General features: G+C 45.0%; 1 protein-coding gene and 1 pseudogene across 5 annotated transcripts; one reads left to right on the top strand and one right to left on the bottom strand.

Annotated features, from left to right (window-relative positions):
* Positions 1-35,080: 35,080 nt before the first annotated feature.
* LOC309822971 (interleukin-10 receptor subunit beta-like) lies at positions 35,081-84,245 on the bottom strand. 4 transcript variants are annotated; one of them, XM_082655078.1, is made up of 9 exons: positions 84,075-84,245; positions 77,971-78,062; positions 76,470-76,511; positions 74,942-75,065; positions 73,420-73,592; positions 71,254-71,414; positions 69,465-69,633; positions 63,973-64,103; positions 58,199-59,623 (listed from the first exon to the last, which is right to left on the bottom strand). In XM_082655078.1, exons 2-9 carry the CDS (start codon positions 78,023-78,025, stop codon positions 58,916-58,918), a joined length of 1,563 nt encoding a protein of 520 aa, XP_082511204.1. In that variant the 5' UTR covers positions 78,026-78,062; positions 84,075-84,245; the 3' UTR covers positions 58,199-58,915. The 4 variants fall into 4 exon arrangements, with proteins under 4 accessions (XP_082511205.1, XP_082511206.1, XP_082511204.1 ...); XM_082655079.1 differs by lacking the exons at positions 58,199-59,623; positions 63,973-64,103; positions 69,465-69,633; ... (4 more) ...; positions 77,971-78,062; positions 84,075-84,245 and adding exons at positions 35,081-35,911; positions 42,438-42,595; positions 47,189-47,336; ... (2 more) ...; positions 55,845-55,968; positions 57,235-57,374; XM_082655080.1 differs by lacking the exons at positions 58,199-59,623; positions 63,973-64,103; positions 69,465-69,633; ... (4 more) ...; positions 77,971-78,062; positions 84,075-84,245 and adding exons at positions 35,081-35,911; positions 42,438-42,595; positions 47,189-47,336; ... (2 more) ...; positions 55,845-55,968; positions 57,235-57,374.
* A 2,461-nt stretch (positions 84,246-86,706) lies between these two features.
* Positions 86,707-87,653, top strand: LOC309823021 (mortality factor 4-like protein 1; annotated as a pseudogene). The gene has a single exon. The product of its transcript is annotated as a mortality factor 4-like protein 1 (transcript).
* Positions 87,654-137,860: the final 50,207 nt, after the last annotated feature.

The following is a 137,860-nucleotide window of genomic DNA, read 5'->3' as shown; positions in this document are numbered from 1 at the left end:
AATGCCAGAGGCTCTATGTCACAAGGAACTAGCTCCAAAACTAATCTCCTGCTAATCTAAATAGAGAGAGAGAGAAAAGGGACTCCCACCACTTTCTTTTCAACCAGACCCTGCAGGCAGAGATCTGGGAGGCTGACGTGATAAGAAATCTTAGCTTCTGCTGGCCTTTGTCAGGTGTCTCAGGATCTCTCAGCTGTAGCAGCCTTGGGGTGGCAAGGGTCTGGCCAGTCTCCTGGCTGGCTTACCAACTGTCAGGGAGGAGGGAATTTCCCCCTCCCCTCCCTTCTTGAGTTCTTGCAGCTGGACTAATAATAAAATTGACACTAGAGAGATTAACAGGAGGAAAGAAACAAATTTTAACTTGTATATATGGAGTTCTCATAGAGATGGGCCCTAAGAAGTGGCCAAGGCAGGCAGCTTTTATACTTTTTTGATAAAGAAATAATAAATTTGTGAGGAATTTTCAGGACAAAGAAACTTAGTTTTGGGTGCTTAATTAGTGAAGAATCTAAACAAAGTTTGGGGGACTTCCCTGGTAGTCCAGTGGTTAAGACTCTGTGCTCCCAATACAGGGGTCCTGGGTTCGATCCCTGGTCAGGGAATTAGATCCTGCATGCTGCAACTAAGAGCCTGCATGCTGCAACTAAGACCTGGCACAGCCAAATAAATAAATAAATATTAAACAGAGTTTGGGTTTGGGGTAGTAAATTAAAGAAGTAACAAAGTTGGTTTATATAGGCTTCTTGGGCCTGAATTCCCTATCTCTTGTGATAAGGGTGTCCTACATCTAGATGCAAGGGAATGCACCTTTCACATGGAAGATTTATTTCCTGCTTTCAGGGGGACAGAGGAGGGTCAATTTTCTTCTTGCATCCACTGCTTCTCAGACAACTTCAATTCAAAATAATCAACATGCCATCAGCATATTTTGGGGTGACCCTCCCTGAACCCCAACACCAGAATCTGTCACAAGGTGTTCAATAAATATTGGCTAATTTTTCCCCTGGCCATTGTGATTATTGTATTTTCTATTTCAGAAAGACTCAGGGGGAAGATCTAGGTCTGCTATTCTGAAGGATCATGTGACCCCAAAATCAAAACTTTCTTGTCTAACCTCAACTGGGCTGACATTAAAAACCTTCTGCACGCACTACAAATCTCTGCCCCACCACTTCTCATTTTCAACAGATGTCCCACTCAACTCCTACTTTCTTGGAAAATTCAGGCAACCACAGATCAGACTTTAGTTTCTCACCACCAAAATCTCACATGCATCTGAACTTGCAGCTCTTCTTTCCTTTTTTTTTTTTTTCTTTTTTCTTTCTTTCTTTCTTTCTTTCTTTCTTTCTTTCTTTCTTTCTTTCTTTCTTTCTTTCTTTCCTTCTTTCTTTCTTTCTTCTTTCTTCTTCCTTCCTTCCTTCCTTTCTTTCTTTTCTTTTTTTAAACCCTTTTTAAGTTGAGAGGTTTAATTTTGAAATTGAAGGCTATGGAGAATATCTAAATGGATTTCTTTAAAAGGAGCAATAATTTGATCCAATTTTCCAGTAGAAACACTCTAGCAGCAGTGTAGAGAGTGAGTTAGAGAGAACAGTGGGAGACTGAAAGATTTTTTAAAATACAGTTGTGGTTAGGCCTGGATAAAAGTGATGCCCTTTAAGGTAGGACTGGACTCATGGATAAGGTAAGGAGCTAGTGAATACTAGGGAGTAGCATCGATCTTTTGCTAATTAGTTGTGGAAGAGGTTGTAGTTGAGGATGATGGAAGAAATTTTCACGTGTTGAGATATGGGGAACTCATTCTGGCTTAACTTTATGCTAACTAGAACAGCCTGTTTTGTGGCTTATTAAACATGCATTGTACATCTGCTTTAACCATTAAAGAAAAGAATGCATTTAAAACTCAAAATGGAGTAACTGTAGTTCAACCATTCAAAATGGAACTGGGTGGTCATTGTGGATGTGGTTTCAGACATGTTCCTGCATTACTGAGAACTTGAATCTTCTGAACTGTATCAGACTCAAGGACAGCAACAGCCATTCTCAAAACAATATCTGCTAGCAGCTGCAACCTTGTGGTCTCGAGGTCTCGCCTTGTAACTATGCAACCATTTCAGACCCCAACCAATCCTTGCTTCACATGCACCCTTACTTCTTGCCAGTTCCAATTATAATTCTTGACAAACTTATATAATTTTGCTTTTATAAGCCTCCCCTTTTTTGTAGTCCAGCAGAACACAATTCAAGTGCTTCTTGAATCTGTGTTTCCCAGGCTATAGTCCTCAGTTTGGCTCAAATAAAATTATTTTCTATTCAACTTATAGATTGTTTATTGATTATTTCTTTCAACAAGGATAACTCCTAGGCTTCCACTTCAAAGAATGACTTGACGGTGAGCCCATCACCAAGACAGAAAGTAGAAGAGGAATGAAGAGCAGGGTGGAAAGACAATGAGTTTATGTTGAGACACATTACCTGCTTTAGCAGGTAAATGTTGCATGTAGAGGTCTGAGTTGGAAAAATAGATCTGGTAGTCATCAGCTTTATATTTTATTAAATGAATCCATGCATGCATATGAGGTCCCTAAGAGGGAAAGTGTATAGAATGAGAATGATAGAGAACTGAGGAACACAGGCACAGAAATTCAGGAAGGAAAAGAAGAATCTACAAATGGGTCCCAGAAGAGCCATCCAGAGAAAAAAGGGAAACCAAGGGAGTGACACAGCCTTTCTTTCCTTTTCTTTTTTATTTATTAATTTTTTTAAAATTGCAGGATAGCTGATGTACAGTATTATATGTTTCAGGGGTACAACATAGTGATTTACAATTTTTAAAAAATTTTTTATTGGAGTAGAGGTGATTTACAATGTTGTGTTAGTTTCAGGTCAGTTATACATATACATATATTCATTCTTTTTCATTTCTTTTCTCATGTAGGTTATCACAGAATACTGAGTAGAGTTCCCTGTGCTGTACAGTAGGTCCTTGTTGGTTATCTATCTTATATATAATAGTGTGTGTATGTTAACCCAAGCTCCTGATTTATGCCTCTGCACCACATTTCCCCTTTGGTAACCATGAGTTTGTTTTTTACATCTGTGACTCTATTTTGTAAATAAGTTCATCTGTACCATTTTTTTAGGTTCCACATATAAGAAATATCATATATTTGTCTTTCTCTGTCTGACTTACTTCACTCAGTATGACAATCTCTAGATCCATCCATGTTGCTGCAAATGGCATTATTTTATTCTTTTTTATGGCTGAGTAATATTCCATTGTATATATGTACCACATCATTCCCTGTTCCCTTGTTCTCAGGGTCTCATGATTTCACACTCATTTGCTGTTCCTTCTGTCTCTCTGGCCATTCTCAAGCTCCAGCACAAACCCACACCACTGCTTTTTACTTAATATTGGTGTCCCTCACTGTTTTGTCCTAACCCCTCTTTTTACTCATTTTAAGCAATCTCCCCTCATGGTATCTTCCCCTCCATGAGTTCATTGGCTGTCATTTATGCCGGTGGCTCCCAAAATTGTCTTCGACTTAGATCTCTCTCCCGATATCCAGATTTTGTACCCTGTTATTCTGGCCTGTGAAATCTAGCTGCTTCAGCCTTCATGGATTCCTAGTTCCATCTACTCAACCCACAGGGCTCTGGGTTCCTCCTCTCTGTGCTGATTCCTGGCAGTTCTCTCCAGAAAGTCAGCCTGGGCAATCACAGAGCTTATCTCGGTTGTTTCTCTTCTCTCAAGGATCGCTGTCCTGAGCTGCGTATTGATATAGATCCAGAACCAGGAGTCCCATCATTATACTACTTTTCAGATACTTTCTCCTCTCCATTTTCTCTGTTCTCTTCTTATTAGTAGGAAGTTTTACTTTCTTCTTTGACCCTTGATGTCTCTTAATCTGTTCACTCTTGTTTTTTTTTTATCCCTTTGTACTTTTGTCCTTGGTTTTGGAGGACTTATTTGACCTCCAATGAAATTTTTATTTCTGCAACTGTGTGTTTAATTTTCAAAAGCACTTTATTATTCTGATTTTTTTTAAGTAGCACCCTGTTCTTGTTTTATGGATCCACCAACACCTCAGATCTTTTAGAACTTGAGTTTTTGTGACCTTCTTTTCTGTTCCAGTAGTCTATTTCTCCAAGAGTCAGTTTGCTCTGTTTGCTTAACTTTGTCTTCTCTTTTACGCTGCTAGTTTTTCTCATCGTCTGGTAATCTTTGGACATCTATTTATTTAAAAGGTCAAAGGTTTGGTTTATTCTTTCAAAAAGCACAAAACATGATTCTTGAGCATTATAACTGATGTCTTATTTAGTAGAATAAGTTGTATCTGGGCTAGAGGTAATAAAACGTTATGAACCCACAACAGTAGGCTCTTCTCAGTACAACTGCTGAGAGCACAGAATTGTGAAAGTGAGTCATACGGGAGGCCGTTGAGAGCCATGTGTACCCACCTGTTTTTTTTATCTTGTTTTGACCATTTGCAAAGCTTATTTGCTGCTTCAGGAATAAATCAAAATAAAACTCCATCCTAAGCAGGGACTGAGTCCTCACTTTCCAATCCTAGAATCAGGACCAGACATTATTGTCTGGCCTTGCATATACCAACGCTATTGGTGATCCATGGCCCTTAGGATTCCCTTTACTTGTCCGTGTACATCAGCCAGCATCTGCTAATGGCAAGCACCTATACCTCTGTTGGATGCAGGCTAGAAGTTCTTAGGAATGATGTGTAGCGGTATATATACCCCACTTCCTTACTCCCTGGCTAGGATACTTCTGAGGAATGTGCTCTGCAGCATTTTCCTCAGCTTCTCCATGGGATTAAGATTTATTCTGATAGCTGGTTTATTGGAAGTCTTCCTTTTCCTGTATCATCTTCCCTCTGCTCTTGTCTTTGCACCTTCCAGGAAAACTACATGCTCTCAATCATCACCTCAGGATCTTCTTCTGGAGAGAATCCAATTAAGATAGATTGTAATGTGAGCCCAAAGCTGACACCCTTCCCATTTCTACTTCTACCAAAAGCCGTACTCTTCTCTCTCCAAAGTCCATTAAGAGAGTCTGGTGAGGAGGAACAGATTTCTACTCTTGTGCTTCCTAGAATGTATTTGCCCCTGCTAACGGCAAGAAGAATGCAGGTACCCAGAATGTGGCGGATATGTCTCTAAGACTGTTAAACCACAAAGAACACAAACCTGCCAGATGGGTTGGAGGCTAGACCTCAGCTGTCATAAAGAATCTCTTCTGCTCTTGTTGGTGTTTCACATCCATTCATCTCCACCACCATACGGTACTTTTTGATTCCTGCAAAATAAGAAGTCACAATAATACAGAAATCTGCAAATTTTGTAATAAATTAACCACTTCTGTATCATTTAAGGGAGTGGTCCTCAAACTTCTGTGTGCATCAGAATCACCGAAGGGCTTGCTAAAACACTGATTGAAATACAGGTCTCACCCCTAGAGTTTCTGATCCAGTAGGTCGGGGGCGGCACCAGAGAGTTTGCATTTCTGATACGTTTCCAGGTGATTGCTGTTGTCCAGAGAACACACTTTGAAAATCATTGCTTTAAGGAATTTTGATGTTCTTCCCATCCTAGCTTAGATGATTATATTTCTTAGTCTCTCTTCCTTTCACGGAATCTTCTAACACAATTTATGTAGTTTTCCATGTGATTGTATGGAATCTTCAATATTGTATGTAGTCCTTTGTATCTACAGGACTCAAAGTTTCTTATTAGTGATGACAGGCTATTCAGAATTTTCTTCTATATCAGGCTAGCATATTTCACAAGCAGTTCTTTTATCCCAGTAAAATATTAACCTGCTTCATTGAATTTTAAATGCAGTCAGCAATCTCATTATTTTCAGTTGTAACAATTAATATATCCAAATATATTGCCAATGCAGTTCAGTTTCTGTCAAAAGTCACAAGGTTTCCAATTTTTCGGGACACTTTTTTACCTGCATAAAGTGATAGGCTTTGAAGGAAAAGCTTTGATCTCTCTCTTAAGTCTGATGCATTTGCATTGTGCTTCTCAGAATAAAGAACCAAGTCCCCCAAGGAGTTTGTGGACTGCAGTGTTTCCAGAAGGTGGAAAATTGATGTCAGAATGGGGCGGAGAGAAGAAAGGAAAGACCTCAGCTGAGAGGCCATGGCAGGTGTGGCCAGCAAACAGGAGGGCCACCAGCAGAGCTTAACTGTGCATGGTGGAGACCCAGAGGGTCAAGGCAGGTTGGAGAGGATGAGCAAGAGGGCAGGGACACGGCAGCTCTGAGGGGCAAGGAGCAGGTGCTGGAGACACCCCCTGAGTTGGAAGCAGCAAAGGTGTAGGCTTGTTAACGCCTACAATGTGTCTTAAGCAGAAATTGTCTCTGAAGGACCTTAATCATAAAACACGTTACAATTTTCTATAATAAGAAACCCTGTGACCTTCAATTGCTCCATCAAAGAGCAAGATACGAAAAAGGTTATTGGCTGTTTTATACGAAACATCATTAACCAGGAGGGTCAAAGGTCTTCTGGCTTACACCACACATTGCCATCTTGCATGTTGACTTTATGACAAACCTTCTCCTTAGGTTTATTGAGTTAAGATGAAAAAAAAAAAGAAATAAGGCTTTGTGGAGAAATGTATTTGATGACACATACGTAAGGTATGTTTGTTTTTGGAAATGGTATTTGCTTCGAGCATTGTAAATAAACACACTAACGATACTTAACCCACCACTGTAATCTGTGCCCAAAGCAACTGACCGACCGAACCAGTGTTGTGTTATTTCAATTCATCACTGCGGTGGCGGTTCTTTTGTTAGTCAGAAAGCACTAGATTCCCATCTTAGCTTTATCTTTACAGACACGCTCCAAAAAACATTGCCTGAAACTACCCAGATATTTATCAATGGATGAATGAACAAATGCTGTGTGTGAGTGTGTGTGCACGCACGCACACGCGTGTGTATGAATATTATACAACCATAAAGAGGCATGAAGTACTGCAACACGCTATAATGTACATGAACCTCTAAAACTTCACGCTAAGTGAAAGAAGCCAGACATAAAAGGGCATATATTGTATAACTCCATTTACATGAACTCTACCCAGAATAAGTAAATCCACAGAGACAGAAAGCAGATCGGTGGTTGCCAGGGATTGGGGGAAGGGGGAATGGGGAGTGATTACTTAATGGGTGTGGGTGATGAAAATGGTTTGGAATTTGATATGGGTGATGACGGCACAACATTGTGAATGTACTAAATGGCACTGAAGTGTACACTTTAACAAGGTTAATTTTATGTTATGTGAATTTCACCTCAGTTGGGGGAAAAATAAAAAGAAAAACATTGCGTGTGTCGCATTAGATTCAACTATAACGTGAAGCTTGCCCTTCCACAGCAGGCACTCACCTTCCCTCTCCCAGAGCCCCTGAGGTTGAGTTTCTCAGATGCTTCTTCCAGCAGCACCTCTAAGCTCAATAGAGAAGGGACGTCTGACTCATGTCATAGGAACCCCAATACAAGGCAGACTCCTAGGATAAAAACAGGAGCATAGGGTCATGGGAAGGAGAGAGAAAGCAATGAGGGGGTAGAATTTCTGCCATAAATTCTGCATTTTAGAATGAATGAGAAACAATCAACGTGAACCGGCTTAAATTTCCACATGGGGAAAGAGATGCTGTGCAAGTCCTAGTTATGGGTACAGATATAATTTAACTACAAATGGAAGAGTTTAAGAAAGTTTACACGTGCTGATTCCAAATTGTGTACCTATCATGTCTAAGAATCCAAAAGATGGGAAGCAACCAGTCACGGGACACAGAAGACCTCAGCTCTGGGTCTGGGTCTGCCACTCATTTACTGGGCATGCATTCATTCATTCGTGCATGCATCCAACAAATAGATCTTGAGCACCTATTAGGTACTAGGTACTGTTCTAAGGGCTGGGGATCCAGCATTGAACAAGACACACGAAGTCTCTGCCCTCGTGGAGCCTATCGTCTAGTGTGGATACAGACAACCCTGTGAACAAGTATTTGTTGAACTGAATTGAAATAATGTAAGGACAAGTCATGACACATGCTACGCAAAAGAACAAAGCAGGACAAGAGACAGTGAGAACGAAGATCTTTCCAAAGGGGAGACATTGCAGCAGAAATGCAGTGACATGAAGAGAGGGCTGTGTAAACAGAGAGTGTTCCGGGCGTAAGGAAGAACACATGTGAAGGCTCTGAGACATACATGTGCTTGGCATGTCACAGGCGTAGCAAGGAGGTTGGAAGAGCTGCAGTGTGGAGAGGGAGGGGTGCGGAGGAAAGGAGCCAGGGAAGTAGTGTGTAGAGCCTGCAGGCTCCGGGAAGGGTTTGGGCTTTATTCTGAGTGAATAGAGGCCATGATAGAGATTTTAGCAGAGGAGTGAACTTAGGACTCAAAAGGCTCCCTCTGGCTGCTGTATAAAGATTCAAGTATAGGTTGGGGGGCTAGAGAGGAAGTAAGGAAACCTGTTGAGAAGGTCTTATAGTAATCCAGGTGATTGGTGAGGGAGACCTGGTTGGGGTAGAAGCAATGGTGGTAGGGAGAAGTGCTGCACATTGAATCTATCTTGAAGGTAAATAATACGTGTCTTGGTGATGGACTGTAGTCTGGGGTGAGAGAGAACTAGAGGAGCAAAGGATGACTCCAAGATTTTGGCCTTGAGTCTGTAAGCCTTTGGTTCTTCATATATAAAGTGAAGGGGATTTGACTAGGCGATGTCTAAGGCTCCTTCCAGCACCGAGAGTCCAAGACTCTAAGAGAACACTGGCTAATACACAGAAATGGAAGGACCAAAGCTCAGTTTACTCATCTGTAAAATGCACCCATCTGAGGCCAGTGCTGAGGAGCAAGTGAGGTCACACGTAACACTAGCATACCCTGAGGGTCAAATAATTACTAGCTTCTTGCCATTGTTTTTGAAGAGTGAGCGTATCTAGCTGTGCCAGGTTCTTGAAGCCTCTGGGAAAGGGGTTCCAAACTAGGGGTGAGTTTTATAAAACAAACCAAGTATTTGGCATGCAGTGTTACTTAAAACTGATGAAGGGCTTCCCTGGTGGTGCAGTGGTTGATAGTCCGCCTGCCGATGCAGGGGACACAGGTTCGTGCCCCGGTCCGGGAAGATCCCACGTGCCGCGGAGCGGCTGGGCCCGTGAGTCATGGCCGCTGAGCCTGCGCGTCCAGAGCCTGTGCTCCACAACGGGAGAGGCCACAGCAGTGAGAGGCCCGCGTACCACACACACACACACAAAACTGATGAAAACTTACGTCCACACAAATACCTGCCTACGAATGTGTATAGAAGCTTTATTCATAATTGCCAAAATTTGAGCAATCAAGACATCCTTCAGTAGATGAATGGATAAATAAACTGTGGTACTTCTGTACAATGGAATATTATTATTAGTGCTAATGAGCTATTAAGCTATGAGAAGACATGGAGGAAACAAATGCATGTTACTAAGTGAGAAAAGCCAGTCTGAAAAGGCTGCATACTGTGTGATTCTGACTATATGATATATTGGAAAAGGCAACATTACTGGAGACAACAAAAAGATCAGTGGTTGCAGGGGTGAGAGAGGAGGAATGGATGAATTGGTGAAGCACTGGGGATTCCTAGGGCAGTGAAACGATGTATGATACTATCATGGTGCACACCTGTCATTATACATTTGTTCAAACCCATAGAATGTACAACACCAAGAGTGAACCCTTTGGTTAATAACTATGTGTGAATATTGGTTCATCGATTGCAACAAATGGACCATACTGGTGTGGGATGTTGATGGTGGGGAAGGCTGTGTGTGGTTGGGGGGAGGGAACTCTGTATTCTCACTCAATTTTGCTGTGAACCTAAAACTGCTCTAAACAGAAAGTCCATTAGTTTTTCAAAAATGCAAATTACCTTTAGGCAGAGTTTCATGGGCCCAGCTACGCCATGTGATCTCAGCCCTGTGGGCACGTGACCCCTGCTCTTCAGCTTGGGAACCTCCCAAACTTATTTAGACCAGTGACCCTGAGCCCTTTTGAGACTTTTGTTTTTCACTTTGTGCAACTGAAGGCATATTCATAGAGTTGTGTAGCCATCACTACCGCCTAATTCCAGAACACTTTCCTCTCTCCCCTAGAAAACCCCATACCCTTTGGCAATTATCCTCCATTTCCCCCTGCAACTTCCAGCCCTAGGCAGTCACTAATCTACTTTCTGTCTCTATGGATTTGCTTGTTCTGGACATTTCATATAAATGGAATCATACAAGTGTGGTCTTTTGTGACTGGCCTCTTTCACTTAGCATAATGCTTTTTTGTTTGTTATAATTTTTTTTTTTTTTTTGCAGTACGCGGGCCTCTCGCTGCTGCGGCCTCTCCTATCGCGGAGCACAGGCTCCGGACGCGCAGGCCCAGTGGTCACGGCTCACGGGCCCAGCCGCTCCGTGCGCACTCGGGGTCCTCCCGGACCGGGGCACGAACCCGCGTCCCCTGCATCGGCAGGCGGACTCCCAACAACTGCACCACCAGGGAAGCCCCTATTAGTTCTTTTTTTTAAACATCTTTATTGGAGTATAATTGCTTTACAATGGTGTGTTAGTTTCTGCTTTATAACAAAGTGAATCAGCTATACATATACATACATCCCCATATCTCTTCCCATGCTTTAAGGTCCATCTGCGTTGTAGCCTGTACCAGTACCTCGTTTTTTTTTATGGCCAACTAATATTCCATTGTATGCATATACCACATTTTATTTATCCATTCATGTATTGATGGATATATGGGGTTGTATCTGCATTTTGGCAATTATGAATAACAGTTCTATGAATATTCGTGTACAAGTTTTTAAATGGGCACATGTTTTCATTTCTCTTGGGTATATACCTAAGGTGGAATTGCTGGGCCATATGGTAATTCTGTCTAGGGAACTGCCAGACTGCTTTCTGAAGTAGCCGCATCATTTTACAATCCTAACAGCAGAGGAGAGGAGTTCTGATTTCTCCACATCTTTGCCAACACTTGTTATGATCTGTCTTTTTAATTATGGCCACCCTATTGGATGTGAAGTGGTATCTCATTGTGGTTTGAATTGTATTTCTCTGATGGTTAAAAATATTGAGCAACTTTTCATGTACATCTTGTCCAACTGTGTGTCTTCTTTGGAGGAATGTCTATTTAGATTCTTTGCCCATTTTTTTTTTTAGAGCAGCAGCTTTTAAAATTAATTAATCAATCAATCAATCAATCAATTAATTAGGCTGTGTCCAGTCTTAGTTGTGGCATGTGGGATCTTTTGTTGTGGAGCACGAGCTCTTCATTGCAGCACACGGGCTTCTCTCTAGCTGTGGTGTGCGGGCTCCAGAGCGCACGGGCCCAGTAGTTGTGGTGCGTGGGCTTAGTTGCCCTGAGGCATGTGGGACTTAGTTACCTGACCGGGGATCGAACCTGTGTCCCCTGAATTGGATGGCGGATTCTTAACCACTGGACCACTAGGGAAGTCCCCCTCTTTGCCCATTTTTAAATTGGATTATTTGTCTTTTTACTCCCTTTGAAGCTCTTGAAAGCTCCAGTTCTTCTACTCACAAAAATACAAATAAGACCTCAGGTTAAGAAACTCTGGGCTCTGGAACCAGACTCTGGGGCCGACCCAAGACAGAATCAATAGGTGAATCTGGGAAAGGAGATGTGCAAGGTCACCTGGCACTTACCTCCCTCCTGGCCCATAATGACATTGCACTTACCCCACTAAAGAATTTTAATGTCCAAGGGTTTTTGTACACTGATAGGAACCCCATTAAATTATTTGTTTTTTTTAACAGTTAACAATTGTCTAAATATGCACATTCTGCTTAGACAATTATTATATCAAAAGACATGAATTTTACAAGTTAGAGTTCCCCAAACATTTTAACAGTGATCTCAGTCAAACTGTTCCAAATGAAAACTTGATGAAAATTATAAGCCAAATTATGAGATAGTTTAAAATGCTTTAAACATCTTAATAATCTGACACACATGAAAGCAATGATTACAAAATTGTCAATATAAAGCTATCAAAACTTTTGTTGGGCAAAAATGCCAGTGTCGTGGACCTAAATTTGCTTCCATTGTCTCTGTTCTTGATTTTACTTTCTCTCTTTCATATTGCTTCCCTGGGATGCTGGAGCCCTCCATTTGCCCCTCCAGATCCACTCTGCTCCTTGTCTGCCCTGGGAGACACTTTGTATAAAATGCATCAACGGAGCCCTTCACCTTCTGACTCTGGTTGGGTTCTGCCAGTGGGAGACATCAGCCTGAGATTGGAGGGTGGGGGACATTGTGGTGGGATCCCTTCCTGGAGGGTTTGTGGGTTGGCCATAGACCCTGCTGCTAATCCATACTCTCTCTGGGGTCATGGTTCCTCCCATTTCCCTCCAGGCCTAGAGCTAGTAGTGGGATAAGAATCCGCCTGCCAATGCAGGGGACACAGGTTCGAGCCCTGGTCCGGGAAGATCCCACATGCCGTGGAGCAACTAAGCCCGTGCGCCACAACTACTGAGCCTGCGCTCTAGAGCCCACGAGCCACAACTACTGAAGCCCGTGTGCCTAGAGCCCGTGCTCCACAAGAAGAGAAGCCACCGCAATGAGAAGCCTGCGCGCCACAACGAAGAGTAGCCCCTGCTCGCCGCAACTAGAGGAAGCCCGCACGCAGTATCAAAGACCCAACGCAGCCAAAAAACAAACAAACAAACAAACAAACAAAAAACCACAAAACTATTCCCACTATTGCTAGCCTTATGCTACTGTATTCTTTCTTGTTGGTTCCCCTTACCCCTGCCCACCCCACTCTAAATAGTCCCTTCATACTACCCTCTTCAATCGCTCTATTGGAATGTTCCATGTCTTTCCTGCTAGATCCCTGACTGATAGATCAGATTACAATTTCCTTTGCCTGACCTGGAGAATCCGAGTGACCTTCACTAATCTGGTAGGATGACCAGTACAGCTTATCAGTTGAAAGCTCAGAACCAGGAACAGGAGACTTGGATCTGCCATCCAAGGGATTCTGTCCAGGCAGAATAAGTTCTTTATATTTTTTGGATAGGCTTTGTTCATTGATTGAGACCCTGCCCAGGTTATTGGCTCCAAACAGTCAGTTTTGCTTTGATTGTTTTTTATGTCCTCAGTCTTGTAATTCTTTGAAAAATAATGCTGTTTGAAGGTCTTATCTTGAAAGTGGAGGCTGATAAAAGACTATGTCTAATTATGTAAGTGTTTATGATGCAATCAATATGCAGTGGTCCAGGGTCAGATGGATCAGTGGGGGTCGTCTCACTGTTGAGGGAGCCTGAACCAAAGGCTATACAGTTTCATGGACCTGGGTCCGGTGGGGGAGGGAGGGGAGGGGGAGGGGAGGGGGAGGGTGGAAAAGTATGGGGTACAAGTCACAATGGATAACAGTGCCTCAAGGCTTTCCCCTCCTCCCTTATAAGGGGGCTTTAGCAGAGGTACCTGAAGACCTCAGATGAAGAGACCTAGGGATGAAGGTGCCAGGCCTGGGAGTGCAGTTGTGTAAGAGAATGGCCAGCCAGGAACCTGAGTCCTGGACTGCAGCTCCTGTCGGAGTTTACAGGGCCTAACTGTCACCAAGTCTAATGTGGGGAGGGAGTTTCCCCTGGGGCCTGCCAGGTAAAGCCTTGTAATTACCTACAGTCAGGCCTGAAAATCACACACCAGGTTTTGGGGCAGAAGCTGGAATCCTTGTCATCCTGTCTACTGAGGCCACCCAACGGTCTCCAATCATGGTGTAACATCACTCACCCAACATAACTTACCCTTGACTTTCTAACCCTCCTCCGGGTACTGACACATTTCTCTGAGCCCTAAAGTCGTACTTATTAGAGGAGGTGCCTATGCCTGTGCTCCCCACTTCCCTACACTCTCCCCTTCATTCCTCAGCTCCCTGAAATCTAGATTTTATCCTCATCACTCCACCGAGACAGGTCTTACTAAGGTCTCTGTCTTAGGCTGGGTTCCCTGGAAACAGACTCTGAACAAAAGATGCCCAGGCGGGAAACGTATTTGGGAATGGTCTTGGGAACAACACTTGCAGGCTTTGGACGTGGGCTGCCCCTGGGGGAGGTAGCTTGCACAAAGCCATCCCTTCAGCTCCTCTGTCCCGAAGGAGGGTCTGGGTGGCACCTCACAATGTCCACTACAGTCTCCCATGGCCTCTGGGCCAGTACATCTATTATATTTCCTGTTCTTACCTTACCTAATTTATCAGTTTCAACACCGTTGACCACTTCCTTCTTCAAGAAAAATCCTTTTTCCTCCGTTCCCAGGACACCACACTCTTGTTTTATTTCTCTCGCCCACCTGACCATTTCTCCTCAGGCCTTTACGTGAAGCTCTCCTTTCTCCTCCTGGGCATTCCATTCTTCTGATTCGTCTCTCCAGCTTATCTCATACAGTCTCAGCAGTTTAAAAACACTACGTCCTCGAGGCCAATGCTTATGTCTTTAGCCCAGAACTGTTTTTGAGCTTCTAGTTAATACACCCGGCTACAGACGTGTCATCTCGACTTGGTTATGTGACAGGCATCTCACACGCGGAGTGGCCGGAATGGATGTCTTGGTTTCTCGGCTCACCCTGTAGCTGTTCCTTCCCCCAGCGGCCTTTTCCATTTCGGAAAATGGCACGCGCTTCTTTCCAGCTGTTTAAAGCCAGAAGCCTGGGCTGGAGCCTAGATCTCTCCCTTTCAGTCTCTGTTTCTGCTTCCTCATATCCCTCCACTGCCTTCTCGCCCTCACCTCCACCAAAAGCCATCATTATCTCCAGCCTGGCTACAGGGAGGACCTCCCGCTGCCTTTCCCATTCCAGTCTTGGCTTCTCCCACAGCCCCTCCGCCGGCTGCAGGATGTGGGCCTACGATGACTCAGGTAGAACCCAAGCTCCTCCACGCTGGGCACAGGCTTCTTCCCTGGATTCCCTCTCCATCCTGCTTTCCTCTCCAACCTCAGCCCTGCTGCTCTCTGCTGCACCCTCGTCCTTTTTAAGAATGTGGAGTCGTGGAAGAGACCTGAGTGTGGTGTGTGGGGTCACCTCTTCCTGATGTCAGAACGAATTCAGTTAATTTCGAGAATATTCTACTGCGGGAGTCACCTGCTTTTCCCAAAGGAAATCTGGTTTTTAAGGCTCAGTACCAAACGTGGGTCTGGGGTGCTCTTGGCAGGAAGGCATCAGAGGATGGTGGCCCTGGGTTGGTCATTGAGCTGAGCCACAGGAGAGAGTCTGACTGCTGTCACTGAGTGACTACGACAGCCTATGGGGAGCCTCCCTGCTGGCCTTTTCCTTTCTGTCTGGGAAATTCTTTTTTTAAAAAAATATTTATTTATTTATTTGCCTGCGCCTGGTCTTAGTTGCGGCACGCGGGATCTACTTCCCTGACCAGGGATCGAACCCGGGACCCTTGCATTGGGAGCACGGAGTCTTAACCGCTGGACCACTAGGGAAGTACCTGTCTGGGAAATTCTTAGGATCAGCTTTTCCTGTTTCTTGCTGTGGCTCTTAGACAATTTATCACAGAGCTGCTAGTGGACATAAATATTTTATCCTGTACATGTAGACACAATCAGTGACAGCTGAAGTTTAGTACAATGGAGAACATCACTCATTTGCCACAATTTACGTTTTTTGAAAGAGAAATACCACTGAGATCAGTTATAAGGATAACCTGGTTAGAGGTCAGAGGTCTGCCTTCTAGTTTTCCAAGAAAACCAAGGTCTACTCAACGAGTACCCTAGGATGTGTACCAAGCAGCCAGTAACACTCTTGGCCAGGCAGATCTCCCTCCCAGGACAGCTTACAGTAGGCATTTGAAGGCACTGCAGGTGGCAGAGAATTTTCACAGTGCAGGTTCAGTTATTGTGCTGGTGCTTTTGATTTCTCTGTGTTAGTAATTTGCACTTCCACAGGGGCCTGGGGATAGTCACACAGAGGAAATGGTTGTCTCCTTCCTAAGAGTAATTTCTCCTCTTGACTGCTAAGTATTGACTTCCTAAAATCCAAAGTAAGCTGGCTTCTGACTACTGTTGCATTCACCAGGGTTCTCTGGTAGCACCAGAGTCTTACAAAGGATGGGTGTTCTGGCTCTAGGAAATGTCACGTTATCTACCTGTCCTTGACTCATGCCAGCCTCCCTCCAGCCCCTTGGCAGTTTGTAAACTCATCTGCAGGTGACACACCTTTATTCCAAGTCTAAATGATAGTCCAGTGACTGGTGAACAGTAGCATGTATTGGCTTTTTTTTTTTTTTTTTGCGGTACGTGGGCCTCTCACTGTTGTGGCCTCTCCCGCTGAGGAGCACAGGCTCCGGACACGCAGGCTCAGCGGCCATGGCTCACGGGCCCAGCCGCTCCGTGGCATGTGGGATCCTCCCGGACCGGGGCACGAACCTGCGTCCCCTGCATCGGCAGGCGGACTCTCAACCACTGCGTCACCAGGGAAGCCCCGTATTGGCTTTTTGACTGAAAAGCATCCCTCAAATCTTCAGCTTCCTCAGTTAAATGGGAGAAAGCAAACATTTATTGAGAGCCTTTAGAGGATGGGAGAAATACGATGATGAGCCAGCTAGTCCTTGTCTACCAATTGCCCTGATAATTAGAGCTCTGATTAAACCCTACACTAGTGGCAAGAATATGAGATGATTCAATAAGGTCATTCTGCAGTTACCTTTTCCCGTTAAACTTATCTCCAGATGTTCATTGATTTTTTTAAAAATTAATGAACTTTATTTTTTAGAGCAGTTTTAGGTTCACAGCAAAACTGATTGGAAAGTACAAAGTTCCCATGTACCCTCGGTCCCCACACATGCACAGCCTCTCCCCCCCAACATCCCACACAGAGGGCTCCATTTGTTACAACTGAGAAGCCTACGCTGACAGATCCTTATCACCCAAAGATCATAGCTTACATTAGAGTTCACTCTTGGTGTATATTTACGGGTTTTGACAAATGTATAGTGATACGTATCCACCATTATAGTATCAGACAGAATAGTTTCACTGCCCTAAACATCATCTGTGCTCTGCCTGTTCCTCTTTTCGTCCCCCTCCCCTCCCCCACCAGGGCAACCACTGATCCATTTACTGTCTCCATAGTTTTGTCTTTTTAAGAATGTCATACGGTTGGAATCATGTGGTATGTAGCCTTTCAGATTGGCTTCTTTCACTAAGTAATATGTGTTTAAGTTTCCTCCATGGCTTGATAGCTCATTTCTTTAGCACTGAATAATACTGCATTGTCTGGATTTTCTTGTTTATCCAATTCGCCTACTGAAGGACGTCTCGGTTGCTTCTAAGTTTGGGCAATTCTGCCTAAAGCTGCTATAAACATAGGTGTGCAGGGTTTTGTGCGGACATAAGTTTTCAGCTCCTTTGGGTAAATACCAAGGAGTGGGATTGCTGGGTCATATGGCTGTTCATTGTTTTTTAATGACGTTTCCCCCGTTTTAATCCCCACAGTTTCAGAAATTTCAACCTGGGAAAACCAATGGATCAAACAAAATTGCTCTTCCTCCATTCATCTCCTTCCCCTTCTTTCCCTTCTCCGTTCCTCCACCCTGCCTTCCCCCTCTCCCTCCTTGTAGTTGACTTGCTGTTGTGCTGTTACTTTGTCTTTAGTTGTTGGTTTGTTTCGATCTCTGTATTTCAGCCCAAGAAGAGCAGATTTCATGAGCGCCTGGGCCAGGGAGCAGAGACCGAGGGAGAGGGGCATCCAGGTTCAAGAGCACCTCTCTGCACTGTGATACATAATGTACACTGAGCCAAGGGAAGTGCTGCAGGGGGCAAAAAGCTGTGATGGGGGAGGGGGAATTGGATGCAGGAGTAAAGGTACAAACTTCCAGTTATAAGATAAATAAGTCCTAGGGATGTGATGTGTAACATGATGAATTTTACAGTACTGTTGTATGCATATATGAAAGTTAAGAGAGTACATGTTAAGAATTCTCATCACAAGGAAAAAATACATATATTTTCTATTTCTTTTACTTTGTATTTAGATGACGGATGTGCACTAAACTTATTGTGATCATTTCATGATGTAAGTCGAATCATCATTTCATGATGTAAGTCAAATATATGCTGTACACCTGAAACTTAGTGCGGTATGTTGTTTATAATCTCAACAAAACTGGAAGAAAAAATAAATAGAAAAAAATTAAAAAAAAGAGAAACAAACATACAAAAAGCTGTGAAAAACCTTAATTCGATTTATAAGGGTACTTTGCAAAAAAGTCTCGACCTCAAAATGGTTAAATTAAATTTAGATGTTCAGTAAAAGAGATGTTTTGTGATTTCTAAAAACTCTCTGTTGTATGGGTATGTGTGTGGGTGTGGTGCATATTGCTGATATTACTAAATATGGAATCATCTAGGAATATCAGATACAGATTTTGAATCATGTCCCATTATTTGCTTATTGAGAAAAAAAAATTATATTTTTTCTAGCTTGGAAAAAAATCCAAACTTGTTATTTCTTACATGGGAAGTACTTGATGTATCCTTTGACCTTTCTTGAGAAATTTTAACTCATTTGGGGATGTGTTTGGAGTACAGATAGTGTAATAAACAGTCCTGCTGGCAGTGCCTCAATAGCTCTACTTTGTGTAAAATTATGCTGTGAACTTGTTTGTCTTGAAGTTCGATATTAAGGTATCAGTTAATGAATTTGAAACAGGTATTTATAGCAGCACTTATTCAGTGGAAATTTCATCTTCAGTGTATGTATTTAAAGCTTCGTTCCATAGTAATTCTTCAAATCCCTTCTTTTAATTGCTACTCCAGTATTTTTTAAGTGTTGCAGAGTCTCTTTTCAGAGACGTCTCCTTCCATCATCATAATCTAATAATTCCAGGAAAAAAGAATAAAAGCAATAGTAGTTTTTTTTTTCCCAAATACCTGGCCAACTCATTCACAATTATGGAGTCCAAATAAGGACTTTTTCCCTGAGTCTCTACCAAGAGCAACTAATGTGAGTTTCCCTGATCACTGAAGCACCACTTTCCCGGGGGGGAAAAGCAGGTAAACGCATCTCTGTGGTGCCCTGAGAAGTGTGGAGAATTAACTGGAACCTTAACTGAAGTCACAAGCACAGCAGTTTTGTGCCTCAGAAAGTCTATGATGAGCCAAGACCATCAGAGCTGTGACTGTGATGTCATGACCTTGACACGGTTGTTACAAAAACTCTGCAATAAACACGTGTCCACAGCACTTATGTGTGATCCTCCAAATCTAAAAAGCTCTGACAGAGAAAGACAAATACCATATGATATCACTTACATGTGACATCTTAAAAAATGATACAAATGAACTTATTCACAAAACAGAAATAATTCACAGACATAGAAAAGAAACTTATGGTTACCAAAGGGGAAAGGTGGGGGGGGATAAATTAGGAGTTTGGGATTAAAATATACACACTAATGTATAGAAAGTAAGTAACCAAGGACCTACTGTATAGCACAGGGAACTATACTCGATATCTTATAATGGAAAAGAATCTAAAAAAGAACATATATATATATATATATATACAAAACTGAATCACTTTGCTGTACACCTGAAAGTAACAGAACATTGTAAATCAATTCGATTTCAATAAAAAATTTTTAAAAAGAGATAATAAAACAACAACAACAAAACCAAAAATCTCCAAAAGCCAAAAGTGCTGGTTTTTTGGGTCACTTTTCGGTGGCATGCCCTACCTGCCCTTATTTGCTGTAAAATGTGACCAAAACTGATGTGATTACATTTATAGTTTTAATTTTTCTTTCAGGATGATGACTCATAACTTCTATTTCAGAGATATTAATGTATTTGATTTTATTTCATCTAAAATATTGTTCAATCTAAGAGCTTTCTCAGTCTCTGTTCTTTTTACTGCACTTTTTTTTTCTGTTTTACAGATGCAATTTCTTCTTAAATCTCTCTGAGAGTATTAATTATAGGGTTTAAAAAACACAATTTTCGGCTTTGTGCATGTTTTTCATTTCCTCTGACGTTTTAAAAAAAATTTTATTTATTTATTTTTGACTGTGTTGGTTCTTCATTGCTGCACGCGGGCTTTCTTTAGTTGCGGCGAGCAGGGGCTACTCTTTGTTGCGGTGAGCGGGCTTCTCACTGCGGTGGCTTCTCTTGTTGCAGAGCACGGGCTCTAGGCGTGCGGACTTCAATAGTTGTGGCACGGGGGCTCAGTAGTTGTGGCTCGCAGGCTCTAGAGCAGAGGCTCAGTAGTTTTGGCACACGGGCTTAATTGCTCCATGCCGTGTGGGATCTTCCCAGACCAGGGCTCAGACCTGTGTCCTCTGCACTGGCAGGTGGATTCTTAACCACTGTGCCACCAGGGAAGTCCCCCCTCTGACTTCTTTTGTGCCCTCAGTTTGGGTATGTCTTTCCTCCTATGTCTGGTGTCCTTGCTGTCTGCCCGCTTTTAAGACAGGTATCGAGTGATGCGTGGACTCTGTGTACACAGTTGCGGCTTGCTGATGGAAGCCGGAAGCAGGGCTGGAGGGGAACCCCCAGCTTCTGGAATCGGCAGGCTTTTTCTCAGGGTATGGTCAATTTCCTAAGAGAAGAGGTCTCCTGCCTGGGGGAGAGAAGAGATGGTTTAGGTCTGCCTGGCCACCACCCTGGAAGAGGACCTGGGGAAGAGGGCTGGAGTCTCCTCGGTTGTAGATTTAAGCTCAGTCCCCTAAATACAGTGCCTCACTCCCACTAGCCCTGAGCATCCGGGCTCCTAACTCCCCCAACTTCTCAATTTTTTGAAGAGAATAATCCAGGGGGATTTGAAGAAGGGTGGCTGACTATGTGCAAGCTGGGAGGGGACCTGGAGGAACTAAAAACTGCCCTACACACGACCAGCTCCCCCATTTCCAACTTCATCCCGTGGTCCTGTCTCTGGGGCGCTTGGCACTTCTGTTTCTGGAAACTTTCTGGGGGCTCCTTGTTCTTAGCCGGCTGTCTTCTCATGGGCAGCCCTTTCCTGAGATACTTAATTTTCAGGTCTCTCTACTCTGCTAAGTGATGTTCCTTTATTGACCTTCCAGATTCCAAATATCTGTCAACATCTCTTGTCTCTTTTTTCTCTTCCTCCGCTGTTGTACGTGTGGGCTTCTGCTATTGTATTCTGTTACTGTGACTTGGGTTGAGGTTTTCTGCATTTGGAAGCAGGCTCTTGACACCTTATGTCCTCAACGTGGTTGGTTGGAAAATGACGCAGCTAGGATTGGAGTTGAGGTCTGCTTGACCTCCTGGGGGAAGACTGGAGATAAATAAATATGTCCAATTGGCTGGGTTTCATGATGAGAGGCTGAGGCCTTTCTGTCGAGCATGGAATTGCTGAGTGGAGTTTCGCGTTGTCACTCTTGCACAAACCACACCATCCTAGAAATCACTTTTGATCTCCTCCTCAGGAGGAGAAGCAGGGAAGGGTGGTGATTAAGACCTCAGGCTCTGGACTCAGACCTCCCGGGTCTCAGTCCATTACCTGTTGGCTGTGGTACCTGGAGGACTTTCTGTGTCTCCTCTCACCCCCCCGCTCCCCGCCCCGGGTCCCTCCACTGTAGCCACACTGGCCCCCTTGCCCGTTCTTGCTCATGCAAAGCATGCTCCTTTGCACTTGCTGTTCCCTCTATTGGGAATGCTGTTCCCCAAACAGCTGCAGCTCTTTCTCCCTCACCTCCTTCAGGTCTCTTCCTCAAATGTCTCATCTTTACTGAGGCCATCGGTGATCTCCCTGCTGCCTTCCAGCTTTCCTTGTCCACACTCCTTGGCCTTATTTTTCCCCATAGCAACCTGCCACATGACTCATTTACATGTCTGTCATTGTCTACTGTATTTCTCTAGAGAAACAGAACCAATAGGATATAATACACACACACACACACACACACATATATATGTATGTGTGTATATTTGTATAAATGTATGTATATATAGATATATGTATATATACATAAAGAAATTTATTATAGGAATTGTCTCATGTAACTCTGGAGGCTGAGAAGTCCCATGATCTGCTCTCTGTAGGCTAGAGACCCAGGAAAACTCACGGTATAATTCCAATACAAGCCTGAAGGCCCGAGAATCAGGAGAGCTGATGATGTAAGTTCCAGTCCAGGTGCAGGAGGAAAGACCAATGACCCAGCTTGAAATGGTCAGGCAAAGAGAATAAATTCTCTCTTTTGTTCTATTCAGGCCTCCCGTGGATTAGCTGAGGCCCTTCCACATTGGGGAAGGCGACCTGCTTTACTCAGTCTACCTACTCAAGTGTTAAATCTCATCCAGAATCCTCACGGGCACACTCAGAACAATGTTTAGCCAAATATCTGGGCACCTGTGACTCAGTTAAGTTGACACATAAAATTAACTATCACATCTATCTCCTGTCACTAAAATACAAGCCCCAAGAAGGAGGGGACTCTGTTTCCTTCTCTGTTGTATCTCCAGCACCTAGAACTGCATCTGGTTCTGGTTCTGGTTCTGGTTCTGCACCAGGTAGTTGCTCAGTAAATATCTGTTGAGTGAATGAATGAAACGAACCCATCTCTCACTGAGAATATGAGGAACTTGAGGCCCAGGATGGTGCATGGTCAGTGGGCTTGTGGCTGGCTGAGGTAGGACTCAACCCCAGGGGGCTGTATCAGTTATCTATGGCTGCATAACAAATAACCCCAAATGTAATAGCTTAAAACAACATTATTATCTCTGTTTCTATGGGTCAGGAATCCAGGCAGAGCCTGGCTGCTCCTCTGTTTAGGGTCTCTCAAGGTGTCAGCCAGGATGAGGGTCCACTGGAGAAGAATCCACTTTTTCTTTATTTTTTTATTGAAGTATAGTTGATGTACAATATTATATAAGTTTCAGGTGTACACTATCATGATTCACAATTTTTACAGGTTAGACTCCACTTATAGTTGTTTTAAAATATTGGCTGTATTCCCCGTGTTGTAAGGGAAGAATCCACTTTTAAGTTCACAGGGTTGTTGGCAGAATTTAGTTTCTTTAGGGCTGTTATGATCTTGGAGAGAGAGCAGTGAGCGGTCCTGAAGAGAGATCTTAGTTCCCTGTCTAGGAACTGAAGCTGGGTAGCTTGGATGAAAAAGTAGGAATCTTAGCCGCTAGACCACCAGGGCCTAGAGGCTAGAAGCAAAGTGGCCCTGGCTCTTGCCCCTGTTTGAAAGCAAGAATGTTTCAAGGAGGCAAAAACTGTAAAAACAGGTAAACAGTTTGTTATTAGAGACACAGCACAACATATGGGAGAGCACACAGAGAAACAGTTTACATATTTAAGTCAGAAGCAAGGCAGAAATACACACATGGAGAGAAAGGGTGTGGGCATCCTGAATGAGGGGTGCAGTAAAGAGGCAGTTAAATCATTTATATAGGGCGGTTCTTCCGGGTCTTTGTTTACCTTTGGCCAATTATCTTGTTTCTTTTCCCACAGCTGTTCCGTCCTAGGGTCCTCCCCCATCTGCCTGTGCATCTTTCCGCCAAGATGGATTCCAGCATGGGGGCCTGTGGGAGGCTTGACATCACCTATTATGGGGTGGCACCCCTCCCTTTTTGACCCCCAAGGAGCCTGCCTGAGCACGTGCAGCCAGGGAAGTTTTCCTTGACCTCCGTAGGGGTCATCTTATCTGTTTACTTCAGCAGAGCTCAGCTCTCACCACTAACTGTCCTTGGAGTGTCTAGGGAGAACAAAGCTTCAATTTTACTCCGTTTGACAAACACCAGCTGTCCAGCCCAGGGGTCCATCTACCTCCTACCTTCGTTAGCCTGAGGATCTCAAGTCCTTGCTGGCTAGTGACTGGAGGCCGCCTCAGGTCCTTGTCATGTGGACTTTTCTTTTTTTTTTTAATATTTATTTAATTTATTTATTTTAATTTTGGGGGGCTGCGTTGGGTCTTAGTTGCAGCACGCGGGATCTTCGTTGAGGTATGCGGGCTTTTGTTGTGGTGCGGGGTCTTCTCTCTACTTGTGGCCTGCGGGTTCCAGAGCACGTGGGCTCTGTAGTTTGCGGCACGTGGGCTCTCTCATTGAGGCACGCGAGCTCAGTAGTTGTGGCGTGTGTGCTTAGTTGCCCCACGGCATGTTTGATCTTAGTTCCCTGACCAGGGATCGAACCCTTGTCCCCTGCATTGGAAGGTGGATTCTTTACCACTGGATCACTAGGGAAGTCCCCATGTGGTCTCTTCTACCCTCAAAGGGTGCAAGCTGAGAAGGCACTACAGAGAGTCTGCCAGAAAGATGGGAACCACAATCACCTGTAACCTAAATACAGAAGCAGCATCCTGTCCCCTTTGCTGTATTCTATTAACTCATAGGTACCATCCATACTCAAGAGGAGGGGATTACTCAAAGGTGTGACTACCAAGAGATGGGGAACAGGGGTGACCATCTCAGAGTCTGCCTGGCATAGGTGATTAAGACCACAGACTCTGGAGCCAGACCACCTAGCTTCAAATCCCTGCTCTGTCACTTCTTCCCTGTGTGATCTCAGGTAAATTACTTAACCTCTCTGTGTTCTGGTTTCAACATTTGAAAAATGAGGCAAATAATAGTATCTGCTTCATAGGGTTGTTGTGGGAATTAAATAAAAATGCAGAAGGGCTTAGAACAGGGCCTGCACACAGGATTGGCTCTTACTCCTTCCTGCTCCATCAAGGCAAGTACACCCTGTCACCCTCAAAGGAAAGGAAGTCTCAGCTGCCTTGGCTTTCCTGTTTTTTGTAGACCTGTTCAATCCAATCTAGAGTCTGTCCTTGCCCAGATTTCTCCTGCTCAGAGACTTTATCCCCATAGTTTTAACCTTCTGGGCATATTTTTAGTCACAAACCCAGGGCAATAATCCTGCTCATAGAGTGCCAGCCTGTACGTTAGTGGCTGTTGAATGAAGAGTTCTGATCGGCGTGGAAACTAAGGCCGTGTTTGATGTCTTCTTGGCCCAGACACGAGTGGTGAGGTAGCCAGGAGACAGAACGTGAACTTGACTCAGGGAGAAAAATCACATTGAGTCTTTGTTGCATGAAACAGGCTTTTTTTTTTTTCCATTTTTCCCCCCCCAGGGAGTGGACTGGCTTGAGCATTGTCTGAACTAGAGTTCAGGATACGAGACAGCAGGCAGTCAGTCCTCAGGTTAGTACCTTGCTGAGGAGAGTGTGGTATCAGGTTCCCATACAATCAGCTGCTTGCCCTCCTTCCCATTTTAAATATTAAAAAGAGGTTATAAGTCTGCGTCTTTATTCCCTTCTTCTTATGGCTGAGTGATATTCCATTGTATATATGTGCCACATCTTCTTTATCCATTCATCCGACGATGGACACTTAGGTTGCTTCCATGTCCTGGCTATTATAAATAGAGCTGCAATGAACATTGTGGTACATGACTCTTTTTGAATTATGGTCTTCTCAGGGTATATGCCCAGTAGTGGGATTGCTGGGTCATATGGTAGTTCTATTTTTAGTTTCTGAAGGAACCTCCATACTGTTCTCCATAGTGGCTGTATCAATTTTCATTCCCACCAACAGTGCAGGAGGGTTCCCTTTTCTCCACACCCTCTCCAGCATTTATTGTTTGTAGATTTTTTGATGATGGCCGTTCTGACCGGTATGAGATGATATCTCATTGTAGTTTTGATTTGCATTTCTCTAATGATTAATGATGTTGAGCATTCTTTCATGTGTCTGTTGGCATCTTCTTTGGAGAAATGTCTATTTAGGTCTTCTGCCCATCTTTGGATTGGGTTGTTTGTTTTTTTGAGATTGAGCTGCATGAGCTGCTTGTAAATTTTGGAGATTAATCCTTTGTCAGTTGCTTCATTTACAAATATTTTCTCCCTTTCTGAGGATTGTCTTTTCATCCTGTTTATGGTTTCCTTTGCTGTGCAAAAGCTTTGAAATTTCATTAGGTCCCATTTGTTTATTTTTGGTTTTATTTCCATTTCTCTAAGAGGTGGGTCAAAAAGGACCTTGCTGTGATTTATGTCAAAGAGTGTCCTGCCTATGTTTTCCTCTAAGAGTTTGATAGTTTCTGGCCTTACATTTAGGTCTTTAATCCATTTTGAGTTTATTTTTGTGTATGGTGTTAGAGTGTGTTCTAATTTCATTCTTTTACATGTAGCTGTCCAGTTTTCCCAGCACCACTTATTGAAGAGGCTGTCTTTTCTCCATTGTATATTCTTGCCTCCTTTCTCAAAGATAAGGTGACCATATGTGCGTGGGTTTATCTCTGGACTTTCTATCCTGTTCCATTGATCTATATTTCTGTTTTTGTGCCAGTACCATACTGTCTTGATTAAAGACGCAGACCTGCTAGAGAATGGACTTGAGGACACGGGGAGGGGGAAGGGTAAGCTGGGACAAGGTGAGAGAGTGGCAAGGACATATATACACTACCAAAGGTAAAATAGATAGCTAGTGGGAAACAGCTGCATAGCACAGGGAGATCAGCTCAGTGCTTTGTGACCACCAGAGGGGTGGAATAGGGAGGGTGGGAGGGAGGGAGACGCAAGAGGGAAGAGATATGGGGATATATGTATAACTGATTCACTTTGTTATAAAGCAGAAACTAACACACCATTGTAGAGCAATTAAAATCCAATAAAGATGTTAAAAACAATAACAACAACAAAAAAAACCAAAAAAGAGGTTATAACTGGTCAGATTAAAACAAGGGAGCCATTCACTACTCTGTTAGTTTCCTGTGGCTGCCTTGACAAATTACCATAAGCTGAGTGGTTTAAAACAACAGAAATCAGTCTCCCACAGTTCTGGAGACCAGAAGCCTGAAATCCAGGTGTTGGCAAGGCTGCGCTCTTCCAGAGGCTCTAAAAGAGAATCTGTTCTTTCCAGCTCTGTGGTTCCAGACATTTCTTGACTTGTGGCCACGTCACTCCAATCTCTGCCTCTGTGTTCACATCACCTCTTCCTCTCCTATCCAAGGAATATGCCCCCCCCCATATAAGGACACTTGTAGGGGCATTTAAGGCCCACCCAGATAATCCAAGATAATGTCTTTATCTCAAGACCTTGACCTTAATCCCATCTGCAAAGACCCTTTTTCCAAGTAAAGTCACATTCACAGGTTCCAGGGGTAAGGACCTGGATATCTTTTTAGGGGGCTATTTTTCAGTCTATCCCATCCCTACCCTATCCCGTCCTGCTGCCTGAGTAATTCCACAATTGAATGAATGAATGATGCCCATGTGGACAAAGTGGAGATGATGGTCCAGTCATGGAAAAGCTGAGAGATGCTGAAATCGTAGACCGTATGAAGGTCATCTCCAAATGTTTTAGAACAAATTAAGGCTGTCACCAAGGCCCAGTAGAGGAAGAGGCAATGCACAAAAGTGAAGAGGAGTGTAACTAAATAATATTCACCCATTAATGTTTTTGGAGCTCAGACTCAAAGAGGATCCATTCTAAAAGTTCAAGGTGGGCACACAGCTCCAGGCAAACGTTAGTGACTAGAACCTGCTAACGAGAGTGCCAGGGAGGCTAGAGCACCAGAAGGAGCCCAGTATCTCCTAGAGGAGAGTTTCTGAGAAGCCACGTTTGCAGCAGGAAGAACAAGCAGGGGCAGGCCCTCTGCTTTGGGTAGAAGGGGTTTTTGAAATGGAGAACCAGGAGGAAGCAAAACTATTTACCTGCTATTTTTGCTTCTGGCTTCACCATCAAAGCAACTCAGACAGGAAAGCACAGATGGGGTGACAACGTGCTGCTGGGCAAATCAAAGCCGGAGATGAGCACAGTTAAGGGCCCTTTGGAAGGAGCTCTGCCCTCCAAGGCTAGAAGACTTGGCAGACTTCACTGTGGGCCAGTGAGAAATACAGGTGGGGAGGCTGGAGAGGCACCAGTGGAATGAGGGCGAAGGAAGCACCAGGAACCCATGAGCAGATCAGGGTCCTCGGATCATGAAATTCTCCAGTTTGACTCATAATGTAGAGAATCCGTTAACCATGGCCCAGAGGATAATTTGAGTTGAGGGAGATTTTGGGGGGTTGGAGATATTTAGTTGAAAAAGTACTAATGAAATTTGTCCAATACTGATATATAGAGCCAGCTAACCAGGCAATCCTCTCTTTGCATGTTTATTCTCTGTCCTTTTCAAGGAGAATCAATAGTGTACATCTCTTGAATCCACTGGATTCAATTCTTGGGCGTTCCCTCCTCCCTTCACCCTCCCTTAATTCCCTAACCCAGCCTAGACACAGATCCTGTTGCCTACACTCCCCTCACCCCATCACTTTTCCCACTGAGTACGAATGAGGCAGATGAAGACATAGGACCCATGAAAAGAAATCCTGACAGCTCTGGACCAGCCAAGGGCTGGCAGCAGAAATTATAAGAGGAAAGAGACTAATTAAGGAAGAGGTAACGCCGAGTTAGCTTGTGGAGGGGGAATAAAAGCATGCAAAGCTTTACCAAGAAATATTTCTCTGTCTCATCGTGAGTGTAAAAGTCATTAGTGGATTGATGGGACCTGAAGAATAGAGAACTTTAAACTCAGCAACCAACTAGTAGCCCCTTTGTTGCTCTAAGTGCTGGGGAAGACAAGGATGTGGTCCCACCACTTTAATAGCTAACAGTGTGAAACCAACGCTGTGAAAAGACAATGTTAAAAGGTGCTAAACTGCTTGGGGAAACAGTCTGGCAGTTCAGCAAAGAGCTAAACATAAAGTTGTCCAACGACCTAGCAATTCCAGTCCTGGTTATACACTCAAGGGAACTGAAAACACATGTTTACACAAAAGCCTGCTCTACACAAATGTTCATAGCAGTATTATTCATACTAGTCAAAAAGTGGAAACAACCCAGTTGTCCATTAACTGATGAATGGATAAACAAAATGTGGTAAGTCCATACAATGGAATAGTACACAGCAATAAGAAGAAATGAAGTATCGCTACATGCTACAGCGTGGACGAACCTTGAAAACATGCTAAGTGAAAGAAGCCAGTCACAAAGGGTCACATACGATATCATTCCACTTACATGACTTGTTCAGAATAGGCACATTCTGTGTCCATTGACACAGAAAGTAGATTAGTGGTTGCCTAGGGCTGGGAGGTGACGGGAGGAATGGGGAGTGATTGCTAACGGATAGGAGGCCTCTTTGGGGGGTGATAAAAATGTTCTGCATTGATAGGGATGATGGCCATACAACCTTGTGAATATACTAAAAAGTTTCGGACCCTACACTTTAGATGGGTGAATTGTATGGTACCTGAATTATATCTCAGTAAAGCTGTTATTTAGTTTTTGTTAAATGCTGATGTTGCAGTACACACAGGATGCTAGGGCAGGACTGAGGAGGGCCACTAATGTGATTTAGGGGTTGGCTGGGAACTTCCTGTGTTCTTTGCACCAATACCGCTAGCGTCGCTTCTCTGTACAGCTTCCTGGAGTCCGCCGGCATTGTGATCAGCCACAAAGTCTTCCTCTGGTTTAAAATAGAAACCATCTGTGTGTCGTTCTCTTGTTTTATTTGGCAAATACAATCTGTTGTCATTCTTTAAGACCATATTTTCTAGCCATGAGTTCTACATAGAATCTCTGGTAGGCTAGAAAAAGAACAGGAAAATATTAATTTAAAAAAATTGAAGTATAATTAACCTACAATGCTATGTTAGTTCCAGGTGTACAACATAGTGATTCTATATTTCTCTACAAATATAGATTACAAAGTGATCACCATGATAGAGCTAGTTACCATGACCATGTGAAGTTATTATAATATTCCTGACTATATTTCCCATACTATGCGTTTCATCCCCAAGACTCATGTATTTTGTAACTAGGAGTTGGTACCTCTCAATCTCCCCTACCTATTTTATTCACCCCCATGGCTCCTCCCCTCTGGCAACCACCTGTTTGTTCTCTGTATTTATGAGTCTGTTCCTGTTTTGTTATATTTGTTCCTTTGTTTTTTAGATTTCACATCAAAGTGAAATCATATGGTATTGGTCTTTCTTTGTCTGACTCATTTCACTCAACATAATACCCTCTAGTTCCACCCATGTTGTCAAAAATGATAAGATTTAATTCCTTGTATGGAATTCCTTATATTTTCTAACTCTTTGTTAAAATTCTCACTGTGTTCACTCATTCTTCTCCAGATTATTTGTTTTTTTTTAAATATTTATTTATTTGGCTGTGCCAGGACTTAGTTACAGCAGCATGTGATCTTTTAGTTGTGGCATGCAGACTCTTAGTTGTGGCATGCAGGATCTAGTTCCCCAACCAGGGATCGAACCCGGGCCCCCTGCACTGGGAATGAAGAGTCTTAACTGCTAGACCACCAGGGAAGTCCTCCAGAGTTTGTTGATCATCTTTATGATCATTACCTTGAAACCTTTATTGGGATTGCTTATTTCCACTTTGCTTATTTATTCTTCTAGGTTTTTTTTTTTTAAATAAATTTATTTATTTATTTTTAGCTGTGTTGGGTCTTTGTTTCTGTGCAAGGGCTTTCTCTAGTTGCGGAGAGCAGGGACCACTCTTCATTGCAGTGTGCAGGGCCTCTCACTATAGTGGCCTCTCTTGTTGCAGAGCACAGGCTCCAGACGCACAGGCTCAGTAGTTGTGGCTCACGGGCCTAGTTGCTCTGCGGCATGTGGGATCTTCCCAGACCAGGGCTTGAACCCATGTCCCCTGCATTGGCAGGCAGATTTTCAACCACTGCACCACCAGGGAAGCCCCTTTTTTTTTAATTTTTAAAAATTTTATTTATTTTTAATTTAATTTTTAAATTTTGATATTTTTTATTGGAGTATAGTTGCTTTACAATGTTGTGTTAGTTTCTGCTGTATAGCAAAGTGAATCAGCTATACATATACATATAGCCCTTCTTTTTTGGATTTCCTTCCCATTTAAGTCACCACGGAGCACCAAGTAGAGTTCCCTGTGCTATACAGTTGGTTCGCATTAGTTATCTATTTTATACATAGTAGTGTATATATGTTAATCTCAATCTCCCAATCCATCCCACCCTCCATTCCCCCCCTTCTCCCACTTGGTGTCCATACATTTGTTCTCTATGTCTGTGTCTCTATTTCTGCTTTGCAAATAAGTTCATCTACACCATTTTTCTAGATCCCACATATATGCGTTAATATATATTTGTTTTTCTCTTTCTGACTTAACTTCACTCTGTATGACAGTCTCTAGGTCCATCCATGTCTCTGCAAATGGCACAATTTCATTCCTTTTTATGGCAGAGTAATATTCCATTGTATATATGTACCACATCTTCTTTATCCATTCCTTTGTTGATGGACATTTAAGTTGCTTCCATGTCCTGGCTATTGTTGAATATTGTAACTAGTGCTGCAATGAACATCGGGTGCATGTATCTTTTTTGAATTATGGTTTTCTCAGGGTATATGCCCAGGAGTGGGATTGCTGGGTCGTATGGTAGTTCTATTTTTAGTTTCTTAAGGAACCTCCATACTGTTCTCCATAGTGGCTGTATCAATTTACATTCCCACCAACAGTATAGGAGGGTTCCCTTTTCTCCACACCCTCTCCAGCATTTATTGTTTATAGACTTTTCTTTTTTTTTTTTTGGCGCTACGTGGGCCTCTCACTGTTGCGGCCTCTCCCGTTGCGGAGCACAGGCTCCGGACACACAGGCCCAGCAGCCATGGCTCACGGGCCCAGCCACTCCGCGGCATGTGGGATCTTCCCGGACTGGGGCACGAACCCGTGTCCCCTGCATCGGCAGGCGGACTCTCAACCACTGTGCCACCAGGGAAGCCCAATGCTGAAGTTTTATTTGACCATCCAGAAAGTGTGATTTGGGGCTACAAACCTAGTTTTGAGATTGTAACTTCTCAGGAAAGATAATATCTTACCTCTCCACTCAGAAATAAAACTGAAACCAAAAAGGTTCGCTTGTAGTCCCTGGCGAGGGTGTGTAGTGGGCTGAATAATGACCCTCAAAAGTACCAGGTCCTAGTCTCTGGCATCTGTGAATGTGACCTTATTTGGGAAAAGGGTCTTTGCAGATGCGATTAAATTGAGGATCTTGAGTTGGGTAAGTGATCCCGGATAATTATCTGTGGGGGCCTTAAATGCAATCACAAGTGTCTCTATCAGAGAGAGGCAGAGGGAGACACACATACAGAGGAAGAGCAGGTGATATGATTATGGGGCAGAGATCGGAGTGATGCTGCCGCAAGCCAAGGAATGCCAGCATTTGGATGAGGCAGGAACAGGTTGTCCCCTAGAAACTCTGAAGACTTTTTCGACACATTAAATTCAGCCTAGTGATACTGATTTTGGACTTCTGAAGTCCAGAACTGTGAGAGAATAAGTTTCTGTTGCTTTAAGTCACAAATTTTGTGACACGTTATTATGGCAGCCACAGGAAATTGATATAAGGGTGGGATGGGATTCACTTATTCCTGGTTCACCTTCTACAGGGTAGCGGACGCTCGTTGGGATTTCAGATTTATGGGGAGGCCTCCTTTACGCCCCACCTCGAGTGAACCCAGAGCTTTGTCTTCCGTCTCCTGAGTCCTTGTGAGGGGCTGACATCTACAGGGTTTGTCAAATGCCCTCAAGGTGAAAGGTGGTACTTGACAAACTTCTCTAGGTTTCGGCCTCTGAATATTCCTTCCTTCCTTGCTAGGAAACATCTGAAGTGTTGTTTTTTTAAACATAACATCCAGCATTTTAGTTGACTTCATCTGAGGGTCAGGGAAATTGCCATCCTGCGGGACAAGGAAGTCTAGATGTAGTTCCCTAAGACTGCTGACATCTTGGGGGCCAAATGGTAGACATGTCTCCTTCTTATTCATCGTGCAGAGACATGAGCAGATTTCATCATTAAAGAGGCGATCAGGAGACACACGGAGTCATGAGGAGGATAGAATACGAGGGAGACCTCAGCAAACATCCATCAGTGGTGGGAGTTGGGGATGTATGCCGCGGGAGCGGGGGAGGCACTCAGACAGTGGACAGTGCATCTCTCAGTGTGGCTAGAGACCCTTGGTGGCTGAGATGCCTCTGATTCCACTCCCACAACACAAAATATGGGGCGGGCCAGGGCAGCACCTCGGGTCAGCTCCCGGCCCTGGAGGGTCTGTGCCTTTCCTCGCCCCCGTCCTAGCCGCACCGTGTCTCCCGCTCTTGGTAGGAGTTGTTACACCTGCAGTCTCCAGCTAGTCATTCTCAGGCTTCAGCTGGTCCCCCGAAGGCCTCCAGGATCTCCCAGCCCTGGGGGACAGGCGTTGCTAAAAATCCCTCTGCTGGGGAATCATGCAGAGATGTGATGACTCACTCCTGTCTTACTCCTGTGCCCGCCTGGGTGGGCTTTTAGGACTGGGAGATCCACATCCACTCTGTTTTGCTTTTGGAGGCCTGCTCGGGGTTTTAGTTTGCAAACACTGGAAACTGGCTCTGGCTGATAGAAGCAGGAAGCGAGTGTCTCAACCTGATCTTGGGGAGCTCACAGAATCTCGGGAAGGGTTGGAGGAAGAGCCTCGGGAGGACGCAGGCAGGAACAATGTCCAAATCAGACCTAGTCTGTTGCTGATGCTAGTTCCCCCTGGCTACTGGATGCTTCTACCAGAACCCCTGCCTCTACTGCTGCCCTGCACCCACCTCCCTATCTTCCAACTGAAAACTGGGCTGGAGCCCCGGTTGTGTGCCTATAGTCCAGCAGCAAGGGGGCTGGAAAAGAGCAGGTGGCATTTTGAGCCCTTAAAAAGGGCTGGAGGGGCTTCCCTGCTGGCACAGTGGTTGGGAGTCCGCCTGCCGATGCAGGGGTCGCGGGTTCGTGCCCCGGTCTGGGAGGATCCCACATGCCACGGAGTGGCTGGGCCCGTGAGCCATGGCTGCTGAGCCTGCGCGTCCGGAGCCTGTGCTCTGCAACGGGAGAGGCCGCAGCAGTGAGAGGCCCACGTACCGCAAAAAAAAAAAAAAGGCTGGAGATGAGCAGGTGGCATTTTGAGTCCCTTCACACTTGCCAAGATGGAGATTCCTCAAGCATATGAAGAGGGGTTTAGGCAGGGACTGGATGAATAATGGGGTCTCTCCTTTCCTTCTCTCCCAAGTCAGATGCATCTACACGTGTACAACTTGACAGCCCTCCCTTCACACCTCCTTCAGGGAGGAAGAGCTGAACTGCGGAAGAGAATTAATTTCTCCCTTGTCATAAGACTAGCCCCAGATTACAATCAGGGGCGCTAAGAACCCAAAACATGGTGATCTCTCCTTCACATTATTGAAAGAAATTTAAAAATACTGAACGGGTCAACAAACTTCTGACCTTTTCCCCCATGTTGTCTCTTTTAAAAAATGTCAAATTATTTCAAATAGTGGTTTTTCTATTCTGGGGACTTTTTTTTTTTTTTTTTTTTTTTTGGTGGTATGCGGGCCTCTCACTGTTGTGGCCTCTCCCGTTGCGGAGCACAGGCTCCGGACGCGCAGGCTCAGCGGCCATGGCTCACAGGCCCAGCCGCTCCGCGGCATGTGGGATCTTCCCGGACCGGGGCACGAACCCGCGTCCCCTGCATCGGCAGGCGGACTCTTAACCACTGCGCCACCAGGGAAGCCCTATTCTGGGGACTTTTGATGAATCTGCTTTATTTGTCTGCTAGGACATTTGTTGCTGACCGAGGTTTGTGAAGTCAGCCACACCCATGAGATTATGTAGCTGGTAAGGCCAGCTACCGTTTATTGAGTGACTGCTATGTGCTGGCACTGGGGTGGGCATTTTTCACCAAGTGTCACTAATCCTTACATCCCCAGGTACAGATGAGGAAACTGAGAGGTTACAGGCTAATAAGTGTCCGAGGTAGAATTCAAAGCCCAGGGCCTTCTATTCTCTGAAGCTTCCCAGATGCTGTCGGGCCCCTGCGCCTGGCACAGTCCCTGGCTGACAGCAGGCAGGGACTGAGGAACATCCGCTGAATCAATGAACATTAAAGATGGCACACGAGAGCCTGGTTGAATCTGACAATCACACAGATGTAGTGTCATTAAACGAACGCACACGGATTAAACGGAGAATAAGACTTTAATTGAGCACCAGCATTATATACATAAAATGTGTCCGCATAGAAAAATAAATCCAGTCGAAGTGTCCCTGAGAATCCACAAAGTCTGTGCTCTGTACATGTACAGTGTTTGCTGACGGTTACTTTTGAGTCGAGGCCATTTTTCACATCAGTCTATCGGCACTCTGGTCAGGTTTTACAGCATCTTGGTTTTTATTCCTCATTTTAAATATTTTTGTTTAAAAACTTGTTTTTCGTTTTGTTTGTTGGGCCGTGTGGCTTGTGGGACCTTAGTTCCCCGACCAGGGATTGAACCCAGGCCCCAGCAGTGAGAGTATTGAATCCTAACTACTGGACCACCAGGGAATTCCCTGGAACTTTTTTATATTGAGTGAGCACATGAGGCTGAAAATCACACCTTCAGTGGCTATTTTTTCAAATCATTAAGGCCTTTATAAGGTGGCTAGTTCCCAAGATGGAGTATTTGTGCCAAGCTCCTTGGTGGTGTGGACGTTGTCCCAGCGTCTGAGATTCTCAATCCGGGGGTTACTCAGCTGGTCTCAGCCCTCGTTTGTCGGTTGCTCTGATCACCCTCAGAGGCAGGCGTGAGAAGGAGGGGGTCGCTGTGCCCGGCTGAGTGTGTGTCCTCCTTGGAGGTCAGCTCAGAGGACCCCTGCCCAGACAAGGTCCTAAGGCTGCAGCCCGCCCCAAGGTTCGGCTTGTGGCTTTCACACACTTCTGTGATGACGCTCAGTTTGTCAAAAACTTCATTCTCATCAGACAGTGGGAAGGAGAATAAGAGAAGTGTGCTGTGATGAGGGTGGTTCAGAAACTGCAAGAGAAAAAAAAGAGTTACTTATCAAATTTCCCCATTTCTTTTTCTGGGCTCACAGTTCTATACAGAACTCCTGGCTGGAAAACGCTGTTTTAAAAAAATGGGACAATAACAGTACGACACTTCCTCAAAACGCTAAAAATAGAATTACCATATGATCCAGCAATTCCACTTCTGGGTATACACCCATAAGAACTGAAAGCAGGGCCTCAGCTCTCTCTCTCTCTCTCTCTCTCTCTCTCTCTCTCTCTCTATATATATATATATATATACCCGTCTTCAGAGCAACATTATTCACAATAGACAAAGATGGAAGCGGTCCAAGGGCCCATCCATGGAGGACTGGATAAACAGAACGTGGTCTAGCCATACAACAGAATATTTTCTGCCTCAAAATGTAATGAAGCTGATACGTTACAACATGGGTGAACCTTACGCTAAGTGAAATATGCCAGACAGAAAAGGACAAATGGTGCGTGATTCCACTTACACGCGGTACCTAGACTAGGCAAATTCACAGACAGAAAGTGATGGTGGTGGCCGGGGCCAGGGGCAGAAGGGAGATGGGGAGGTTTTTCTATCGGATACAGTTTCTGCCTTGAAGATGAAAGGAGTCCTGTGACTGGAAGGTGGTGATGGTTGCACAACAATGTTAATGTACTTAATACCACTGAACTGGACGCTTAAAAGTGGGTAAGGTGGTAAATTTTATGTTATGTGTATTTTACCACAATTTAAAAAATGCGACAGTAAACCCGCATCTCATTTGCTGAGTGATCACAGGTCCCCCTCTGAGAGTTCCTCTTGTAAACCCAGAGGGAGACAGGATGGTCCCAGAGCTGTGGGGCTGATGCCGCCTGGGCATCCGTGCCTCTAGGAAGCTGGGATGCTGTGAGCACGGGGTAGATGTGTCTTGGAATAACAGCTAGTCTCCTGTGCGTCCTCAGGCTGAGCTGGGGGCCCTCTTTGGTGCTCCCTAGCAGCCTGTGTGTCCCTCTGTTTCAGCCAGCTCCGTGGCGTCCGGTGTGGCAGCCACCAGCCACTTGAAACCTGGCCGGTCTGGATCTACGTGTGCTGGAGGTGTAAAACACATACCTGATTTTGAAGACTTCGTATGAAAAAGAGAATGTAAATATTTCAACAATTGAAAAAAATAACTGAGTGCATGCTGAAATGATATTTGGGATATATTGGGTTGCATAAAATGTATTATTAATATTAATTTCCTCTGTTCCTTTTTACTTTAAAAATAACCGTGGCTACTAGCAAATTTAAAATCTATGTGCTTTGTTTCCATCTAGCCCGTTTTACGAACGATGACTCATGGTGTGTCCCTTCCAGCAGACGGGCTAGTTACAGACGGGAACCAGCGTCTAATCGTCCTTGTCACTCCAACACTTCAACCGTGAAGATGCCCATGTACGTTTCCTGAAATATCTGCCAAGTGCACATTCTCCACTTTTCATCCTTGTAGGTTCACCGAGGCTCTTAAATCTTCAGGACGAGGTGCAGAAACGTTCCTTAAAGCGTGGCATTCATTTTTAACTTCTTCCCCTCAGTTGGTTCCACTTTAAGGGATCAGTTAAGCCTTCCAAAAGTAATTTCCATAGCTCAGCCCTGGGAGATGACTTAACCTAAATTCTACCCTCCCCCACCCCCACCAGCCAACCGAAGGGAAAGGCAGGGGTCAGGGATTTCGCCCAGGTCCGTTGTGCAAAGGCGGTAGCTGCGGAGAGGAGGGACCTCCCCAAAGGCTCGGGTCCAGTGGAGCCACGGGAACACACTGGAAGCTACCTTGACTCTCCTGGGAGACAGGAGAGGAGAGGACAAAGCAAGACGCGCTAAATGTCAAGAAAGCGAAGGGCAGGCTGGTGGCAGGCTCAGAGTATCCGCGGTGGGTAAACCTCCCTATGGCTTTTTCAGCTAAACGTCTCCATCCCCAGCAAATCTCCCTCAACTCAAAATTAGCCTCTGGGCCAGGGTTAATGAATTCTCTGCATTTTGAGTCAAACTGGAGAATTTCATGATCTGAGGACCCTGATCTGCTCGTGGGTTCCTGGTGCTTCCTTCGCCCTCACTCCGCTGGCCCCTCTCCAGCCTCCCCTGCCCACCCATATTTCTCACTGGCCCACAGTCAAGCCTGCCAAGTCTTCTAGCCTGGGAGGCCAGAGCTCCTGCCATCTGACCCCTTAATTAAACTCGCCTCTGGCTTCGGTTCGCCTGGTCCCACACTGTCCCATCTGTCCTTTCCTGTCTGATGAGCCCCTCTGATGGTGAAGCCACAAGCAAAAAGCAGGTACACAGTTTGGCTTCCTCTCGGCTCCCCACGTACAGAACATCTCCTACGCTGAGCGAAGGGCCCGCCCGTGTGTCCTTCCTGCTGCGAACAGGCTTCTCAGAAGTGCACCTCTAGAAGACGCGCGTCTCATCCTGCTGCTGCCGCAGTCTCGCTGTCACTCTCGTTAGAAGGTTCTGGCCGCTCTGAGTCTCTTGCCTACAGTCACGCGGTCCACGTTCTATCCATGGCAGGAGCTGTGCTGCCCACACTTGTTCACTGGAGCTGAAACAGCTCCCAGCCAAGTCCCTGTCCAGGAACTGCCCTCCGCAGAAGGGAGCTGCCTTGTACGAGTCCTTCCCAGGGGCAGCCCGGACAATGGACTGGCTGGTGTGGAAACAAAGGCCTGACGTCAGTTACCACGACAACACATTAACAGGCCCAGGAAAGCAAGAAGTGGCAAGGCCTCCCTAAGAGACGCACTTCAGAGGGTGGGGGAGTCACCCTGTGAAGAGTCAGGGGCCTGTCACATCAGTTTTAGGGACCCCACGGAATAGGGAATGCCAGGACATCCTCTCCAAAGGAAGGGACCGTTATTGTGTCTTACCCGCCACCCCTGCCAGGGAAGCACGATGCGAGGTGGGCCTCTGGGTTCTGGGGGGGCAGCACATTCCACACCAGGAATATGGCTCCTGGTGTGAGTGATACAGAAGGCTGCCGGCTCTGAGGGGGCCTGGAGCAGGAAAGGGCCCCAAAGAGGGTACGGGCTTTGGAGCAAGCCGTCCTAGCCACACCTCACGCCGGCTGATGCTAGGGTATGGCCTCACCTCCCAGTGACATCTCAGCTGAACCCAGTGAACATGAAGAGGCCGTGAGAGCCGGCAGATCCTTGGAGGGTCTGCGGTGGGAAAAGAGGCTGAGTGGAGTTTATGGCAAATCCCAAGAGGAGCGTCACTGTGTGGCCACTACAGTTCTGAGGCCAGGCTGGCCACCTGCAGCCGAGAATTATACGCTGTTTGAAAACAGCTCTGGGAGTATTGGCCATGGGGACTTGGGAGAGACAGAGCCTTGGGCCACAGGACACCAGGTGACCGTGCCACCTAGAAGTGACCCTCACGAGGCCTGTCAGACCCACCAGGTCCTGAGGTGGGGTCAGAGGCCACACGTGCAGGCGGCCCGGCCTCCCCTGCATCTACCCCTGCTGCACCAGTACATCTGCCTCTGTTCACACCATGACCGCGCTGGGGGATGGGTCCTCATGACCAGGAGAAGCGGGAAGAGGTCAAACGTGGCTCACAGGGAGGTCAGCGTGGCACACGGGCACAAACCAAAGATGGCCCACAGCTGCACTGGAGCCCCAACTGGGGGCCCTGATGGCAGTGGGGGGGAAGCTCCCAATAGGCAGAGCTCCGGGCCGTGCATCTGGTCATCCCCTTTGTGTGGAAAGAAAAGTGGTCCAAGATCAGGTACTCATGGAATCCGAGGCAGGGGCCGACGGCGAGGCTGGTGGTCAGGGGCCAGAGGAAGGGAAACTGGAAGGCCAGCACAAGGGAGTCCGGAAAGAGGCGCGTGGATGGACTGTGGGAGCAGCTCCAGGTGGGGAGGTCTCTGGACCACATATGAACTCCGAGACCCAGAGCGGGGCCCTCTGCCAGTGGAGCTCTGTCAGGCCTCAGCAGTGCCAGCCACGGCCCTGCAGGATAGGGACAGCCGATCATTCCCGAAACAGGTGTCAACTCCAGTCAGAGTACACTGGTGCCCCTTCCAGAGTCCATGCCTCAGAATGTGACTTTATTTGGAGATAGGTCTTTACAGAGGTACTCAAGTTAAAGGAGCTCATTAGGGTGGGCCCTGATCTGATCTGAGGAGATTTGGACACAGATGGGAGAACGCCATGTGACGATGAAGGTGAGATGGGGGGACGCTTCTACAAACTAAGGAACCAAAGGTTGCCAGCAGCCACCAGCAGCCTGGGGAACGACCGGGAACGGCTTTTCCCTCACAGCCCTTGAAAGGAACTGACCCTGCTGACACCTGCATCTTGGGCTTCCAGCTTCCAGGAACTTGAGACAATACGTGTCTGCGGTTTAAGCCGCCTAGCGTGTGGTAATTCTGTTATGGTGGCCCGTGCTGACTGACACAGACCTCACATTACATCATGTCAGGCCATGGGACCCCATGACAGCAGAGGAGGCCAGGAGTGCAATACCCTGATGGTATTGCATGCGGGGCCACCCACCCAGCGTCTGCCAGCCTGGAAGGACGACGGCTGGCCCGCTGAAGGTACGGGGGGAGGGGGGTACTGGGAGTGGTACCAGCTTGGAGACGGTGCCCTGTGAGGACCAGCCATCGTCCTCCAGCACTGGGCACGCACTGAGAATCAATGACAGTGTGTGATAGTGTGTCCCCAAGAAGTAGAGTACAGGGGCTCAGGGACCGAGGGGTAGAAGTAGGAGTGGCCCTGCCTGCCATCACTCCCGCTGACCCACTTGGGGAACTGGTATCCACGCAATCTTAGGCTCTGTGAGCTCAGAGCAGGGGTCAGCAAGCTACGGCCCAGGGGCCGAAACCAGGTTTCTTTGTACGGCTCAGGAGTTAGGCATGGTTTTAGAGTTATAAGTGATGCCATGTAAGTGGTTACGTAAGTATCTACATAATATCTCAATCTTGGTCTCAAAGCCTAAAACAGTTACCATCCCAGTGGGGGACATTTCCACCAGGAGACACAGTAGGGATCTCATCGAACTTTAAGTGATAGCTGCCACCTCGTCATGCCAGGATCCTTGTGCCGAGAAACTAGCCAGCAAGGAAAGGAGTTGCCACAAGGGTCATCAGGAGGAGAAAAGGCTGCTGCTACGCGATGGGAGCACCCAGCTGGGTGACGGGGCACCTCATGGTATTGGGACTTCCCCTGCCCAATTCTGATGGCAAGTGGATAAGCACAAGTGCCCAGATTCCTGGGGTCCTGTGACCAGGGGCTCAGTCCTCGCAGAGCGGAGGGTCTGAGTCACCCCGTCAGGTCAGTAGCCTATGTCAGCAGCGGCTGGTCAGGGGAGAGGGGCCTCTAGAAGGAGAGCCGAGCAGCGGGTGTTACTTGTGCCCGTGGGACCAGCTGCAGTGATGGGGCTGGACCCTGTTCCGTTAACCTTCCTCTTGTAACCTTGTAATCTAAGAGATCGACTTAGCTCCTCGAGAAGCTGCGCCCGTGGGTCCCGGTGGTTTATGGCGTGGGCTGGAGTGGACGCTGCAATGCGCCACCCAGATGTCCTTCAGGAAGGAGGAACTTGCTCCCCTGGCTGCTGGGAGTGGGGCTGCCTCCCCACTGAGCGTCTCCCCCAAGGTTCCCGGGGCTGAAGGAGCTGCCACATCTAGTTACACCTCCTTCCTGGGGGCACCCACACCCAGCCCAAGGGTAATGTGGGCCCCGGGCCCTCTAGCCTCAGCCCTGGACATCTCTACCACAGCCCCTTCAGGACTGGCATCGTATCCCTCATCCCATCCTGCTGCCCTCTCTCCCGCAGAGGTGTTACTCGCAAGGCTAGCTCCACTAAGACTTCTGAATGCAAATCTCCATTTTAGAGTCTGTTTCCTGGGGAATGAGACCAAAGACAGGATCATTTGGGGCTGAGCCTGGCACATTTTCATTTCTAAGTGTGAGAGTATAGGCAGGATGATTTCATTTCTTTAGGTCACTTCCGTCCTACAGTCTCTATCCAGGTACATCCTTTCTTCTTCCCAAACCTTTTGAAAATAGCTTTCTTGAAAAAAAAAAAATTGCTTTCCTAAAGTCTCGGACACACATCCCGTAATTTCAGTTGCTCTCAGATGTCCCACAGCTGAAACCGCACTTGCCCCTCCTCCCATCCTCTGCCCATGGCTGTTCGCTGGCACTCAGCCTACAGTTTTCCCTCTCTCATCTTTTCTGCTCCGAGCTCTGCTTTATCTCTTCCTGTCCCAGGACCATCACCTTTGCTCCCTGATGACTTGGGGCTCGGGGAAGGGAAGGTCGGAGAAGGAACAACGTCCAGGTTGGAGGACGGGATTCGGAAAACAAACCTTTACCCCCTCCCGTAGGGCTGTTCCATGAGCTCAGACTTCCCTGGAGTGGCACCAGGGATGGGACCAGCGTGCAAGGTGCGTGTCATTCTCCAGGAAACCACGCTGTGCTGAGTTAGGCGGCCCTGACTTAGAAGGACAACTTCTGGTCAGCGTTTCCGAATCCACACCTGGCTCCATCCTGCTACCTACCTCTTTCAGGTGCTGTGGAAGAGAATTCCTCGGGGGGATGGCATGCTTGGCCTTCTTGTAAACGCACCGCAGCAAGACGAAGCAGCCAGTGAGCGTCAGGAGGGCGGTGCACACCGAGGCTCCCAGGACAACGGCCACGATCCAGGTGGGGGCGATTTCTGCAGGGACAAGGGGCTGGGTCATGTTCTTGTCAGGCACAGATTGGCTGACAGTGACCAAAACACTATTTTCACCATCACAATCCAATGGTAACCCCTGACCGTTGGGGGGACCCACACGTTTGTCTCGGAAGGCGTGAGGAGGAAACCCAGCAGCTGTTCGAGGACCCAGAGGTTTTCAAGTCTCACCCTTTCCTGTCTTCCTCCAAGCTGGGTTTCTGGCATGATTGCTGGTACACACACAAAAGCAGCGGCCGCAAGAACTCTGACCCACTTTACCTACTCACAGGGTAGCAATCAGCTCCCTGGTGGGGATAAAGCTCTTCTGCCTTGAAGCAGAAAACACGACTCCCTGGGCCCCAGAGCCCCGGTGAAACACACGCGCTACAGGGTTCTGAACTGAGAACTGCACAGATGACCCCACCTGATCCCCTGCACTCAGAGACCTCCCCCAACAGTGTGGTCGCCAGCAGCCCAAGGCTGAGCTCTGGGACCACCCAGCACTCCCTTGAGCTCCTCTCTGGAAAAACTCAAGGCTACCAAAGGAATTCACCTTTGTTCTGCCAACTCTTGACCTTCCTTTCTTAGTGCATTTTCACAAAAAGCTCGGGACTGTAAATCTTTTCTCTGTCCCTTTGGGACCTACATGTATCTCCTACAACCAAGGAGCGTCTTTCTCAAGGACCTGAAAGCCATTTCTTTGAAATGTCGTCATCGGGAAGGAGCGTGCCCCCGTCTAAGAGTTCCAGTGGGACCTACCCTGGCATGGCTGGTGACACTATGATGAACCCCTGGGGGACAGTGCCTGGGTCTCCTTGGGTCTCCAACCCAGACATTTGAGCATCTTAGACAAGGACATTCCACAGGCACACCTGGTTGATGGTGACAAAATTCAAAGGATGCTTTTGTGACTCACCAAGAGGGGGAAATGGGGAAGGAGAGCAGACACTGTTTTACACAGGCTGTGAATTGTGGGAGAATCTAGTGATCAACACCCTCTATATAAGGCTCTCTAACTTGTTTCAGTCTGTCTGATCATGCTGTCAGGTGGACTCCCTTTCTGTTTCACAGGGAAATCGTGCCTTTGCTTACCTATGGGATTAATCTGTAGGCAGTGGGCTTAGATATTACTTCCTTCCTGTCATTTACTAGCTGAGCAACTTTTGGCAAGTTACTTCACCTCTCTGGACCTTCATCTTCTGTCTCTGAAAGGGGAGAAGAGCCTTTCAATGCTCTCATTGAAAACTTGTGAGGTTTAAATGAGAGAACTATGTTTAAAAAAACCTAAAATGATGTTTGACAAAAGCAGATTTTCAGTGGGCTATACTTTTCCTTTCCTTTTTTTAAAAAAATTATTTATTTATTTATTTTTGGCTGCGTTGGGTCTTCGTTGCTGCACGCGGGTTTTCTCTAGTTGCGATGAGCGGGGGCTACTCTTCCTTGCGGTGTGCAGGCTTCTCATTGCGGTGGTTTCTCTTGCTGCGAAGCACGGGCTCTAGGCACTCGGGCTTCAGTAGTTGTGGCACGTGGGTTCAGTAGTTGTGGCACGCGGGCTCTAGAGCACAGGCTCAGTAGTTGTGGCACATGGGCTTAGTTGCTCCGTGGCATGTGATCTTCCCGGACCAGGGACCGAACCCATGTCCCCTGCATTGGCAGGCGGATTCTTAACCACTGAGCCACCAGGGAAGCCCTACTTTTCCTTTTCTTTTAAAAAATGTTTGGGGGCTTCCCTGGTGGCGCAGTGGTTGAGAGTCTGCCTGCCGATGCAGGGGACACAGGTTCGTGCCCTGGTCCGGGAGGATCCCACATACCGCAGAGTGGCTGGGCCTGTGAGCCATGGCCACTGGGCCTGTGCGTCCGGAGCCTGTGCTCCGCAACGGGAGAGGCCACAACAGTGAGAGGCCCGCGTACCGAAAAGAAAAAAAAAAAGTCTGGATTTTGTCAGTTAATAGGTGATCACTTAAGAGTCACGAAATATTTGAAATAGTTCTCTTTTAGGTCAAAGTGTGTGCCTCATGCCATGTTCCATGCCATAAACCTTAAGGAATATTTAAATGCATGATTTTAATAATGTCCTTATTAATAACGGCAATGACATCGAACCCACATTGCGGGCTCACTCTGTGCCTGGCGCTGTCCTGGGTGACACCCTTTGATTCCCCTCATTTTGCAGATGAGGCGGCCAAGGCACCAGGCAGTTCAGGATGCGCCCCACACCACTCATTACGTTGGAGTTCACAGCAGGGAAGGACGGGACACAGGACAACCGGGCATGTACTCAGGCCTGGGGAAAGCAGTTGGCAGGTGTTTAGAGGAAAGAGGGATGATTCCAAGGTCAGGGATGCTAGGGATTCAAGCTGGGTGAGGATCCCCAAAGCACAGAATTCTGATTCAAGCACAAATGATTCATGAAAGGAATAAAAAGATAAGCTCTTGTTATTTAACGGTGCTGTTGAGAGGCTTAGCCATGGCAGGAGGAACACAGGCAGGTCGACTCAGCCTCAGATAGAGGCGTGGCACTGGACAGGGAACTACAGAAAAAGAAAGGAGACTGACAGAGAATTCCCTCCAGAGAGACAGCAAGACTTTCCATCTTCTATATGGCTCTGCATTCCTGAGAAAATGTGCTTAATATGATTGGAGAACAGCTTCGGATGGCACTGAAAAGATCACGTGCCTGGGTGAGGTGAAAGATTCCTAGATTCAGGCAAGTAATTCATGCATTCACAAAACGAAGGAAAAAAACCCAACAACAAGATTCAGGAAACTCCAGGCTGGAAAGCTGGATGTGATGTCCAGAAAAAAATACAGACATTCTGGAATGGATGGTTAAGTGGCTAATTACAAATACTTAAGAAAGATAAGGACAATCACAAAAAATAATAACATGAGGCCACCGAGAAGAAATTGGCTCAAAGCGGCTGCCTTTCCTGTTTTGGATAGGGTTACCTGTTGGTAAATTACGGCACATTATGGGCTGGTTTTTCCCAAGCTGTTTTCCTTGGAATGCTCATCCTCAAAAAAGATGTTGAAAGATCAAATATGCTAAAAATGCTAATATATAGGGTGACTTTTCTGAGAGAGAAATGCGGCGTACCATCATTTCCAAGCACATCTGACTACCGGGCTCTTGTTTTGAGAAATATCCCATAACCACTCATGGGACACGGTTGTGACAGTGCTGCACTTGGCACTGGGTGTCAATTTCAGGTCGTATTTGCCAAAGTCTTACATGGTGACTTTGTGGACAGTAAAACCAAACAGCTTACATAATAGTCCACTAGATTCAGATGGACTGGTGACCAGTAAGCAACTAGTTAGGCGGTCTAGAGGGAGGTATATCCTAGACACACCAACAGTTTAAACAACGAACTGGTAAGGATCCTGAACCTCCTACCAGCAAATCAGTTGACGAGACGAAGCAAAACAGGGAGAGAAATATGTTCAATGACAAAAACCAACATTCACGAAGAACCTGATAAGCTGAAATGATGAATCACTGTGACGGCAGCACTGCAGTTGCCTCAGAATGGCAGTGACACAGAAGATGAACAGTTTTACTCTCTCTCTGGAGGGAATTCTTCATTACGCTCCTTTGTATTTCTGTAGCCCCCAGATCAGCACCTTGCTTCCAGCAGGGCCTCCGTAAATGAAAATGGTCAGGAGCAGACCTGCGTGTATGCATCCTTTTGTGGTCTGAGCCGGCGGAACCTCTGGACATCTTTAAGTGACAAAAAGGCCCCAAAGGGCCTGACGTTTGTACACAGACATCTAGGCCACAAGTTTTTATCATTCTGTACGCCAATGCAATGCATCCGTACAAAATTACTCAGTGTCTAGGCCAACTGGTACCCTCCCCCTCCCTCTTTTCCTCCTTCCCTTCCTCCTTCCCCATGTTTTTTTCTTTAAGAAACACCAAGCGTGGAGGCACTCTGCTAGACACTGTGGTACACATCATATGTGGGGGACTGTGTTGAGGTCCTGAATTCACGAGGAACCCTAAAACCAGCTTGCTGAGGACAGTGAAGGGGTTTCCAAACTCTTCCCATCACGTGCCTGAAGGAACTGGAGATGCGCAGCCTCGCAAGGAAAGGCTTCTGGGGGGGGGTGTCAGGGCTCGACCTTGGCTGGGTGGGCTTGGGAGGACTGAGACTTGCTTCAGGGGGCCCAAGAGGACAGAACGAGCACACTGGAGGCGGACGCGTGGAGGGAGACCTCAGCTCCCCGGACGGAAGGATCTCCCATCCATCCCTTTGGTCTAGGAGTGAACGAGCTGCCTCAGAAGGTGGGGTCTCCTTCCCAGCATGAGGCGGTCAGTCACGGCTGAACTGGGTGGGAGTTTGAGCTGGATGACGATCTCTAAGGAGCCTTCTGGCCCTCACACTCCTGGGGAGTCTCTAAAGCTACTTAAGATGCTCAGAGGAGGGACTTCCCTGGAGGTCCAGGGGTTAGGACTCCGTGCTTCCACATTAGGGGGCGTGGGTTTGATCCCTGGTCGGGGGGCTAATATCCCACAAGCTGCATGATGCCCTCCCTTCAGGAAAAAGATGCTCAGAGGAGACAGAACTGTAGACGGTGCATCTCGAGACTCACCGTCAGTGGTTGTTTGCTCACAGACAGGCTCACTCCACTCCCCGGTTTTGTTCCGATCAGGAAGAAACCCTCGAACTTGAACACAGTAAGTTGTCTGTGACTCAAGATTTCGGAGGACCTCGAAGTCATACTGACCAGTAACTGGAAACTAGTAACAGAGACAAAAATAAGAACATGCCTCAGCAGTGAAGGGACGTCATCTATTCTCCCCCGCCTCCCCGCCCCACCTACTCGTTATAATCTCTCCTTCAGGCTCAAAATAGGAGGATGAAGGAAGCAGGCGCTCCTCCTGGGTCGTCTCAGGGGCCCCGGAGACCATTCTGAGGTCGGGGTGGGCAGGGCAAGGACTGACCACGGTCCTGCCAAACCACCTCATGCCCTGAATTCTCCGGTTTAAATGACAAACAAGCCACCCCACTTCCTTTTTTAAAAAAAATAAACCAGTTGTATGGGTTGAATTTCGCCCCTCCCAAATTCGATGTTGAAGTCCTAACCCCTAGTACCTTCAAAAGTGACTTGGTTGGATAGAGGGTCTTTGTGGATGTAATCAACATAAATGAGGTCATTAGCGTGGGCCCCAATCCAATACGACTGGTGTCCTTATAAGGAGAAAATTTAGACACAGACGTGCACACAGAATGCCACGTAAGGATGAGGCAGGGATTGGGGTGATGCCTCTATATACTAAGGACCCAAAGATCGCCAGCACCCACCAGAAGCTGGGCGAGAGGCCTGGAACAGATCCTTCCTCATGGTCCTTAGAAGGAACCAATCCTGCTGACACTTTGATCTTGGACTTCCAGCCTCTAGAACCTTGAGACAATACATTTCTGTTGTTTCATCCACCCAGTTTACAGTACTTTGTTAAAGCAGCCCTGGCAAATGAACACACCAGTCATCTACAGTAAGACTCAGTGTGATTTTCTAAGTCCAGAGCATGTTCCTGACAAGGCTGCCTGGGGGTCTCCTCTGAATCACTTCTCCATTCACGAACCTGAGCTGCCCGCCCCCAAGCGGCTCGACTCCCCTCGAGGGCACACCCCTCAGCCTAACTCTGGTGGGGGCATCCCAGACTCATCTTAGTTTAATTTAAATATATCATAATTGATGATGTATTTCTGAATTTGAGAAACCAAAATAGTTTACAGTAAAATCAAGGGAATTCAAAGAGTACATACTGCCTGTATTTCCAGCATGGTTACAATTTCCTCACAGAAGGGCCTTATGAAAAATCTGTTACGTGAATAGGAGCTGCAATAGAAAGTGAGCACAGACTCTGTTTTTACTTTAGTAATTGGTTACTTTTCTTTGGGGGCTGGGCCTGCTGACAGCTTGATTCCTTTATTGTATAAGAAGCTAAGCTCACTGAAGGTGAGAATTGGATTTTACCAATTGAAAACATGAAGAGTACAGTATAACTTCTAATCATTAAAAGCAGAAATAAAAACAAAAAACCCCTGGCTTTCATTTCCAGGAACCCAATATTTCTAAAACCTTACAATGCATTTTTTTCAAGGCTAAACTCAGAGGTTGACACGTCAGAAGCATACATGGAAGAGGGTGGCACGGATGTGAGGGCTTTTCTAGCCTTTTTTCGCTTCTGGACAACTTCTGATTTTTTCTCACTTTCTCCCATCAGGAAGAAAGAATTTCTAAAAGCTTTTAATGCTCTTAGCTCGGCGACCTAATATGGCACTCTCTCAGAGACACCTGCATTCTAAAAGGGAACCATTTAATCTTATTTCTTTCGGGCTGCTGTAACAATACCAATGACTGGGTGGTTTATCAACATTTACTTCCCACAGTTTTGGAGGCTGGGAAGTCCAAGGTCAAGGCACTGGCAGATCTGGTGTCTGAGGAAGGCCTGCTTCCTGGTCCATAGCTGGGTCTTCTCAGGAGTCCTCACATGGTGGAAGGGGCAAGGGAGCTCTCTGGGGCCTCCTTTATAAGGGCACTAATCCCATTCACGAGGGCTCCACCTTTATGACCTAATCACCTCTCAAAGGCTCCACTTCCTACTACCATCACATTGGGGATTAGGTTTCAAAGTATGAATTTGCAGGGGAGTGTGGGTGGGGTGGGGAGAGGGGGAAGGGAACACAAACGCTGAGTCTACAGCACGTATAAACTGGTAAAGGTGACCCTGCAGGCACAGTGAGGGAGGCACTGGGGAGCAGGCAGCCTTTCCAACACTCCGTGTGTCACACCAAAGTCTTCCACACTGCAGGCAGAGTGAAGGTACAAATATGTAACCATATGCCTGTCCTGAGGGCATATTCTAGGTAAGAAGCTAAAGAGATAAACTGGGTTTTGAATTGCATGCCTGGGGCAGGAGGCACTCAGGCCTGGTAACTGTGGAATCTAATCCTTAATCACAGTAGGCTGCAACCTCCAGGAGTTACCTTCGTACCCCAGACTTTGGCAGGGACACTTGCATTTGATAAGTGACCATAAAACTTTCTGTGTTGCTTCCTAGGCACACAAATCCTGGGGCCTTGACTATAAGCAAAATCATCTATTCTGTGAAGAAGGCAGATACCCTGCGTCAGTTAACGAAGCATTTTTAAAAACTGAAGTATAGTTGATATACAATATCTTATTGGTTTCAGGTGTGCAACATAGTGATCTGACATTTATATACGTTGCGAATTGATCACAACAGAGCATTTTTGGGGGAGGGAGATTAACTTGAGATTTTTGGGGGGCTACATAGTATGTAGATATAAATTTAATTACATCATTCTTCAGACAATATGCATGGGTGACCCTTTCTTCCCAAACGCTTGAGAATCAGTGATAAAATCAACATTTAATGCAGAGGAGATAACATACGCATAACTTAACTTACATAAAATATACGTAAGTTAGTTTAGGACCACAGATGGCATTCAGCTCAGAAGCACTAAGTGTAAGAGTTGAACAAAGATGAATGAAAATAGTCTTGACACGTCTACACAAGGGCACGGGAACCTCACGTATTGACCATACCCATTGTTCAGGTAATGGGACAAGCTTACTTTTTTCATTATGTCATTAAATTCCTCAACAATCCTATAAAGTAGGTTATTATCCCCACTTTATTAACGAAGTGGATTATATGCTCATTTTGCAGACCTGAGAAGCTGAGGTCAAGAATGTGACTAGAGTCACACAATGGCAGGGGCAACGTTCCAACAGGATCTTTCCACTCCCAGCCCATGTTGTGAAAGGCACTGTCCCTGGAAGAGGAGGAAAGCAATGGGGAAAAGTGGGGTCAGTCCAGTAAAATGTGACACCCACCATTCATCCAGGGCGGGGGCTGCCCTGGACACGGACTTGACTATTCTGTGGTGTACTGGGGCCTCATGCCATGCAACAGTAGACATTCACTGATCACCTGACTCCGCTGACTCCAAGTTCCACCAGCCAACAGCTGAGTCAGCTCTGCCTTCTTAGGCAACTTCCCTTTGGGGAGAGAAAGGCCTGAGCTCCTGCACCAGCACCCAGGAAGTCTGCTCTGTGCATTGCCCTTGTGGAATGGGAAGCATGACCTGACATACCGGCCATCCCCCACAATGGGAAGCTTCTGGAGCTCAAAGGACCAGGCCTGAGATCCTCTGGACCAGTGGTCCCCAACCTTTTTGGTACCAGGCACCGGTTTCGTGGAAGACAATTTTTCCAAGGACCAGGGGCAGGGGGGTGGTTTCGGGATGATTTATTTATTGTGCAGTTTATTTATTTATTTATTTATTGTGCAGTTCATTTCTATTATTGTGCAGTTTATTTCTATTATTATTACATCAGCTCCACCTCAGATCATCAGGCATTAGATCCTGGGGCTGGTCCCCAACAGACCCCTGCTCTGGACCATAAGGTGCTGCCACCTGGCAAAGCCTCCCTCCGACCAACATTGAGCAAAGGAGAGGGAGCTTACATCTGCAATGCATGTGATTCGCCGTGCTTACCTTTTCGTCTGAGCCATTTTTCCAATATTGCACATGATAAGTCCATGAGTTATAAATATTCCTCATGCTCCATGTTTCAGGTTCATTCTTAATTTTCGGGGCTAAGAAACGCATATGTAAAGAATTAGCAAGTGCTTCTACTTGGATTCTGGGAGGTCCGATAATGGCTAAGTATGAGAACAAAGCAAAATGACAATCAAAATTCACATGTTAAAAACATCAACATTTACTTTTCGTAACTGGGCAGACCAACTGGGCTACTGAAGTACTCTGCCCTGTGATACACTGCTGAGGTGATGCTGACAGACGTGGCTAAGGAGGATTCTTGGATTTTGTTTCTTAAAAAAAAAAAAATCTATTAATCTTTGCCTTCATTAATCAGGTTTAGTCCATTTATGTTTACTGTGATTTGATATATTTGGAATTATTCCAACTACATTACTTTGTGTTTTCTGTAAAGAGTCCCATTTTTTATTTTTTAATTCCTCTCCTCTTTTTTTCTTTCTGTTGGGTTGAATCTTCTTTATTTCCATTGTTGGGTTGGAAGCAACAGATGGTATTTCTATTTTTAGTGTTGAACCTATATAATTAAACCACTTTCCAGCAAATACATTTTCCAACAAAGTCTGAAACTAGATCTTCCCAGACCAGGGCTTGAACCCATGTCCCCTGCATTGGCAGGCGGATTCTTAACCACTGCGCCACCAGGGAAGTCCTGGGCAATCCTTCTAATGCATCTCTCGATCTGCTCTTTGGAGGGCTGCACTTGAGTTCTGTTCATGAGATTCTTCTCCTCCTTATTCTCTCAATTGCTATCTGGTGGTTTAATTAGTTTTCAATTCCTGATGCTCTAATGATGTTCATTTTATGACCTCTGGTGGGTCCCCATGACCTTCCGGCTCTAACCTGGGAATATTTTTTTCAATGCCGACCAGCCAGCCTGACCCAACCCATCTGCCATCAGCTGTATCCGTCCCTCTGTCCTTCATCCCGGGCCAGCTGGTCTTTCTGTCTCTACACCCGCCTAAAATCAGTCTTTATTTTTCTGCTGATTGCATCACATTTCTTTAAGTCATGATTCCAAACTGACTTCCTCCTCCAAAATTCAACACACAGATCCTTCTAGTTTTTCTCATTAACAGCGCTGGCTCCAACTCGTTTTTGCCCTCGAGGCATTAAAGTCATCAAATTTATATTTAATTATCTTATTGCTTTATGCCTATCCTGTCCTATCTCTCCCACAAACTTCTTTAAGGCCACAGCCCTTTTTATTACATTCCCTAAGCCCCTTGTGCAAGGCCATCCACTTGGTGGGCACTCAAAGAACTCTTGCTGACGGGCCAACCAAGGGGGAAATGAAATCAAGGCAAGATGATGACATAACAACAAAATCAAAACCAAGATGGCTTACTGTCATCCACAGGACAGAAGGTGATGTTTATCCAGTCTGAATGCTCGTCTTCAAATTGAGCCCTGACCCTCAAGGTGTGGTCACCGTACTTGGAAAGACTTGAGAAATCACATTCCGTCAAGACAGTACTTGTGCATATATCTTGGAATTTCCTGTAACTACAAAATCAGAAGAAATCATGAGAGTTCTACCCTCAGTCGCTCTGAGGCTGACTGATGCTTTATTCTTCTGCTACCAAAGGATAATGGAGGATAACGTGAGGAGAATAAAGCAAATTCTTTACTGTCAATTTCAAAGAATACTATGTATCGTTCACACGAGCATTTTCCAAACTGTGCTCCATGGAACCTTAATGATCCTTGAGGTATCATAAGACATTTCAAAAACAGTCCATCCCACAGTCAAACAATTTGGGGCAAAAACTGGGTGAGACATGAACAGGTGTCTGTCTTCACAACAGAACTGCTCAGAGACTTTCATATCCTAGTAAAATGTGTCTTTCCAAAAAGGGGTTGAGTATTCAACATATTTGACCAAGAAAGCTGCCTTCTTTAACTATGTATTTCTGAAACTTGTGGGGCATGGTTTGTGAAATGTTGATATTCACAGATTAGCCAAAATAAGTGTATCATAATGATTTCAAATAATGTCTTGTAAGTGACTATTGTTCAGTTACGCTGGAAAAATTATAAAATTCGTTGACCTCAGATCTCCAGCCCTGGCACCAACCCCTGAAGGGAGGGTGGCAGAAACATGAAGTGGAAGGAAAGGAATGTTTGAGAATACCTACCAGGTACGTGTAACTTAACCTCACAACAGCCAAAGGAGCTATAATTAGCTCCGCCTGAGGTAAGGAAATCCAGGCTCTGGTCTTGCAAAAAGTATGAATCTTGTCTGACTGGCACCTTCCTGTCTTTGTGCCAAAACCAATCTGGCTACTCTAAGAGGTAATAATGAAGATGACGGTGATAACAATAATAACAGCCAACACTTGTCAAGCACGTAGGTGTCAGGTGGGGCACTGATTTTGCAGTATTATCTCATTGAATTTTCACAACCCCAGGAGGGCGGAAGTGACATCACTCCTATTTTATAGGTGAGGCCCAGGTGTAGAGAGCCTAAGACGCTCCCCCATGGGGCTTGGGTCTGCTTGACTTCAGAGCCCATTGCCTCAGGCACCACTCCACAGTCCACGGCACTCTTAGGAGGCAGAGATAATTGGGCTTATGCTATTTCACTGTCTGCTTTTTTCACTTAATAGACCACAAACATTTCTCTAATCAATCAAGTCTCCGTGGCTGCCTAACATCCCATCGTTGGGGAAATCCAAGGGTCATTTCATGAAGGGGGTTTTCTCACATGCGGCCATTTCTTTCCATGCATTTAAACTAATGCATGAATTGGGTGGAACACAGGAGTATTGCAAGAGTTGTTCTGCAATAACTTCCGTTTCACTAGGTCATTTTTATTGCACCTACAGATATTTTTCTTCCCATTAAGTAGCTAATAGGATCTATTCCCCATATTTACATCTAATTGTTTTAGATGTTTCCATATTCAAATCACCAAGCCATCCTCTGAAGTTCCCTCCACCACCGGCCAGCCCTACCCAATGTACACATACAACAAGAATTTGTACTGTGCAACTGCTCAGGTTAAATTCTAATCAAACCCTTTCCAGAGCCACAGAAGGGTAATCAGATTTTTCAGGATCAAATTTCTTCCACACCCAGCACGTCTTTTGTTTTCCCCAGCACAGGCCATGCTTGGTCTGCAAGTCTATGCTGAGGAGACCTGGAACCCAGGTATCCATTCTTGGTTATTGGGAGCTCTCATCTAAAAGACAAACACCTAAAACCAAACGCCTCTACTCCAATGGCAAAGAAGCAAAGAACAGAACAACAAGAAATAAGCCACAGGGGAGAGGGACAGACAGAGAGGGAAGCTCATTTTCCACAGTGAAATCCCTAGAGCTATCAAGACAGAGTGGAGAAAACACAGACGAAATTATAAAACCAGTCAGTGCTAGAAAATACACCGCAGGAGAAAAATAAATCTCAGAATGATGCTTATTAATTAAGTCCTTGGGGAAACTGACAAAACTGGAATATGGCCTTAAAGGACTGTATCATTGGTGAAGCTACCAAATCTTGATAACTGTACCACAGCGATGTGAAAGGTTATCCTTGCTCTCATGAAGTACACAATGAAATATCAAGGGGCAAAAGCAAGAAAATGTGGCGAACCTTAAAAATTGGTGAATATAGGCTCTTTGAAAGTTCTTTGTATTATACTTGAAATTTTGAAATGTTTTGTTACCTGGGAATTATTTCGAACTAAAAAGTTTAAAAAAAATGTAAACGAGGATTATCTTATTCATCTTTCTCCTTCTTCTCTGACTTAGCAGGCCTTGGATATGTTTGTAAAATAAAGGCCGGGGGGGAGGAGTGTGGGATCCACGGCATCTGAGACCCCCAATTCCTCCCTCCTCACTGAAGGAGCTGTCTGCCTTTGACGAAGTTTCTGAGTCACACGGGAAGCAGGTGTGCGGCTCACTGGCCTTTGGCTTCCTGTTGCTGTCTGCACCTGGCACAAAGGTGCGTCATCTGCACTCCAGCCTGTGGTGTACAGTGGCAGGCTGCCAAGGGAGGGCTGGCGACAGGCTGGGCAGGTCCTGGGAGGTCAGAACACCACTGAGGCAACCGTGGTTGGTGATACCCTTCCTTCACAAGCGTCTGCCCAGCAGCTGTCTTACATTCAATTTCAGAGTAACTGAGTGCTCACTATGCAAATGACCTGCACCTCCCCAGTACTGGGTGTGCAGTTTATAACCTACTGGAGGGGGTCGGCGGTAAGCGAGCCAGGGGCTTCCTGCCTGCTTTGAATACCTCAGTTTTCTTGGATGGCTTCCACTGTTGACTTCTAGCAATACTACTCTAATAACTGGAAGATGGTCACCACTGGCATTTGTCTCTTAGAAAACATTCGTAGTGACAAGCCCGATATGTTCACATTGCGGTAGGCTGCCACTGTGGCCGATGACACTCGCCATCTCCATGATAAAATGTCTGTCACACCATGAACCATCACAAGAAAAAGGAAAAAGGAGTTTACTTGTCTGTTTTCAGAGAACAGCGCTTTCACAAGAATTTCTGGGACAGAAAGAAGAAGGCCAGGAGAGAGGCTCCCCCTGGGCTGTCAAGGTCACTGGGGTGACAGCAGTCAGACTCTCTCCTTGGTCTGGCCCAGTGACCAGCCCAGCCAAAGCCACCATCCTCTGACAAGAGCACCCCAGACTTACCTTTGGTACTGAGCTGTGAAAGTCAGGTTCCCCTTGGGAAAAGCAGGCGACTCCCACTGTAGAATGTTCCTGAAATTAACTGAATTCATTCTGACATTTTCAGGAGGTGGCACCATTCCTAATGCTGTAAAAATAAAGGGGAAAAAGTTGGCAACTCTCTTCCTCTAAAAGGCTGTCCAAGAAAATAACCATATCCCATACTCAGGTCTTCCCTATGGCTCCAAGTCTTCAAATGTGCATGTGGGTGAAGGAGAGACATGCTTCAGCTGTGCTGAGGAGTCTAGATTGTATCTGAAGAGAAGAAATTGCTAAGGGGAGGAGGATAGTAAGAGTGAAGTGGGGATGGCTGAGGGTGACCTGGATTTGGGTGGTGGTAGAAAGGTGTGAAGGGGTGGGTAGATGGATTTTAGGTATATTTCCAGAGGTTTAAAATCTAGGTTTCCTAATACATTTGGTGTGAAGAAGTAGATGTTAATATCCACTCCTGGCTTAAGTACCTGATGGCCTGACTGGAGCTGGGGACAGGGAAATCAGGAGTCCCAGTTGAGAATTTGCATTAGGTTTGAGATGTGAAGGATACGTAAGTCGGTATATCAGAGACAGCTGGATGAATGAGCCTGGGGCACAGAATATAGATCTGGGCTAGAGACAGAAATAGTTGTTAAACTTTTTAATAGAAAACGCCAAACATACACAAAAGTACAGAGAAGAGTATATTAAACCGCCACCGGCCCATCACCCAACTAATGCCAACAGATATAAATTTGAGAGTCGTGAGCCCATAGCTGGTATTTAATGCTAGAGTTCTGCTGATACCCCCCAAAAGGGATACTGCAGGGGAAGGAGAGAAGAGGACTCGGGCATGAACTTGGCTGTATGGAGATCTGGTAGAGGGGGAGGATCCCAAATAGAAACAGGCTGGTTGGTAGGAGGGAAACCGGAGAGCAAGGTACCCTGGAAGGCCAGGGATGAGTTCATCAGAAAGGAAGGAGGGATCCATAGTGCTGTTTGAACCTCGGCTAGCAATTTAGAGCGGGACAGGAAGGGTTTCACTGGATTTAGAACTCAGAAACAATAGAGCTGCAGAGTTGAGGGGCAGAATTCAGATCTTGGGGTGCTGAGGACTTAGTGGGAGGCCCTGACGGCCCGCCCAGGCACTTAGTCACTTTGAGTGCGCCTCTGGGGTCCGCTCAGGGGTCGTCTTTGGGGCCATCGCTGCCCGACGTCGTAGCCGAGCCTCCTGGTTCCCGAGCGCACCTCGGGTCGGGACGCAGCGCCAAGGCGGGGCCGGGTCTCCGCGCAGGTAGCCCGGCTTGGGAAGCGCGCTGGGCGCGCGATTGAGCCGACACTCCGGAGAACGCCCGGCGTCCCCTCCCCGCAGACCCCTCACCTGACACCAGGAGGCAGCCGCCCAGCCAGCTCCGGAGGCTCTGCGCCATGGTCGCGCATGGAGCCCGGGAGGGCGCTCGGGGGGGCCGCGGGCAGCCACCGGGCACCGGGGTACGCGCCCCTACGCCCGCTTCCGCGCCAGCGTAGGGAGCCTCGCTACCCTCGCCCCGAGGCTGCTTCCGGGAACCGGCGGGGCGGGGCGACATGAAGCCCCGCCCCTGCCTCGGACCCCGCCCCCGCGCGCCAGTCTCTAGAGACCGCTGTCACCCGATTGGCAGATTGGCAGGGGCAGGTGCAGAGGTGGAAGGGCACTATCCTCCTCCAGGTGAGTGGAAAACGGATTGTAAAACAGATTGCAAAACTGTGCGTGCCATGTCCCTATTACCTTAAATGCATGCTTTGAAAGGAGTCGCAAGTTAAATAAATACACTCCAACGCCAGCCCAGAGGTGATATCTGGATGGTGGTGGTTTACACCATGCAGTATTCCCCAAGTTTTCTTCAGAGAACAGGCACGGCCTCTGTAACCCCTCTCCCCGCAAATAAACTGATTTTAAAGCACTCCATTAGCAAATCCAGTTTGAGAGGGTCTTCTTTACCGTAACTCCCCCCTCCCCCCAGGGATAAGCAACAACACAAAGCCAAGTCATTTCTTTGTCAATAATCGTTTCTCTCACAACACTGCTGAGAAAGGCCTAATTTCCTCTTTTTCAGCTCTGCAGTGGTGAGGTTGGAAAACCCAGAGCAGGGTAAGTACCAGGGGGTGTAAGACACTGCCTGACGTCTGTCGCTAAAACACCTCACATGAACTTGAACGCAGGGAGGGAGAATGTGCCTTTGGCCCCCATAGGCCACTGCACAGAGTTGGAGGGAGTTTTGTGCAACCTAGAGATGCCAGCAGAACCACACATCCGCTGCATATATATCCTGTCTAATAAGAAACAACTCTGAAGACATTCCCAAATTTATATTAAAAAGCGTGTTTTCTTTTTTACCAACCTCCAACCATTGTACAAAATTAAATCTTAAAATATGACACAGAGATTCTGTCCCTCTCCCTTATGCAAATGTTTCTGTATTAGTCACCCGGCCCGCACTTGGTGTGTCTCTTCCTCACTCAGATTGAGGAGGGTTGTGCAAGGGGCTGAGAGTTGAATTTTCAAGAGTGTAGGCGACAGAATATCATCAGGGAGGTGCCCAAGACTTGGCTGGACCTTCCCTACTTCTAACCCAACCCGAAGCCTGTGCTTCTGTTTCCTGGTGTGTGCCCCTCCTTTCTCTCCCGCAGCCCAGCCTCCCTCCTCTTTTTCTGCTGCTTTCCAGCTCTTCCCTGGAGACTTTGGTAAACAATGCTGACTGCCCCTGCTATAAACCCTGCTCTTTACTCTGGGAAACATGATGCAGAAACATTAGACATCCATGAGAATAAAGGGAATGGGCAGGGCCTTTTCCCTTCAAAGCAAATCACTTTGAACTGGTAAACAACACACTGAATGATACCAGAATACTCTGTTTCCCACCCCCCCTTCCCCCAGACTGGGAATTTGCACAGATGATGTCACCAGTCTCCTAATCTTTCCGTCGGAGAACACTTGGAGACCCCAAAGGAGCAAGTGCGGGTGCTGGGAGGGACAGCACCGGAGGTAGCAGGTGTCCAAGTTAATTAAATATTTCTTGATTCATTCATCTCATTACATAACCATCTCCCATGTCAACATCCGATTCGGAAGTGTCACTTTCATCAGAAGGAGAATCTTCAGGCCACGGATACTCCGCAGAGGGGCCGGGGAAGGGCAGCTGTGTCCCTTCTCCACTGGCCACCAGAAGAAGGTTCGATTCTGTCTCGTCGGGGTCCTCTAGCACAACTGTCTCTTCTGGACCAGATGGTAACATTGGAGTGACTTCTGAGTCGTCGTTGTCCTCAAGGGCCCTCACGCACACAGAGTTCAAATCCACATTGAAGACAATTCTGTCCCCAGACCCCTCCGTGGGGCTGCTGTCCTCCTCGGAAAAGGGGTCCTGCAGCAGGTTCCCTCTCCCCTGGTAGCCCCTACTTGTGCATTCCGACTGCCAGGGGCTGGGCCCTGGTGCCATCAGGGCCTCAGCATCAGCCTCGGGCTCCGGCAGGTCACGCTCCTCAGTAGCCGGGTCACTGCAGTCCTCCAAGGTGGCCGAGGACACAGAGGCGGGCCACAGCCTGCCCGTTAGTCCGTGCGTGGTGTAACCACCTGCGCTTATTCGGGGGGCTGCTTCATCCTCGCTGTCACTTTCATCATCATAATTATAATTCCACACTTTCTTCTTTCTGTTGATGTGAATAAGCTCCACGGTAGCCACTTTTTCCAACGGAGGCAGCTCGGGAAATACCCAGACTGACAATTTATTAAAATTCTTTAAAAAAAAACAACAGAGGGGATCAATTCTGAGTGTTTGTTCTTTACTTTTTGACATCATAAAACTTAATGAGGTTAACTACACAGTGATGGGGAAGGTGGTAATGAGGACAATGACAAAAGCAACGACAACAATGGCTAATGGTTACATAGTGTTTACTATTTGCAGGGCACTGCTTTTAGTAATCTACACACGTTATCATTCATTTTACCCTCACAACCGCTCTATGAAGTAGGCTTACTATTCTTATCCCCACTTTACAGATGAGAAAATGAGGCAGAGAGGTTAAGAAACTTGCCCAAGTTTCACAAGTTTCAGGAATACTAAGTGGTGGAGGCTGGGTTTCAAACTAGGAGGTTGCCTGCAGCAGAGACTGGCCCACTCCTTCCTACTGCCATTTCCTCGCTGCTTCTTGCTTGTCAGGGGAATCTATCCATTTAGTCTGGATAGATTTCAGCCCTGGATTGCTGACATTCTAAGGGTATCAAGGAACTGTGAGTAAGGAGAGATTCTAGGGAGCCGATTCCACTGGGGTCAAAGCCCTCTGCACTGGAGGACCTTAAAGAGGCAGGTGACCCCTAAAGGGTCAGAGATGAGAAGAGCAGGGAGACTGCAGCTTGCGCTGATCCAGCACCTCCAGGACACAGAAGGTGAGGTGGGCTAAGGAGACTGGCTACAGTGGGGTCATGCTGAGGAGGGTGGTCACGAGATTCCTTTCACAGACCTGGAATCATCAATGACATCCTCCTCCTCTCTATTCTCTTGCTCAGGCTGCCCAATTTGACAAGCCTACTCTTCCCTGACTCTCTCCAGACCTAGCCTTGGGATGAATTGTTCCATTGGGTTGCTCATCATTTTTCTTATTGATTTATGGGGGTTCTATACATAATCTATAATCTAGATGCCAATTATTTGTCGATTATTTATGCTATATGTAATTTCCCCCAGTCTCTGGTTTAACATTCTACTCTCTTTGATAACATTTGATGGAAAGAAGTTCTCAATTTTAATGTAAGAATATGTATCACTTTTCTTTCTTCATGGTTTCTGCTGAATCTTCCTTGCCCCAAAGTGAAAATCTCCTTTACTGCCTTCTAAAACTTTTAACAGTTTTGCCTTTCACATTACAGTCTTTAATAAGCCTGAAATTGATGTTTGTGTATGGTGTGAGGTAGGGATCCAATTTCATTTCCCCCCATATAGATAACATTTATTGACCTGTCAATCCTTTCCCCATTGCAATTCCTACTTGTCATTAGTCATGTTTCCACATATGTGGGTCTGTCTCTGGGATCTCCATTTGACTAGATCTTTGATAATGCTTTTCAATAAGGTTAGATAATTTTCTCCACAATGGGCTTATGACATCTTCTGTTAGATATCTTCCTTGTTTTTAAAATATTTTTATTACCATTGTAATGGTATTATAAAAACAGTATGTTTTCATTTAAATTGCATTATTCCATTTAACTGTATGATTCCAAGTTCAAAACCAGGTAAAACTAATCTATGCTGTTAGTAATCAGGAAAGTGGTTATCCTGGAAATGGGCAGTGACTAATAGGTAGGAGAGACTCCTGGGGAGGCTGGTCATGTTTTCTTTCTTGATCTGGGTGTGAGTTACGTGGGTACATTGAGTTTGTGAAAATTCACAGAGCTTTTTGCTATGGTTTGTGTACTTAATTTCTTGGATGTTGAAAAGCAACTTATATAAAAATATATTTGTTTTCTAAGTGATTGTTGCGAATGTATAAAAATGCAAGCATTTTTATATTGATTATTTTGTGTGTAACACATTGCTAAACTTATTAGTCCTAATACTTTGTCTCTAGATTCTGAATTTCTTACTTAGCCAGTCATATCATCTATAAATTATCATTGTCTCTTCCCCCATTTTTCAGACTTTAAGCTCCATAAGGGCACATTTTTTGTTTGCTTTATTCACATCTAAATCCCCAGCACCTATAACATGTGGACACACAGTAAATACACAACACGTATTTGTTAAATGCAAAAGAGGAGAAGGAGGGGGAGGGGAGAGAGAGAAAAGACAATGTTTAAAATTTTTAATATCTGTTCTTGATTAAACATACATACACAAACATACTAGACCTAGGGTGTTCTGTTTTACTATTCCTAGAGTTTTTACTTAAACACAGAGTAACAATTTTTAATGGAGAAATACCAGGCGGACACAAGATAACAATACCTCCTGTCATTACTTGGGGTTAACACAATAACAGGTATAAATATAATTGGCATATAATTTGGGTGCATTTTAAGGATGGGAAGAGCCCCAGGGAGACCTGGGAGGAGGGTTAGTAATGAGTTTAGGTAATTCAGGCAGAAGATTACCTAGGAGGTGATGGGTGTGGTGCTAGGGGCCTTTAAATCTCAAGGCTGCGTGAGAAATATGAATGGGAGTGGGATTTACCTAAAACCTCAAGGCCAAAGCAGTACTTGGCCAACGGAAGAGTTGGAGTAAAGGCTGAGAGTAAACTTGCAACTGAACACTAACATAAAAGATTCAAAATATACATTGTTAAAGATACAAAGATAAAAGTTACACTGATAGATAAAAACCAACCATTCTTGCAATACAGCGATCATAGTATGGATGAAATCCAACACAGAGCAATTTCCTCCTCATAAGCTACAACCAAATGCCACCTAGGTTCAAATACTAATTGTAAGTAAAACCTCCCAAAGCACCCCTCCCCCCAAACAATCCCTCCCCCAACCCAACCTGAATAAGAACAAGAGAAAGAAGCGTACATCATCCATAACGAAGAATGAAATAATGCCATTTGCAAAAACTTGAATGGACCTAGAGTTTATCATATTAGGTGAAGAAAGTCAGAGAGAAAGACAAATATCATATGCTATCACTTATTTGTGGAATCTAAAAAAAATGATTCAAATGAACTTATTTACAAAACAGAAACAGATTCATAGACATAGAAAACAAACTTATGTTTACCAAAAGGGAAAAGGGACAGGGGTGGGAAGAGATAAATTAGGAATTTGGGATTAACATAAACATACTACTATGTATAATGTAGGTAAACAACCAGGACCTACTGTATAGCACAGGGAACTATAGTCAATATCTTGTAATAACCTATAATGGAAAAGAATTGGAAAAAGAATATATATATATATATTCTTCCTGTACACTTGAATCACTTTCTGTATACTTGAAACTAACACAACGTTGTAAATAAACTATACTTCAATTAAAAAAATTTTAAAGAAACAAAAGAATTAGAAAATAAAAAGCCTATACTTCTATCACCTGTGGAGGGATATTTATTTGTGGCTGTTAAAAAAATTAGAAGAAGAAGGCTTCCTTGGTGGCGCAGTGGTTGAGAGTCCGCCTGCTGATGCAGGGGACACGGGTTCGTGCCCCGGTCCGGGAAGATCCCACGTGCTGCGGAGCGGCTGGGCCCGTGAGCCATGGCCACTGAGCCTGTGCTCCGCAACGGGAGAGGCTGCAACAGTGAGAGGCCCACGTACCGCAAAAAAAAAAAGAAGAAGAAGAAGGTGAATGAGTTCAAACGTAGAAAAATAAGATATTTCTGATAATTTTCTAATGTAGAAGGAAAGTGACACGATAGGGAAAATGAAAAATGATGGGCAAAGCGCTTGAGTCAAAGCACATGAGGAAGCTTTAGAAATATGTAAGATCAATACCCAGACTTGGCTGAGTGCTAAAGGCTCTGAGCAGGAAGAATATGCCTCGGGAAGCAGAGAGAAAATACGAAGACAGAATGGCTGGTTTCACTAACAATGAACACAAATGAGAGCAACTCTGGGGGACAGTTATACTGCGATAAATGAACAAAAGTAGAAAAAATGATTAATGCCAGCAGAGCTTTGGAGAAAGGTGTCCATCTCTATGTTGACACTAGCATTATAAATTAATCCTTTATATTTTTATATAAGATAAATTCACTTTGTGTATCTATTCCATGGAAGTAATCCAAACTAAAAAGACAACCTGTATAAAAATGTTCATTGCATTGTTCATAATGGCCAAAGACAGACATTGAAAGGAAAAGAAATCAATCCAAATGCCCTACAGTTGAGAAATGATTAAGGGAAAAGGAGACATTAATAACAATGGAAAACTATGTTGATTATTGAAAATCATATGTGGACAAAGTATAAAAAGAAAGCAGAAAATTCAAACTAGAGGTTTATAGGGATGGAAAGGAATCCAGAGTGATAAAACACCTTGATGTTTTGAGACAATGGGGTTTTCTTCTGTGTAAATATTTAAGCGTATAATGAAAATTCTTAAGTTAAAATGAAAAATAAAGACAGGAATTAAAAAAAAATACCTACCAAAACTTTGGGGAAATTATTTCTTACGCATATGTAACCGATCCGTTTCAGCATCATTACAGTGCTTATGACGACAGCAGCCACTAAAAACAGAGTAATTATTCCTCCTATTGTGGCAGATTCTGATGACTCTGTTGATGAAAATTAAATGGCTTTATTTCAAAATAAATCCAATGAACAATTGCAGTTGGGAATAAATGTACATTGATCTGGCGGTGGAGGGGTTTATCAAGGGGGCAAAAGTTGGAAAAACTATTGTTAAATACCAAAGAATGGAAAGTAATCCAAGTATACATTTTTAAAAATTGATAAAAATTCAGTTTCTAAAAGTAAAATTTCTTCCAGTAGATAATTATGCTCTATAACTGCACTGTCCAATATGGCAGCCACTAGCCACATGTGACCATTCAAGTGTAAATTATCAAAATTAAAAAAAAAAGCTTTCTGAGTCATACTAGTCAGGTCTCCAATGCTCAACAGGCACAGTTAGCAGGCACGGCAGGCGGGGAGGAGTGGAAAAGGGGAGTTTTTCTGAAGAGAACAACTGCGTCACCCTGAAGCTGGACTTTGGCCACGCCAGGAGCCTAGAACTTGCTTTGTCCTGTTAGGAGTTCTCCTTTACTTTCCTGTCAAAATTACTTTTGGAAAATCTCAATTTTCTGAATGAAAATACCTTTCTTCCGTAAGTCCAACTGGACTGAGAAGAAATCAATAGTTACATAACTAAGGCTCTCTTAAATTTCCAGAAAGACTTTTCTTAATATTAATCCTAGAGCCACAGCTTCAGGCAAAACAAATACAGGAGAGGAAAAAGTAAAGATGGCTCAGATATTTTTAAAGTCTTTCAAAAGGTTAAAGAATGAACAGAAAGAAACTCGGGGAAGGTCTGCTCCCTCAGATGGCAGAAGATTCACAAACCCCTTTCATTCCCATCAAGAATGAATGGGTCATCTTCAAAAAATCTACAAACAGTACATGCTGGAGAGGGTGTGGAGAAAAGGGAACCCTCATTTACTGTTGATGGGAATGTAAATTGGTAAGACCATTATGGAGAACACTATGGTGGTTCCTTACAAAACTAAAAACAGAGTTACCATATGATCCAGCAATCCCACTCCTGGGCATTTATCCAGAGAAAACCATGATTAGAAAAGACACATGCACCCAATGTCCATTGCAACACTATTTACAATAGCCAGGACATGGAAGTAACCTAAATGTCCATCAATAGACGAATGGATAAAGAAGATGTGGTACATATATACAATGGGATATTACTCAACCAAAAAAAAAAGAACAAAATAATGCCATTTGCAGCAACATGGATGGATCTAGAGCTTGTCATACTGAGTGAAGTAAGTCAGGGAGAGGAAGACAAATACCATATGCCTTTATGTAGAATCTAAAAAAATGGTACAAATGAACTTATTTACGAAACAGAAACAGAGTCACAGATGTAAGAAAGAAACTCATGGTTACTGGAGGGAAAGGGGGGGAATAAACTGGGAGATTGGGATTGACATATACACACTACTGTATATAAAACAGATAACTAGTGAGGACCTACTGTATAGCACAGTGAACTCTACTCAATACTCTGTAATGACCTATACTGGAAATGAATCTAAAAAAGGGTGGATATGTGGATATGTATAACTGATTCACCTTGCTGTACACCCGAAACTAACACAACATTGTAAATCAACTATATTCCAATAAAAAAGAAGAATGAATGAAGGCATGTCATATCAATGGCAGTTCTACAATCAGATCTAGCCATAAAGGCACACCTTTATAATACAAAATTCTTACACGTATAGAGCTTACATTCCTGAAGAGGATTCTGTGAACCAAAGTGATTTCTTTGGAGAAGCAATGATGTCATGGAATTCTGACCCATGGGTCCACCCCTCCTCCTGCCTCCACCCTCTACCTGAAATTGCCCCCCTCTCTGCACCCTTTCTGCTTAATTTTTCTCCGTAGTACTTACCATCACTTGACACACACTATATTTTATTTTTTAATCTTGTTTCTCTGTCTCCCAATATAAGATCTATAAGCTCAGGAATTTTTGTCTGTTTTGTTCACTGCTGTATCCCCAGTATCTAGAAAAGAATCTGGCACCTAGTAGACCCCTGATAAATATTTGCCAAATGGGGAATTCCTGGTGGTCCAGTGGTTGGAACTCCGTGCTTGTAATGCAGGGGGCACGGGTTCTATCTCTGGTCGGGGAACAGAGATCCCGCAAGCTGTGCATGCATGTGGCACGGCCAAAAAAATTTTTTTTTTGTCAAATGGATAAGCACAGCTTTCCCTCAGGACCTTACTGAAGAAACCCAACCAATTAGTTTAATGTTTGACAAAGGGGAGACATTCCTCCAGCTCTCTGGACTAAATTCCCCCATATCAATACTGCCTTAAGATACCAGTGTTCACCACTGAGTCCCAGTAAGTTAACTCTGATCCCAGGTCATCCTTCAAGAATTCCCCACCTGAGTTTGGCTAGTTGAGGGTGGCTCACACGGCCAGTTTGGATAGTGAGAGGGGCCACGTTATATGAACCTACTTGGTTCCTGAAGTTTCAGACGAGAATTGGGACATGAAATATTTGGATAGTGATGCATACCTGTACGTTAACTGTCTCACGTAATGATAAAAATAATGGAGGTTGACAATATGCAAGATGATGTGTTCACACCAAGGAAACATGAAGTGATGGGACTGCATGCTGCTGCATGACCATTTCTTAGTGGGTGAAACAGAGAAAAGTCGGGGAGAAACTGAACCATCACAGAACAAGGATATCAACTTCCAAAGAAGCAGTGCCTTTAGTCAGGCTTGGATTCACCTAAGTGCAGACTGAGTTTCAGCAAACCACTGTCTGTCATGCCATATTACTGGGTTTTTTATTGCTGTGATATTGTGATTTATAATAAGAAGTACATATTTAGTCTTTGTCCCCAGTTCTGAAACCCTTAGAATTTCCTAAGTGATTAGAGCAAAGAAAGTGAAAGGAGCATTTTTTGTTATTCATAACAAGCCCCTCTCAACCTCACTTGGTTTACATTAAGGAGATGATTTTTGGAAAGTCCCAGAGGATGGGCACTGGTTGCCAGGGGAACCGACCCTGTGATTTAGAGAGTTGGAACTTTCAGACCCACCCCTTGACCTCTGGGGAGGGGAGAAGTGGGAGGTTGAAGTAATTGCCAATGGCCAAGGATTTAATCTGTCATGTCTACATAAGCCTCCTTCAAAACCCTAAATGATGGGGTTTGGAGAACTTCCAAACCTTGCCCTATGCATCTCTTCCTTCTGGCTCTTCCTGAGTTGCAACCTTTTATAATAAACAGGAATCTAGTAAGTAAACTGTTTTCCTGACTTATGTGAGCCATTCTAGCAAATTATCAAAGCCAAGGAGAGGATTGTGGGAATCTCCGATTTATAGCTTGTTGGTCAGAGTCCACGTGACAACGTGAACCTGCGACTGGCATTTAAGTGGGGGAGGGGCAGTCTTGTGGGACTGAGCCCTTAACTTGTGGGATCTGACGCTTTCTCCAAGCAGATGGTGTTAGAATTGAGTTAAATTGTATGACGATGAGTTGATGTGGAAGAAGTGTTTGGTGTGGGAAAAAGCCCCCCACAGATTTGTAGTACAGAAGTATTCTGTTGAGCAGAGGAGAAATAATTTCTTCATTCAACTGGTTTCACAGTTCTGTTTGTTTATAAGATCATGGTATAGTAATAATAATAATAATAATAATACCTGGCCTTTGTCCCTGGTTCTTGGCACAGAATTTCAAAAACCCCTGGAATTTCCTCAGTGATAGAGTGCCTTTTAGGGACCATATCTGAGTTTATGTTAATGAGCTGAACTTCTGGAAATTCTGGTCCCACCCCTGACCTCTAGGGAGGGGAGAGGGGCTGGAGATTGAGTTAACCACAAATGGCTGATGATTTAATTAACCATGCCTACGTAATGAACCCAATAAAAACTCTGGACAGTGAGGCTTGGGGAAATTCTGGTTGGTGAACATATCAAAGTATAGAGAGGGTGGTGTATCCCGTCTCTGCAAGAACAGAAGCTCCTGCCCTTGCAGTCTTCCAGAGTATGTACCTCTTCATCTGGCTGTGCGTTTGTATTTTCTATAATAAAATGGTAAGAGTAAGCATAGTGTTTTCCTGAGTTCCATGAGTCATTCTAGTGAACTATTAAATCTGGGAAACTCTGAATCTGTCGCCAGGTTGGACAGAAGTGTGGGTAGCCTGGGGACCTAGGACTTGTATGGCAAGTTGTAGGACTTGTAGGACTTGCTGGCATCTGTAGCGAAGGCAGCCTTGTGGGACTGAGCCCCTTAACCTATGGGGCATGCGCTAACTCCCTGTAGTATCAGAAATGAATCGAATCTCTGGACACTTGGCTGATGTTGAGAATTGGTGTTAGAACACAGATATGTTCATTTGTTTGGGGTTTACATTTTTGTAGGCATGAAGAATCTATATGCAGTTTTAGGTGTGCCCATAGGTAACTGACATTATATAAATTATTGAAGCTAAAGTCATGAAATAAAATTGGCCTGTGTATCATTCCTTTAAAATTAGCCTGTGTAACACTTGATTCTGAGGAATACTAGAGAACAAAATCACACGGCCTGGAGTTACAGCAAACACCAGGCACCCTGATGTGTCAGGCACTGGTTAGTGAAGCTCACTTCAGACACAAGCCATAGCACTTACAGTCACTTCCTTATAAATCTCGTCTTATTTTATGTTTACTCTGGTAGATCAGAGCATTAAAGAAACGCTCACTGGGCTTGGGAAATTCAGAAAGGCTTCTTTGCGGGGGAGATTTTCCCTTTTGGCAAAACTGTTGGAGACCTAGTGACTTCCCGAGAGAATAATCAGTGGATGTTCCTAAGGCTGAAGGACTGTTCTCCCTGCAAATTCCTCCATTCGAAGGAAGGTTCGGGGAGCATGCTGTCTACTGTTCTGATGCTTTGGTCACAGAAGGGCTTTCAGCATTCAGCAGTGACTATCTCATTCACACTGGCAAGTTTCTCTTTCATCTATGAGCTACAGCCAACCTTCCTGAGAGCCAGGCCACATATATGAACCTGACCACATCCATCATTCTACCCTTTGATACCTCTGCAGGCAGTTGCTTCGGCAACCCAGCCTCCTCCAGCACTTGGCTTGAATAATGGCCGGGCTAAGGGCGCACAGAACTGAACTTGATCCTGACTCCCTGAAATAAAAGCATTTCCACTTCAGGAGGATTTCTGACGTTAAAAAGGAAGATACCTGATTGTCCCCATGGTATGGCAACATAAAAGTGACTTTACCACATGGTAGAGACTGACTGACAGAAAACATCTCGGTGATGTGCCTTGGTTGGAAGAAATGCCTGTGCTGCTCCACGACTTTCAGATTCTTTTCTTGAAACAGGTTTTCCCTCAGAGTAAAAGCAAAACATGAATTTTCAAAAACTGTCGTACCTGATTCCCATCCAGGTTGGAAGAGGGTACATTTTAAGGGAGATCTATTTATTTTTCTCGGATGTTTAGGCTCGAAATAAACAGATACACAGTAGTTTGTTTTTGGAATTAACTTGTCGATGATATAAATGAAATCTTCAGTGACGTTTCCATTTATTTGGGGTTTATGCTATAAAAATAAACAAAAACATCAGTAAGACTTTAAGTGAGAATTTCATTTAGACGCAAGCCTTAAGAGAGTCTTTAGAGATTTGTCTTCAAATCTTAAACAGGGATAGAAATATCATAGGCTTGGCAAGAAAAAGTATTTTATCAGTTACTTGGGGCAAGCAATTTATCACAAAACTACATGTACGTGTATACACACACATACATGCACACGCACACACACAGGCACACATACATTTTTAAACCATGAAATCTAGTCTAGCAACTTCCTTTTACAAATGAGGAGGAAAAAGTCCCAATGAGGAATAAAGGTCTCCATGATGTCATGTTTGCAGTAAGATAATCTTGCAAAAATAAGAAAATAAGATTATCCTGTTTCATTAATGATACGTGTCTATACTTCAGAAACTGCTTTTATACATATTAACTCATTTGATTATCAAAAGAGTCTGCAGGGCTTCCCTGGTGGCGCAGTGGTTGAGAGTCCGCCTGCCGATGCAGGGGACGCGGGTTTGTGTCCTGGTCTGGGAGGATCCCGCGTGCCGCGGAGCGGCTGGGCCCGTGAGCCATGGCCGCTGAGCCTGCGCGTCTGGGGCCTGTGCTCCGCAACGGGAGAGGCCACAGCGGTGAGTGGCCCGCGTATCGCAAAAAAAAAAAAAAAAAAAAAAAAGAGTCTGCAAAGCAGGCATTATTCCCATTCTCCAGGTGAGGAAACTGCAGCTCAGAGTGGTTAAGTAACCTCCTCAAGGCCACACAGCTTATCTGTGGCAGAACTGAGGCTGATGTCTAGTTTCCCTGTCTTCTCCTTAAAAACACTTTGCCTCTTCTTCCCCAGCTACTTCTGTTCCATTTTGGAATTAAAGAGATGATCTGAAGGTTCTTTCCTGAAGAATAACTTTTGTATAATGTTTTATAGTTTTCAAAGTACATCCTTACCAGTAGTTTTATAAATGAGGATTTCCACCAGCTCAAATACAGCCTTCTATAATAATATTTTTCTGCAAGTTTATATTTGAAAGGAGGAGGAATTATTTTTGAACACCCCGCCCCCGTAGCAAACTAAAAGCTCATGCCTGGAAAACAAGCAATGAGGAAGAAAAAGGACAGAAACCACAAGTGTCATGGTGAGAGGGCTGTCCTCGAAGGGAAACTGCAAACCGACAGTGGAGAGTCAGAACCTCTGGGTTGCATACCTGGCATAGTTGCGGCCATCGTGTGATTTTAAGTCGGCAACGTTTGCTGCCTGTTTCACCGGAAGTTCCCTCCCACTGTGACGCGTAGGCGTAGTCCCTGCTCCTCTCGTGCTCATGAGATTCCGTCCACTCTCATCTCCTCCCCCAGACATTGCTCCCTGCCATGCACGCCCCGGAACATGCCTTCTTCACACGAACATGCTGTCATTTCTTCCATCTTAAAGAGTCCCTCCCTCGACCTCACTTTTTCCTCCAGCTACCACAGCATCTCTCTCCTTCCCTTTATAGAGAAACTACGGAGACCTCCTTCCTGAAGTCAGACCACACGGAAGCCTAGACCCTTCAGTTTTAATTGTTCAAATCATTACAGATTTTTATTTTTTTGGCAATGTATTCATTGCCAACTCAGTACTGTTTTGACCACTTACCTTCTTAACGGTCCCCCCTGATTGTTCTTCAATTAATGCTAAGTAAAACTGTAATTCTTCCTCATTTAGTATCTTGGGAGCGACAGACTGAAATTTCACATTGACACTGATGTGGTCTGTAAAACCAACAATCTCAAACTCTGGTGGGTCCAAAGGCAGTGCTTAGAAAACAAAACAAACCCCAAGGTCAGTCAATAAACAGCATAACCGTAATGATACCACTGTCATGATACAACCATACCTCTTTACAACTGTCTTTTAATTCCCCGTGGCCCTCGTTGAGGTGTGGGTTATATATTCTTTTTATTGGTGAAAAACTGAGAACAATAAAAGTGAAGTGATTTGTTCACTATTACCACAAGAAGTGGAACACAGATTTGGGGATGAAAGTCAGTATTTCCCCAATGTTCAGGTTGTATTCTAAACGCAAGAGTGAAAATGACTTCTTCTCATATAATAATAACACATAAACATTGCAGAAATATCAGAAAATACAGATAGGATTGTCTCTGAATGTGGTTAATCCTCTTTTGTCCATGCTGTACGTGTATAAATATAGCTACACATATAAAAACTGAACGAGTGTACACACACACACACATCTAAACTAAAATTAAGTCCTTCTTACACTGTTTTGCATGGTATATGTTTTCACTTAATTTATTTCATAAACATATTAATGTATGTTTATCTACATCATTACCTGGCAAACTAGGGCCCGTGGGTTAGATTCTGCACAGCCTGCAGGTTTGGAATGGTTGTTATTTTTGAAAGGGTTGTGAACAAATGAAGGATATGTGACAGAGACCATACATGGCCCACAAAGCCCAAAGTGTTTCTTCTCTGGCCCTTTATAGAAAGTCACTGACCCTGATTCTTCATCATAGTTTTTCACAGCTAATTCTATTCCACTAAGCGGCTGTCCCATGATTTAACTAATTCACTCTTTTGAACATTTAGATTGGCTCTAAGTTTTCTGAATAGAATCTATACATCAATGAGTATAGATTATAGCTCTAATTCTTAGAGCTCAATCTTTGCATTTGGCTGTAATCATTTCTTTAGGACAAATTATTAGAGGAATTCTGGATTAGAGCAGGCACATGTTAAGCTTTTCAATACGTACTGCCAAATACCTTCAGAAAGGCTGTCAAAGCACGCTCCCTGCATTTCCTCTAAATCTGGGTATTTACATACTTTTAATATTTACCATTTTGAGTCTTGAAAAATGAGATCTCATTACTCTTTTAATATACATTCTTTAATGGTCTGAGTACCACGTTCTATAAGTTGGGCTATTTCTTTTCTCTGTGGACACATACACAAACAGGCAAGTCCACAGTTCCAGAGAATCTCATAAGTATCTAAGTTTGCCACAGCAGGATTCAGTTGTCATCTGAATACGTGCTTTGCTAAGCACATATATGAGAGTATACACCTACACAGCCTGTAACAGGACCCTGAAGTCGAATCTTTCTCTTGGAAACAGGCTGCAGATCAGGACACTGAAGAAGTGATGGAGTCTGGCTGAGAGCCACTGCCAGCTGCTCTGTAGCTGTTAACACAAGTGCCAATGGGAGCTGACTCCAGTTGTAGGGAAAGAAAGAGAGGGCAGACCCGCTCTTGGGATCCAGTCTTCTCTGAGTCTGGGCCCCGCGTGCGCACACACCTGGGCGTTCACACGTGCAAGAGCTACTGGGCTCTGATCTGGGGCAGGGGCTGAAGTATTAGGAAAACATTGGCCCAAGGAGTTGTGACAGCTCTTACAGGCCATCCGAACTCCATTCCCCACTTCCTGTCGGGCTGTGAAACAACGCAAAACGTAGCAGCTTCTATACACCAGAAATGAACACAACATTGTAAATCAACTATACTTCAATAAAAAATAAATTCAAAAGAAAAACAGCAGCTACTACTGCCTGAATGCCTGCCTCGTACAGGCATGGATGCAAAGGACAGGTTAGCATTCCACTTTTTGGAGAAGAAAACGGAGGCTCAGAGAAGAAAAGTCACCACTCCACGGTTACAGAGTTGGAAGTAGCAGGGCCAGGAGGTGAACCTTAGCCCTGCATCTAAAACACCTCTGTAGAACTTCCAACTTCATGGCAAAGCACATAACGATGATCTTGGTGATGATGATGAAGATAATAAACAAGATTGACTCACTGTCCATTGCCAGGAAGAAAGAGCCCATACAACTGACCAGCTCTGCGTTCCCTCTGAATCCAACCACTTTGGGGATGTACATCTCTGTCATGTTTACCCACACATCTGTTAGGTCACAGAATGATCTTGTGATATTTGTACAGTCCCCAACGATCTTCATATCTTCCTGTTTACTTTGAAAGGCAAAGAAATGGTAAAAGAAAACTTTAGCATTTATGGGACAAGAAACCATTAACTGCAAGCCCCACTTCCACATTCTCGTCTAGCTCTGCTCAAATGTCCCTGTGTTGTCATCTGCCCTCACAACCTTATTTCAAATGGCACACCTTACCCTGTGCCCTCCACCCCTCTCTCTTGATCCCTCTTTCCTGTCTCTACTTTTCTTCATACCATTTGCCACCGCCTGCCCCATTATATCTTTGTTTACTGATATCTCTGCCTACTTTCAGAATGTCTGCTCCAAGAGAGCAGGGATTTTGGTTCATGGTTTGACCCCTGGCATGTAGTAGGTGCTCAGTAAATATTTGCTGTATGAAAGAACGAGCAAATGTTGGGCGTTCATGGCAGAGGCCCCAGATCTCCCGGCCCCTACAGACAATCATGAATGCCCCTCGCTGAGAACCCCTCTCTCTCTGGCTGAGGACCACATGGTCCAGTCCTAAGTCAGCCTGTGCTATATGGGGACAACACAGACATCTGATCTCTTAAGCTTCAGAAAGGTAGGTGGGTGATACATGTGACTGCCTAACGCAGGGAGAAACTTAACGACTTTAGCAGGTACCAAAGAGAAACCCACAAGAGGCCCTCCAGTGGGTCAGTCAGCAGCAGCAAAGAGCTATAAGCCAAATAAACAGCCAACAAAAGGACACCCCGAAGGGCTACTGGATCAAAGTAATGGCTTAGGAGGGTGATTGTTAGACGTGGGAAGAAGAGAGCCAAAGAGGGCTCCATCCATTAGGTCATGAGTCCCTCAGCAACCCCTAAGTAGGAAGATTAGCACAGAGAGGCTGCACTCTGCGTGGGTTAGTGACCAAGCCAGACTTTGGACCTGGGCCTGTCTTAGTCTGGACCACGCAGCTTTCTGACGTGCCACATGCCTCCCTGAGTAAAGGAAAGTAAACACAACCCATCAATATGGTCACCAGATCTTTGGACTTCTGTCCTCAGAAAATGCGGCACTTTTCAACACCCAGACTTACTGAGTTAGAGAAATAATTGTGACAAACAGACACAATAATTATTTTGCTTCTGAGGCTTTGACATGTAGAAATCAGCTTTGGTTCTAAATGCAAGCTTTGTCAAAAATAACTTTGCGTTGTTCAAGTATTCAGTGTAATTAAAAATGGATGGGTCTTTTGTCTTTAGACTTTTAAAGCTCTGATTAAAAAACCGAAATTGAGAAGGGGCGAAAGAGGGGGAGAGAGAGAAAAGCTCTATCACAAGTAAGATCACCTCTTCCCCACTCCCCACATTACAGAAAGATAATATATTTAGCAAGAGAAAAATGAAATGTCAAACCAACCTCATGATGGTGTACCATAATGTATAGTGGGTTGGTACAAGTGAATGGTTTTTTAATTCCCATGATAAGACTGACTGCAAATTTCGTAATGTCATCTTTAAAGTGCAAGATTCATCTGAAAAATCTAAAGGGAACAAGAGGAGAAAAAAAAAAAAGAAACAGAGATTGAAATTTGGAGCCCAGCGTTGTACCTCGGCCACTGTTCAAACGGTCCCTTGGGATCTGGAGCCCGACGCTTCTAGCAGAGAAGCCCTCCCAAGAGCCCTGGGATCTTGGAAACACAGAAGGAACTGGTTTGGCTGGACACGATAATCTATTAATACGATTAATAGATAAGCAACACGTTGTCAGGGTGGACAAGCTTAGGAAACAGGAACTCAGCACTTGTAAACAGAATTTGGGCTCACCCAATTATCACTGACTCTCAGCGGCTGTTTGGATCAAAACAACCTATGTCATCCTGGGCCACCCCATCCTCTCAAGTCAACCCTCAACCCCTCCTCCAGTCCCCCTAAGTAGCTTGGCCCATGGCAAGCTCTCCCTCCTCTGAATTCCCCATCACAGAGAGGAGAGGGAGAATGTGTGTCCAGATTGAATCTTCCATTTCATCCCCAAGCCTATGCTGAAGTATTGATAGGTGCTATGAACAAACCCATTTTACAGACTGTGAAATTGAGAAGTTGAGTTATGTAATGTTAGGTAGCTGGGAAGTGGCAGCAGCAAAGGAGACTTCACAGCTACATTTGTCAAACCCTGCCTTATACGGTTAAAGTTTCCTGTGGTTAGGACCCGGGCCTTGGCTTTTTGGTTTCTAAATCTTCATCCCCCAGGACTCATCACAAGGCTGGATACATATTTAATGCATAGTGATGTTCTGTGGACAGGTTTATATGTAGGTAAGAAATTTAGTTTAAAAAAATGTGTTTTCCCTTCTCTGGTACCAGGTACCAGGTAACAGGTGGAAAAATGCAAATTAATGGGAAATTATTTCTGGATGATTTTTTGTTTGGTACAGTCTGTGTCTCCTCATTCTTCTATTAGTGAGAATATTAAGAGGTGAATATTCTTTTAACGGGTTTAAAGATTAACTCTAGTGTTAATTTCTTATAATTGTTTTATGAGACAAATGTGAAAACCAGTATTGGCTAAATTCTCCTTTAACAGGGAAAGTTTTTTTTTTTTTTTGTGGTACGCGGGCCTCTCACTGCCGTGGCCTCTCCCGCTGCGGAGCACAGGCTCCGGACGCGCAGGCTCAGCGGCCATGGCTCACGGGCCCAGCCGCTCCGCGGCATGTGGGATCTTCCCGGATCGGGGCACGAACCCGTGTCCCCTGCATCGGCAGGCGGACTCTCAACCACTGCGCCACCAGGGAAGCCCAGGAGGAAAGTATTTGAGGAAAAAGATTCAAACAAAATGGCAACAGATCTGGGATCAGGAATCATATTTCCCACACTTTTGACTTCTAAATGGTCACTCCAACACTCTGACCCTTACACAAAATTTTGTCAAGCCAAGAAAAATCTCTTACCAGGCAAAACATACGAAATACCAAACATGAGGCTGATGTGCACTGGGAAGAAGAAAAACATGTTAGACAAGCAACAACACTTTCACCAGGTTCAATTTACTATTGCTACTCTGAGTCTGGGATTCTTCCTCACAGATGTATTTATATTGGATTGAGACTTTCCTTGCGCTAAAGAAAAAAAGCTCAAGTAAACGGTTCTTTTTTTGCGGTACGCGGGCCTCTCACTGCTGTGGCCTCTCCCGTTGCGGAGCACAGGCTCCGGACGCGCAGGCTCAGCGGCCATGGCTCACGGGCCCAGCCACTCCGCGGCACGTGGGATCTTCCCGGACTGGGGCACGAACCCGTGTCCCCTACATCGGCAGGCGGACTCTCAACCACTGCGCCCCCAGGGAAGCCCAAGTAAACGGTTCTTAGAGAGCTGACTTTGGTATCAGCAGCTCGTTGTCTAAGGATGTTTCGTCCTGACCGGATCCAAAATAAGATGTTTGGGAGCTGATCCTAGTCATGAGGGTTGGCTGGTTGAGGGACTGTCCTGAGAAGCAGTCATCTGTCTGGAACAATTCTCACAATATGAATAAGCATGTTGCTAATTAAAGGATTTCCAAGGTAAAGATATTTACCAGGGTTGGTGGAAGAAGAAAGGTCTTGGTGATGGGAAGCGGGGATTCTCATTTGTTTCCTGGATGTCACCACAACTTGGCGAGTCGGGGGGCGGGTTAGGGGCATTTTTAGTAGGTGGGGGAACAAGGCTGTCATATACTCTCCAATGCACGGCACTTGTCTGGGGAGAAGTGACCAACTCATGGCTACCCTACTGATAAACTATGGAACAGATGACACTGAAATAGAATCAAAAGAATGGTAAAGAAAAGGTACACATGAATAGGGCTATGGAAAAAGAAATCAATAATAAATGAAGTGTGGAAACCAAAGTTCAGGGATGACTTTTTGGTTTTGTGTTGAGGAGGGAGATAAGGCGTCTGGCCTCTTTCCAAAGTAGGAATAGAGTGATAAATTCACCCTGGATTAGAATGAGGGTATTAAGGGAAATTACTCTTCAAATTACAGTGAGGCTAACCCCGTTCATTATTGAGCCTTAAGTTAATTATTATTTGTTTGTTTTCCTAAAACAACAGTAGGGCAGAAACCCATTGTGAATCAAACCATTAACGTTTGTTTCCTATCTACGTTCCAATTGGCTCTTTTTTTTTTTTAACATCTTTATTGGGGTATAATTGCTTTACAATGGTGTGTTAGTTTCTGCTTTATAACAAAGTGAATCAGTTATACATATACATATGTTCCCATATCTCTTCCCTCTTGCGTCTCCCTCTCTCCCACCCTCCCTATTCCACCCCTCCAGGCGGTCACAAAGCACCCAGCTGATATCCCTGTGCTATGCGGCTGCGCAGCTGATACTGGATCCTCAAGGCAGGGAAATCAATTGGCTACTCCCTAACAGGGTCCCTGGCAATGGAGCTATGAGAAAAGTAACACTTACCCATGGGATACAAATTAAGTGGTCCAACCGCTGAGACATTCTGGCTCAAAACCATCTTTGTTATTTTATATGTCCTTTCTTTACTTTCACATCTGAAAAGCAATCAATATTAGGTGATCAAAATTCTGAAGTGTCTAATTAAACTGCAAAGATAATGGGCAAAGACAAGACAATGAAAGATCAGCAGGAGATTCCTGATTCCAGGCCCTTCTGGGAGCTGGACCATTTACCCCATTACAGGAGCAGCTTTACCTCAGCTTCTGGGACCAATTCCCTACCTAGGCAGGTAGAAATTTTAAATTTAACTTTTGAACAGATAACATAGTCATTTGGTTCCAAAATTTTAAACATACAAAAAAGTAAATAGTGAAAAGTCTTGCTTCCTTCAGAAAACTATTTTTATTTGTTTTTTTGGTGAGTTCTTCAGAATATCTTCATGCATAAGCAAAAACAAACATGTACTCTTATCCCCCCCCAGCCCTTTTTTTTTTTTACACAGAGATAGCATATACATTCCCTGTCCAATTCCTGCTTTTTCTACTTAAAAATATATTGGGGAGATCTTTCTACATCAGCACCAAAGAGAATTTCCTTGTGTTTTTAAATAGTTGCATAGTCTGCTCTATGGACATACCATGATTTATATAATCAGTCCCCACGACGAACATCTGAGTGGCTGCCAACTGTTTCTGCAATGGATAATCTTGGAAATGCCTTATTCTGCACATGTCAAGTCTAAGTGTGAGAAAGATTCCAGAAGTAGGATTGCTAGGCCAGAGGGTGTATCAGTCAGGGTCCCAGCAGGAAACAGCACATTCAAGTTAGGATAATTTGAGGAAGATTTTAATCAAGGGACTATTTACAAATGTGTGAGCCAGATGCAGGCCAACCATAAGGAAGAGTGTAGTATCTGAACTAACAACAGCAGGGGTTCTTACCATCCTGGGCTTGAGGCGCAGGGGGAAGATATCAACACTGGAATTTGGAAGGAGAGAATCCTGTGTGAGGAGCTAGGATGTAAGCCGACCCTAGGTGACTGTGCAGCGAGGGGGCTGAGGGATAAACGTTCCTCACTGTCTTCTCTTACCTGGGGCTCCCCATTGGCTGAACCCAATCAGAAGTCACAGGACAAGGCTGCGGGCAGCTGTACCCATACAAGACAGGATCCCAGGGCACAGGAAAGGGTGGGCAAGGTGGAGGCTGGGTTTGCAGGGGCAGACAGAAGAGACCTGGCACAAAGGGGCCGTTTGTAATTTTTCCTGCTTTTTTTCGGCCGCACGGAGTGTGGCTTGTGGGATCTTAGTTCCCCGACCAGGAATCGAACCCGTGCCCTCTGCAATGAAAGCACAGAGTCCTAACCACTGGACCACCAGGGAAGTCCCTGCATTTGTAATTTTGATCGAAACAGTCACACTCTCGCCACTTGTGGCTGTAACAATGTACACAACTGCCTGCGACGTGCGAGAATTTCTGCTTCCCCACAAAGGAAGTGCTTGTGGGGATGGGTAGTGATTATGATCGTGATAACCATCAAGCTCTTGGATTTCTAAAAATTAAATTCATAAATGCAAAGTTGTCTTCGGACTAATATTCATTTTGTATTTCTCTTATTCTGGGTAAGATTGAGCATGTTTTCATAGATGGAAGAGCTATTTCCTTTCTTGTTATCTGTCTGTATCTTTGTCCATTTTTCTATTGAGCTGTTGCTTTTGTTTCTTATTGGTTCGAAGGAGCTTTTAAAGTATGAGGGAAACTGGCCCTTTGTGATATGAATCACGTCTTTTTTAATTTTTCTCTGCCGTTGTCACTTTTCTCTGTCACTTGTCCTTTGATTTGCCCATGCTATCTGTGTTTTTTTAATTATTTTTTTTATTTTGTATTTTTATCTGTGTTTTTTAAACCATGCAGAAACTTCTGGGTTCTATGCTTTCAGATTTAAAGGTATTTTCTTTCTTAGCACCTGCATTTTGAGTTACAGCTAGAAAGTCTTCCTCCCTCCAAGGTGAGAAAGGAATTCTTCAAACATTTTAAGGAACCCCCAATCGGTCTCATTCCTTCTCTCCCTCGGAGCTTTCGTCTCCCTCCATCCAAACAACTGGGTGTTCTTCAGTCCCCCAAAACACGGAGGCAGTATCAAGCCCCGAGTCAAAATGAAAATGGGAGCATGCCTTGAAGTAGCAAACTCAAGAAGCAAACCAGACTCAGGAAGGTAGCAAGGAGGAAGAGGAGGTTCCCCCAGGCACACAGCCAGCTCAAGAAGCACTCTCTCATGCACAGGGATACTCGGGGCCAGTGCCACTCCCCACAGGTGCACACATGCACTTGCACCTGAAGGATGCTGGGAACCCTCTCCTGTTGCCACCCAGCACACCAGCCTGGGATGGGCTTGGGAAAATCAAACCCTGAGTCTCCCCTTTCCAAGGATCTGCCATCCCAATCCACGGCGTGCTGGTGACGCTGAAGTGTCTTTAAACCTCTGCTCCTGGCCACGCTATGTACCTGAATCAAGGCTGACCTAGAAACTTCACCCGCGATGGACCAGCTAGCCATGCCCTGGGTGAGGCGGGCCAGGGGCAGCTTCCAGTCTGCCTAGCCTACCCTCCCTGTACACATGCCAGGTGGGCATCAGTGCAACATGGGAGTCTCCCACTGGATGCAACCCAGCTGCTGCCCCCATGAAGAGTGTCAACAGTCAAGGGGTGTAGAGAGAGAGGCCAGGCAGGATCCCCATCCTGCAGAGAAGGGGCGAGTAAGACCCAAGTGTGAACTGAGACTCCAAGCCTGCCGTGTGTCCCATTGTCCCACCAGATTTCACTAACAAAACACAAGTTCAAAGATAAAATGATTAAGAATTTCAAGACAACCACAGGAGAGCAATCAACCAAGTGTGGGACTCTTCTACATGCAGGGCCCCTGGGGACTGAAGCCGGCCCCGGCTACAGTGATGAGAGTAACGAGAGCTTCAGGAAGCCTGATCTGTTTGGAGTCTGGGAGAGTTTTAAGGAGCTTCATGAACAAATCCAGGCAGGATGCCAAGATGGGAAATTAGATTTTCCAAGCAAGCAAGCATCTAGTACCAGAAGCCTAACTGGAAGTGGAGTATGGGTCACCAGGAACAAAGAGAGGGAAGAGGCGTCCCCTGGCCCAGCGCAGGACAGCAGGATTTCTAATTGTGTAGTAGTGTGTGTGTACTTCTCAGCTGCTGAAGACAGGGAAGGTTTTGCAGATGCAGAACAAAGGCAAAGATGTGATACCATCAGAACAAAACAGAGGAACCAGAGGCCACAAGACAGATGACCAGATAACAAGGGAGTCACACGCAAAGTGGCATTCTACAACGCTGGTGCGCCCATCACCTAGGGAACGTCCACAACCGTGCAGGCCCTCTGCTGAGGAGTAATGATGGGAGATGACATCACATCTCACAAAGATATCTCTGTGGATGTTCTGAATGGATACAATATTATGGGATAAGTTGAGGTGCCTGGATAGCTCATGGGTGGTAGGTGGCAATTTTGACTTGGAACCTTTTGGATTTCTCTAGAAAACCCTGGGTGAGACCTGATAGCGTGATAGTCAGGAGGACTTTTTAATGTGTTTCTAGCTTGAATTCAAGTCTGCTGTTTTGTGTGCTATGAAATGCCAGTTGTAATTCGGTGATTCTTCACTTGGATTAAATGCTCACGTTCGCACTTAGATCTGGCTTTTGCACAATATAAAGGAGAATGGTAAGATTCATGCTAGTAATTACATTTATGTTTTTTTACTTAGAATGATCTTCAATAGAAAAAAAAAAGGGCAAGTTGAGAGACACCATTGAAGAAAAGAAAAAGCTTTATATTTTAGTACCTTTGGTGGTACTTTTTCCTACTTTTTAATCCAATGGGGCCCTGCATTTTAATTTTGCTCTGGGCCTTGCAAATTCTGCCACCAGCCCAGCCTGTAGTTCCCTGCTGCCTGACAAGAAACCAAAGGCTTAGGTTGAATTCAAGGCTGCCACCAGCCTTTCCAGTGTTCCCACTACTGTCCCACACAAGTGCGGAGCTCTGGGCAACACATCACATCCTGCTCTGACACTCCCATCACCACCCACCCTGCCCCCTCCCCGACTCCCCACCCAGCAATCCTTGCCATTGCTACCCAAACAAAAAACTATCCATTTTTAAGGCCCAGCTCAAAGAGATGCAACCTGGGCAAAGTGATTCTTCTCTGAATTTCAACTCCTCCTAAACAGACAGACAGACAGACAGACAACCCTCACGGAACTTGCTGCCCCCTATTCTCCTGGTAGAGAGCAGAATGCTGTCTTTTCTCCTACCCAGCACAGCCTGACACCTTGCGCATCTTTGCTAATCAACGAATGAATGGATTCAGAAAGACTCTACAAATGAAACTACATACTTTTTCTCCTGGATATTAAAAAAATATATACAAAAAAAAGCACAAAGAAGAAAGTAACAATCATCTTTATTTTTACCACCAAGCACCAACCATTGTTTACATCTTGGCATATTTGTTTCTAGTTTATGTCTTGTTTTGGTAAAAATACTTCTACACGCTCATTAAAAAAATTAAAAATAATGTATAAAAGTAAAATCCCAGCATCCTGATATTTCCGTCATTAACATTAGGTGAACAGAATCCCAGAGATCTTTCTGTGCATAGACACACACAACACACACACTCACACAGATGTTTCTGTCTAAATTTAATTTTACTTGGAAAAAAAACTGAAGCAAAGGCTGAAGAAATTGTTGACATTTAAATGATTTCCATAAGAAAGAATAGCTCCCTAAAATATCCCTCTAAAGTTAAAGAAAATTACAAGACATCAGGAAGTTGGAATATGATCTGTTCACAGCATTCTAACTGTTCGACCCTGTTTACTGATCCATGCTTTCAAACAAGAGAACTAGGACTTCCTTGGTGGTGCAGTGGTTGGGAATCAAGTCATTTCCTGCGACAAACTGGTCAAACCTTATCACAGATGCGCATATTACTAGGAAACATTTTCTTTAGAGCAAATTTTGCTATGGCCTCGCTTCCACCCCTTTCGTCTCCAAGCCAGAACGGTACGGTGGAGGATACTTTGAAACCTGTCCAAGATGCGGGACAAGCGACGGAAGGCCTGTTGGTCTCAGCTGCCGGGGTCAGTTAGTGTGACACCTGGGGGAGGGGGGGACTCCAGCCCTCTCGCTGGCTGCACCTGCCTCTGCACCTCCCACCTCGTTCTGCTCAGTTTCTAAGACTTTTTGCCAAACAAAAGCAAGGAAATCAAACAAACATTAAAAGAGAGAGACAGACAGACAGACGGGACATCTAGAGTTTCTCAAAGCCATCGCTAGCCACACAAGTGGGTTGATGGATCCAATTAACTGGGTTTAACTGGTTTCTTTGGTCAGGGTTGAAACGCGAGCGTCGACTCGCACCCGGTTCCTCATTCCTTCCCGACCCTGGCGGGGGACCCACTCCTGTCCCCGCGACGCTGTCCCATCGCCCCGTCCTCCCTCCAGCTTCCAAGCGATGGGTCTGAAAGGACATAGGACACTCCAGCTCCGGTGGCCCCTCCGTGACCCTCTTTCGCCCGGGAACAAGGGATGGCTAAAGTCAGTTTGCTCTCTTGGAGGGCGTGCGGAAAACCCCGGACCGGAGACCCGAGCCGGTAACCCAGTTTTGCAAGGCGCTGTGAATCGAGAGGCGTTTTACTTTTGAACTTGACAGTGGCTCTCATCTCGCAGCGGCCCGCACCCTCGGTGTGGCAGGTGGTGGAGCCGCAGGGCTGGGCGCGTGAAGACGGCTCCCAGGAGGGGCGATGAGCGCGGGACGGCCGGCCAGGGCCGAGGGCAGCGCGGCCGCGGGGGCCCGTCAGTGGACCCACTCCAACGACCCGCCGGGTCGCGGGGGGCGTGGGCAGGGGGCGGCCCCCGGGAGAAGGGCGGCGGCAAACCCCCCCACCCCGGCCCGGAGCGTCCGCGGGAGCCCGTGGAGTCCGGGTCGCGGGAGAGACAGGAATCTGGAGAGGGATTCCGGGAAGCGGCTGCGGGGAGGCGGCGTTCGCCCGGTCCCCGCCCCCTGTCCCCGCAACCCCAGTAGCCCCACGTTACCTCGGCTGTTTGGCCTCGCCGTTGTCCTCGGGGTGCCAGCCTCGGGCGCACCCTCCGCAGCCGGGTTCCGCCGCCACCCCTCCGCACCCCTGGTCGGCGCTCGCGACCAGGATGCGCGCGGCTGGCGGCCCCTTCGGCAGTGACGGCTGTCGTAGGGCAAAGGCGAGAGAAGTGGCGGGGTGGTGGCCCTCAACCTCCGCTCCGAGGATGCCCCGGATAGGTCCTCGGGGTCTCCTCCCCGAGAGGTGGAGCAAGTCTTTAGTGCGGGTGCGCGCGCCGAGCGCCGGCCCTCAGCGGAGAGCTCGGGCCTGGGCGGGGCGGGGACACCAGATCTTGGTAATTTACCCAGATTTATTAAGACGGCGCCTTCCGCCGCCACCCCTCTTCCATGTAAGCTCCACTGGGGAAGAGAGAAAGGATTTTGGCTGTTGTGTTTACAGCAGGGCTGGAACAGTGCCTGTCACTTAGAACAATACCTAGCACATTTAATCTACTCAATAAAAATGTGTTGAATGAATGAATGAACGAAAGACCGAACGGGCTCTCTCCTGCACCACCCCCTCTTTACTAGTTCCACAAATTGCTCAGATCATAATTCTCCAATCAATAAAACAGGGATAAAAATAGCTATCATTGAGTCGTAAAAGCTTGGTATAGTTCCAGGCTCAAGCAGAACTTTGTAAACATGGTAAATATTGGCTCCCTCCCCCTTCTCTGTGGGTCTTTCCTCTGTGCTCCTGGTTGCCCAGTCCTCCACCGATCAACGTCTTTGGGGGTAGGTAGAGAGGAAAGACAGTCCCTCATTATTTTGTTTACCTATCATTTATATCCCATCAATTTCCAAAATAGAACATGAGGTAGCTTTCAGTAAAATGTATGTAAATTAAAAAAAAAATTATTTCTATTTATGTTTTGGCCGTGCCCAGGGGCATGCCAGATGCAGGATGCTAGTACCCCAACCATGGTTGGAACCGTGCCCCCAGAAATGGAAGGGCGGATTCGTAACCACTGGACCACCAGGGAAGTCCCAAATGTATGTATATTTTAAACATTAAAGCTACTGAAATATACATGTTAAAATCCTTTTGAAGGAGGAGAAGAAAAAGAAAACACAACTAACCATCTAGGTAATTCGAATTGAGAATTCAGTTTCACTTTCAGTTTTCTGACAAGGAAGGAGTACGATGTTTCACACTTTTTGTAGATGTTAAAAAAGAACATTTTCATCCATCAAATTAACTAACATTGGCTGTTGCCCCTCTGTACGAAAGGCACAGAGACGATCATAAGAGGATGTCAGACTGCTTCACATGTTACCCTTACTCTTCATTCAAGAGGAACAGAGTTCCCACCAGTCCCATAAAACCCGACGGGAACTCATCATGGGGCCTTGGTCCTCACAAAAGACATTCAACATTGAAAATATTTTCAGCAGCAGTTTAAGAGAAGATGCAGAAATAGTCTCTGAAAGTGGAGGAAAGCCAATTCAAAATTGCATGTACCTTTTTATAAAAACATATGCATATGTTACAACTAAAAATATATCAAAATGTTAACTATGACTAATTGAAGATTGGGTGATTATATATGATTATTTTTTTCTTTTTACTTTCTAAATTTTCTAGGTAAAAATTTTTACTTATACAATCAGGGAAAAGATTCGCTTAAAAACAAATGCTGGACTTCCCTGGTGGCACAGAGGTTAAGAATCCATCTGCCAATGCAGGGGACATGGGTTCGAGCCCTGGTCCAGGAAGATCCCACATGCCGTGGAGCAACTAAGCCCGTGTGCCACAACTACTGAGCCTGTGCTCTAGAGCCTGTGTGCCACGACTACTGAGCCCACGTGCCACAACTACTGAAGCCTACACGCCTAGAGCCCATGCTCCGCAGCAAGAGAAACCACCGCAATGAGAAGCCTGCGCACCTCAACAAAGAGTAGCCCCCGCTCTCTGCAACTAGAGAAAGCCCACGTGCAGCAACAAAGACCCAACACAGCTGAAAATTAAAACAAAAAAACAAAAACAAAAAACAAATGCTGTCCACCCCAAGATGTAAAGAGTTTAGTATTTGTCACTCCACTCTTCACAAGAGAAAAGCTGAACCAATGGTAAAATCAACTCTTCTTAGATCCATTAGTGAATGGAGGTCACAGGGCAAACTGCAGCCCCCAAAACTGGAGAGACGGGCAAATGCAGAGAATCAGTAGACAAGGAGCAGAAGCCTCAGAAAACAGGAAAACAAACCGTGCTTGACTTACTGCTGGAGGCTGAGCATGGACTAGCTTGAGAGTTAAAAACTCCTGGGGCGGGGCGGGGGGCGGGGGCGCTTTTCTGATGGCGCAGTGGTTGAGAGTCTGCCTGCCGATGCAGGACACATGGGTTCGTGCCCCGGTCCGAGAAGATGCCGCGGAGCGGCTGGGCCCGTGAGCCATGGCCGCTGAGCCTGCCGCGTCCGGAGCCTGTGCTCCGCAACAAACTCCTGGGGAAAAATCGGCCCGGATGTAGAGCTGGAGGTGCCTGAAGGCGTGTCTGACGCGGAGCTGGGCGGGGTAGAGAGTAGGGGACAGTAGTCGTCGAGATGGTGGGAGAAGGAGGAGGGGGCGGCAATCACTTAAAATTGGTGCCGAAGCAGGACCGGAAGCCTAAATTCCAGGAGGATGAGAGAGTGCTGTGCTTCCGTGGACCTCTTCTTTATGAAGCAAAGTGTGTATAGGTGGTCATAAAGGATAAACGGGTGAAATACTTTATACATTACAGTGGTTGGAATAAAAATCGAGATGAATGGGTTCCAGAAAGCGGAGTACTCAAATACGCGGACACCAATTTGCAGAAACAACAAGAACTTCAAAAAGCCAGCCAGGAGCAGTATGCAGAGGGGAAGATGAGAGGGGCTGCCCCTGGAAAGGAGACTTCTGGTCTGCAACAGAAAAGTGTTGACGTGAAAACAAAAAAGAACCAACAGAAAACAACTGGAAATGGAGATGGTGGTAGCACCAGTGAGACACCTCAGCCTCCTACAAGAAAAGGGCCCGAGGAGACCCGATTGTTGAAAATGAGGAAATATTCATGAACAGAGTTGAAGTTAAAGATTCCTGAAGAACTAAAACCATGGCTTGTTGATGACTAGGACTTAATTACCCGGCAAAAACAGCTCTTTTATCTTCCTGCCAAGAAGAATGTGGATTCCATTCTAGAGGATTTTGCAAATTATGAGGAATCTCGAGGAAACACAGATAATAAGTATGCTGTTAATGAAATTGTGGCAGGGATAAAGGAATACTTCAGTGCAATGTTGGGCACCCAGCTACTCTACAAATTTGAGAGACCACAGTATGCTGAAGTTCTCACAGATCACCCCGATATGCCTACGTCCCCGGTGTACGGAGTGCCACATCTACTGAGATTATTTGTACGTATCGGAGCAATGTTGGCCTATACACCTCTGGATGAGAAGAGCCTTGCTTTATTACTGAATTATCTTCATGATTTCCTAAAATACCTGGCAAAGAACTCTGCAACTTTGTTTAGTGCCAGTGATTATGAAGTGGCTTCTGAATACCATCGGAAAGCTGTGTGAGGTGCTTATACTCACTCATATTTGGATCTCTGTAAACACATTTTTGTTTCTTAGTGCTTCTCTTGTACAAATGATGCACTTTGGAAATGTTACTGTAAACAGAAGTGATGTTTGTTTTCTGTTTGATTTTAAACAGCAAATAAAAGGGGTTACAGCTCCTTTTTTCTTTTCTTTTCTTTTTTTTCATTTCAAAGTTGCTACCAGTGTATTCAATGATGGACAACAGAGAGACGTACTGTAGAGTGTTTTATTGCTTAGTTGACAAAGCTGCTTTTGAATGCTGGTGGTTTTATTCCTTTGACACTACACACTTTATAATATGTTAATACTATATGACAAAATGCTAGTTCCTAAGGTTCAATTCAGTGTGTATAACTGAACACACTCGTCCATTTGTGCTCCCCCTTTTTTTTATGGTGCTGACAGTAAAGACCCCATCCTTTGCAAGTCATCTATGTTGTTCCTTAGGCATTTTATCTTTGCTCAGATTGTCAGAGAATGGTGGCTTGTTTCATGGTTTTCGTATTTGTGTCTAATGCACATTTTAACATGATAGACGCAATACATTGTGTAGCTACCGTTTTCTGGAAAAGTCAATCTTTTAGAAATTGTTTTTCAGATCTTCAATAAATTTTTTCTCTAAATTTCAACAAAACAAAACAAAACAAACCCCCAAAACTCCTGGGGACCCAGTCTTAGCGGGGTCCTCCTACTATCTTGAGCTTTCACACAGGTGCCCCACCAGAAGGAAGAGAAAGTTTCCTTCCCATTTAGCCACAGGGAGGTGAAAAGTAACCATCTGAAATACACTGAGAGTGTTCTGTTTAAAAAAAAAAAAGCCTGCTTTCAAGGGGAATTATTTTAGCCAAGTCTACTGTGACCCAGCTCAAAGGCGATTAGACAACTTAGCCCCCTCAAACCTTCCTGTCATAAGGGGAGGAAAAACAGAGGGACAGAGGCTAAGAAACTCCTCTGAGGGTCACAGTCCAGAGGTTCAGGCTCATTAAAAAGAAAAAACAAACCCTGAAATTTAATTTTAAGATTATTGAAAGTTTCCCCTCCACAAAGCCTTCCACCACACCTATAAGACTCCAGTGGATTACAACTCTATTTAAGAGAGAGTTTCTAGGGAAACCCAGAGACAACAAAGAAGACAAAAAATGGAGATACTGGAAGAAATCAAAGCCTCTGACACCTACAGGGGCAGCAAGCATTAAACACAGACTAACTCTTAACCAGATAAACATGACACTTCATAGTAAAAGATTATTTATCTCAGCTCCTGTTATCTGATACATCATGTCCAACTTTCTACAAAAAGTATAAGGAAAAAAAAAGCAGGAAAAACACAATCTGAAGAGACAGAGTAAGCTTGAGAACAAGATTAAGATGTAACAGAGAATCTGGAATTATCAGACTAGGTGAATACATGACATCATGCCTTCATCAAAACCCATAGAACTGCATAACATAAACAGTGAATTCTATTCTACAAACTATTACAGCATTTGGTTAATATTAATGTATCAATATTGGCTCATCAATTGTTACAGAGGTACCACACTAGCCTAAGATGTTAAAGATAGGGGAAACTGTGTGGAGGAGAAGAGGCCTGTGGGAAATCTCTGTACTATATGCTCTATTTTCCCATAACTAAAGTCTACTATATTTTTAAAAATACACATTTGTTCATTCATTCAGAAATATTCATTGAGTACCCACCCATGCCAAGCACTCTTGTATGTTTTGGAGTGAGTAGAGTATATGACACAAGCCAAGTTCCTGCTGTCCTCTGGAGCTTATGTTCCAGTGGGTGGGGAGGTTGGGGTGATAGTGGTACAAACTATAAATAAACAAGATAACTGCAGAGTGACATGAAGACAAAACAACAGGTGGTGAGCTGGAGGCTTCCTGGCTGGTCTGGGAGGAACTTTCTCAGCTGAGGACATCTGGGCTGAGATCTGAGCTATGAGAAGTCTGAGGCCAAGAGTTCCTAGAGGGTGGGGATACAAAAATAGTTACTAATTACAAAGGGAACCAGAGTAGCTTTACAGAGACCAATACTGGCAGAGGTCGTCTTAACCAAGCAATGCAATCAAACACCATCAACGATGGAACGAAGTCAAATTCCACACCACTCAACAGGGAGCAATACCATATCTGTGACACTTCTGTCAAATGTGCGTAACCAGAGAGAGGGACATTCTCCAAAATCTCTGGCCCTAGTCTCCTAAAGTCACGGAGGTTAAGTTGTGACGGTCAAAGTCTGAGGAATCATTCAAGACTAAAGGAAACTAAAGAGACATGACAACTAAATGCAATCTGTGACTTTGAGATAGATCCTTTTTTTTTTGCCCTGTTTATCAATTTTATACTCATTAGCTTGCATCGGCCAATCCCAAACTCCTAATTTATCCCTAGCTCCAAGCCCCCTCCAACTTTCTCCTTTAGTAACCATAAGCTATGTCTTTAAGCACTTTAAATTTAGTTTCACTATTTGAAAACTATTGTTTTATTTTTAAGAACTATCCGTTGATTATATTCTACTTTAAATGTATTAGTTTTTAACCCTTTTATTCCTATTTGCAGTACTTTATTTTTTCTAATTTTTTTTAACATCTTTATTGGAGTATAATTGCTTTACAATGGTGTGTTAGTTTCTGCTTTATAACAAAGTGAATCAGTTATACATATACATATGTTCCCATATCTCTTCCCTCTTGCGTCTCCCTCCCTCCCACCCTCCCTATCCCACCCCTCCAGGCGGTCACAAAGCACCTAGCCGATCTCCCTGTGCTATGCGGCTGCTTCCCACTAGCTATCTACCTTACGTTTGGTAGTGTATATATGTCCATGCCTCTCTCGCGCTTTGTCACAGCTTACCCTTTCCCCTCCCCATAGACCTAGAGTCTGTCATACAGAGTGAAGTAAGTCAGAAAGAGAAAGACAAATACCGTACGGTAACACATATATATGGAATTTAAGGGAAAAAAAATGTCATGAAGAACCTAGGGGTAACACAGGAATAAAGACACAGACCTTCTAGAGAGACGGATCCTTTTAATCAGAGAGGGCATGACCAGTGACACTTGAAGAGGGTCAGAGGATTAGACGGTATTCATGTATCAAAGTTGAGTTCCTGATTGTGAGGCTGTATTGTAGTTTATATAGAAGTGTGTTCTTGTTTGTAGGAAATAAACACAAAAGTATTTAGGGGTGACGGAGGCACCAGAAAATGGTTCAGAGATAAAGGGCTCTGTACTGTAGTTCAACTTTTCTGTAAGTCTGTGATTGTTTAAGAGTAAAATTTTATTGAAGATGTACCAAGAAGGAAGCAGAGAGGTAATACAATTTTGGGTCTTTGTGGAAAGGTATGAGCTGGAATTATACATTTGCGCATCATCAGCATAGAGCTGAAATGTTAAATAATCAATTGTGTGGGGTCACCTAAGAACAGATGGAGAAGACAGTTGAGCACCGGGGCCCTGGGTCTCACCAATGTTTAGATGGCCAGGAGGGAAGCAAGGCAAAAAAAAAACAAGCAAAAAAAAGTCATACATGGTCAGTGTGGTTGGGAGGAAACCAAGAGACTAGATGTCATGGAAGCTGAGAGAAGAGAATTTCTTGATCACTTCTGTTGAATGTGTTGAGGGATTAAGTAAGACTAACTAGTGACCAGGGCTTTGCCACTCAGAGGCTGCCGGTAATCTTTTTTTTTTTTTTTTTTTTTGCTGTACGCGGGCCTCTCACTGTTGTGGCCTCTCCCGTTGCGGAGCACAGGCTCCAGACGCGCAGGCTCAGCGGCCATGGCTCACGGGCCCAGCCGCTCCGCGGCATGTGGGATCTTCCTGGACAGGGGCATGAACCCGTGTCCCCTGCATCGGCAGGCGGACTCTCAAACTCTGCGCCACCAGGGAAGCCCTATCCGTAATCTCTTGATAAGAGCTGTCTCAGTGGAGCCCAGTTAGAGAAGAGGCTGAATAATGGCTCCCAAAGATGTCTACATCATGACCCCCAGAATCTGTGACTATGTTTACTTGTGTGGTAAAAGGGACTTTGCAGATGTGATTAAAGATCTTGAGAAGGGCAGATTATCTTGGATTATTTGGGTGGGCTCAGGGTAATAATGAGGCCTATTTAAAAGGGAGGCAGGAGGATCAGAGTCAGAGAAAGAAGCTGTGAGAACAGAAGGAGAGGCCAGACATTGGAAGATGCTGTCCTTGAAGACGGAGGATAGGAGCCGTGAGCCAGTGGCTGCTGGTGGCCTGCAGAAGCTAGAAAAGGCAAGGACATGGACCTTCCCCTATAGTCTCCAGAAGACACAGCCCTGCTGTCATCTTGATTTTAGGGCTGACCTCAAAAACTGTAAGATAATAAATTTGTTTTAAGCGGCTGAGATTGTACTAATTTCTTATAGCAGCAGTAGGAAACCAACACAAGGAGAGAGGGTTAGGAACAAAGATGGGAGGTGAGAAAGGAGAGGAAACAACTTTGAAGAAGTTTTGTTGTGACAGTGAACAGAGGAAAGGGGTGGGAGCCAGGGTGGGCCATGGGTATTCATGGGTCACTGAGTATTTTTAATTTTTAATTAATAGACTTAATTTTCTTTTTCTTTTTTTGCGGTATGCGGGCCTCTCACCGTTGTGGCCTCTCCCGTTGCGGAGCACAGGCTCCGGACGCACAGGCTCCGTGGTCATGGCTCACGGGCCCAGCCACTCTGCGGCATGTGGGATCTTCCCGGACCGGGACACGAACCCATGTCCCCTGCATTGGCAGGCGAACTCTCAACCACCGCGCCACCAGGGAAGCCCTAATAGACTTAATTTTTAAAGGCAGTTTTAGATTTATAGAAAAATTGCGTGGAAAGTACAGAGAGTTCCCATCTTACCCCTCCCTCCAGTTTCCTCTATTAATATCTTGTAATAGTGTTGTACATTTGTTACAATTGCTGAGCCAATGTGGATATATTGTTATTAACTAAAGTGCCTGGTTTACATTAGGGTTCACTCTTCATGCTGTACGTTCTATGAGTTTTAACAAAGGTATAATGTCATGTACTCACCATCACAGTCTCACACAGAGTTAGTTTCTAAAAATGCCCTGTGCCGCATCTGTTTGTTCCTCATTTTCTCCTCCTTAGCCCCTGGCAACCACTGATCTTTTTACTATTTCCATACTTCTGCTTTTTCTAGCATGACATACAGTTGGAATAATACAGTACATAGACATTTCAGACGGGCTTCTTTCCCTTAGCAATATTCATTTAAGGTTTCTCCATGTCTTTTTGCAACTTGATAGTACCTTTCTTCTCAGTGCTGAGTAATATTCCATTGTACGGATGTACGACAATTCGTTTATCCATTCATCTATTGAAAGACATTTTGGTTGCTTCCAGGTTTGGGCCATTATGAATAAAGCTGCTATAAACATCCATGTTGGACTTCCCTGGTGGCGCAGTGATTAAGAATCCGCCTGCCAATGCAGGGGACACGGGTTCAATCACTGGTCCGGGAAGATCCCACATGCCGCGGAGCAACGAAGCTGGTGCACCACAACTACTGAGCCTGCGAGCCACAACTAGTGAGCCCACGTGCCACAACTACTGAAGCCTGCACACCCAGAGCCCGTGCTCCGCGACAAGAGAAGCCACCACAATGAGAAACCCGCACACCGTAACGAAGAGTAGCCCCCGCTCGCCGCAACTAGAGAAAGACCGCGCGCAGCAACGAAGACCCAACACGGCCAAACATAAATAAATTAATTAATTAAAAAAACATCCATGTGCAGGTTTTTGTGTGAACATTTTCAACTCATGGGTAAATGTCAAAGAGTGCAATTGTTGGATTGTATTTTAAGAGTTATATTTAGTTTTGTAAGAAACTACCGAATGGTCTTCCAAAGTGGCCACACCATTTTGCATTTCCATCAGCAAGGAACGAGAGTTCTCGCTTCTTCATGTCCTCACCAGCATTTGGTGCTGTCAGTGTTTTGCATTTTAGCCATTCTAATAGGTGTGTAGTGGTATCTCGTTGTTTTAAGGGATGGGTATTTTTAAGATGTGAGATTACTATGCATGTTCACAGTCTATTGAGAATGGTCCTATAGAGAGTGGGAAATTGATAATGGGGAAGAGAGGAGATAAAGGCAAGAGTGAAATTGTTGAGATAAGAGGGGGGAATCCAGGAACACTGGAGGGGCTGGTCTTAGGTAGAGGCGATGTTTTGCCTTTTGTAACAGGAGAAAGGAAGGCAGAGAGAGGGTAGATTTGGAGGCAAATGTAAGAGAATGCCTGACAACTTTTGCTTTTTGCAGGAAGTATGTGGCAATGTCATCTGCTGAAAATAAGTGTGTGGACAATACTCTCGTGTATCAAAGACTTCATAATGGGAGGGGACCTGTGAAGGAATTCCTCTGGACTGAAGAGAGTACTCATAGGGGTTTGACCCTTCCCTTCATAAAATCCACACCCCTACACCTCTCTACTCTCCTGGGGGTGGGGGGAGTTCAGTGGAAAGAACGCCAAATTGGGAGTCCAAGACCTGCCTCTGGTCTCAACTCTGGCATGAACAGTCCATTGGTCAAGTTTACTTCTGAGGTCAGAGGCTTAGCTCTAACTTGCACTTGGTGGCTCCGGGCTAAGATTCTAGGTGCTGTGCTCATGATAAGCTATGAGTTCTCCATCAAACTTGCATGTGTGACAATCCTGGAGTCAGCTCCTCCCCTGACTCTCTGACTGAGAAACCCCCAACTGTAGTTTGACCACATTTAGCCTCTCTCTGTGCAGCTGCCCTCCTTAGCCCAGGCAAGTGGAGTAAAGGAGCAGCGAGGAGCTGCTTCTTTCAACTCAGCTGCAAGCTGTCTCTACTAATAGCAGTTCAGGGCATTGCAGCCTTGGCACCTCGTGCCCCTGTGAGCGATGAAGAGTGGATGCCCCCAACCTCAACTAAGGGACTAAGCCGCAGGCACATGACTCTCTTTCCCCACTTCTGATTCACAGCATGACTCATTTCCTTCCTCTTCCCCACGCTTTTTAAGCCAGCATTGCCCTCTACCTTGGCTCTACCCATACCCTCACCTTGTGGGGTATGTACCAGGGCCTTGTGGCCACTGCAGTTGAATGCAGTCGAGATCATCCCCCACGCTTGCTTGAGAGATGGGTGCCACCAGGGCTTGAAAGGAAAGAAAAAAAGAAATGAGGGGATTTGAGACAACTTTCTCATCTGGAACATGCCTGAGAGACCATGTGATTCCTGAGGTCTCTTGAGACTTTGTATTGTGGCAATGAATTAATTTTGCACATACATTAATAAACATCATCTAGTGAGTGACTACATAAATGTAGGTTGATTTAAAAAAAAACCCTAAACCTCATTGTTTTCTCTCGTACCCCAAGTCTCCCAATGGCCCATGACCATCTGTTGGGAGAACCCTGTGCATAGAAAGCTGTTGGATTCCCAGGAGACCCCGCTTTTCTACGGGAGTAACCCCAAAAGTCAGGTAGCCCATATGAGGCTGGCAAGGGCAGATCAAGGTCCTTGGACTCAAACCTAGGCCCCCGTGCGTCCCTGGGAAGCAACGACCCAGGGAGAATTCAGTCCGTGTCTACAGAGGGAAAACTGTAAGAAACTCCAAGACAAATGCTGTGAGCCCTCTTGATGGGATTAGTGCCCTCTTAAGAAGAGGGAGAGGGCTTCCCTGGTGGCGCAGTGGTTGAGAGTCCGCCTGCCGATGCAGGGGACACGGGTTCGTGCTCCAGTCCGGGAAGATCCCACATGCCGCGGAGCAGCTAGGCCCGTGAGCCATGGCCACTGAGCCTGCGCGTCCAGAGCCTGTGCTCCACAAAGGGAGAAGCCACAACAGTGAGAGGCCCGCGTACCGCAAAAAAAAAAAAAAAAAAAAGAAGAGGGAGAGATGACAGTTTGGGGCAGAGAGAGTTGGAAGTATGGGGGTCATTGAAGAAGTTTCCAGGAGGGAATTTGTTCTATGCACCCAGAGTGAAGAAGACTTCGGCTGCAAGGAAGGATTTGGAGACCAGCAGTGTGCCAACGGCCACTGATGCTGTGAGAGCAGATGAGCTGCTCCAGAGAGATTAGGGAGTAGGGCCCAGGGATGTGAGGACAGAGCAGCAAGCAACCTCAACATGTACAGAACAGCAGAGGAAGGTGAGCCTGTGGATGAGACAGGAAAGGAGGGTCAGGGAGATGACAGAGAAAGCAGGGAGCTGTTGCAACTGCCGAGGGAAAAGGATGCACGGAGGAAGTGGTCCAGAGTCAAAGGGCACCGCAGTGTCAGGAGAGTTAAGGGCTGAGCAGTTGCCTGTGACCTGGTGGAGCACACGTGTTGTCCAGTTGGGAGGGCGAAAGCATGGGCTGGGGACTGAGACCAAGAATGTAGGGGGCTTGTTTGCAGGCAGTTTTGCTGGGAAAGCGTGGGAGGGAGCTAGTGTTGCACGTGTGGGGTGTAGGGAGGAGAGAGGTCCTGCTTCATTCTTACCCTTTTTCTTCTGCAAGTGGGAGAGCCCTGAGTGTGTTTAAAGGCTGGTGCAAAGGACCTAGCAGCACTTGGGAGGGGCAGGCAACAGAAAACCAGGAAGCCTGAGGTCTGAGTGGGTGGAAGTGCCAGGCGGTCTCCCCAGATATGTTCAGACGAGGCGTTTCTGAGAACAAATGGTAATTTCTACTTACATTTTGGAAGGTTTCCGGGGTGACGAGTTTGTCCTGAAGAAATCAGTCACTGCCTCTTTGGTGCTATCTGGAAGCCAAGGGCTTCGCCTACCCTAGAGGGAATACACTTTTCAATTCCATAATATGTTCTTTCATTTAAGAAGTACTTTTTTCTTCTTCATTTGTAATTAGACCTCAGGTACACAGAATAGAAATTATTAGTCATAATCCTCAGTACATGACATTCGCTCGTCACTGGTCCATATTTGTCCTGCCTCAGATTAGTTATTTTATTTTATTTTTAGTATTTATTTATTTATCCAGTTTTATTAAGTTCTAATTGACATACAGCACAGTATAAGTTAGTTACTTAAAATAATATAATAACATCTATGAACCCACTTACCCTCTTCCCTCCCCAATCTAGACCCCCTAACAATAACCTACATCTAACTCTTCAGCTGCGTGACCCTCTGCCTCCCCCCAGCTGGGGCATCCAGAATCCAGTCCACCAGCTCGTTCTTTTCTTTTTCTGTATCACTCTGTTGCACCTATATGTAATCCTTTAAAAGCACTTTTAAAATTTGAGTTGTTTTTAATTTAGAGTCTCTTGGGACTATATTTTTTTCATATGATGTTAAATTTCTAAGTCTCGTGCACATTGTTGCAGGTGACCACGTTCATTCCATTTGAAGCTATATAATGTTCATCACATGAATAGAGCATTGTGGAAGGCAGAATTCTAAGAGGGCCATGAAGCTTCCTAGGCCCTGGTGTGCACACACATCATTTCATCAAACACTAGGTGCTGCTGTGATGGGATTTTACAGATATAATTGGGGTCCCAAAACAGATCTTAAGAAAGGGCACTGGACCACTCACACGAGCCCTTGAAATCTGGGTCTGGAATCAGAGATAGAAAGCTGCAGTGGAATTTGCAGAAGAAGACTGTCATGTTGTGGAGAGGGCCCTGTGACAGGTGGCTTCTAGAGGCTGAGAACAGTGCCTGCTGACAGCCAGCAAGAAAGTGGGGCCTCTGCACTACAACCACTAGGACCTGAATTTTGCCAACAACCCGTGAGCTTGGAAGTGGACACCAGCCTCGGATGAGATGGCTGCCCTGTCCAACACCTTGATCCAGCCTGGTGAGACCCTGAGCAGAGAACCAAGCCACGGTACGTCCTGACTACTGACCTACAGAACTTTGAGACAGTAAATGGGTATTGTTTTAAGCCACTAAGTTTTTGGTAATTTGTTATGCAGCAGGAGAAAATAAACCCAACCATAATCTATTTCCCCATTTTTCCTTGAGTATTTGTGTTGTTTCCAGGTTTTTATTATTGAGAGAAGTCCTGCTCTAAACACTCTTGTATATTTTTGCTGGTTTTACTGGTGAAAGAGTTTCAAGTATGTTTCTAAAACAGAAACTGTTGATGTGAATTTCTAACTTTAGGAGGACATGCCAAACTTTCCTCCAATGCTCTTACATCAGTTTATACTCCTACCAGCAAATATGCAACTATTTTTGTTTACGTTAGCTTCTATCTCAGTTGCATGTGGTTAGAAGATCTGGTTTGCATGATATCTATTCTTTGAAATTTGTTTAGGGTTTCTCTGTGGCCTAGTATATGATCAGTTTTTGTAAATGTTTCATGTGTGCTTAACAAAATGTTTTCTTTAAGTTTTGGGTGCGTAGCTCTCTCTATTTTTTTTTTTTTTAGATGATTAAATCTTTTACCTTCTTGCAGATTTTTTTGTTGTTGGTTGTTTACTTGACCTATCATTGATTGAGAATGTTGTATTGAAACCTTCCACTGTGAAGGTGGGTATGATCAGTTTCTCCCTATATTTCTACCACTTTTTGCTTCACATATTCTTGGAGAATTATCATTTTTAGAGATCTTCCTCATCCTTAGTAATACTTTTTGATTTATTTTGTAATGTATGACTGACCATAAATCCTGATTTGCCTAAGAAGTCTTGGTTTATTTCTCTTTCCCTGTTGTAATTCTTAATAATATCTTTTATTCTCAAAGGTATGCTGGTTTATACAATAAATTATATATAGTTACCCTAATTTTAGATGATATTAATATTGCTACAAGAGCTATCTTTTGGCTAGCATTTGCCTGAGATGTCTTTTTCCATGCTTTTGCTTTCAACCTTTGTGTGCTCTTATGTTGTATGTATATCTCTTCATCTCTATTTCAGTTATTTCTGCGCTGATCTTTATTTTTTCCTTCCTTCTGCTAACTTTGGGCTTTATTTGTTCTTCTTTTTCTAGTTCCTTTAGGTATAAAGTTAGATTGTGTATTTGAGATTTTTCTTGTTTCTTGAAGTAGGCCTGTATTGTTATGAACTTCCCTTTTAGAACTGTTTTGCTGCATCCCATAGATTTTGGTATGTTGGGTTTCCATTTTTGTTTGTCTCAAGGCATTTTTTGATTTTTCCTTCAATTTCTTCGTTGACCCACTTGTTGTTCAGGAGCATGTTGTTTAATCTCCACATATTTGTGATTTTTCCAGTTTTTTTCTTATAATTGATTTCTCATTTCATACCATTGTCATTGGAAAAAATGCTTCATATGATTTCAGTCTTCTTACATTTATTGAGACTTGTTTTGTGGACTAGCATATGATCTATCCTGGAGAATGTTCCATGTGCATTTGAGAATAACGTGTATTCTGCTGCTTTTGGATGGAATGCTCTATATCTATATCTGTATCTATATCTATATATACATAAGTCCATCTGGTCTGAAGTATCATTTAAGGCCAATGCTTTCTTATTGATTTTCTGTCTGGATGATCTATCCATTGATGTAAGTAGGCTATTAAAGTCTGTTACTATTATTGTATTGTTGTCAATTTCTCCCTTTAGGACTGTTAATATTGTCCATATATATTTAGGTGATCCTATGTTGGGTGCATAAATATTTACAAATGTTATATCTTCTTGTTGAATTGGCCCCTTTATTGTTATGTAATGCCCATCTTTGTCTTTTACTATATTCTTTTTTTTTTAAGTCTATTTTTCTGATATAAGGATAGCTATCCCAGGTATCTTTTGGTAACCATTTGCATGAAACACATCTTCCTTTCACTTTCTGTCCCTTCACTTTCAATCTGTTTGGGTACTTACATCTGAAGTGAGTTTCTTGTAGGCAGAATATAGATGGTCTTGTTTTTTTATCCACTTAGCCACTCTATGTCCTTTGATCGGAGAATATAGTCCATTTATATTTAAAGTAATTGTTGATAGGTAAGTAGTTATTGCCATTGTTTTACTTGTTTTCTGGCTGTTTTGGTAGTTCATTTTTGTTTTTCCTTTTTCTCTTGCTTCTTCCCTTGTGGTCTGATGACTTTCTATGGTGTTATGCTTAGATTCCTTTCCCATTATCTTTTGTGTGCCTACTATAGGTTTTTGCTTTGGGGTTACCATAAGTCTCACATATAGCAGCCTATACATATACAAAAGTCTGTTTTAAGTTGATAGCAAGTTAAGTTTGAATGAATTATAAAACTCTACATTTTTACTCCTACCATCCCAATTTTTATGTTTTTGATGTCACATTGTACACTCTTTTATTTTGTGTATCCCTTAACTAGTTATTGTAGTTATAGTTATTTTTACTACTTTTGACTTTTAACCTTCACACTAGTTTTATAAGTGATTAATCCATTACCTTTACTATATATTTACCTTTACCAGTGTGAGTTTTAATTTCATGTTTTCTCGTTACTAATTAGTGCCCTTTCTTTTCAATTGCTGGTTTAGTGGGATGAACTCCTTTAGCTTTTGTTTGTCTGGAAAACTCTTTGTCTCTCTTTCAATTTTGAATGATAGCTTTGCTGGGTAGAGTATTCTTGGTTGAGAGTTGTTTTACTTTTATTACTTCAAAAATATCACGCTGCTTCCTCCTGGCCTGCAAAGTTTTTGCTGAGAAATCTGCTGATAGTCTTAGAGGGGTTCCCTTGTATGTAACAAGTTGTTTTTATCTTGTTGCTTTTAAGATTCTCTTTAACCTTTACCTTTTTTTTTTTAACATCTTTATTGGAGTATAATTGCTTTACAATGGTGTGTTAGTTTCTGCTTTATAACAAAGTGAATCAGTTATACATATACATATATCCTCATATCTCTTCCCTCTTGCGTCTCCCTCCCTCCCACCTTCCCTATCCCACCCCTCTAGGTGGTCACAAAGCACCGAGCTGACCTACCTGTGCTATGCAGCTGCTTCCCACTAGCTATTGGTTTTACATTTGGTAGTGTATATATGTCCATGCCACTCTCTCACTTTGTCCCAGCTTACCCTTCCCACTCCCCGTATCCTCCAGTCCATTCTCTAGTAGGTCTGATCTTTACCTTTTGACATTTTAATTATAGTATGTGTTGGTGTGAGTCTCTTTAGATTTATATTTTTTTGGAACTCTCTGGGTTTCCTGGATCTGGATGTCTGTTTTATTTCCCAGGTTGGGGAAGTTTTTCAATCATTATTTTTTCAAATAAATTCTCTGCCCCCCTTTTCTTTCTCTCCTGCTTCTGGACCCCTATAATGCAAATGTTATTGGGTCCCATATGTTTCTTAAGCTATCTTCACTTTTTAAAATTCTTTTTTCTTTTTGCTTCTCTATTTTGGTGAGTTCCTCTGCCCTGTCTTCCAGCTCACTGATTCTTTCTTTACTTCATCTAGTCTGCTGTTCAACGCTTCTTTTGTATTTTTCAGCTCAGTCATTGTATTCTTCATCGCTGTGACTTCTGTTCATTATTTTCTTATATTTTCTCTCCCTTTGTTGAAGTTCTCACTGTGTTTATCTATTTTTCTCCTGGGTTTGATGTACATCCTTATGACCATGACTTTGAACTTTTTATTAGGTAAATTACTTATCTCCATTTCATTAAGGTTTTTTTCTGGGGTTTTATGTTACTCTCTCATTGGGAACATATTCCTCTGTCTCCTCATTTTGCTGGACTCTCTGTGTTTATTTCAATGTATTAGGGAAACAGCTATCTTTCCCAGTCTTGGAGGAGTGGCCTGTGTAGGAGATTAGTGTTATTATTTAAACTTGCCCTAGCTTTGGTTGTCACTTGAACCTTTGTGATCGTCTAGGCAGCCTGATTTATTCTTGATAGGTTCAGTCATTGAGGGTGTGCCAAGACCTTTGAGTGTTCCAGAAGGAGGGATCTCTGTCCACACCTGGTATTAGGCTGATTAGAAGCTAGACGCTCAGGCAGCAGCTTTTTAGGTATGCAAATATATACCATCCTGTGAGACTGCCATTGTAAAGGCTACTGACCTCCAGACCAGATTATCTGGAGGTGTTTCCTTGGCAAAAGTTGCCAAAATTGTGGCTCCAGTTGAGTGTGTGAGCTCCTTTCTGGAAGATACTGGTGAGCTGTAGTGAGGCCAAGGGAGAGCGCAGAGATGGTGTCTCCTGGCCTAGGTTCCCTGAGAGCACTTCTGTAGCCTGTAGATGTGTGGTAAACCTGAAGCCTACTTCTTAGGCTGGCTGAAGCTCCAGGACAAGGATTTAGGCCTTTTTTCACAAGGGCACTGGGGTTGTGTGTTTCAGTCTGCTGTCTGTGCATTGCCCTGAGGATGGTAGCCTGCCAAGAACCGTCCCTCTGATTGTTTCAGACCAGTAGGTCCCAGAAATGCAATCTCCCCTGGCCCATCAAGGGGCATCTCCTATGTGAGCTTTGAGTGCCTTCCTGGCTTTGGTGGGGCCATGGGAGCACCTCTATCCCTAGAGAGAGTCCAGACAGGGTTCTACCCTTCCAGCAGGTGCCTTAGGATTAGCAAATGAGTTTCCTTCCCATATGGTCTTGGTGTGGTTCAAACTGTGGCTTTTGTTCAAGGTCCCAGGACAAGTGAGTACTCCTGTGAGCCCTTTAAGAGGGGAATCTCTGTCAGCTTGGTGCTTTACAACCACCTAGGGGGTGGGGTAAGGAGGGTGGGAGGGAGACGCAAGAGGGAGGGGATATGGGGATATATGTATGCATATAGCTGATTCACTTTGTTATACAGCAGAAACTAACACAACATTGTAAAGCAGTTATACTCCAATAAAGATGTTTAAAAAAAAAAAAAGAGTGGAATCTCTGTTCCCTACAGCCCTATTGCTGCAGGAAAGAAAATAGGGCCGGAGAGAATGGTCATGTCCCAGGTCTCAGGTGAGTCCCTGGGACAGCCACCAAGTGTGTGTTCTTGGCTTTGCACAGGAAAGAATTCAAGTGCAAGCCATAATAAAGAGAAAGCAGGTTTATTCAGGGAGATATGCACTCCACAGACAGAGTGTGGGCTATCTCAGAAGGCGAGAGGCCCCAGGGTATGGGTTTGTCAGTTTTTATAGGGGTGGGTAATTTCATATGCTAATGAATGGGAGGAGTATTCCAGCTATTTTGGGGAAGACGTGGGGATTTCCAGGAATTGGGCCACGGCCCACTTTTTGACCTTTTATGGTCAGCTTTGGCACCTGTGGGTGTGTCATTTAGCTTGCCGATTTATTACAATGAGTGTATAATGAGGCTTAAAGTCTAGTGGAAGTCGACTCATCCACCATCTTGGACCTGGATGGTTCTAACCAGTTTATGTCATGTCTTCAATGGCTATCATTCTTTTAAAGGTTGTGCCTTGCCCCCTTCCTGTCTCACTATGGTTTTCCTGGACATAAGCTCCATTGGTTTTCAAAACAAGACATCTTGGGGGCTTCGGTTCAGGTCCCAGGGATTGGGGCACCTCATGTGGGTACAGACCCTTCCCTCTTCAGGGAGAGGCTCTGTATTTGTGAGATCCCTCCTGATGGTGGGTCTCTGTGCCAGGGGTGGGGTTTTTGGTGAGACTGCATCTCTGCCTCTCCTATCTGTCCTGATGATGACTCCCTTACCCTTTGTTGCGGAGGAGCTGTTCAGCCGGTTTTCAGACCTTTATCAGAGGGAATTGAACCATATTTATCTGTAAATTTGTTGTGTCTACAGGACGTGGTAAGTTCAGTATCTTTTTATCTTTTTATACCTCCATCTTTAACTACCCCCTACACTCTTATTTCTTGATAGTTTATTAGACTCATTTTAACTTCTTGGACTTTAACAACATTTCTGTTTCTGATGGAATCTGTATTCCAGTATTTGTTTTTGTTTGTTTCGGAAATGGTTATTCTTACCAAATGTCTTTTGTTCTTTTGACCTGTGAGCTCATTTTTCCATGGTGAGGCTGGGGGGGTGGGGATTGATGTCTCTGTTAGGCATTATCTATGGAAGAAAGCTGGACTCTAGCCCACCCTTCCCCCCGAGGGTGATGAGTGAGACGGGTCAGTGCCAGACACCACCGTCAAAGCTTCAATTCAGTCCTCAGAGTACGAGGAATTTTCTAGGAAAGGCAGCACTGAGGAAAATTCCAGAAGCAGAATTCCCACTGTGGAATTTCCCGTGAGCTATGTGAGCAGTGGCCGGTTGCCAGCACAGACGTCTAAGAGGAAGAGCAAAGAATGATCCTGGCCTGCGGGCTTTTGAGATGTCTCTGAGGAGAGCAAGTTATCCCATCACTGGAAGCCCAGTTCTACTTAGGTCTGTTGGAAACAAGAGGAATCATCAGTCTGACTGAATATTTACTAGGAGAAAAGATGACTGAGAGAACAAACTGATGTGTTCTCGCTGAGTCATCATCTGGCAGATTCAGTGATGGGCTGTGGGTGCTGGGTAGTCGCTTTACTTTTTAGGCGGTAGTTTCTTGAGTGGCTCCATCCTGTGCTTCTTTGTCTGAATCATTGGGCATGATTGATTCTCTCTGCCCCGTATTTATCATTTCACTTATTTAACAGCTGGTTGGAAGAAAAGTTATAATATAATACACACACCTCAAACCAGTCAGTGCTTATCCTTACTACATGGCATATGCGCTATTCCTTTCCTTTCCTCTCCTTTCCTTTCCTCTTTTTCTCTCCTTCTGTCTGGGACTCACTAAAGTGATTTCATGACCCATTAATAGGTCCCAGGATACAGTCTGGAAAACATGGATTTAGAGGAAGGCAAAGGAAGCCCACAGGCTGCTGTACGTGAGGGGGTGATTAAACACAAAAACAGGGGAGGTTACTTAGGTTCAAATTAGTCAGGCAGACACGGTGACAGGACCTCCCCCACCAGCTGTCCTGGCAGGCTGGGAGGCTCTGCCCCTGCCTGTTCTTGACTGGGGCAGCCACAGTGGTGAGGTGACTGTGTGCCACAGCAGCATCCCAGGCTGTGCTGGGGGCTCAGCCAGACAGCAGCTCAACACGCATCTCACAGCGACTTGTGGGTTTCCTCTGCTTCCCTCCAAGTTAGTGTTTTCAGAGTCTAGTTCAGGACCTATTCGTGGGTCATAAGAGGAATAGGAAATAGTAATAGGAAATAATCATAATAGGAAATAATAGGAGATAATAGGAACTAATAGGAAATAATCAATTTAGTGAGTCTCAGACGGCATTAGAAAAAAGAAAAGAAATGGAATGGAATGGAATAGAAAAGAGCAGAGCACATGGTACATAGTAAGGATAAGTACTGGCCCGTTTGGAGGGTGCCGAATATGGTGTCTGTGTGGTGGACGGTGCGTGTGGTGTGTGCGTCTTCTGTGTGCTATGGTGTGTGGTGTATGCGGGGAGGGCTGGGGAGGGGTGTATGCAATGTGGATGTTCTGGGATGTAATCAGAAGTGGCTTTACCTCGAGGCTGATGGGGAAAATGTTCAAGTGTTGAGTTATGGGGAAGTCATTCTGGCTTATACGTGGTTTGCTCTGAACTTTGTGTGAAATAGAATGGCCTGGCTCATGCCCTGTCAAACATACACAGCACATCTTTAACCATTAAGGTCAAGAACATGACCTTAATGGTTAAAGAATATGACCTTTAACCATTAAGGTCAAGAATTAAGGTCAAGAATATCCACTTCGAAGGTGACAAATGACTCCCTTTCTGTGTCCATGTTAACCCTCCCTTGAAGATAAGGTTCCCTTCCCAGATACCAGGGTCCAGCTCTCTCGCTGTATATGTACTAAGCTGTCTCTTTTTTTAAATTTAAATAAAAATCTATAATTTATACAGACTTTTTCTTTAAATAAACAAGGTTTTCTTAAAAAAATATTACAGAGGGATTTTTTTCATCAGTTCTTCATACAGTACAATCCTCTTGTTGAACAAAAGTTATACTGGTAATGAGTATTTACAGATCCAAAATAGACTCGAGCTTCAGATATAAAACATTTAACATTCATTCTAGTTCACTGATTAGTCACAGAAATTCAATATCTGCCCAGATATACACAATTCAGTAAAAAGCTGTCTCTTCTGAAACCTCGAAGGAACGTTCCCTGTCATGTTAAATGCATGTTCTTTGTTCTGATAAAGGTATGACTATGTTGACAACCATGCTTTTATGCAGCAGTTCCTCAGAGCTACTGAGAGGCTGCCTCCCAGGCTATAGTCCTCAGTTTGGCTCAAGTAAAACTTTCTTTTCTTCCTTATTATATATTGATTATTGATTATTTGCTTTGACAAGGCTAATGAACTTGAACTTCAGGGACCCTAGCACTTTGCAAAGCCCTGTCCCTATTTTGGTAGTTGGAATGCTGTACTGTATTATTTTCCTTAAAGAGGGAAAAGCTTTACGGTAAGTCCCCTACATACATACCAACCTTCAAGCTGTGAACTTTCAAAGATGCGAACATGTGTTCACATGTCCAGTCACGTGTTAGTTCACGTGTCTGATGTACATTGTCACCTGCATGCATTCTCTACAAGTGGTTGTGCTTTTGTGTACTTACTTTGTGTAGCTTACTGATGAAGACCTGATGGAATTGGAGGCCCAGAGAAAGGACGAAGAGAGACAAGAGGAAGAAGTAACCGAAGAACAGAAGAGATTCACTATGCAGGAAACGGCAAGGGGACTTTCTTTACTTGAGGAGGCACTGTTAGTTTTTGAGGCACAGGACACAAATGTAGAACGGGTACACGAAGGTTGCAGCAGCCGTTCAGGATGCAATCCAGTGCTACTGTGTCATCTACGATGAGAAAAAAAGAGCTACTACCCAGACATCACTGGATTGTTCTTTCAAGAGGGTAGATAGAATTGAATCCAGCAAGGAACCAGAACCTGTGCCATCAGCGTCAGGCGTGAGTGAAATTGCAGCCCTCCGTCTCCTATTACTGACGATCCTTCAGCTCTACCATCTCCCACCGCCTCTCCCTCCTCCAGGCAGTAACTCTTCTTGCCTGTTCACTCGATGACAGCCCCAGTATGCCAGCTGTTGCACTGTACTACTGTACTTTTCAAGGTACTGTACTGTAAGATTAAAAATGTTTTCTTTATTTTTTTGTAATGTTTTTTATGTATTATTTGTGTGAAAAGTATTATAAACCTATTACAGTACAGTACTATATAGCTGACTGTGTTAGTTGGGTACCTAGGCTAACTTTGTTGGACATACGAACAAATTGGACTTAGCGAACGTGCTCTCAGAGTGGAACTTGTTTGTATGTAGGCAAATTCCTATATTCCCCTCAAACCCTGAGCCTGTTTCTGGTTGTGCTGTAGCACACTGTACTTCCTGTGAGTCACAGTCAAACAGGAAAAACACAAAACCTTATGCTTTCACTTTCCACCTAGCATCCAGCGCCACCTCGATAAGTGCAAATTCACTCTCTCCCGTGAGCTTCCTCGGAATAAAATGCAGACTCCTCAACCGGGCCCAAGGCCTCCTGTTCTTGTTCCTGCTTCCTGCTCCTGTCTTATCTGGACCCCTCCAGACAAGACAGGAGCCATTCTCTGCCCCTGCTATAGTCTACATTAGTGTCCTGTCCTCCAACCCTTTGTTCGCCCTCCTCCCTCAGGGGGTTTGCAAGCAAATGTTGTTCCCTGACCCTGGAAGACCTTTGACCTCCTCTTTTCTGGCTGCTCCTTTCTTTCCTGGTCTCTGCTGAGCTGTGCCTCCTTCCAGGAAGCCCTCCTTCCCCAAGTGTGAGGGGAACTGACTGTTTACCATCCTTTGTTTACCATCTCAGTAAACAACGCATGCTGCGGCCATCAGGCCACTATGGCCACCCCTACGGTGAGCCCTGAGGGAACTCGGGATGGAGATAAACTGCCCACTGCCAAGTCCTCAGCCACTGCTGCCCCCGTCCTGTGGTGCACCCTGAGGGGACTCAGGGTGGGGAAGCACACGATACAGGCCCTAGATAGCTAAGGTGCCTATCCAAGGAATGATTTCAGCGAGTCCAGACTCTTGCATCTTCCAGCACATAGAAAAGTGCTCAATTCTTTAACTTGAGACGTCTGCTTTTCTTTAACTAGCAGTTATATTTTGCTGTTCCGACTACCTGGTCTTTGTTGCAAAACCCCCTATACACCCTGGATCCTCCCTTACCTCTTCGGAGCTGTCCCTCAGAGTTCTTCTGAGAGGTTCTCTCCCTGGCTTGAAGTCCTCAGAAAGTCTGCCAAATAAAACATAATTCTCAACTTTTAGGTTGTGCATTATTTTTCAGTCGATGTGATCGTCCTGTAAAGCCCAGGGCATCCCGCACTTCTACCATCAGAGCCCGCTGACACCACGTTAAGGCTTAACTTGACCCTACGCTGTGTGCCTGCCCCATAGCAGTTCCTGTTATGATTACTCCAGGTGGGTCCTGCTGCAGGTGCTTGCCAGGTGCTAAGTCCTCCCCTAACACCAACCCTAAGAGTCAGGAGCTGCTGGGGAGGGGGTGTAAGATGGGTTCAAAGATGTATTACACAACATGGGAAACATAGCCAATACTTTGTAATAACTGTAAAGTAATCTTCAAAAATTGCATTAAAAATTTAAAAATTAAATTAAAAATGTAATCAAAAAAAAAACAAACAAACCAGTCAGGAGCTGTTATCACCTTCCCCATTTTACAGATGAGAAAACACAGGCTCAGAGAGGTTAAGTAACTGGCTCAAAGTCACACAGTAAGTGGTCAAGCCAGGATTCTAACCTTAGGGTCTGCCTCCAGAGCCCCCATGGTGAGCACGAAGTAGAAGGTACTCGATGAGAGCTGGTTAAATGGATTGTTAAGAGAACAGAACATGTAAAACTCGTATGTAACCTAAGCTGATCTTTAAAAAGAAAGCTCAGAAAAAAAAAAAAAAAAAAGCTCAGGTGAGCCCCCAGATGGGGTTGGAAATGACAGGTGGCACAGGGGCTGGGGAGAGCTGGATTTCACTGCAAATGCCACTGTGGAGCTGTGTGCGCTTAGAGGTGACCCTGGAGGTGGAGGAGCTCCAGGATTGAGAATGGGGGCTCCAGCAAGGTGAGCACGATACCAGAGAAATGGGGAGAGACAGCGTGCTCAGGCATCAGAGAGGAACCCCCCAACCTTCTGCAGGGCACAGGGAGAACCAGAATCTCAAAACACGTATTGTAAGGCTGTTTGCTGTGGATTTTGTGATGTAACCATTGAGCAATCTGTACCCCGCCTTGATGCTTTCTGGAGTACTCACAGGGCTTTTCTTGTGTGAGTGGATTCCTTTGACAGAGCTCAAAGAAGTCTAAGGATGCAGGCCCAGTGAGCTGGCCTCATGCATTATGACAGGGACTGGCCTGAACCCATCATACTTGGATCTTCAAAGCGACAGGGGTCCTAGCAGACGTCTGGGTTCTACAATGAATGGCTGAGTGAATCATCGTTGATGCAAAACTACCCTCTCATTTCACTGGAACTGCCCCTGGTCTCACAGCCCCAGACTCTAGCTTTTCATTTTTTGGTAAAAATTAACCTCTACCTCAAACGTTTTGACGTGCCCAGTAGGTACAAGTAACCTTATGGTAAAGCAAGTGCCCTTTTAGCGAAGAATCCTACTTTCAGCAGAGAATTGTTCACTTCTGGTCACATCTACTATACTAGTAGTGGTAATGGTGTATTTTGCATAAAATCTTTGATACATGGAGGCATAAAGCTCTACATACAAAACCTTTCTAAGGATGTTTATTTGCAATGAACCAATTGTTGAGGAAGATGACCGGTTACTATTTGGAGGAATTTGTTCATCCTTAAGACAACTCTTTAGACAGGGTAGGCCACATTTTAAGACGGCAGGGTGGGATCTGTGGTATGTCTAAGGGCCAGTTCCCCTGACCCCTCAGGACATCTGTAAATGCCTTTGTTCCTGCTCCAAGGCTCTAAGTTAAGTGTGTATTGGACAGGGCTCCGTCTGCCTGGGGAGCAATGTGCTCCATTGTAGCCAGGTTGCTCTTGTCTAACTGTAGGATTGGTGAGGCCTCCCAGGCCCAGTGAGGTTTCCTGTGCCACCTCAGGGGAGCCAATCAGCAGAAGTGCCCCAGCCTTGAGTACGTGAGCAGGGGTGGGGGAGGGGGAATTAGGAGGGAGGGGAGTCTCTGAGACGGGGCTTGAGGATGTCTGGGATGGCTCTAACTAGCCTGGCTTTATCGTCTGCCACTCCCCATTTGGTGAGTCAGGAACCTGACTGGGCCTCTGCAGATGGCTGCCAGCTGCCCTGCTTGTGTCCTGAACTCCCAGACTTTCTTCTGTGTCGTTAGATACGGGAACTTGCGTGACTTTACCAAGAGGTGCTTGGGTCTGGGCTTTCTTTCAATCTGAGCACACCGCTGATGTCTGCTAATATGGCGGTGGGGCGAAGACCTTTGAACCACTGGTTCATCATCACGTGAGTAAAAACAATATAGGTGATTTAATTTTTAGAGAACAATGGAAACACATTTAAATAGATGTATGTTTATTTTTAACATATATTATAATATGTAATATATACTATATATATAATATGGAATATATAATATGTGTAATATGCAATATTTTAAAAGATACATTTTAAAAAATATATATTAAAATAATAAAAAAGGTTTTTAGGGTTAAACAAAACTGCAATGGCTATTATGGGCTGAATTGTGTCCCCCCAAAATTCATATGTTGAAGTCCTAAGCCCCAGTACCTCAGAATGTGACTGTATTTAGAAGTAGGGTCTCTAAAGCAGCGATTAAGATAAAATGAAGTCATTAGGCTGGGCCCTAATCTAATATGACTGGTGTGCTTATAGGAGGGAACTGGGACACAGACACAGGGAAGACCATGTGAGGACCCAGGGAGAAGACAGTCAGCTACAAGCCAAGGAGAGAGGCCTCAGAAGGAATCAACCCTGCCAACCCCTTGATTTCAGACTTCTGGGCTTCAGAACTGAAAAAATAAATTTCTATTGTTTGAGCCACCCAGGCTGTGGTACCGGCAGCCTGGCTGGCTAACACAGTAGCCATCTTGTTAGTGTCTGTAGCATCTTTTATGCTAGGCAATGGCTCCCTCTGCTGGGTCTTTATGTTAAACGTCAAATGCCCCGAAAACAATGCATTTCATGTTTGGACACTATAAAATTACGAACAAAGTACTCAGATACTTCTTTATAGAATCCTCGATAGAATTAAGAATGTAGAATCTTCACTGGATGCTTTACAGAATCCTTCACCTGTAAGCAGGGTTGATATTAAAAATATTCAGCAGCTGGGGTGCGGGGTTGCTACTGTGCCTGGTGTGGAGGCTGGACTGAGAGGAGGGGGTGGGGAGGGTCCTGGGGGAGGAGCTGGGTGGCCAGGGCAGCATTGGGAGGACCAAGGTGGGGGGAGCAACTATGCACCAACGCTTATGGAAGATGCAGCCGTGTGGAGGGTCCCGCTGAAGATCAGTTTGTAATCATATAAAATTGTTTTCTAATACTTCCTTTTAAAAACTGCAAATCGTTTTTTTTTTAATTATTTATTTATTTATTTATTTTTGGCTGTGTTGGGTCTTCGTTTCTGTGCGTGGGCTTTCTCTAGTTGCAGAGAGCAGGGGCCACTCTTCATCGCGGTGTGCGGGCCTCTCACCGTTGAGACCTCTCTTGTTGCGGAGCACAAGCTCCAGACGCTCAGGCTCAGTAGTTGTGGCTCACGGGCCCAGTTGCTCCACGGCATGTGGGATCTTCCCAGACCAGGGCTCGAACCCGTGTCCCCTGCATTGGCAGGCGGATTCTCAACCACTGCGCCACCAGGGAAGCCCTAAAACTGCAAATCTTTAACTTAGTCTAGTGCTCCTAGAAATAGTCCTCAAGCAAGTACTGTTTTCTAAGCAGGAAATCACTGTCCTTCTGTCATTTGTGGTTGTTCAACACACATCTCTTGTAAGTCAGATTCATGCTATTGACCTCACTCCCCTCCTGGTGGACAAAATGCATCGCTAATGCCACGAACGAGACAGCAAGTCTTGAGACCAAGTCTGGAGCATCGCAGGTAGAGGGTTAAACTTTCCAGCACTTCCACCGCTATGAAACAGAGGGCAACCCAAGCAATTTGGGCTCCAAAAAGCTATCACGAGAATGAAAAAATCAGCCCCTAGGTTGGTGCACACAGTAAGCGCCCAATAAATAATTTTTAAATAAGTGAATGGCGATCGGACACCATGAAATGAAAACACTTGGCAGCCTGCGTTCCAAACTTGGGTCGTCACTAGGCTGTTCTAGATCGCTTCTATGAAGTGAGGATTTTCTTCTGTTGTCCAGATAGCACCTTTTCTAGATGCAAATGAGAAAACCAGGGGTGAAAGCACAGAGCCCGTCCAGCCTCAGCCTCCATGACCCAGTCCAATAAGAGGAAACAGCATTTGAAATAGGGACTGCCTGGCATGCTCAGGCTGTGTGGAGTGGGGTGTGTGGTCAAACCATACTCCTTAGAAGGATAAGGAAGCTTCCAATGAGTCCTAACTTGAGCTTCCCGTTCATTCCATCACTCATGGATTCAGGAAGCATTTACTGAGTACCTCCCATGTGCCTGGCACGTGCAGGGGTTATGGCAGTGAGCACAAGGGACACAGATCCTCATTTCTGGGAGCTTACACTCATGAGGGGGACAATTACACAAATGTTGTAATCGTGATGAAGCTAATTAGGGAGAAGTACAGGGTGACAGGGCAACATGAGAACAGGAAAAGGAGCAACTTCCAGCTGTGAGCGGCTGGGAAGGCTTACCCAAGACAGTCATCTCTAAGACGAGGCTTGGGAGGGGAGGCAGAGGGTGTGGTGACATGGAGAAGCCTTTCAGGAAGACAGAACAGCCTGTGTATATGTCTAAGGCAGTGGCACCATCAGAGCAGACAGGGGCGTGGCATGGGGGTGCTCAAGTCCAGCTGTGGGGCAGTGGATTTACCCAATTCCCAAGAAGATGCCCACATCTGGGCTGCACTGGTCCAGAGGACATGCTTTTTCCAAACTTGCACAAAGGGGCTTTTGGGCTGGCGGGTCCTGAAACCTGGCTCATTCAGAAAACTGAAAGTATGACAGATCACGGGGAGCGAAAACCTCTTGGCCAGTTGCCAGCTGCTCCTCGTAGATACCTGTCCTCATCTTTTCATGTTGACCTACAAGTCCTGGACTCTCTGTTCAGGTAAAGTCCCTCTCCACCCACTGACCTTGCCCCTTAGGGAGGTATCTCTTATCCCCCTGCATAAGCTCTCACCTCCTCTGGAGCCAACCAAATGCTTCATGTGCTTACATCCCACCAGAATCACCCGAGACCTTGGTTTGTGGCTGTGGTCACTCCATGCCCAGTGCATAGCACATAGTAGGTGTTCAACTAAATGGGTAGTTGAATGAATGAATCTGTTTTCAAAAACATGGGGACGTCTCTTTGGAAACAGCTCTTACTCTGCCTGAATGCAGGCTCCATTGTAACACGCATTTAGCGCTCACTTCTGTGCATACCGCCTGCAACCATCAAAGGTGATACACACTTTTAACCTCTAACATCTCACCTCTCTGGAGCTACCTCAGCCTTCCAGAGGCCACCAAGAACAAAATAAAGCACTCTCAGAAAACAGTGCACTGAGGACCACGCTCTGAGTGCTGCAAAAGCAGCTGTCAGTGCTCTCTGTCCTAGCTTATTAACTCTTATTTTACACACAATGATAACTAGTGTGGATTCTCTGTTGTCCTAGCCTCCTGCAGAATAGAAATTGTAAAAAGAAAGCATGGGTCATTGGGTTGGGGGGTGGAAAGAAGGAAAAGAGGAAGCTAGCTGGATGAGTTCAGCCACGGCTGCTGCTTCTGGGACCCTCTTCCCAATACTCTTGCAGGGACACATGCCCTGTAGACAGTTCTGCTTTTCTGCTCCAGTTCACCCTTGGGGGTTGCCTCTGTGGTGTGACCATCAGCCCCCAGCTTCTATTTCCTCTTTCTCAGGCTTAGCCTCTGAGACACCATGGAACTGACGCTGCCTATTCTGATTACGTGCAAAAATCGTATCCCAGCCATCAAGCATTTGATTCTCAATTTCCAATTAGTTGCAAACTGGTGATCACTTAGCCTTGAATAACATAATTTCCTCTGAGTATAAGAAGATGCTTACAATTGAGAAATGTCTTGCTTACACAATTTTTCTTCTTTTCTCTTTCTGGCACCTGCCTGTGGTTTAGATGCCATATTTTAACTTCTCCTTCCTCAGAGGGTCAATCCAACTCTGCTGTCTTGTTGCATCTGGGTCTGTTCCTACTTCTACCCACAGTCCAAAGTTCACAGACACTTCTCCGATCCCCCTCAGGTGGGCTTTTTCCTTGGGCTCTGTCCTAAAAATAACTTCACTACCATCTCAAATATGCCTAATCACCCCAACTTGCATAATTTCTGTTTTCTGCACGTAGATCATACTTTTTTCTAATACATCAGCAAATATTTAGTGACTTCGTATTTATGTGCCCAGTATTCTGTAAAGTGTGGTTGGGGAGATAGACTGGAAAACCCGATCTTGCCAACTAGAGTCATCTCAGCGGGTGAGAATACGGGAAAGCGTGAGATATGCAGCCTGGAGCACCCGGCACTGGGCAATGGCTCCCCACTTCTCTCCTCAGCGATGCAGGGGAACATGATATTTCCAGCTACCATGCATCCCCATCGGCTTGGGGTTGCTCCGCCCCTTACCCAACCAAGAAAATTTAGGGAATGATGGGATATTATCAAAGGGACAGTCTTTTTTTTGTTTTTTTTGTTTTTTTTTTTTTTGCGGTACGCGGGCCTCTCACTGCTGTGGCCTCTCCCGTTGCGGAGCACAGCCTGCGGACGCACAGGCCCAGCGGCCATGGCTCACAGGCCCAGCCGCTCTGCGGCATGTGGGATCTTCCCGGACTGGGGCACGAACCCGTGTCCCCTGCATCGCCGGGCGGACTCTCAACCACTGCGCCACCAGGGAAGCCCAAAGGGACAGTGTTTTTAATCTTTATTTTATATTGGAGTACAGTTGATTAACAATGTTGTGTTAGTTTCAGGTGTACAGAAAAGTGATTCAGTTATACATATACATGTTCCTATTCTTTTTCAAATTCTTTTCCCATTTAGGTTATTACAGAGTATTGAGCAGAGTTCCCTGTGATATACAGTAGGTCCTTGTTGGTTATCTATTTTATTTTATTTATTTTTTTATGTTTGGTTGCATTGAGTCTTCATTGCTGTGTGTGGGCTTTCTCTAGCTGCAGCGAGCGGGGGTTACTCTTCGTTGCAGTGCACCGGCTTTTCATTGCAGTGGCTTCTCTTGTTGCAGAGCATGGGCCCTAGGCTTGCAGGCTTCAGTAGTTGTGGTGCGTGGGCTCAATAGTTGTGGCTTGTGGGCTCTAGGGCACGCGGGCTTCAGTGGTTGTGGCGCACGGGCTTAGTTGCTCCGAGGCATGTGGCATCTTCCCGGACCAGAAATTGAACCCGTGTCCCCTGCGTTGGCAGACGGATTCTCAACCACTGCACCAGGGAAGTCCCTGGCTATGTATTTTAAATATAGCAGAGTGTACATGCCAATCCCAAACTCCCAGTTTATCCCTCCCGCTCCACTCTTCCCCCCTGGTAACCACAAGTTCCTTCTCTAAGTCTGTGAGTCTGTTTCTAATTTGTAAATAAATTCATTTGTATCAATTTTTTTTTAGATTCCACATATAAGCAATATTGATATTTCTCTTTCTCTGTCTGACTTACTTTACTTAGTATGATAATCTCCAGGTCCATCCACATTCCTGCAAATGGCATTATTTCATCCTTTTTAATGGCTGAGTAATATTCCATTGTATATATGTACCACATCTTTATCCATTCCTCTGTCGATGGACATTTAGGTTGTTTCCATGTCTTGGTTATTGTAAATAGTGCTGCTATGAACATTGGAGTGCATGTATCTTTCTTAACTATAGTTTCGTCCAGATATATGCACGGGAGTGGGATTGCTGGATCATATGGTAACTCTATTTTTAGTTTTTTAAGGAACCTCCATGCTGTTCTCTATAGTGGCTGCACCAATTTACATTCCCACCAACAGTGTAGGAGGGTTCAAAGCGACAATCTTAAACATTCTCTATTTCTCAGAAGAGTCATCTTTAGAAACGGTGATACTTAGTAATAAGTCACCGTATCACACCTTACTGAGTCCCGGCCATGCAGCTTAGGCAGCTGCAGTGGAGGATGGCTGGCCGAGATAGGGCTGTTTTCTGAGAACAGATCACACTTCAAGGAAATAAACCGAGTTCTTGAACTGCCTTTGCTTCCAAACTGCTGACTGCGACCGGCAGGACCACACTGCGCTGGCAGATAAGCCTTGAAAAGGGGCAGCTGCCGTCAAGTTCTTGGTCGACTGTGGTCCTTCCTTACTCAGGAGGACCGTGTGAACATGAGTGTCTGCACACTCAAGCTTGGAGGCCATAACTGTCATTTCTCAGCCTCTCTGAGTCTTCATTTCCTCGTGTTGAAACATGGGGATCTTAATTCCTACCTCACAAGGGCTGTGGTGGAAATTCAATAATTTTGTGAGAGCCCTTAGCACTGTGCTAGCATTAAGTGCTTGCTCAATAATTATTTGCCGGGTGGGAAAAAAAAAGGTATTTACTTACAAGCCTGCTATGCAATTTTTCTTGATAGAAGTACACAAGGGCCATCTGCCAGTGATATCTTGCTAAAATAAAAACAGGTGGAAACTGTCTTAAGTGGAATTGCCTATAGAAGAGGTGTGTCCGTTATCATTGTTTTACAGGCTTCAGTTAATCCAGCGTGTTCCTTGCTTGCTTTCCTTCCCAGGAATTGTACCGTGGGTGAACTCCCTGAGCTGGGGGCTGTGATCATTAGACCAAGGCCGTGCACCTGTCCCCTGTGGGCCAGTTAGCTCAACTTGGTTCCACGTCCATACACATTGATCTTAACCCAGCTGGCAGACTCACAAATGTGTGACCATGTCCCCAAGGACACCAGGGGAATGTGTTTCTGTGGATATGGCAAATAACTCCTGTCTGCTGGAGAAGCAGCTTCGCAACAGCTCTGTTATGGTTATTGTGACCTGAAGGTGGCGCTGTTTCTCAAGGAAGAGTGGTATGGGGCTTTTACAGGCTGTGTGAAATGTTGGACCGTCAGAGTTGGAGAGAATCTGCAAGGTAACTGGGTTCAATTCCCTCCTTTTCCAAGCAAGGAAACTGAGATCCAGAGATAGAACACTCTTGCCTGAAGCCAAACCACAGAGGCAAGGCTGGATACAGGTCTCCCAGATTATACACTTGCAGGTTTCACTACACTGTTTCCTGGTCCTAATGGTATTAGGCAATTAATAATGCTTACAACAAAATGCAGTGAATCACGGATACCTAAACTGGTGATGTTTCCAAAGAGCTACACTGTCATCGAATTTCAACTGTCTATTATTCCTAATCACAGGCCAGGTTCAATCTGTCTGTTTTGGTTTTTATTATAAAAGGCATTTTTATGTATCTGTGGTTTCACGGATGATTTCATTTTCTTTTCCATACAAATGAAAGAAGGAAAATCATTGGTATGGGTGGAATTTTATTCTATACTGATTTTCTTTGAAACGTAAGCATGATTTCTGTTTAAATGATCACAATTGAGATGTGGGTTTTTAAAAGATGCTCGTGGATAGAAGCCTGATAATGAAAATAATTCCAAGGTAGCTATTTTTAGCCCCTTTCCTAATTCACAGAAAGTGGAGCACATCAGGGAATGGATATAGTAGGTACATCCCCACAGGCACGCACAGAATCTAAATTCAGTCTTTTAGAAGGTTTCTACTGTGGAAATAATTTTTTTTTTTTTTAAGTAATCTTTTGCTTACTTTCCGGGGAGAGTAAGAACTGAGGAAAGTGAGAGAAGTAAGTCCTACATCCTCATGGCGGGCCTTGTCACAGGATCATCAGTGAGGTCCTCCAGGTGTTCAGAGCCTGTCTTACAGAATTCAAGGTCACTAAAAAGACAGGGCCTGTACCTCTGCTCTTGGCACCAGTTAAAACTTTTCTTGAGATGCAGATGAAGCAGAAGACATCATTCCAGTGATAGCAGCGTCGTTTCCCCATTCACCTGGGAGAGATGGAGTTTATAATTCTTATATTTGTTTTTTTCCTTCAGAGCTAAGGGAGATGTACAAAAAGATGTTTTCTGAAATTTGGGTCTACTGGATTCAGGAAGGCTGGATTTCTATTCTTCTGAAAAATATTCTTTATCAAGTAACTTAGATTTTTTTTCCATTGCAGCTTCCTATGATACAGCAGAAGTGCAGAATCTTCAGGTTGTGCTCTGCTCTTTATTTTTACCTCTATCCACACTCCCTTAAAAGACCCCCTTTGTTACATCAGCATCACCCGGTAGCCGGTTAGGAAGGCAGAGTCTCTGGCCCACCTCGGACCTATGGAATCAGCCCCTGATGTGGCAGCGTTCCCCAGGTGAGTCGTGCGCCCATGAATGTTAGAGGAGCACAGACTAGAACACACAGATATTTCAGGTGGGAGCTGAAATGCCCGTAAACATTTACCTTAGTTCAGTCTCTGTTTTCATATCAGTGTTTTATCCTTCTCCACTTAGCCTCTCTCGTTCATGCAATTCCATAGATATTTATTGAGGTCCGTGATGTGGCTGAAGGGCTGAGAATAAAGATGAAAATCCTTGGCCTCCTGGAGCTGATGGGGGGAGATAGAAAATAAACTTTACTTATATTTTTAAAAATTTCAAAATAAACTTTACTTATATTTTTAAAAATTTATTTCTTTTTGGTTGTGTTGGGCCTTCATTGCTGCCCACGGGTTTTCTCTAGTTGCGTCGAGCGGGGCTACTCTTTGTTGCAGTGCGTGGGCTTCTTGTTGCGGTGGCGTCCCTTGCTGCAGAGTACGGGCTCTAGCAGCACGGGCTTCAGTAGTTGCGGTGCGTGGGCTCAGTATTTGTGGCGCACGGGCTTAGTTGCTCCAGGGCATGTGGGATCTTCCCGGACCAGGACTCGAACCCGTGTCCCCTGCATTGGCAGGCAGATTCTAAACCACTGCGCCACCAGGGAAGGCCTAAACTTTACCTATATGTATAATTATATAATGTACAGCATGTTGTAGAGCGACAAGCTATGGAAGAAAATAAGGCAGGCTAAGGGGGATGGGAGTGTGGGAAAGGGTACAGTGGCGTATGGGATGGTCAGGGCAGGCCTCTCCAGCGAGTGGGGCCTCCGAGTGGAGACGGGAAGGCAGTGAAGGTGGGAACATGTAGAGGACGGGACCTGGGGCAACCCTCTGCCACCCTCCTTTAAAGTTGCTACGTGGGTCCCTGTGTGTCAGGTTTGCCAGATTTAGCAAATAAAAATACAGGACGCCCTACATTTTTGAATTTGGATTTTTGAATTTGAATTTGAACTTGTAATGTTATAATATATGCATATATATCAATAATTTAATACATGTGCTAGTACATAAGCCTGGTACTAAGTTACAGTATATATATTAAAAAGTTTTCATCATTTATCTGAAATTCAGATTTGACTGGGGGTCCTGTATTTTATCTGGCGACTCCTCTGTGACCAATGGCCCCAGAGCAGGCCATGGCTGGAGGAGGGCATGGCTTTCTCCACAGAATCACCATTTCCTTTCTCCGTCAATCTGCGTCTTCCTTCCTGGGTCCTGGCCAGCGGCATCCGGAAGGCAATGGCTGTCCGTGACCTTATTGTGTTATCCCCATGGATGATGCCTGAAGGTGGTTCCCCTGGACCTGTTTTCTGCAGTCAGATAAGAATTTCCTGAACTAAATACTCCTAAAAAGACTTTTCTAGTAAAAAAAAAAAGACCCATATTTTAGAATACCTCTAGTTATACATTGCCTTGTGACTGTATCAGCCATCACCTGTTAGAAAAAACCACTAACCATTGCTTTGTCCATCTACTATGTATGGGAGAAACTCATGAGATATTTTGCAGGCAACCTCCATACAACATGTCAAGTGCAGTTTTCCAAGGGCTGTTTGTGATGCGGGAAGTGTGGCCCCTTCCGCCTCTTCCCAGAAGAGTCTAGGGCATAACATCTGTCTGCCAAGCTCAGAGTCAAGCCATAACCCTTCCCCATTTAAGTAAGGGGAAATCCTCCTCCCTTCCTTTACTTATTTATTTTTAACCATACCAACTGGCAAGGACGTGGCTGCTGAAATGACAACAGCGCTATGTCACTTTTCAGTAATTACCCCTTACAGAGCCCAAGCTTGAAGAGAGAAGGTTCTAGAACCGGAAGCTTTTGTGTTTTCTCATGAGGAGAACGGTGACTATAAACAGCCTACCTGACTTAGCCAAGATAGGCTGAGAAGCCCCTTTGCTGTCTTCTCTCTTATGCTTCTGAACACCTGCCATCACAAGTTAAAGCCATTAATAACACCCAGCAAAACAAAATTCAGTTGCATTTCATAATAACAAGACCTTCTGATGAGAGGTCGCAGCTGACGGTAGAAATAGAATTTCTTCTTTGCCTCCTGACTTGGGGCAGCGGGTGGCAGCAGGGATTCAATTGCCTGTTGCAATGAATTTCTAGATCCTGATCTGCACATGTGACAGGTCCTGGGGTGGGACTGGAGTGGGCCAGACAATAGGATAACTTTCGCCGAAATGTTTTGTACAAGTAACACCAACACTGTGAATTCAGCTTCAAGATAGTTTCAAAGACATCGATTCTAAAGTACCCCTGGAGGTGACAGTTTTTTCCATATACTTAGGAGTGCATTAATACTCTATCTTTGTTTCTTATGTTCTGTTTTCAGTAAAAAGTGAGAAGACTTATCTGAAGAGAAATTAAGTTGCTGTTTAAATTAATTTGTGGCTTTATTGGAGATGCAAACGAACTTAGACCTGTTTTCTGCTGTTCTTTGGTGCGCCAGAGTATTTCTGTTGAATCGGCTGGTTTGCAATTCTAAAAACTAGTTTCAAAATTTGGGATTGTGAATTAGATTGGTGTGTGTGTGTGTGTGTGTGTGTGTGTGTGTGTGTGTGTGTTACATCTGTATTTTTCACATTCTACAGGTTTTCCTACTAGTTATGACTTGGATTTGTAAAACTGGGACACTTTGATAGAAACTTCAGGACGACAATAAGTACAATAAAATGCTCCATAAAAGTGGAAAACAGGAAAACTACCACCAAAGGTCAAACAAAAGCAGTCAACCAACCAACCAATAAGTAAACAATAAGAAGAAAGAGCACTTACATTTTAATTACTCACTAGGATATATCAGAATGAATTTGAAAAAACTTTAACGTACAAGTGCTTTTTTTTTTTTTTTGCGGTACGCGGACCTCTCACTGTTGTGGCCTCTCCCGTTGCGGAGCACAGGCTCCGGACACGCAGGCTCAGCGGCCATGGCTCAGGGGGCCAGCTGCTCCGCAGCATGTGGGAACCTCCCGGACCGGGGCACGAACCCGCGTCCCCTGCATCGGCAGGCGTACTCTCAACCACTGCGCCACCAGGGAAGCCCCTATAAGTGCATTTTTTAAACATAACATTAAGTAGGAAGATTGATAGCAGTATTGATTTTTTGAATATAGTTTTCACATTAAGTAACTTAGATGTGAAATTTTGTATAATTTGCACATGAACTAGTAGAAGTCATGCTACTGTAGCAGTTATATATTTTAAAATATGATTCTTTGCTTATTATAATATTCATACATATACATTTTGGGGAATTTAGGACATAGAGATAAGCAAAAAGAAGAAAACAATAATCACAGGTATCGTACCAGGCAGAGAGGACCTTTGTGAATTTTAGTGTACATGTTTCCAGTTCTTTTTTCTATCTATATTTATTTTTGTTAATGGTATTGCCTAAGTTCTTTTCAAACTCTCATTTAATCTGTATATCATATGAGGAAAGGAGGAGCCTGGAAGGGAGAGGAAGGAAAATGAGATTTTGCAGTGACTCTGATAATAACATATGAAACAAAGAACTGCTAGACAGATAGAAAGCAGAGTGCCATAGTTCTCTTCTGCTTTTATTTACGTCAAAGTAACGGTCCATGGCAGCCTGAAATTTTCATCATCAGAGTCATTCATATTTTTTGCATGGGTTAAAAGCATACATCTTCATGATGTAAGAACAGAGGATAAGTAGGATTAACTTTTCTAATTTAGTTGTGATTCGTTTCAGAAACATTTGAAATTTCCATCCTTGACATATTTGAACCTTGCCACTTAATTACGTGGATTTAGTCGTCAAGATTAGCACATTTTCCTCTCTGCTTGTAACAGAAATGTCTAACTTCAAGCCGCCTGCGTTAGAGGCAGGCACGACCAAGGAGAAACTGAGAAGACCAGCACAATCAATTTACCCCCAAGCCAGAGGCCATCGCGAGAGCCTGCTGGGTTCAAGACCTGCTACAGAGAAATGGGCAGCCAAAGAAAGTGAAAAACTTCACCCATTCGCCCAATCCCTGAAAATAAATAGTCCGAAAACGACGACTCCAGGAAACAAATGTACTTAGGTTTCATCATCAGAGAGATTTGCAGTGGCGCACAGACAGAAGCCAGCATGAAAACAATAAGAACAAGCATAGCTGTGCGTGTCAGCCGGGTGTGTCACCATATTGTACTCAACGTGAGGATATTAATTTCACAGTTTTCGTAGATAAGTTTAAACATAGGGACATGTCACAAATAAGCAGCAGTCTCTGCGAGGCTACGTCAGCTGGGATTTCACAGTCTGCAATGTTTGAATTCAGCTGTGGGTCTCCAAGGGCCAATCAATATTGGTGGTAATTCTTCTTAGTACACAGTCCAAATGAAATGGGTGTGTTGTTTTCTTTTTTATCAAGGTGGGAGATGGTGATATAGAAATAAACAAATTCCCTTGTGGATGGTAATTGGGCCGCGTAACAGCTGCAGCAAGTCGGCTGTGGGTCTCTTTGGCGTGTTCCTTGGGAATGGTCCAATAATGACCCCATTATTTTAACCCTTCAACGTAAGCTGTGTTTGATAGCTAGCCTGGAAAAACCTGGCATGTGTCAAACAAAGAGAGAATGAAAACAAAACAACAACAACAAAACCCCCAAACCCAGGAAACACTTCCCAAAGCAGCTGCTGGTGGCATTACCTTATACACAGGTTTTATTTATACCCCGGTTTCTAAGCCACAACCTCTAGAGGGCCAGTGCTTGGGACACAGGGATGTTTACACAAAGCAGAGTCAATTTACCTTCTAGAGGGAAAGCAGTGAAAACCTTAAAAAGTTTTTCCCAAAAGGCAGATACTGAATTATGCACATCCCTAGATTTTATTCTTTGAAAAGTTAGTTATTTTTTTTCTTCTTTAACTTTTGGTCTTTGTAGGGGGAATTTGGGGAGGAGCAGTGGGGGTAGTGATGGTGGGGGATGGGGAACAGAAAAGCAGAGGAGAAGTGGACCTCAGAATGACAGTTCAAGTTCCTTTTCCTGGCGGGGCCCAAGTTTGAGTTAGTCAGCACTTTGCTGGGAGGGATTTGTCTGCAAAGACTTGCAAAACCCGGGTCATAGGCGGGCAAAGCAGGGACAGGAAAATGTACGCCTTATGACAAATTAGGGTTGTGTTTGAATTTCCTAATCCTTGGAGTAGGGCTTCTTTTATCTTCAGCCTGGTCTCAAATTGGGCGTTTTCATTCCGTTTTGCTTTTTACCTAATTAATCACTTAAGATAGAGTGCTAGGAATCTAAAATTATTCTAGTGTCACCTTATGTAAGCTGATAAAACAAACAAAACCCTGAACAAATCAAAACTGAGTGCTCTGTTCCTACCTGTGTTTTCAAACTAAGTTCTCTTAAATAAATGTTACAAGAAATGGAACATTCTGGAAAACAGCCAAAGATGCGAATGGAAAAGGGCCATAATAATAACAACCCGGTGGTTCTTTCTATAAACCCAATAGCCCATTAGCCACCTTGGAATTAGAGATGATTCTGGCGGAATCTGGTTATTTTCCTCTCGATTTGAAATAGAAACCAGAATGAATGAAAGGGAAATTTTAAAAGAGTTTTAGGATCATAAAATTCTCTGTGCCCTTTGAAGGTTCCAGGTGCAGGTGGATTATCATGTATTATTTGGGGGGGGGCCAGGAAGGAGGTAAGGATGAACAAATAAACAGAACGGGGTGCTACTGAGTTTAAGATGGTATTTGATTCTTTCTTGCCTGAAAAAAAAAAGGTACAGAGGAGGTATTCACTCACTTATTCTGTACTGCCTTTTCCGTAATTACGATTCTTTCAGTTTCTTTGAGTGAGTGGGTCAAAGTCGCTAGGAATTGGTGGTTAGAAGTCAATATTCTAAAGTTCAAAAATACATTGTTTTCTTTCCCTCCTCCTCGACTTTGAAAATGTTTTAGAGTAAAGGCTCCTGATGGCAATGGTGATTTGCGGTTAATACCCTTAGACTTCTCGTTTGGATTAATGCTGCTAATTAGTTTCTGTCCTTGACTTTTTCTAATTAAAGCATAGAGGCTTTGGTGCTAAACACCTGGGCAGATTACCTAATTAGGTGACAGAAACATACACAGTTGTTCACAGGTAATTATTTTAACTTTCACTGCTTGTTTGGTATTAAACACACTGATGAAAAGGGCATCCTTTCTACCCTACTAACCTCAAAGTATCAGTTCATTGGCAAGGAAGCTGGTACTGGTATAGCCTTCTAAATAGACAATGTTGGGGCTTCCCTGGTGGCGCAGTGGTTGACAGTCCGCCTGCCGATGCAGGGGACACGGGTTCGTGCCCCGGTCTGGAAAGATCCCACATGCCGCGGAGCGGCCGGGCCTGTGAGCCATGGCTGCTGAGCCTGCGCGTCTGGAGCCTGTGCTCCGCAACAGGAGAGGCCACAACAGTGAGAGGCCCGCGTACCGCAAAAAACAAAAACAAACAAACAAACAAAAAGGCACATAGCCATCCGTTTCATGTGCCCTGCAACTGGAAGCACAATCTTTAGAAACCCTTTCCAAAATGCCTTGATACAGACGTGGAGAGATGGGTTGTCTCCAGAGAGATTTTCCCAGCCCACCCTTGGGAGGAGTTAACAGCTCTGTGAGTTTCAGCATCAGGCGGTTTTGCTGTTTAGCTGAACATCCGCCCGCACAATTCCATTCAGTTGCTCCCAGGTTTGATCGTCCTCATAGCCATCGAATCAGCATTACTGTCATCAGCAGGGCAGAGCCGTTATTAGGCACCTAATTGCATGTGGAATGGTCCTGGGAGATGGAGAGCAAATACAGGAAGGCTCAGTGCAGGCCTGCCTGGGTGGATGCCCGAGGCTCGATTGGAGGTGCCTGAACGCGCACGGAGGCTGTGCAGGCCCAGATCAGGAAGCGTGAACGAGTGCCCAGACTCAGAGCAAAGGGCTCACATCCTGTAAGCTCAACCGAGGTGACAGTGTTGGACAACCAGAGCACGGCATTTTGCATTCACGTTCTCCTGGTTCTGCCGGTTCCTGAGGTTCAAGTTCAGTTTGCAGAAAATTGATTCACAGAATGACCCTTTGCTGAAACCGTGAGAGAGATTCTTCAGTCTGGGTCTGAGCAGATTTTGGTTTCTCCACCAAAGGCAGAGACAGAGTAGAGGCAGGACATATGTCTGCAGAAAGAGAGGACAGTGAAATTCACACAAGGAGAGGACAGTGAAATTCACGCAAGGCACCGCTCATGCGTTCATGGATAAAAACGTGACGGGCAAGGGCTTGACCCTAGAACTGTGAAGCACCCGAAGTGCCAGTTGCTGGGCCAACAAAGTTAGAGCAAATTAACTGCAGGGAAACGACTGGAGTGAAACTGTAGTAAATCTACAGGGAGAGGAGGACTTCCGTAAATCATCTGTAAATCCAGCAAATGACTTGAGTGACTTGATCCCTCAGCCAGTACATGATGTGGCTGGTTGCTTTCTGTGCCTCAGCTGGTTTCCACGTACTGCTTAAGACCTTGGGCACATCGTCTCACTGATAAAGTGGAGATGACCTGGTAGTGGCTACTTCATAAGGTACGGTAATGTATGAGAAAGTACTTTGGAAAATGTAAAGTATATAGAAATATTAGTCTCTACAGAGGAGTGAGTGCATTTTAGCAGCAGCTGGTGTCAAGATAAGTTCACAGAGAAACTGGGCTGAATCACACTTACCTGGGGAGAGTGTGGAACAGTCCAAAATGGCTTCTGGGTCTCCCTCCACACGGGAAGCAGGTTCTGCTCCTCCTGGGGAGATTTCATGGTACAAGTAGTCATTCAGGAGCTTCCTATTGTGATGTCTGGTTGAAAACGGGCCTTTGGATTTCAAGAGCCAATCTTGGCGAGGACTGAAACTGACGCAGCCATAGTTCTCAGGTATAGGAGAGGCATAATGATGTAAGAACAAGGCTCTTTGCTTCTGAATTAGAAAAGGATGCGCCAGGCTTGCGGGGAGAGGATAATTGGAGCAGAAGTGGGTGCATGAATATTTGTGGTCCCTGAGAAAAAAGAGTTTTGCACTCCTCTTCCCCACTGGCTGAATCCAAATGGGGGTAAAGAAAAAGGTCTGTGGGATGAACAAGTACAGGGGGTTTGGGAGAGAAATGAGACTGTGGGTGTCAGCAGGGGTCTAGGTGGTCTCTGCCTTCGAAGCCTCGCAGGGTCCCCTGGAAGGCCAAGTGCTACAGGTGTGGTGGATGGAGCAGAGGTGACAAAAGCCCAGATGCACGCTCTCTCCCTCCCTGTCACCTTGGAGCCCTGTGAACCCCCCTCCCCCACCCCCCACCCCCCAAATAGGAATTACTCCTGGAGAAAAGTTATCCAAGAAATGGACTGAGGTGCCTGGCTGCAAGCTGAATGGGGCCTTGAAAGAGAATTCAGGTAACCTTACTGTTGTATAATAAAGCATTAGACTGGCTTTTGTTTCTGGTTCATGAAAGGGAGCTTCCAAATCCTTGGAATTTCCCAAGTAGCAGGAGTGTCTTTGTTACTCGTGAGCCTCTTGGATCACACCTGAGTTTATACTGAGAGCTGTGATGCTGACTCAGGATCGGGGCTGGTCACCAGAAAGACCAAGCATGTGATTAGAGGGTTGGGGTTTGGGCCAGCCTGACCTCTGGCGGGAGGAATGGAGGCGGGAGATTGATTTCAACTACATGGCCAATGAGTCAATCAATCGTGCTGACGTAATGAAACTCCAATGAAACACCCTGGACGTTGAGGCTGGATGGAACTTGCTGGCTGGCGAACTTGTCAATGTGCCAGGAGGGTGACACACCTGATTCCACGGGGAAGGGGCACAGAAGCTCTGCATTTGGGATCTCTCAGACCTTAGCCTATGTGAGCATTCATTTGGCTGGTCCTGGGTTGGATCTTTTATAATAAAACTGCGACTGTAAGTATAACACCTTCCTGGGTTCTGTGAGTCATTCTAGGGAATTGTCAAACCCGAGGGGTCATGGGAAGCTCTGAATTTGTAGCCAGTCATTCAGAAGTGCAGGTTGCCTGGGAACCCCTGAAGTGTGGACGGTGTCTGAGGTAAGGGCCATCCTGTAGAGGACCTGGGCTTTAACTTGGGGGGCCCGAGGTAACTCTGGGTGGTTGTGCCGGAATGGTATTGCAACTGGTGTCAGAAGAGACACCAAAAAAATTAAGTCGCAAACTCACAAAGGGGACACAAGTCCCTCATAGGGTTGGGTTTCAAGAAGCAGAGGCAGATAAAGTGGTTCTCACGGTGCTTGGGGCAGAGAAGATCGTTGGTCAATGTCTACTGTTATTGTCTTACTTTTAATCTAGTTTTGGGGAAAAGTCCTGATCTATGACTCTTTCCCCAGGTAAATTAGGCTTCCTTCATTCTCCATATCAACTTCTTTGTCACAGTGAGAGGAGGAGGTGGGAAGGGAGACAGGAAAGATTCTTGAAAGATTCCTCTTCAGCTCTTGTTTTTCTTTCATGATCATTCATTCATTCACTTATCAGTGTTTTCACAAATTTTCCCTGCTGTGAGCCTGGTACTGTCCTAAGCTCCCAGGATGTCAAAGTTACTGTCCTGGCACTTACCTGGTTGCTGTGTGTGTGTCAGGGGTGGGGTGGGGACCCCGACTATATACTATATATATATATATACACACACACACAATACAATATATATAATATATATGAAATATATAATATACATTGAGTTGGCCAAAAAGTTTGTTCGGGTTTTTCTGTAACATCATATGGATGTTATATATATATATACATTCTTTTTTTAAAATATTCTTTTTCGCTATGGTTTAGCATAGGATATATTTTTTTAAAATATTTATTTATTTTTGGCTGTGTTGGGTCTCCATTGCTGCACGTGGGCTTTCTCCAGTTGTGGCGAGCGGGGGCTACTCTTCGTTGTGGTACGCGGCCTTCTCACTGCGGTGGCTTCTCTTGTTGTGGAGCACGGGCTCTAGGTGCGCGGGCTTCAGTAGTTGTGGCATGTGGGTTCAGTAGTTGTGGCTCACGGGCTCTAGAGCGCAGGCTCAGTAGTTGTGGCGCACAGGCTTAACTGCTCTGTGGCATGTGGGACCTTCCTGAACCAGGGCTCGAACCTGTGTCCCCTGTATTGGCAGGAGGATTCTTAACCACTGCACCACCAGGGAAGTCCTAGCATAGGATATTGAATATAGTTCCCTGTGCTATACAGTAGGACCTTGTTGTTTATCCATCCTATATATAATAGTTTGCATCTGCTAATCCCAACCTCCCACTCCATTCCTCCACCAAACTCCTCCCCCTTGGCAGTCACCAGTCTGTTCTTTATGTCCGTGATTCTGTTTCTGTTTCATAGATAGGTTCCTTTGTGTCATATTTTATTAAAAAGATTTTGTTATTGAAGTCTAGTCGATGTACAGTGCTGTGCCAATCTCTGCTGTACAGCAAAGTGACTCAGTTTTACCCATGTAGACATTCTTTTTTTAATATTCTTTTCCATTATGGTTTATCCCAGGAGATTGGATATAGTTCCCTGTACTATACAGTAGGACGTTGTTGTTTATCCATTCTAACTGTAATAGTTTGGGTCTACCAACCCCAAATTCCCAGTCCATCACTCTCCCTTCCCCCCGCCCCCTTGGCAACCACAAGTCTGATCTCTGTGTCTGTGAGTCTGTTTCTGTTTTGCAGATAGGTTCATTTGGCCATATTTTAGATTCCACATGTAAGTGATATCATATGGTATCTGTCTTTCTCTTTATGACTTACTTAACTTAGTATGGTAGTCTCTAGTTGCATCCATGTTGCTGCAGATGGCATTATTTCATCCTTTTTTATGGCTGGGTACGATTCCGTTGTATATATGTACCACATCTTTATTTATTCATCTGTCGATGGACATTTAGGTTGCTTCCATGTCTTGGCTATTGTGAATAGTGCTGCAATGAACATAGGGGTGCGTGTATCTTTTTTTTTTTTTTTTTGCAGTACACGGGCCTCTCAACGTTGTGGCCTCTCCTGTTGCGGAGCACAGGCTCCGGACGCGCAGGCTCAGCGGCCATGACTCACGGGCCCAGCCACTCCGCGGCACGTGGGATCTTCATGGACTGGGGCACGAACCTGCGTCCCCTGCATCGGCAGGCGGACTCTCAACCACTGCACCACCAGGGAAGCCCCAGAGTCATTCATTTTGAGTGCTTGTTTAGGAAGTGTATATATGCATATATTTAATGTGGTGGTAACTGGAAACTAGTCAAAAAAATTTTTTTTATTGGAGTATAGTTGATTTACAATGTTATGTTTGTTTCAGGTGTACAGCAGAGTGAATCAGTTATACATATACACATATCCACTCTTTTTTAGATTCTCTTCACATATAGGCATTGAGCAGAGTTTGCTGTGCTATACAGCAGGTCCTCATCATAAGATATTATGCAAAAACCCAAACGAACTTTTTGGCCAACCCATTACTTTTAATTTTAGGTCCATCCTTAGGAGTTGAGCTCTCTTTTTCACATCGCTTCTGTCTCAATGATAAAAAAATTAATGTGCGATTTTTTCTTTTTTTAATTGAAATATATTTGACAGGTAACGTTGTGTAAGTTTCAGGTGTGCAACATGTTGATGTGATACATTTATATATTGCAATATGATTGCCACTGTAGTGTTAGATGACACTTCTGTGGCATCACATAATTATCATTTCTTTTTTGGGGTGGGAATAATCAAGATCTAGTCTCTGAGCAAGTTTGATATTTCTAATGCAATATAGTTGTCTATGATCGTTATACTGTGCATTAGATCTCCAGGACTTATTTATCTACTAGTTGCCAGTTTGTATTCCTAAACAACATCTCTCCTGTCTCCCCCCACCCCTCTGCCTCCAGGCCCTGGTAACTGTGTTTCTCTTAATTCCACCCCACAAGCTCCAAAAACAGTATATTCATTGCACTGAATTTCCAAGGTCATTCTGGAATGCGTTCGGAAATACAGTCTCAGCATTTGTGGAATGATTCTGCTTGTTCAAATCCCAGGCTAAACAAGGGTTTTGTGACATTGCAGTGTGCTCCCTTTTGGAAATCTAATGGTAATCTCTTCAACAGGACAACTTGAATCTTTCAGAGAGCATTTGGGAGCCCATTAAAATGTGCAGGCGCGCTGACTTATTTTACTGTTCAGATGAATGACACTTACTTGAATATTATTTAGTCAATATTTAGATACTTAATTGTCTTTTTTTTTTTTTTTTTTTTTTTTTGCGGTACGCGGGCCTCTCACTGTTGTGGCCTCTCCCGTTGCGGAGCACAGGCTCCGGAGGCGCAGGCTCAGCGGCCATGGCTCACGGGCCCAGCCGCTCTGCAGCATGTGGGATCTTCCCGGACCGGGGCACGAACCCGTGTCCCCTGCATCGGCAGGTGGACCCTCAACCACTGCGCCACCAGGGAAGCCCTACTTAATTGTCTTTTGAAATTACAATCAAGGTTTAAACTTCCAGGTACTTTAAAATCGTTTTCAAAAACTGAATGTCCGAATTGCGCAGAAAAGATACAGAATAAAAACCTTCACAAATGGTCAAAACCGAAAGCATCCTATAAACACAAACGTGGAGGACGCTCCTTGACACTGAAACAGCGCCATGAGAAGAAAGAGCATTCATGTTCACTGTCCTTGCTTCACATTTTGTGCAAGACTTCTTTTTTTAATTTTTTAATATTTATTGGAGTATAGTTGCTTTACAATGTTGTGTTGGTTTCTACCGTACAACAAAGTGAATCAGCTATACGTATACATATATCCCCTCTTTTGGGGATTTCCTTCCCATTTAGGTCACAGATAACTCTACTCAATGCTCTGTGGTGACCTAAATGGGCAAGACTTCTGGAAGCAATGGAACTTGGCTAGATATTGATGGTTCATGTCTCCTGTTAGACTTGTTTCCGAAAACAGTTTTCCATTTTCAATGATTTCCCACAGTGTGGAGCCACAAACCGAAACCTTGTCTTTAGGATTGTTTACTAGTTTTTTTTTTCTTTTCAATCAGCTGCCATTGAAGAACAAAGTAGTAATGGAATTTATCATTACTCATTTTGGGTGTCTTAGGATTCGTATTTGTAGAGCATCAAGTTAGCAGCAAAGAGCATCCTTGAACTCACGTGCTGTGAACTTTACGCTTCTTCAGCTGGACGGAGGATAGATGTGGGTGTGAGCGTTCCTGCTGCAAAAGGGTGTGATACCGACCTTGTGAGCTGTAAGCTTCATTCTTCCTGAAATTTCTACTTTGTTTCACTTACATTTTTCCTAGGAAAGGGATGAAAAAAAATTTTAGAGTGGAAAAATTCAAACTTATTTGTGAAATTTAGTGTCCAAAGCAGAGAGAATGATTTTATCAATTCTTATGTGTCCGTCAGCCAGCTCCAGCAGTGACCCACGCTTGGCCAGTCGTGTTTCATCTGTATTCCCGATCTGCTGAGGGGTTTTGAAGCCAATCCAGACATAGGTTATTTTACCCATAAGTACATTCGCATAGAAAAATGAAGGACTTAAAAAAGCCATAACACTATAGAGCAAAGGCGGTTTATTTTGAATCCTGGCTTGTGGACTGGTGCTAATTCCAGCATAATTTTGTCACCATTGATTTGCTCCTTGGGACATGCCTGCCCTATTCAATAAAGGTGGATACATTAGCTATTCTGTTTGTATATTCTGGGACTGTATTTTGAAAGAGGATTTATTTATCCAACAAATATTTACTGATTCCTACTACGAGCCAGGACTGGGCTAAGCACTGGGGACTCAGAGACAGAACACCCCGAGCTGGGAAATCAGCTTTGATACAAACAGATCTTGAAACGCTTTCTGGCAGAGGTGTGTATGGATTGCTTCGTGTCTGGAAGATATTTCCTTCTCTTGCTCACAATTTAAAAATGCACCTTGGATTCCACATAGAAGCGATGTATCATATGATATTGTCTTTCTCTGACTTACTTTACTAAGTATGACAATCTCTAGGTCCATCCATGTTGCTGAAAATGCCATTATTTCGATCGTTTTTTATGGTACAAATGAACTTAATTACAAAACAGAAATAGAGGCACAGATGTAGAAAACAAACTTATGGTTACTGGGGGCAAGGGGGAAAGGGATAAATTGGGAGACTGAGATTGGTATATACCCACTACTATATATAAAATAGATAACAAATAAGGAACTACTGCACAGCGCAGAGAACTCTACTCAATACTCTGTAATGGCCAATATGGGAAAAGAATCTAAAAAAGAGTGGATATATGTATATGTATAACTGATCCACTTTGCTGTACAGCAAAAACTAACACAACATTGTAAATCAACTATACTCCAATAAAAATTTAAAGAAAGAATTCTAGAAAAAGAAAAAAAATGAGCCTTGATCCCGGTTAACTTTCAAGTGTGGCTTATTAATTAATTAGGGATACATAATTTACAGCCCATTTTAGGTGTCTGTAGGTTTATCACAAACCAACAGGCCAGAGATGCCTTTCTCGATGCGTGCAACTCGAATGAAAAGGCTTGCCCTGCTTCTCTCCAGCTTCGTCTCCAAATAACACACATTGCCTCTGGTTTGGTAGCAGAAACACTTAAAATGAATTCTGTTCTTGGAAGTGAGGGAAGAGTGAGAGAGTGAACACAGCGGGGAAGGCTGGAAGGAGGCAGATACCAGCAGGGCCCTCAGCCTGACCAAGTCCCCAGGGGCCTCCCCAAGTAGTGGCAGGCGCCAGCAACTGCTTGGGTTTGGAGACGAGGTGACTGAAAAGCTGTCAGATGCCTGTCACACACACACGCGCACACAGAGTCTCTCTGGATCTCTGGGAGTTCCACTTTCATCACCTGGGCCCGGCTGGCCTAGCACAGGTGGGTGAGGGCGCAGCCTCCTTAGGCGGGGGCCCCTCACTCTTTTCCCTGCCCCTCCTCCCTCTCCTCCTCTCCCTGGGTCCCTGGCACCTGCTGAATAAGACCAGATCTATGTTAGAAGCTGCTCCCTGGCCTGGGGAGGGCAGAGGCTTCCAGCCTGGGGAGCAGAGTGATGATCTGTTTCTGGGCCTCCCCCCTTCCCCCTCCGTCCTTATCTCTGGCCTGAGGTCTCGGGGCCGCACTCTGGCTTGGTGGACTCCCACCCGTCTGGGGCCACGTGTGCTCAGCCCCCAGGGGCTGCAGGCAATATGCTTGGGCCCAGGCCCTGAACGGCTAAGCTGGTTAATTAGTGCTGGTGCACAGGAAGCCCCACCTGCTCCCAGCACACTGTGCTGCTCCGATCCCCCCACCTGCTGACTCCCAGACCTGCAGAATTCCCATCCTCCCACCCCGCCCTCCCTGGAGATCGTGCCCCCCTAAGTGCCTTGTCACGGGGCCCCAAATCAGTGGTCACAGTCTAGGCAAATCCTGCTCTGTACCCTGCCTGCAGGACAGGTGGGGCAGGGGGACAGGGGGACAAGGGAGAGGCATCCCCCAACGCTGATTGCTGGACCCTCCCTGTGCTGCCCGCAGACCCTGGGGCCACTGCCCTCCTTTGTCAAGTGCACGCACAGCACCCACGAGGATGGTTTATGGCGAACCTGGCCTCTTAGCTGGGTTCTCCCAGTGCAGAGCCTGAGACAAGGGCTTGGATGTGGGTGGTTTATTTGGAGGGGAGGGACTCCAGGAAGCAGGGCTGAGGGAGAAGGGGTTGAGAAACAGAGGGAGGAAACACCAAGGAGAGGTCCATTATTGAGATCGCTGCTGGACGCAACAGGGTCTTGCAGGTGAGAAAAATGTCTTTAAGAGGGGCGCTTCCCTAATGGGTTCAGAATGTGTGAAGTCTTTCCAGGCTCACCTGTCATCATCCAAGGGAGCAGACAGGCTGGGGGGAAGTGCTAAATTGCCGTGAAATGTGTTCTAATCCAGACAGTGGGTCGAGATTCTCTCTCCTACTTCAAGTGACTTAAACTCATCCAACTTAGCAAACATTGGTTCAACACCTTCTAGTGGATTTAATGGAATCTAAGGCATCACTGGCTGTAAGGAATGCTGTTATTCTAAGAAGCACTAAGAAAAATACTGCTAACTAAATTATGATACACTCTCCAATGTAAGACAATTTCTTAGTTCAGAGATGAGATAGTGTGAAAAGAATGTGAGTCTTGGGAGAGACACGGCATACGCTACACCCTAGTGGGTGCTGTGGGAGATGGTGAAACTGACTCTGCTCCCTGGAGAGGAGAAACACCCTTCACCATGCCGGGAGGTGGCAGTGACACATAGAATAGGATGACGGGAACATATCAAGTAAGAGCCTTCAGAGCATATGGGAAGAAGAGATGAATTCTGGTGGGGAGGAATCAGGGAGGTCTTCCAGGAAGAGGGGTTGGTACCTGAGCTGGGCTCAGAGGACGGCAGGGTTTGGACTGTTGGGCACGAAGAGGAAAGGCACTGTACCTGGCACAGAGCAGGAGCCCAAGAAATGACTTTTTAGACTAAGTTCTAAATTAAATCACCCTTGATGCCAACTTTTTGTTGCCCAAATTTCTCGTGGTTGTTGGTCCCATAGGATAGCGGGGTGCTGGGAAATGCTGGGAGGAAGGGCTGGGGAAGGTGTCCCTGGCCGCCGGGACAGGGATGCGACCGAACCCTGCTGTGCACAGCTTTGCATTCACTCTGCCCTCATCACCCAGGCCCTTGTCTAGTTGACTCCTCTCTGCCTCTTCAAAACCATACTCTCTACTCCCAGTACCAAAATCTGTATGAGTTTCCTAGGGCTGCCATAACAAAGTACCGCCCACTGGGCGGCTTAAAACAATAGAAATGTATCGCCTGGCATTTTCCAGAGGCCACGAGTCTAGAATGAAGGTGTTGTTGGCAGGATCGTGTTTGCCTCTGCAGTCTCTAAGGAAGAATCCTTCCTCACCTCTTCCAGCTTCTGATGGTTGCCGGCAATCCTTGGCGTTCCTTGGCTTGTAATTTCATCATTCCGATTTCTGCCTCTGTTTTAGATGGCCGTCTTCACTCCGTGTGTCTCCAAATTTCCTTTTCCTTATAAAGACACCGGTCATTAGATTTAGGGCCAACCGCACTCCAGTAGGACCTCAATCTTAACTTGATGACCTCGGCAAGGACCCCATTTCCAAATAAGGTCACATTCAGAGGGGCCAGGGTTAGGATTTCCACGCGTCTTTTTTCAGGGGACACAATTCAACCCCAAACAACTGCAATTCACTGAACACCTTCTATGTGTCCAGGACTGTGCTGTGTGTGTTGAGCGTAGAATCATATTTAATCATCCCCTGCCAGCTTGGTCGTATTAACACCCCGATTTCACATGAGAGGGGCCTGAAGCTCAGAGAGGCCCCACAGCTAGTTAAGAAATAAGGCCGCCCTGTGGTAGGCATCATACATCCCCAGCTCTGGGACTGCCGTGAGCAGGACGGTTTTGAGGGGGATGCAGAGAAAAAGGAATCCTGGCCATTACGTTGAGCGAGCTGAAGTCTGATGGTGGAGTCAGGGTCAAACCATCCAAAGGAAAGGGAAGAACCTGAATAAGGCAGATAGATAAGCATTTACGAAACATCTCAGAATCAGAGGTTGAGTGAGGGCTGGGCTGCTTCTATTTTCTGACGCTCCTGACACATTAGGAGAAAAAAAAGAAGGGATGCTAAAAGAGGCTTATATAAAGTACAAGATATTTTAAATGTTTACATCAGACAACTGAACACTTTGACATGGCAAAAATACAACGTCGGGCTTCTGTGGTGGCGCAGTGGTTGAGAGTCTGCCTGCCGATGCGGGGGACACGGGTTCGTGCCCCGGTCCCGGAGGATCCCACATGCCGCGGGCCCGTGAGCCATGGCTACTGAGCCTGCGCGTCCGGAGCCTATGCTCCGCAATGGAAGAGGCCGCAACAATGAGAGGCCCGTGTACCGCAAAAAACAAACAAACAAAAAAAAAAACAATGTCAGACAGAGTATTTAGCCTCAAATGGTGATAACATCAAAAGCCTGAAAAGTATAGCTTTCGGGGAATGTTAGCTTCTGGTTCTAGGCAGAATACGGACCACAGAGAAGAGCAGACGTGTTGACCAAACGATGAGGAAGGAGTAAACGCTGCTGGGCACCATGCTGCTGGGAGGACCGGCCATCTCCCACTGCACCATGGCCAGCAGGGAAGGGCCGTATGGTGTGAGGGTCTGGAAAGGGAGGGGTCCACGCGGAGCAGGCCGACAGAGCAGTTGGTGACCCCATTTCCCTAGCTTTCTGCCAAAGATATCTCTGAGGTCCTGGGAGAGCCACTGAATGCTCTCAGCTCTGCGTTTTCATGCCTCTGCCAGCTTAGCACCAGACAGTGTTCTCCATCCAACAAATGTTTTTAGAGAAAATATTTTTCTGGGGGACCTAAAATCTTTTTCTTGGGGACTTCAGAATAATCAAGAAAAAGATCCTTCTTGTGAGAGGGAACGGAGCTGCCAGCCTCAATACGGCTCCTTGGAACAGGTATTTGAGACTTGGATTCAAGCAAAACTGGTACATCCCACCCGGCCTTCTGGTCTTCTTAGGACCAATTACTCCATCTGCAATCAGAAGTACCTGGGTCCCATCAGAATCTGCTCAGTCAGAATCTGGGTAGAGGCAGGGAGGGGCAGAGGTATTGCAGGTGATTGTTACACACACTGAGGCCTGTGGTCCATCACTTTAAGCTCTGGGGTGGAGGTAGGCTGGAGAAGATGGGGTAAGTTACGGATTCTTGAGGAGCAGGGGAGTAGTTTAAGTGACTGGGAAGGAGGAGGCCCACGTGCTAGGTGGGGTGGCGGGTGTGCCATGGTGCTGGTGGCTATTGAGGGAAGACTGAGCCAGACAGCATCCCCTCCCTGAGCCTCAGTTCTGGCCCTGTCACCTTGCCACTTATTCTGGTTGGTGTGCAGCAAACCACCCCAAACCCTAGGGGTTTAACCAACAACAGTCATTTTATTATCTCTCACAGTTTCTGCAGGTCACAAGTTCAGGAAAGGCTCAGCTGAGGGGTTTTATCAAGGTCTCTCATTCGGCTGCCGTCAGATGGTGGTCGGAGCTGGAACATCAAGGATCTGGAGCCCTTTCTCTCTCTTCGTGTATTCTCATGTGCTTCTCCAGGAGGCCTTTCTGAGTGGGATTGATTGGGCTTCCTTACATCAGGGCTGCCTCATGGGCCCTTTTGCAGTGTGGTGGCTTGGGACCCTGCACAAGTGTTGCGGTGAACAGGGTGGAAGCTCCAGCCTCCCCATTTTTTCTTTTCCCTTTTTTTTTTTTGGCCGCACTGTGTGGCATGCGGAATCCTAGTTCCCCAACTGGGGATCAAACCCATGCCCCTGCAGTGGGAAGCTCCATCGCCTTATGACTCAGCCTGGAAAGTCACGCAGTATCACCTCTGTCATGTTCGGTTGGTTACAAGTGAGTCACCAGCCTGTCTAGACTCAAAGAGAGCAGGCACAGCACAGACTCCCACATCTCAATGGAAGGACTGTCAGAGTTCATGGACTAGAGAAGGTCACGTGGGATGGAAGATGTTCTTGCGGCCATCTTGGAATATTATATATTTATATATAATATAAATATAAGTATGTATACAATATAAATATATATTTGATACAAGGTGTGAAAAAATATATATAGTGATATATATATATATATAATATATATATATTTGATTCAGGACGTGAAAACAATATATGTATAAATGCCTTTCCTTGGATTTTGCTCTCAAGGAGTTGGAGCTTTCCATTTTGAAAATGAGGAGCTGGGAAGTCTTTATTTTTCTGAAAATATGTCAAGGAATTTTTGAGTCC

This window comes from Grampus griseus (assembly GCF_964374135.1).
Source record: "Grampus griseus genome assembly, chromosome: 5".
NCBI classification, from domain to species: Eukaryota; Metazoa; Chordata; class Mammalia; order Artiodactyla; family Delphinidae; genus Grampus; species Grampus griseus.
The sequence above is the reverse complement of the archived record's forward strand: the minus strand, read 5'-3'. Positions and strand labels throughout refer to the sequence as shown.

Coding starts and splice junctions, on each gene's coding strand:
- LOC309822971 (XM_082655077.1), bottom strand. CDS start 77,225: ATGACAGCCTTGTTCCCCCACCTACTAAAAATGCCCCTAACCCGCCCC. Junction 75,057..77,089: donor TTCTTCTTCCACCAACCCTG/GTAAATATCTTT, acceptor TAGATTTTTCAG/ATGAATCTTGCACTTTAAAG. Junction 73,593..74,941: donor TTATGGTACACCATCATGAG/GTTGGTTTGACA, acceptor TGCCTTTCAAAG/TAAACAGGAAGATATGAAGA.